Source organism: Archocentrus centrarchus, chromosome 7 (assembly GCF_007364275.1).
Source record: "Archocentrus centrarchus isolate MPI-CPG fArcCen1 chromosome 7, fArcCen1, whole genome shotgun sequence".
NCBI lineage: Eukaryota > Metazoa > Chordata > Actinopteri > Cichliformes > Cichlidae > Archocentrus > Archocentrus centrarchus.
The window spans coordinates 19764521-19873447 of NC_044352.1; the positions used below are offsets into that span (position 1 = coordinate 19764521).

The following is a 108927-nucleotide window of genomic DNA, read 5'->3' on the forward strand; positions in this document are numbered from 1 at the left end:
GTCATCAACGAACAAAAAAACAACCTGCGACCAATAATTGGCCGAGAATGGTTGCATTCAGCTTCTGTTCCTTGTCTTTTGATTGTAAACATACTTTCAGGAAAGGCCAGGGAGACCGTCTGATGGTACGTACTTCTGTGGGAGACTGAATTTTTTATTTTTTTTCCCCCTTTTCTTCACTGTATGTAATTACATGGACATGTAATTTAGGTTAATGCTCATTGTTAAGTGCATTCCCAGGAAGGAGACTGATCAGCTTCCTGATAAGCATTCCTGTCTTGATTCCTTTGCTTTGCTGCTAACCATCTGTCTGCCAGCCTGGATTTTAGTCTCGGAAGTCTCACTGCTCACCGTGTTGCTTTTATTACCTGAGCTTGTCAGCCATACCTGCCATATCACTGCATGGTGCTCACACACCTAACCAAGAGGAAACTCTGGCTTTACCCCCTCACTTCTTAACAGTATTCATCGTTTTCTTTCTTTCTTTTTTTTGGTTTGTTTTTAACATCCTGCTCTGTTCAATTTTCATGTAAATTACAGCAGTCATGTTTCGTTTGGAGAATTTCTTTCGGTGGCAAAAACCCACGTTTGTGGTTCTGATTGTTTTGTTATAATTCTATTTCTTTTGATATAAGGAATTAAATGGATTTTTATAGTAGAAATGTACGATGGCCCTGTCTGTCATTTGGAAAGATGGAGAGGAAAAGCAGTCCCTCGTTATTTCATGCTTTAGAACATCAGAATATATCCTCACTTATCGTTAAAGAATTAAGAAATAAAACACCAACATGTAGAAAGCACTTGTTTGGATGTTGCTTAATCCAAAAAGACTCCTGATTTGTAATGAAAGTCTTTGGTCTTGTTACATAAATCATCATATTTATTAAACAGGAAGTGTCATCTTTCAGTCAATGGACAATACCAAGGATAGCTTCTTTCAAAAAGTATGTTTTGATTTGAATGCGCATTACAATAAAGAATAGTGTTTCATACAATCTTGAGCCGAATTTAAGTAGTGTTAAAATGTATTGCTCCCTTTGTGCCAATGTCATGCAACTCTCTAAAGCTGTTAGGAGGAATAGTCTGTATTAAAAAGGGGAGAAGAAGCAGCTTTAAACGCCCTTCATCCTTCATCTGTTAATACATTTAAAGCAGGCTAACCAAACACCATGTGTTCCTTTTAAGCAGCAGTCCATGTGGAGTCTCCTTCATACTTTTGTCACCTCCTAACAGTCGCTTAAGGTGTGACAGGAAGTGTCGTCAAGGCACATAATATTCAGTTTTTAACCACCACTTTGGCGAGGCCCAAAGACCTAATGACTCTCATGTCAACTGTTCTGAACTCTAAGCCACTGATGTACTAGAGGTAAATAAGAAATAATCTACCTTTAAGCTTTTTTTTTTGTGCTATTTTAAAGCCTGAAATTTCCACTTGCATATTGTTGTCAGTATTATAAGGCTAATGTTATAGTACAAGACAGTAAAAAATACAATCTTTAACAAATGAAAGATGTAAAATAAACAAATTATGGCTGACTGACGAGAAATAACACTGTTTACACAAAAAGGCACTTCTTAAGCGTAACATGAAACATTGGAGTAATTTGGTTTGTCTAGCTTGACAAAAAGAACCAGTACAGTGATGGTCTTTGCTCCCAGATACAATCAAAATAATCTTAAATCTGATTGAATGCGTTTTGAAGACTTGGCATAACGCTGTGAAACAGTCCATGAATGTCCGTTATAATGTTGCACCTTCTCTGTTACTTGAAGAACGTTTTGCAGGTGTCTTCAAGGCAGACATCCCAGCAGCAGCAGATGAGTTGGTAATTTATCTTGGCTGCCTCCCAGTCTAAGTCCTGCTATGACTGCGTAATCTGAGGAAATTAATGGGTTTTAGGAATGTCCACATTACGATCCACATGCTGGCAGGCACTTGTTAGTGAAAGCACAGTTCCTCCTCCAGTCCTCAGTTGGCCTCACCTGTGTTGTGGTCATCCTCCCAATGGTCAGTGCCAACAGTGCAGGGAAAGCCTTCTGCTCGCAGTGACAAAGGAGTACCGTGTTGTGCTTCTGTAATCATGCCTGCTCACTTAAAGTGGTTGTAAAGGGCATCCATAAATAAATAAATTACCCAGCTAAAACAAGGGCTTTGTCCTGTCCTCCCTTTTTCAGTCTTTGTGATCTGCAGCCTCAGGGTTGAGATGCGCCACTGGGACAAAGGGAGGCGGGTTACAACAGGGAGGGGAGTATAAGTGACGAATAAGTGGTTTAGGGTCTCTTCCAACCGCTCCGGATCAGCGCGTCCGCTCGCAGGAAAGGCTGGTTTCGGAGATCTGTGAGTAGGCGTGGAGATAGGGGTGAGAAACGGGGGATACACATGTTAGAGGAACAAGAGGCCAATCTGTAAATTTGCTTCTATTTGTATTTGATTTTTCTTAAAAAGTGTTTTTAAGCAAGAAGTGCAGAGGACATGGACATACACTCAGTTCTCACTTTATTAGGTATGCCTAATTTCTATGAATTCTTCCATCCAATTTTTATAAATGAGCTTAACCTAAAAAAAACAGGAACACCTCACTGTATAATGCAGTATATTAAAACAACACCACAAACCACATCCCTTTTCTTTATGACAAAGCTGAAACTACGAAAGTAGCCTTTATTGCAGGACTGTTGTTAGTCTGCATTAGTTTGAGCTCCCCAATAAACTGACAACTGAGTGTTTATGGTTATATATATATTTTTCAAACAATTCCAGAAAATCTGGAAACACTTGTGCAGTTAAATTTTGTGTTAAAGCTGAAAATGTCTATTAGAGCTACAAAATTAGCAAATACAAATGACGCGTTCCCATAACCTTGTATTTCAGCTGCTAGTAGTAGTGCACCAAAACAGAGAAATTCAAGGCTTTGAGAACGTGATTATGGCAACTGTGGAACACTTAACAACGAAGTTAAAAAGTAGCCGTCAAGGTTACGATACAATGGTCAACAAGCTCTTGAGTGTGTAGATAATCATACATGATGGTTGTGACAGACAGGGAAAAAAAATGAATACAGACTGTATTCACCAAGTTTGTGTTTTGTCTTCTAGAGCCTGTTGACCAAATAGCTGTTGAGCACACTGCGGATGACATTTAGCAAAGACAAACATGGCGGACACTGCTGACAGGTGAGAGGTAAATAAACAATGGACAACATGCAACACGTAATAGGAAGGGGTGAGGATGGTACCCATCTCTAAGGGTACCATTATGCATTAAAACTGAAAATGCCGTTGGTGTTTCTCCTGAGGCAGACCTTGTAGAAACTTAAACGTCTGAATTCATACTTAACGGCTGTTTTCAAAGCAGGCAAGTCATTTCTCAACAATACTACGCTAACTGGCTTCTTGGTATTTCTATAACCTTTAAGTTAGCTATCTTTATGTTGTTTGCTAAAGCAAATTTTAGTTTTTTTTTTTTTTTTTGTGTGTGTGTTTGTGTTTCTTTGCTTGCGTCTGAAGCACTAGCTGAAGCAGCTGACATCACTGTAGCAGCACACAGGAGCTGGAGGGCCAAGCAGGCCAGGTTTCAGCCAGGCTACCTTTCTTACCCTCTCTTAGGAGTGGGAAATACTGTCATTAATCTTCTTTTCAGCTGGAGGGGGTAGAATAAACAGTGGTGGTTGAGGAAAGAAGAGTCACATGTTAGCCGGAAAAACCAACACCAAACAAGTTAGTCTCATGGAACAAGGCAGTGCTGATAAAAAAAAACAGTCTGTTAGCCAAACCTCTTTATATTCAGTCTGTTGGTATCAGATCACTTAAAGGAATTATGGCATAATAATGCAAAGCCTATTGTGTCATGCAAGATGTTCTACACATGTTCACAGTCAGGACTGTACTTGCGAGCGTGTCAACATATTTTACACGCAAAAACATGTTGGCACTCAGTACAACTTTCTCTGCGCCAGGCAAAGAGGTTTGGCTGACTCCTATCACCAGACACCCGATAGGAGTCTTCTCAAGTAGAACACAAACAACCAGTGGCGGCCCAAGTTAGTTATCAGTAGTCGTAGTTGGAGTGGGTTGGGTTGGTATGACAGGAATCATGCTGCATGCATGGGGTGGTGGTAGTAGGGGAGAGGGGAGGTCAAGATGCATATGAGAGACACCTGGTCAACCTTGGCATTAAAAGGGAAGGGCTAGCAGTTGGCGTCGTCACAGAGGTTGGCTTCACAGAAGAAACGTGAGCCGCGTTTAGCAGTGCGGGCCGTGAAGGGCACGCTCTTCAGTACTGGGGGAGGAGTGGGAGGAAGAGAAAACATGTCACACCTGAGACACTGGCCTTAAGGGGGAGGGGCAAACCTTGTAAAAGCCTCATGTTTTTAATAAGGTTAAGGACATGCCCTGAAAGCCGTCCACTGGATAAAAGCCCTGTTAGAGCTCTGACAGTAGTGACACATAATCATTATTATTATTATCCCTAAAAGTATTATAATGAAGCAACATTTAGATTATTTACACTTTAGACAATGATTAATGATCACCACAAAAACATCAGTTAGTTGATGTGCTATGCTGAGGCTGTAGATGCAGTTTTTGTTTCTCCCAATAAAGGCTCAAAATGAAGTACGTTGTTACATGATTTAACTTTGGCATCTCCAAAGGTTAGATGCAGGAGAAGCAATTCCACATTGCCCAGTCAATTTTCACTGAGAGTAACTGTTTCTTTACGAACAGAATGCTTCTATTACTGTGCTATTCTAACATATTATGTCCACGTCTGTCCAGACTGATATAAAACGAGTAGTGAAGACTTTGAAGGAAATGAATAGGCAGCCATCAATGATTAGTGAGGCTAATTCATATCTGACTAAATGTGAAATACACTCACTCTCTCCCCCTCTGTATTTTTGTCTAACATTACTATGTTGTGGTAAAAATGACCTTTGATCTTTTGGATTTAACATATAATTTTATCCCAGTTTTGTCAACATTTGTATAAGACTTCCTCAGTTTGGAGCAAAAACATATTTTGTGAGGTCACGTAATGACTGAAATTTGAGTTCAAGTGACTTTTTGTCCAAATTAGAAGAAATTCTACAGATGGATGTACAGAAAGCCAAAAATCTGATGCCTCCAGCCACCGGTGCTGAAGGCTGTCGTATATCCTACTTATTAGTATCCCAATTTACTGAATTTCTCGAGTGCTGGCCTTTCTGAAAACATACATTCCAAAGCTCAACAGCATACCACCAGAGTAGACGGTATGTCATGGAACAACCACTGCTATATGCTGTGCTCCAGATGTGCTGGTGTCTGAACTACGTAACACAAGGTGCACTTCAAAGGAGCTGAACAGTGAATGACCACAGTCATCCTCAACCTGGGCACACCGGGGCTGCTGGCACGCACACGGATTCTTTTTACAGCTCTGTCTGGCCCACCTGTGATGATGTCTTCAATAGTGCCATCCTTGCCCTCGTACACGGGCCGGTGGTCTTTGGCTTGCCGCCTGCGCAGCTCTGCGATCAGCTCCTGCTGCTGATGCCTCTTCGTCTGGGCCTGGACCTGAACCAGCGGAAAGGATATTTGTACTTTTCTCTGTGCTTCTTGGCCCAAGGCAAGGCTTTATTTAGCACTGAGTAAATATGTGATTGATTTCATTCAGCTCAGCGGCATGCACTTGGACTGTACCTTAGGGTCACGCTGTTTGGCCTCCTGAGCCAGTAACTTTTCTCTCATTACTTCCTCTTGCTTTTTCCTCTGTTCGTTTTCTTCCACTGCATCCTGTTGAGAAGAGAAATTGTGACACATCTGTGACAAGAAACTGCAGTAGAAATAAACCCCAGTCAACACACTTGTGGGGGTCTGTGAAGAATAGAGAACAGTTCAAAAGTTGGCCATAAACAGGAAAGGCATGCTTTACTAAACATGCCCACGACCACAACCACACTTTAAATGAATAGTTTGGCATACCGGGAAAGTTAGACAAAAGAATCAATAAGTATGGTAAATTTGACACTACAGACAATTAATAATTAGCTGAACTGGCCATCAATTTTATCATCCAACTCTCTCCAAGGACACAAATAACCTAAGTGATATCTTGTTACTAGGCCACCAAGAAAAAGACAGTGATTTTACAGTTAGCAACAAATTATTTAAAGTTACTCTTTCTTCTTTAACTTCTTTAAGCTCTACAGGAGATCCAGCTTTTCTTGTGTTAATTTAGAGTTGGGTTTGAAATTGTAACCTTCTCTTTCTTGTTAGTTTGTTTAGTACTGTGGCTTTATTTCTACTCTTGGCGGCTCTGTTTGTTATTTTTGGCTTCTGCTCTCACTTAAGTTAAATTAAAGCTTCTATGTCTGGCAATGAAAAGCCTTAAAAAAGTGAATAAACTAACTTCTCATATTCTGTTACTCTAGGTAAGTCTGTGTCGAGTCACATGCACACACTCAAACAGACACATGAGTCCAGAAATGATTGTGTTGCACATTTCCTTGAGCAGATCCCATAAATCCAGATGGAGAACAATCTCAGGAAGTGTGCTGTGTGTTGGGGCAGGGCGAGGCTGTCCGGAGGTAAAGGGGAGGAGGGATGGAGGGGAGAACCAGTCTAAACAGCACAGCTGCAGCTCTAAAGTCAGGCCCAGCTGGCCTTTCCTGTTTTTTGGCCTGGGACTATACGCCACGTCCTGTGCCACAAAAGCAACCAAAGCTCTGCCCTGCTCTGCTCTCAGCAGGACTGACAGCAAACCAGGGAACTTCCCAAATTACCAGCTGAGAAGGCTGCTCCCTGTCAGGACAGAAGCGAGGAACGATACAAAGATGAAGCTTCTGCGTGGTATCCTCACCTTGTAGGCCTTCATGAAGCGCACAAACACAGGGAAGAACACAGAGGGTGGAGTCGTCTTGGCACTTTCTCCAAAGTAGCTCACCACACTGTTAAAGGCTTCCTAGAATTGGGAAAGAGAATGTTTGTAAACACTGTCGGGTTAGGAGTCATGAGCGGCTTTGCATCAGATGTCAGTGAGATGAATGTGGGAGAGAGGTTTCATTTTGATTTGTTCCAGTAGATGCTTTGAGGTTTTGGAGGTGTTGGATACCTCTGCTGTTTTTGCGTCTTTCTGTAGCTTGTCCAGCTGTGAGTCACTAGCCTGGACAAAGCTTTTCAGGACTGAGTGATCATGGAGACTGCACTCTCTGCGGATAAGATCCATGCCTTTCCCCAGCTCTCGAACATCCAGCAGGACGTTTTCCAAAGACACTTCACATGCAGACAGTAGAGCATATTTTTAAGTATATTATGTAGCAGTTCAGCTATTTCTGTGTCTCCAAATCGTTACTGGCAGTTGAATATTTGGTGCACGCTCACCTGCTGCAGCTTTTTCCACAAAGTGCAATTCATTGTAGAAGTTGGCCAGTTCGGGGTACTTCTCCTTCACTATAAGAGCTATGTAGTGGAGCAATGTCATCTTTCTGTCTGTAGACTTAGTGTCCAGAAGCTGTGTAGTAAAAGAAAAAAAAAAACAAACATTATTAGAAAAAGTAATTGAACAATAAACTTTATGGCACATTTTTGTGCTGACTGGCATTGCAATAAACTTCACTCCTCATTACTCACCAGATCAAGACTTTGTAATTTGAAACCATAAACACAGCCTCGTTTGCTGCTGTTCATGTAGTTTCCTAGGGCTAAGATGATCTACAAGTAAACCAAAAGAGCTGAGTGAATATGCATGAAAAATACAAATGCTGCCATTGTGAAAACACCAAGTAAACAAACATATCTTACTTCAAGCATTCTCTTGAGCTTTGGAGAGGACTTGATTGAGCCAGAAGCAGCAATGATGGCGTTGAGCTGCGGCGTGAGCATGTTCACGTTGTCGGCAAAGTTCCCAACAAAGGTGATAATGTTCATTCTCTGCGTCAGCCTCTCAATTTTGCTGAATAGTAACATGAAGCGATCTTCCTCTGCTAACTGATCCAGCGGACGCCGTTCGCGCTCGTACTGACGCAGCACCTTCACTTCCGCGTCGCTGGGCAGGAAACGCATCAGGCACTCCACAAAGTCAACGGGTAAGGCCTTGAGGTCGAATCTGAGTAAAAATAACATGTTGCCAGTGACTTGCTTTAGAGAAAATTCTTAAAGTATTGCCTTTATGTTCAAGACGGGCGCATACTTCTCTATCGCTTTGCAGATCTCTTCTGTGGTCTTGTTAGCCTTTCGCAGTGTGATGGCTAAGTTCTTGGAGCGATTGGCGTCCAGAAGTGTGACTTTGTTTGCCGCCTTCTGAGCTACTTTGCTCTTTGGACAGGAAAGATCCACAACTGGACCCTGGGCTCTCGTCTTAAATAGCTCTTCAAACCTCTCCAGATCCAGCTCCTGCACATGAATGACACTCAACTCACTTGTTGTAAACTTATGTATGTTATTAACCTGGTATTACCTTGTATTACCAAGCTACTAAATCCCAACTCTGACCAAGCCAGCCCTATCATGATGAAACCTGAGCTTTTGATTACTGAAATCCCAAACTGTTATTGAGATTACTGCTAATTTACCATTTTATGCTTAGGACATTTAAAATCAAGATCTAAATCCAGTCCCATCGCCAGATCTCAGTCTTAAGGGGGGCTTATGAAATCCAACAGGGGGGCACCACTATTATTAGCTTGATTAGTGATCTGGCTTGGGTGAGCGGGCCAGGGCGGGCCCAAGCGTATCAGTGGGTGGGCACGGCCCCCTAGGGCCCGCCCATAGCGACGGGTCTGTCTAAATCTACACACAAAAGAACTTTAATTTACCTCCAGCACACGTTCATCATCAATCTCGTTGAAGACCGTGCCGTTGATCTGATTGGGCTTCAAGGCCGTCCAGTTAAACACAGGCAAGCGGAACTTTGTCTTTATGGGCTTCTTGATTCTGATAGCTGTGGTGAAGTAATTGTTAAATTAATTATAGTACAAATGGACCGCATTTCTACTGTAATTGCTTTGTTACTTCAAGCTTCATTCACCCATTCACACATTCATACCAGCACCTTTTTTCTATGCCTAAGTGCTTTTAACGTAACATTCACACACTCGCACTCTGAGAGATGCAACTCGGGGGCAACTCAGTATCTTGCCCAAGGATACTTCAACACACAGACCAGAGGAGCCAGGGATTGAACCACCAACCTTCTAATTAGTAGACACCTCCTGATCCACAGCCACCCACAATCCTATACTCTACTGTGAACATTGGAATTAAAGGCAAAGATGCTCAAGTCTAATTTTGTGTGCACACTCACCTGACAGACCTACACTCAAGAAGACAGAAGGAGAAGCTTCTGGCAGAGGAGGAGCAAGGGGTGGAGGTGGTGGTGGGACTGGCGCAGTTGGCCCTGTAATTAATATAGAAGAGAATATTACTATATTCATTGCATGCTTTGTTCTTCTTATGTTCTATGTGGAGTTGCCACCTTTGCCTTACACTTAGAAAAACCTGATAAAGTCTAGTTAGGATAAAAGGCTGGAAAGTGCTCCAACAGTCAGCGCAGTCATTCTGCACACAAAGGAAACGAGCCTTATGTTTCCCTTTCCTGTCTGGCTTAGAAGCACACTGCCGTGACCCATCACTTAGTTTGGCACAAAGTAACAAAGATGGGGAACTGAAAATAGACCTGCTCTGAGGGTCCCCCGATGAGAAAGTCAACTTTCACACACATGTATATATGAATCACCAGACTGTTGGTCACAGTCTCATCATCACCTGAAGCAGATGGCAGAGGAGGCGGAGGGGGAGGAGGTGGTGGAGGAGGAGGAGGCGCTTCGCTGGCTGGTGGTAAACTTGTATCAGGTCCTCCCAGCTCTATCAACCCAGCTGTTGAAACCAAAGACAGCTGCCCAATGTCCCCCAAAGGTATCCCAGCGCCGCCGACGCCCAGCGGCTCGATGGCAATGTCCCCATCCGGTTTCTTGTGCAAACGGATGGTGCCCTGCTGTTCGAGCTCCAGCAGACGCTTCTCGATGTTGAAGTGCCTCTGAAATGCAGCGTCCTTCTCCTTGATCATCCTCCTCAGGGTGTTAACCTGGGTGCTGGTTGACTCGTATGTCTCCTGAGCAGTCAGCAGGGGGTGATAAAGAGCACAGTGCAGTGACTCCACAAGCTAAACAAACATCCTGTCTCTTTGTGACCTAATTTGCTAATACAGCAATTTAGCCACAAGCATATGAACCAGATCTCTGCCGGCACATTAATTGAAGCCTTTATGATGCGAGGAAAGCAAGAAATATTAAATCACCACGGCTGTGGCTTACCCGTATTACATTCAGGTCCTTATCTTTCTGAAGGAGCAGCTTCTCCAGATCAGCTACTTTCATCATTGTTTCATTCTCAACCTCCAGAAGCTTCTCGGTCACCTGGGAAAGAAGACCGAGCAACAGAGAGATGAGAGAAGGAAAGAATTGATCCACACAATGGGCATCTTTCCCAGCTTTACTTCCCTACCTCTCCTTTCCACACACTGCATCATCGATGAGAAATAAGATACAGCAAGCAGGATGATGCAGCAAGAACATGACACAGCTTTTAGTTTTGATTCTACATTACACATCTTGCAAAGGAATTCACCGAGAATCTTCACCCTCTCCCTCCCCCATCATTTCTGACCTCTGAGAGCAGAGTTTGTTATGAAATTCCTAGAATGATGTCAGGGGCTGCCTACGACCTTTCCATGTGAAGAAGGTCTTTGCAAAGCAGCGTGGGATACAAAGGCAATAGTCCAGAAAGATCGAGCCAACACAAGAACAATAATAAGATTGTTTCACGCACTCTATTTTCCAGCATTCCCCACCCAATTATTATCCTGAACCACTCGTGAAGTGCAAACACCGTGTAGATTTCTAATTACCATGTAGAAACAGCCAACTTAAGTACATAGCTGGTGAGCCACAACAATCTCATAAATGTGCATAGAGAGCAGTGTTGGTGGTCCAGACTGGGTGGTGCACTTACATGGGACAGGTGCTCCTCTAGTTCCTCTACCTTCTCCAGCGCCGCATTCTTGGTTTCTGCATCTTCTAGCAGGCCACCCACATCAAATACGTTATCAAGGTAAGCCTGGATTTGCACCGACAGCTTGTCACTCTCCGTATGTTTAGATTTCTGACAAGAGAGGATTAAATTCCGAATTAGCGGCACCCCACAAATAGTCTCCACGTGCACAATGAGAATGATCGGCCCACTTTAAGCACAACATTATTTCTTTACCTCCAAGAAGTCATCCAGTCCCAGTTTGGTGAATTCATACTGCAGATGCACTCTGAAGTTCATGTCCTCGACTGAGTGGACCACAATGTTGATGAACTGCATGCAAGCAACCTGGAGAACAAATGCAAACAGTCATCCGCTCATTAATACAATTTATATACTTGATATTAACATGTAATCTGTATCTGGATACATTATCTTGAAACTGATATGCAGTCCAATGGTTTTTGCTTATATACCTGCTATAAAAGTGTGTTTCTCCTCATGCAGATATTCATAAAAAAGACCTTTGGCATTTGAGTCAAATATATTTATTTGTTTGATGGATATACACACATTCATGCCAAAAAGGCTGCATCTATACATAACAGAACACTTGTCTTACCATGAAGTCAATGTTTCCCTCCTCACTGCGGAAATAATCCATCAGCCTCTCAAAGCGATGCTTCTCTTTGCAAACCTGAAATACAAAATGTGAAGCAACACAAAGATTTTTTTCTTTTAATATGTAATGATTGGTTTCAAAACAAAAGACTGTTTGATTTAGACAAGAATAGGAAAATATCATCTATATTCATGCAATAAACTCAAGTCCACTACATTTTTCTCCATTGTTTTTTAAATTATTTTATTTTTATAGTTTTTTTGGAGAACACCAGACAGAGATGTACATGTATATGAAGGATGTTGCTTTTAATAGAAAAATAAGTCCTTCATAACCTTATTCTTTTCCAGGTGCATAAAAATCCACATCCATATCTTACAATCCTAAAATATTGTAGTTGTGGCTCTAAAACTTGAGCATTTGTACAACTCCAGCTGAACAGCATACGTGGCCGCCTTCTTGTAAGATCTCAGAAACCTGTCACTTTGTGTTAATGCTTAATTTTGGAAAATTACCAGATTACCATGCTGTTTTCCACCAGAGAGTTGATTAGCTCTTGCATCTCACTGAGGCGTTCGACTACAAGGCAATTTGTCCAGTTCCAGAGTTTGGGTGATTGTGCAGGCAGAAACTAAAAGGCTAAGCAAATCTTTGTGGTCCACTGGCTCCCACAGGGGAGTTGATTCTTATGATTGTTCAAGGTTAGCTAACATCTGGTATCGTAATGAGTCTAATAATCTCAGACAAGCCACCATAGAGCTTTGCTTACACTCTCAGTAGACAAAATCTCCCAGAGCTTCTCAGCTTTCAGCCCTCTACACTGGACCTTTATGGCTTTATGCATGCCAGTGATGTGGGAAATTAGGGCAGTTATATTGATGTTACTCAGATTTTCTTTAGCATATTCAGTCATAGCTGGGCCAACAATATATTCCAGCTTCATTGGGATTACAACAGCTTGAGATGTTAATTGTTAAAAATTCATTAAAAAGTTGAAACAGGCACCTCTTTGAAGTTGTCAAATGCTGACAGGATGATTTCATGACCTCCTCGGACTAGACAAACAGCAGCCAGCAGCTCAAGGACCAAAGCTTTTGTCCTGAAAGTGCAGGAGAGACATTCATCAATGCAACTCTCACTCATAACTAATTTTTATATCTTCTATCAAAAGCTTAAAAATGTATGGCTATTCATGGTGTCGCTATCAACATACAGGGGTCGAAAGCTATAAGCTCTGAAACTTCAGCAGGCATTTCAATACTTTTTACATGTTTACCCTCTTAAACTTCATTATGAAGTAATCAGTCCCAGTGGTTTACCACTAATCTCCCTTTAGAAAACATTCCCTTAACAACTTGTGTATACACTTCTGATCCTTAACTTCAGAGAGCAGCAGAGCCCCATGGAGAATGGGAAGCATATCGTATTAACTGGCTGCAGGGTTTTCCCTATTGTTTGACCCAGCCCTGCTTTTATGGAGGTGGGGTCCTGAGTTCTTACCGTGGGTTCTTATTGTTCAAGCTGAGAGCAATTTCATTGACTGCATGTGCATGAGACATGACCATATTGAAACCATACTGCACAGGGAGAGAGACAGAGACAAAAGAGGATGTGGTCAAAAAGAACCTGCATAAAGGTGCAGCACTTGACTGCACCGGAAACATAACACGCTCCAAGTTTATGAAACATATTTAATTATGGGGTGTTGGTACCTGATAGTTCATGATTGCTCTCAGGCACATGATGCACACATGCACATCATCTTTTTGACTCACGAGGCGGGAGTTCTTGATGGTTTTGCTATTCGTGGCTGAGCCATAGCTGCAACAGATCCAAGCACGTTAAAGCAAATTCAGCAATCAAAATAATGTTCTCACTTCTATTCTGTTAGTCAAACATAGCTCTGAAATATTTTGTATGACTTGTGTTTTAAGTGTGTCACAGAGAGAGACCGAAAGAGAAAATTACAGAGAATGAGGTCTGAGAGAAAAAAAACTTAGATGGCTTTTGAGGTTACAGATGCATTATGGGAGATGCCTGGTTTCCTCGTTGCTGTTAACAGTCTGAATCTGTACACAGACTGCTATTATGTAACTACATTGCACAGTCATTTCATGGCAACTGTTCTGGTGAGGGTTATAATGGCTATAACCATGCCTCAAGAATATCTTTTTAATGTGGGAAAAAAAAACATAACCTGCCTGAAATCTATTCATGTGGAATATTTTGTGCACCCTAATAATGTAAATTTTTTCCAATCAGACTTTTTATCCTATGTGTTTCCGAGTTGTGTCTATACAGTGGTGAAGAGGAGAATCACAATTATCCAACATATGTTGCTGATCACAGCTGGATGTCATCTGTAGACAGTGCAGATGCACATCTGGGCAGATGAAGGAGAACCGTTAACAAAGAGAGCCAGATAGCACTATAGGCCAGAGACTTTTAGTTTCTCTGTGGGGCCGAGCTTGTGTGGAGGAAAACCTTGAAGTCAAGAAAGAGGTCACAGACCTATTAACTTATAGCTCAGGCATTTTTCTGTAATCCAACAGTACTAAGACAATGAGCTTGCATGCGAATACATGTTTATAGCATTCAGGTTTAGCAGAGCAAGGCAATAACAGAGAAAGTTAATAGCGGGGAAGCTTGCTTAGCAATACATACCGGAGAACAGACTGGCGGGCAGAGCGCACCAATGTGTTGCAGAAGGGTTGGGCGCCCGATTGGTGCAGATCCTCTATGGACCTGCTCCAAGATTTAGCCTTGTCCAAGAAGCTATCCTCCCCATTTTCCAGCCCCTCAAAATCCAACCTGGGCCACAGACAAACAGAGAAGCCAACAGAGGCACAGGGGTGGGTGTAGATGGGAGGCATGGGGGAGGTTAGGTTCGCAAGGCGGCTTAGTAGAGAGCCAGGCATTATCACAAGAACTGTCATCAAGCTGCACGATAAAGCTCAGCACACAGATTTTGTCTCACTCAGGCAAAGTATAGATCAGCACTCAACCATGTAGCATCTGTCCAGAAACTCATTCAGGTTGCAAAGTATGCAACAAGACATAGAAAATACATCCAAAGAACTAATGCTACAGGCTCGAAAAGACCGAATGTGTTGACTCAGCAGCTGGATTTACAGCCCAACCCAGTTCCTTAGGAAAGGTTTGGACAAGAGGTGTGCATATGTGTGTGAATGCTTTTTGTGTGTTGGTGTGTGTGTACTCACATGACAGCACACTGAGCAAAGGAGAGGTACTCTACAAGGACATCGAGACCTCTGTTTTCATCATTGAGGAACTCCCTGACCCACCTGTGACGCATGAGAACAGAGAGAGGTTAGCAGGGCACCAAATCCAAAACACACCCTTATCCTTTAGAACTGCATGTTACCCAGTAATGGAGCAGAGAGAGAGAGGGATAGTGAGAGACACATAAAGAAAACTAGGATTTTTCTTATTCTTAAGCTGCACAGAAACCGTCATAAGACCCTTTGTACTTAAAGGACTAAGCTTCCGTCCTAATAGAATAGATATGAGATAATTATAGATTTTGCTTTTCCCTTTAAATTCATAAAAAGAAGAAATACTTAATAATAAATGAAGTAAGGACACCTAGTAGAGCAAATTAAGGAGGAACAGTCTAAACTTTTATTGTTTGGATTGTACTGTGTGGAGTGAAATCATAATACAACTGGTAAAACAAAAGTCTATGATGTATATAAAGATGCGCTAATTGATAATGTGATTAGACAGATAGATGTATATATCCACTGAATAGCTTTATCACTTGGCACATTTATTAGCAAATGTGCTGATAAGTTACTATAATACAAAACTTAAAGGAAGAGTATTCATTTTGTCTTTTCTTTTTCATCTTAGAATTATTGCTACTTGCTCTTCAGTGGCTCTCTTTATTACAGCTCTAAATGTAATAATAACGGATGGCCGAGCAGCCAGGTTTGAACAAATTATTCATACACTGGTTCAACTTTGGCTGAACTTGCCATAGTTGTTTGTTTGCACAATTTATTTAAGCAATGCAGGAACTTTTTAGAGGTATTTAAGGTGCTTTCATGTTCAACTTTATGTAAAAGGAAAAAAAAAAACTTTCCACATTTAGCTGAACTGTTGACTTGTTCACACTCTGTCAGATCATGTGACACCCTGTTGTGTTTCCTCGTCTGACTTGTAGTTGTACAATTCTACCATACATCCAGGTGAAGTTGCTTTGCTGACTGTTATAGGCAACAGAATTTATGTCCCAAACTACAAAAATAAGATGAAAGTTGTAATAAACCAGAATTATTTGGGAAGATGACTTTGCTCGCAAAAAAAGAAATCCGTGGAAAGTAAGCCAGAGCAGGGCTTCAGATTTCCTCACTCCAGTCTTCTGGAGAGAGAAACAACTCCTGACAAAGGAATTCCCGATGCAACGAGAGAAAGAATGTGGAGGGCATATGGCTAAAAGAGCTGGGCTCAGGAAGAACCCCTGACACTCAACAGTATTTAGTCTACCTCCCCCACAGACCCCTTAACCACCTCCCCGTTTTTGAGGGAACTCCAGGGGGAGTTGGATTGGGGTAAAAGGTTCTTAAAATAGTCTTGAAATAATGGTTGTGATGACAGATTGGTGGTCAGCCAATGGCAAGTTAGGCAGGAAACCAATCAAGACCTGCAAAGGGGAGGAAAGGAGGAAGAGAGGTGAGTAGAGGAGCAGAGGAAAGCGAACAAAGCAACTAGACCAGGTCCAGGAGGGAGGAGGGGGACAAGGAGGTGGGCTTGATCATCAGCTTCCTGCCCCCTCCCATCCCTCTTTGCTGTGAACCCTCACTCTTTCCTCCCTCTACTTTTCTCCAACCAGTTGCTATTTCAGATTTTCTTGGCAATCTCAGGAATAACACACCAGACAGGGCTGAGGATTCAGACACACAATAAACCAGCATCTGTTACACTTAATCCCACCCACAAAACTCTTCTGAAAATAGACCTCCTTTTTCTTTGCCTGTGAGCCTTTCTGGAAAATGCATTGAAAAATGACCTTTATTGATGAAGCCAAATAGTATGAGTTATTCACGTAGCTCACTGAAGGCTATGAAAAATGAAAGCGTTTTTACTTGTTCCATTTTGGTTTGGGAATTCAGTGGCAAGTCACTGCAGGACCTCCGTGACTACGGATTACCAAGTCAAAGACCACGTCTGCAACACTGAAGGCTAGAAGCTTTAAAATAACATCCACGTGTGTAATACGTGAGGCGGAAAATGTGCAGCATTCAATTCTGCAATGCAAAAATGTGGTCTGCTTTACTATGTGAGACTTATGTAAACATAGAAGTATCCTTGTGTTTGTTCTTGTGCTTTTCACTGGGTTCAGCAATGGTCAGCTGGGCTTCCTGTCCCTCTGGCATACAACAAAGCTTCCTGCTCATTTCTATGGGGGAGTGGACAAGGCCACACAATGGCTACCATCTGGGCATTATGAGGACCAGCTCTATGAAGTGGAGCTGCAGAGCTTGGCAGTTAGAACAATGGGGGGAGATCTGGGCACTAGAAAAAAGCTCTGGGTCCCTGCAGCAGCAGCAGGAACACACAAAGGAATATTCTTTACTAGGCAAAACAATAATGTGGTTTCCTTGTGCTTTAAATGAATAGAGCTGCGTAATTCACCAGCAAAACAGAAGATAAGAGGTGATTACCCAATGTGATTTGTCCTGAGTGAAATCTCCAGTTCCCTCAAGACTTTTGTAGATTCCTGCACACGCCTGCGAAACTTCTGGAAGAAATGACAAATGCTGTTTATTACAGGTTATCTAAGTAGTACTTTATAAGCAATTTCCGTGAGAATTTTTCAGTTCCTTAAAAAGAATAATAATCCTGCTCCACAGAGTTAGTGTTGCCCTCCTATAAGGCTCACGATGAACTGTAAAATAAAGGGTAACTATCAATAAAGCAGAATTAGCGAAGTTTTCTTCTGCAACCTGCAACCCAACCAAGGCTAGCATCAGTTGATGCAGTAGCGATAAGGAGAAGCCTCATCAGAGCTGTTACAGATGCTGTGCAGATGACCTGTAAGCAGAATTTGACATGCAGAAATCAGCAGAGTCCTCCTATATAATATTTGTATGGTCCCACCTTTCGCGTGACTCCAGGATCTAAGTATCCACGAAGCTTCTGGATGTAAGTGTGGGGGGGATTCTTCACCTGGAACCTCTCCTGAAGACACACAAAAGAAAAGTGTGATGTGAGTTTGCTGTAGCTGGTTGTTTTGGTGCAGCAGGGCGCTGCAGTTGTGTGCAGTCTGAGTGCAGGTGAATTCACCTGGTCGCAGATCAGGTCCCACTTCTTCTCGTTGTCATACTGTCTGAGGAGCCGGGCTTTGTCTGGAGGCAGGTTCATAGAATTCTGAAAATAAAATTATTATTATTAGTTTCATTCATAGCAACATGTTTCCCCTTTTTTTTGTTTGACTATTTATAATGGTTGTGACTAAGTGCGTGTCAGTGTCTGGTGCTTTATGGGTCTCTGGCGCCAACAGCAAACTGATGGCAAAGTTTTCGGGACTTGTACCGTGACCTCACTTCCTGTGTTGACATTTAGCATCCTGTTGCAGGAGACGATGCGCATCTCCTTCTCACTCTCGAGTCTGAGTATTGTTCAGGCAGCACTTGATAACACAACATGCTGCTATCAGGGTATGGGCCTATTACTGGACCTGTCATCACACTTGTCATCGAAACCAGTGACACTTGAATGCCACACGAGATGACCTGAGGCAGCCCGTTTGTGGGGCTCAAATTAAACCCTAATTTGTGTTTAGAGACTAAACCATTTAGGATCTGAAGTCCTCATGACCGCTCTAAAGAAAAAAAATAACACAAGCTGTATGACACTAGCGTTTGACTAATTAGTTCCTTCACTGAGCCAAATGCTTGTAAACAGAGGTTGACATGGAAATCTTAGAAATGAGGAAGTGCAACAATAAGAAGGAGCTCACTAGTCCTTGAAACCAATTGACTCTGATTTTCTTTTCTGCGCTCGAAGGCCTCATTTACAACAGTATCAACAGTACCCCATAAGCTCAGGCACAAACAGCCTGTCAGCTTGACTTTTAACCTGCAGCTATAACTAAGACTGCGGCCTAAAATGCAACACCCTGCCTTTTTAACCCATCCCAGGCCGGATGTGATGTTCAAACTGGCATTTTCCAGTGTGGAAAACAACACATACTTGTTCCTATGGTAGTCAGTCACCAGCAGGGGTGGAAATATCACATGTTTAATATGTCAAAATTAGTTTTCCAAATCGACACTACATTGCTCACGCCATCACAACACCATGAATCACGCTGCACTGAAGATGGAGGCAAACAAATCATCCTGCTCCGATGATACAGCTGATGATTCCCCCATCAATTTTCATGGCTTTGTGATCACAGATTATAGAAAACATTCAAAAACAAGTGAAACAGCTTTAGGTCACCAGAGGATGTCACAGAATATAGCCATATACAAGCTAAACTAAAAATACAGGGCAAAGCTATAACAGGCTTTCACCAGAATGGAAAGCAGTGTGAAGATTTCACATATGGGTTATTTTGACTAACTCAAAATACCCACGCTGGAGAGAAGAGAGAAGTAACATGCATACCAGATGTTCAGAATTACAGGAGGAATGTGTCCTGTTTATAGTAGTAGTTTATAGTAGTAAATTTCTCTCATGTCTGACCCCCCAGCTGCTCTCTCCTCCTCTGCCTCTCCCGGGAGAGGTTTTACACCAGCACCATCACCAACACCATCTTCAGGAAGGCCACACATCTTCCATGTGTCTTTAATAAATGATTTGTCTGAGCTTTTTTTTTTTTTTTTGCCAGTGATTTGATATTAACTGTAAAAAACAGATGAACAATAAGAGGGTGGTCACTGATTAAAAACCCAGTGTAGCGTTAGCTTTTCAATTTAAAGTGCAAAATTAAAAAACGATGAACACAATCATTGGATGCAGCTCTAGTTTACTTGACGAGTGTACTTTACTGTAAAGATAGATATAAATCCACCTAAGTTTAAGTGAAATAGTCATTCATCATAATGAATTAGAACTGGAACAACATTAATACACTCTCCTTTCAGCATGCGCCCCAGCCCCAAAGCTTGCTTTGTTTTCTCAGCCAGTCCATACAAAAGTAGAGCAGAGGGACAAACAGAGCTAAGAGCAGGGTCTCCTTTTATAATAATTTAATTCTGAATTACTGGAAAACATGCAGACCAGATGCATGCACAGATACTCCTGGCAAAATAAAAATAGCAACGCAAACTCTTGCCTGTTGTTTTTGCATTGAATTGATTTTAGTTAGTAAACTATTCATTAATGACAAGAATCCCTGAACTCACAGAAAAGCCACTCTGAGCAGTGAAGGCTGGTGATTATTATTATTATGTTCAGCTCTCAGTTGGAGCCTCGGGTACTATAAACAAATACAGGTGAGGCTCTCTGCAGATGTGTCAAAAATGACTGTAAATTGTTAGCCTGAATGATAAAGGGGCAAAAGGCGGCTGTGTGTGTGTGTGTGTGTGTGTGTGTGTGTGTGTGTGTGTGTGTGTGTGTGTGTGTGTGTGTGTGTGTGTGTGGAGGGGTCTTTTCTGACCAGATTTGGGTAATTTGAGCCAAGTAACCCAATTTAGCTAATTTCATTTCACTTTCTCCCACAGTGATATTATCTCGCACTTCCTGTGTTTAGAAGAAGCTAAAAGAAGCTGAAGGAGAGCGGGCAGGAGCCTTTTATAACTCTGAAATCACCGGAATGTTTTAAAGGGAAATACTACAGATATGCCAAAAATGTTTGGTGCTTGTTGCCCACATATTCTCTCCTCCAACATAGCCTTTCTTGTTTGACCTGAGACTGGCATGACAAAGGATTCAGTGTGGAGCTTTGTTTTGATTTGGTGCCGTGCCATTCTCATCCTTTGACATTTGAGCCAACTTTTTTCCCCCTCATAGAAAACCACTAACAATGGCTGGTGGGCAGGGTCAGTGTATGCCCTCTGGTGCTGTGTAAAGCAAAATCCAGATGAACGCAACACCAGCACAGCCAGATGAACTGGTTCTATTGTCGCTGCTATCTCTCCAATCATTAGGTCCCAGTTGTGAGCAAAGGGAGGCGATTCCAAACACAGACGTTTGGGAGGCAGAATGAAAAACATCAGCGTATTAAACTCCTAATAGAACTCATGTAGTTAAAAATGTTAAATGATCAAAAAAAAAAAAGTGTTACACAGAAATACATATACAAATAAATGTAGCAGCAAAGATTTTGTCTTTAAAATATTTCTTCTGTTTTTTTTTTTTTGGTTTTTTTTTGTAAACTGGACAAAAAAAGACCAAAAAATCTTGATGTTGCAAGAAACGGACATTTCGGTCGTTAACAAAGGAAGACAGAGGTTTTAAAGAGTCAACAGTTAAAGTAGTTTATGGGGTCATGTTTCTGGTTAAGGAGAGTCCAGCAGAGTTATCAAGTCCTCACCAGAGTGCTCAGGTCACACACAGACCCCCACAAGTGAGGGGATGTTTTGAAGAGCTCATGGTCATTTCAGAAATTAGAGTCAGCAGGGCAACTCCATCTGCCCTGTGCTGGACAGCTTCCTAGTCAAAGATGATTTACAATCAGCCTGATGTTACCTTAATGACCTGCAAGTCCAACCAGAAGTCCCCAGAGATACAAATCTGAAAGCATGACAAGATGTTTCCTCCGTGGCTTTTCTCACAGCTTCATCACACCAACGTGCACCAAACTAAATGGTTTTTAATTGTAGAGCTCTGCCTGTGGAATTTCCTCAACTTAATAATTAACAGTTCACACACTGCAGAACTCCAGTTTGCTTATTTGCATGAAATAAATAAGAAAATTGGAGTTCTGCAGTGTGTGTTAATTATTTTCTATGGTTCTATCTTTTTTTTGGGGGGGGGGGGGGGGGGGGGGGGGCACTGCAACTAGAGTTTGGTAATATGGATTTAAATGAGTAAGCCTGCTCTTAGACTGCAGGCTGTCAGGCTTACTTGTGGTTCCTAGAGTTTCTAAAAGTAGAATGGGAGGCAGAGCCTTCAGCTATCAGGCCTCTCCTGTGGAACCAGCTCCCACTATGGATTTGGGAGACAGCCACCCTCTCTAGTTTTAAGATCAGGCTCAAAACTTCCTTTTTGATAAGGCTTATAGTTAGGGCTGGATCAGGTGACCCTGAACCCACCCTTAGTTATGCTGCTATAGGCTCAGACTGCTGCAAGACTTTGTGTGATGCACTGTGTTTATATACCATGGCAGCATGTCATTAAATTTTTGTATTTTCTCTCCCTTAGTCTGTTTTATCCTGTCTCCCTATGCTCTCTTTTTTTTACTTTTCTCTTCTCTTTCCCTTCACCCCGCAACCAGCCTTCATAGATGGCTGCCACTCCCTGAGTCTGGTTCTGCTGGAGGTTTCTCCCTATTAAAAGGGAGTTTTACCTCCTCACTGTCACAAAGTGTTTGCACATAGAGGGTTGCTTGATTGTTGGGGTTTTCTCCTAAATACTGTAGGTTCTTTACCTTACAGAATAAAGCGCCTTGAGGCGATTGCTGTTGTGACTTGGCGCTATATAAATAAAACTAAATAAGTAACCTACTAAGCAAAAGCGTTCAATGTGATTCTCTTTTGTGGTCTATTGGTGGGATGGAAATGCAGAGTCTGTGTCTTTTATCTGCTTTGATCGGTTTACACAGAGCAGACAGTTATCATCATCTCACAGGAAAATGAGTGGGTGACTAAAAAGCTCACTGTGCTGGACAGAGCCTGTAGCAGTTCAGACATGGAGGCCCAGACGGCTCTCTTCCCCCCCCCAACCTGTCTGGTCATCAGGGTGGGGTCCAGGAAGAAGGGACCTGTGGCTTAACTAAACTGCTATCATAATCAAAGAGAACAATACACTGAGCCTATTACAGGACAAAGGGAGGACATTTTCAGCATTTTTTTTTATTTATAACATAACAGTTCTTTCACAATGGCCAATCAATGGGCTTCAACAGATTCTACCTAAGCTATACTGGACTTACAGTCGTTTTATTAACACATTTGATGCTTTGAAAAGATTTAAGACACCTTAGAAGACTCATCACTTAAGCTGGTGTCTCATATTCTAAAAATGTGGCTTAACAAAACTAACTAGCAGGTATGTACAGTCATACTGTTAATAAACATAGTGCTAATAATTGTTTGATTCTTCTGTATTTTAGTGAAAACTTAATCCACCACCATCTGTTGTTTCCAAGCAACAGTATATGAACAAGAAGCACTCTTCAATAATCCGGTAACACGAGGAAAATAATAAAACAGCCAATAAGGATTAGATAAGACCTGTTCCTCATTATTAAAAGGTGCTGTGTGAGGAAGGTGGTAAAAGCCAGACTACTGATCGCTGTTAGAAATACAGCCAACAAGGAGGCAAAGAAAACACAATGAATATAGCACCTGGCACGACTATGTTTCCCTTAAGCTTATTAAATGCATAGTTCAGATTAAAGTAATGTTCTAGTTTCTACTATACCAGAACTTGCTGGACATAGTTCAAGATAAATGTCTCCTTCAGCCTACATCCGAAATGAAAGTGCACAGACACTACGAACGGGTGACTGTCTAACATACTGTACTTGTCACGTACATGATGTAGGGGTTCTAAAAGCCAGACGACATGTTTAAATGACACATTTGTGGTAAAAACAAGCATAAATCAGACTGGCTGTTTATGACAACAGTCTAATATATAACTGTAGCTTTTTATTAATGAATGTTGCTGCCTTTTCTATTGTTGAGTTCTTCCCTTTTCCTTCGTATTGAAGCACAATAAGTGGAGACAGGATGAGTGGCTCAGATGTTGTCGTCACTGGGCTGCTGAGACTTCCTTTGCTCTTCAGGAAATGAAAAACTGCCCTGGGTAAGTTTCTTCTGTAACTGTTAGGTGTAATTAGAGGCTGACCAGTATCTGATGTTTGGAGCCAATACCAACTATTATCAATATAATGGCAGATTTTTTTTAATGCACAATATGTATGTTATATTGAAGGTATCAGGAAGGTGTAACTGTTTACTCACTTTCCAGCAATCTATGTTAAAAAGTGCTTAGCAAGTTAAGTGAAGCTGCTGCTTGACTCTGCACTACTGCCATCTGATTTTTCCACGTAAGCCGCAGACAGTGCTTATGATATTGCGAAGAATGGAATCAGAGTATCTTGGTTGAACCTTAAGCATGTTTTTCTGTACTATATTCTGTAAAAAAGAAAAAACTTTTTGGTTCAGCACCACAGATGCTATATGTACCGATACTGATATTTCTATGATAGGCCGATATTGGCCGTAAACCAATACACTGGTCTTACTCTACATGTAAAATGAACATGTGGTCTATTGCACATTCGCTCAAACAATGTGTTTACGTATGCAGGTAAAGCTTAACTGGACTGACGGCAAGAGGAGTAGAGTGTGAGAAAACACTGCCCCCCTTTCTCTAAGAGACATCTGATCACTTGCCCCTCTTTTTTGCAACGTAACCCAAACCAAGCAAGCGCAACAATGCATAGGTCCTGCACAAAGATCCTGAAAGACAGAGAAGCCAACAAACCAGCTGCTACCAGTTCTACCAAACACAGACTGAAAAGAGGAGGGACAAAGAGTGGAGAGGGGGAGATGTATTTTCTTGCAGGCAAAGAAGCAAAAGTTTTCTCTGGGTCAATGCCGCTCCCTACCCGCTGCTCACGATCCTGGTTTTTGTTTACAAAGCAAATATGAGCAGACATAGTCACAAGCCTGTTATTAAAGCATTAATGGAAAAGGGCAAAGTACCTCATTTATGTGCAAACGTGGTGTCGGCAGGCAAACCACATTCTCACCGTGTGAAGCCTAAAGCATGTATGATAAGTGAAGACACAGAAACGGAAATTGCCTGCTCTAACTTTTCTATTTTCCAACCCTTAATCAATACAGATGGAAATGTCTCTTCTTAATTTGAAAACCAAAATATTTGTATTTCTTACATATGACTAGCTGGGCTAGATTAAAGCTTAAATTCAAAAAGACATTCATTTCATTTATAATGAAACAAAACTGGGAATAGCAGATGATTTTCATTCATGTGTTAGGCTGGAAATAAAAGAAGATGCCATTTCAATTTGATAAATGGCAAAAAACCAAAACAAATTATTATCAGAGTGATTCCTGATTTCTATGTCAGATAACTGTTTCATTTCTAACACACATAAAAGCAGACAGTCAAAACTCAAATTCATTTACTGAAAAAGTTCCATAAGCAGTGCGACATGGGCTGTTAAATCCCCATTAAATCAAGAGTTAAAGGCAACAGTTTACAGCTGTGGAGTAATATTTTCAGCCTCTTTCAGACTTATCTGCCCTCATTCTAGTCATAGACCTTCCCTTCTTCAGCCTGAACGATCTCCAAAGCCTCCCCTCTTCTCCCTTGACCTCTGGCTCAATCTGCTGAGAGATGTAATTTTCCCTCCAATCTACTTCTCACAACACACGACCAATTGTACCGTCCACAAAATAACAGGAAGTTGGAGAAATGCCATTTCCACTTCATAAACCAAGAGCTACCTCCCAGAACCCGTTTGTTAATCTGATTATTTAACCAGTGATGTATCAGTGATTGACAGCAGTGATAGCTGGGTTCAAAGGAGAGGTCTTTATCATCACAGGCTTCTTTGAAGGCTAACTCATGGTCACAGCCTGAGATAATGGCAAAAATGTCCTGAGCCCAAGGTCTTTCTAAAGACAGAGGGTCCAAAAGGTTTGAATATGACTTCATGTGTAACGCAAATGTGTTTACAGGTATCCAGGAAGTTCTTATGTTCCAAAACAGCAGTGATGTAAAATGCCTGCAGCAATACCAATACTGTGCAATTTCTTTTTTTTATTTTTAAACATACTGTATCTAGGGAACGTGAAGACAAAGATATGAGTGATGTAAGAAGCCACAAATAAATACTGCAATTAGTCATTAATCAGAGGCAAGTGCTTGTTACTATGCAGTAAATATCCTGTTTGTTCATCCCTGTAAGCTCATGCAAGACCAATGAAAGCTCCAACCAACAGGCAACACACACAATGAATGCCAGGAATGCAGATACATGAACGTTTCAATAACTCATGCCAGCGTGGCCTTTAAACACACTGGCCAGTTAAAAACATGAAGGTCTGATAAAAAAGAATGGGCAACAAATCTGAGCTGAGCTGTGGAAAAGCATTTAAAAGCTTTTGGGATCTGATCAATAATTTGAGGACTTGGTGGTTCCTTGAGGGGAAGCTTATGTTTTAGGGAGAAGTGGTGTAAATAAAAATAAAGCAGAACCAAAACCAAAACACGTCAAGACTCCCATCACCACCCACGAGCCTTAAAAAGTTTACCGTGGTTTCTCAATATGACTTCATTAAGTTCAAACATTATATGAAAAAAGCAGAAGCGTCATCGTGAGAAATGAGCGCATGAAAAAAGATTACTTCATGTCACTGTCATCACATTACTGAGGTAGGCCCATACCAGGGGTAGCATCAAGCTGCATAATCCACTGGCTCTTTATACAAGGTACTCCTTCTTAGCATTCATATAAAGAGTATAGTTGCACAAAAAGTATGAGGCCCCTGAATGATACTGTTCCAACTGTATTCAAAAGGAAACCACTTCTCCATCCTACAACCTTTGTGCAGCTGCTTTATCAGCACATGCAAACCTCCAGTGACACCCGCAAGTGCACATGCACATACAAGAAACACAAACACACACACTTAAATGTGCATACAATATTCATTTAAACAAATCAAGATGTCACACTTCAGTGATGTGAACAAACATATTTCCAAGTTGTTTTTCCAAATGCTGAAGAGCCAAAAAAGAACATCACAAAATGAATAAACAAATGAACAAAGAACAAATACTATTTACACCTTTTTTTTTTTTTGGCTCAAAGGAGTATGATATTTGGGGGCAGTACAATTATTTAAATGTAGCAGAAAGTTAGCTAAACGTGAAGCTACAGCCAGCAGCAGGTTAGCTAGGCATAAATCAAACAGCTAACCTGGTTCTGTCATTTCACAACACCTCATTTTTATGGTTTGTTTTTAGTGAACAAAGGGGAGGTGTTACATATTAAAAAGCAAACTTCCAAAAACTGTATAAAAAATGCCAATGATACACACTTTCACAGGTATAAAATAGTTTTTTGCACCAACAACGTGATTCCCAAAGAGCTGTTAGCCGACAACTTGGTATATCTCAGCATGCTGTGCAGTGTTTCCTTAAAAAGTCTGCAGAAAATGGACAGGTGGAGAACAAAAGAAGAAGTGGCCAGTGTAAAACACTACCTAGAGTAGATGATCAGTGTCTGAAAATCATGTCCTTAAGAAACAGGAAAAAATGCAGTGAAGATCTGAGAGATGCATCTGGCCCTTCAGTTGAGCTAATTACTGCTCACTGGAGCCTCATCAGAAATGCTTAAGTGGAAGTGTCAAGATGCCACTCTTAAGGAAGGGAAACAGGGAGAAAAAGGTGGCAACGCATCTTATTAAGAAATTAATCAAATTTGAACTTTTTGGTTCAATTTGTCATCAATGTACAACAGTGCGCTTTTACAGCCAACTGTAAAACTAAATCATGAAATATAAATTATAAACATAGAAATGTACTGTCAGATTTTGATCCAGCATTTAATAGCATCTGGAAAGAGTCTGATTGGCAGCAGCTTAACATCTGAGTATGACAATAGTCCCAAACACATTGCCAGTGTAGTAAATGCAAGCCTGGACAGAAAAACACACAATGGAACAGACCTCAACATTTTTGGAGCGGTGTGGGATCATCTTGACAGAGAACAGAATGAAAGGCAGCCAACATCCAAAGAAGAGCTTTGAATGTCCTTCAAGAATCCTGGTGAACTATTCCTGGAGACTATTTAAAGAAATGACAAGAAAGCTGCGTAAGAGAGTTCAGGCTTTGTTGAAGAATAAAAGTGGTCACACCAAATATTGACTTTTCAAGCGCATTAGAATTGTAGAAACTCTGTCTTTGCCTTGTATGTTGTATTTTGACACGTCTCAGTAAATCATTGCACCTATTTCCCATTTTCCTAGCAAAACATAAAGAAAAGTAGGTGGTTCAAGATTTTGAACAGTACTGTGTGCATACTTACTTAAACAAGCTAGCCTCCTAGATTTGCCCTTTTTAAGGTATTTATGCTAACCGAAATTGTTCTGTTAGCTATAAAAATTGCTTTATGTTTACAGATATAAGTGAAGCAGGTCTTCCCATCCAGATCTAATCAAGCAAGCAATGAGCAAACTGACCAAAACTTATCCTTACAAAATCTGATCTGATCTATGTGGACATGCTACATCGCTCAGTTGTAACTTAACCCTTGATTTCCAAAATAACCGCAAGGAGAGAAGCAGTGAAGCACTAAGATACCCAATAAAGCCCAGCCCAGACAGGAGAACTGTAGCCTCAGGGTGTAGAGAGCCAGGTGGACAGCCTTGTGCTGAACTCCCCCTCTACCTGCATGGCTGCTCTAAAACTAAGTTACCAGTGTGCACTCAACTCCCATAACCCCTCTTTCTGGGACACAGTGGTGGGTGGCTGAGCCACATGTACATACTCAGTGAATGCAGCGCCTCTCTTTTCAGAGAGAAGTGATGTTGAATAGGGATATCATAAACATAAAAAACCCTGCAATCACAAGCCAAACAAATTAAAATGATTTAGGTTTTATGTCTGATAAACACATCACACAGCTTGAATATATTAATTCCCCTTAAGTGGCATCCAGCAGACACTACAGATCTTCACCTTTAGATCTTCACCATCAAGAAACAGTGATGTCAGACATGGCGATGGAGTCACATTGTCAGCATTTCACTACAACTGAAAAATGATACAAAACTAAATCGTCTTTAGGTTTCCCAACATTTGCTGCCACTTAATCTTGAGACCTCTTTCATGAGTAATCAAAACTGGAAAGAAAAACTGCGACGGCACATCCATGCATGACGCAACTCGATGTCAGCGTTTAATAGACGTGGGGAGCTGAGCAGAGCAAGATGAATGGATTGGGGTGGTTTCCAGTGCAATCAAGATGTGAAAATAATCCTATACCGCTCCTGTAACAGCTCTTAAAGATGTGTGCGGTGTCTAAAGATGTTGGTAAAGCCATTATAACCGAGAACAGTGGCAGACCGCCAGTTCAAAGGGAATTTTCCTTCTTTGAGGTCTCCTGTGGCCTCAGCCTAGACTAGGCCACAGGAATCCAGCAGTGGATTGGTGCTCAAACCTGGAACCTTAAAAGATCCCAGGCTTTGAAATGCCACTCACTCATCTCACATTATTTTCTTAAAGACAGAGTCATATGGAGAAAGTTACTGTGTAGGGCAAAGCCACAGTGAGAGTGAGTTCGGGGAATAGGAAGGTAGGAAACACTGACTGGGTGAGCGAATGAGAGGCTCCATATCCATCTGGAATTGCACAAAACCAAGGATAAGTAAGAGTTACCAAGGACAAAGAGAGGGTAAAAAGAGCCAAAACTATTAAAAGAATTCTACCAATGACCAAGATATAATTTTATATATATGGCTCTGAGATGTTGCGCGTTTACACTTGCCTGTTTGTGAGGTCTACAAAGATCTGTATCGCAAGCTTAACTAACGGTACGTTATGCACCAGTAGCAGCATGGAGGGAACACAGTTCTCATTGTAAAGCAAACCAACCACAACTACCAGGGGCTGCAATTCAATTTCCCCTGTAAAATACAGGAAGAAAATACCAGGCAGCTGTTTCCAGCCGCACAAGATGGAGCTGAAACTGTTTCTGAAGATGCTGGACAAAAGAGAGGAGACGGAGTGAGAAGATGCCTTTAGCACATGTGGCCGGTTAAACCTGACCCAGGCATTTTATTAGCAGACCACATGAAGTAGTCGAAGCCAACCCGGGGGTCTCACCCCTCCTCCACCGCCTGCAACAATCTACAGTAGAGAAACCCTGTTAAAGTCATTAGCCCACGCATATTACTACACTGGCAAAGGCTGCTGAGCCCATGACATCATTATGGGCTGCTGTCATTCCAGTGGGATATCTGTGTGCTCTGTCTGAGAGAGAGAGAGCAAGCGAACGAGGGCAGTCCCAACATGCAGACGTAGACACATCCATTTGCACCAGCATGCCATCATGAAGCGCAGAAAACACAGTGGTCCAGAGGAAGGGAAATTACCCATTTCAAAATATCCATTTATGGAGAGTTGAAGCTGAAATGAAGCCAGTTATGCGTCTGCAAACAAATACTGAAGAAAGAAATCTGCTCAATTTAGAAAGAGCGATGTGAAGTGTCTCAGATGCTTGGCACATACAGTATGATACTTTGGGAAGTGCACCTCGGTCTCTAACTCCAGACGGTCGAGCCATGAGCTCGTCTTCCTGAAGCGCTCTAACAGCAAAATCAGAAGCCTTTGATGTACCGTTATCTCACAACAAGTGGAGAGCAGGGCTGAGAGAAAAGCATTGTTTGATAAGGACACTAATGTACACAAGAACGTTGCACTTTCCCACAAAGTAAAGGAAATCTGGAGCTATTATGGGCCAGAGAGAGGTGGGGTTGGAGAGGCTGAAAACCTTTCCCACTCAAAAACACAACTGAAATGTTGAGTCTACTGCTCCATGCATAGAAATCATCTGCTCCGCACGGCTGAACATAATAACAGGGACTGACTTTGTGTTGCAGTACTTTCAAACAACTACAGACTTTTCCTATGCAGGATGTGTTGATAAAAAAAACAATCCAGTCTTTTTATATGAGAAATATGACTGGAAGTTCTTTTTAGGATGTTTTACTTATCAGTCACATGGGGAAATCTTTTTTTATAACCACGCACTTCATAAAGAAGTTATATGGAACAAAGAGCTGTGTCCTGGGCTGCACAACAGCACTTGCAGCGTAGTACAGTGTATAATTGTCATAATAGCTGAGATTTAGCACAGCATTCAAAAGCAGGGGCTGAATGTCTTCTTGCTGCATTAGTGTCTTCATATGAGAACTTTACTCCGTGGCTGCTTATAGCTCTGGTAAGCAAATAATAGCTTCAGTCCAAAAACATGGACGGTCCGAGAACAAGACGATATTGAGTGATGCTGCGAGGATCCACTCACATCCGGTGCAAGTCTTCGGTGCTTAATGCTAAAATTAGGGCCTTCAACAGCTGAAAGTCAGAGCTGGGTGTGGTAAAGCTGAAAATGTGAAGTGAGGAGCACAAAATAAGCACCCATGGGAAATCAGGCTGCTACTGTTTGACACGGAAAATGAATCAAAACCCAAATTTTAGAATCTGGATTACTCAAACTTCAGCTGAATGCCATTATCTTTGAGTTTGATGCACAAGGAGCTGAGCGGGGGGTGGAAAAAGTATTCAAACAAGCAACTTAAAGAAGTCCTGTGAGTATTACACTGTGACTAAAATAGTTAGGAAGGAAGCATGTCCTAGTGATCATTCCGGTAGCAAAGTTCCCTTCAAACATTTTCTCATAGTAGTACTGTACAAAAGTGTTGAGCCACTCTTCATTTCTTTATAATCTGCCAGGAAAATGGGAAGTTGGTGCAGTGTGATTCATTGAAATGCATGCAAACATGGTATATAAGGCAAAAATAGAGTTTTCACAGTTCAGCTGAAGGATCAGATGCATCTTTCCTGTCTCAGGTCCTGAATCAGATCTGCTGGATTTTTTTCCTGTTTCTTAAACACATGACTTTCAGATGTTGCAGATAGTTTGTTTTTTAAGCCTCCCACTTCTTCTTATGTCCTCCACTTGTCCAGTTTACTCAAGGTTTCAAGGGCATGCCACACACCATGCTGAGATAGGCCAGGTTCTCAGCTAATAGCTCTTTGGGAAGCAACTTGTTGATTCAAAAATATTATTTTATGGCTGTGAAACTGTGTTATCTTTGGCATTTTTCATAAGATTCAACAAATGAAATGGGAACAAATTATTTTGTTTTTGTGACAGGCTGCTGGTAACAAAATGCCTAAAGACAGAATTTAAAAATTGTTTGCGGAGTTTTCTGTTATATGGGGACACAATGCTGTTTCATCCCTTGAGTTAGGTGCTTTTTTTTTATGCTCGAATGATTCACAGCTCAGTGTTAAGTGGCTTAACAAACAAACATTCCTCTGAAAGTGGTCTGGTGCAAGGACTGGACTGAAAATGGGTGAGAAAGCAGCCAATGTCCAAAGAAAAACCTTGAAAGCCTGGAGAACTATTGCTCAAGACCACTTTAAAAGACCACAAGAAAATCTGACTCCTTGGAAGCAAAATATAAAGAAATGAGGTGTGGCTCAAGCCTTTTGCACAGCACTGTACTTTTATGATAAAAGTGGACTGAATAGCTCCAAATCCCTTGGGCTTGTGTACTCTTCACAATGAAGTCATTTCTTCCTTTGACCCCTTAATATTATATTCTAGGGGCTCGATGTTGGCATGGTTTGTGAGCAGCACAACTGGGTAGTCCCATCTAAAGTCAGAGTTTCCTGGCACATGCTCACTAGCTTCCTTGTTAAGATGAGAGGTTAGATGAGAAGGCTGTCACCACTCATGCATGACAATGTTTAAGTCTGACATGGCTGAATAGCAATCTCACAGTAACAAAAAGACTCCAGGAAATGAATGTGTCAGACTAGGTCCTGCACATTAAACCCTGGCTGTCTCTATTCTTTGGGTTTAAAAAACGGAATAACACGTAATAAAGTGACTGAGATTAAGGTGGATTCTGGGGGTTCTCTGATAATCTGCGTTTTGAAGACAGTCAGAGGCTTTACATGAAATTTTAATTCAATTAAAAGAAATGCGAGGGGGGAAAAAAAACCCCAGCCCGGATGGACTGAAACAGATGTTTTCTTATTTTTCATCTGACGACATAATTTGAGACTTTTTGTGGAATCCCCAAATTTAAACTGCATTCAAGTCAAAGTAGAGAGCTGCTGGACGATTACTTTCCGCACACGTAAATAAAAGGAGGCGGGGGGGGACAAGCAAAACCCAAATTTCATTACAGCATCTCATCTTCACTTCTTCAAATGAACAATAAAAGCCTATGCACGCGAGTGGCTGTAAAGTCCCGTTTTGTGATGTGCTGAGGACTGAAATGCCCCCTTGACGCATAAATGACACCTTGTCATCCTTGCTTGACTCCGCTGATAGACGGGAAAGTGGGTGTCGACTGCGTGCTCATTATTACAAAGCGCACTCCGGCCTGATGTGGAGGCTGTAGGGAGGGAGCAAAGGGGAAGGGAGGGGAGGATACTTCGGGTGTGGGAGTTTTGGGGGAATTCAGAAAATGTTGTTTTTTAGATGAGTCGCCTGCAGCGAGAGGAGCTAAACTAAAATAAACGCAGACAGAGAATGCTGTGATGTTCCCCGTCAAGGATGTACAGTAAAATGTCCTTCATTCTGTTAAAAAAAAGAGAGAGAATAAAATCCCCTTCACCGCTTTCCCAACCACCACCACAGCTCTCGCCATGCTGCGCTCAGTATTTGCCACTTCTGCCAAACGCTGAGTTGTCTGACTTTCGGAGAGACAAAAGAACCGCAGGAGAGGGGGACAAGCAGGGAGAGACTGAGGGGCGTGACGGCACAGGTCGGTTCATTTAATACATCATAACGGTCCTTGAAGACAGGGAGGCAGAAACAAACGCTCACTTGAATGTCACAACAAACAAACAAACAAAAAAACAGGCAAGAAATAAACTTTTTATATAGAAGAAGAAGACAGCCCACTATAAGGGCTGATTATTCTGGTGATGGGGTGCTTAAAGTGAAAATAAACCCGCCACCGAGTAAATATGAAACAGTTCAGCAAGTTTAAAAGCAAAATCTATTCATCTGTCTACTCGATTATTCGACCACACCGTGGCAAAGGTGAAGTTACTTACTAGCCTATTAACTTACCAAAACAATGGCAAATTTCTCCTCGAGCTCGGTTTGGTCAGGCATGGGCACCTTCAGAGGCATGATGTGGTGCTTCATCTCCGACTGGCCGTCCACACTTTCTATATTTCCCATTTTTTGTGGCTGTATCCTCTCGTCGACTTGAAACTTGCTTCAGCTTCTTTTAGTGACAGTAATCCAAGGAAAAAAGCAAAGAAATCTCCCAGGTATTCCAACAGTTTCATTCACGAATTAATCCGAATAATCCGCTTCTCCCCAAAAGAAGATATATATATATATATATATATATATATATACATATATATATATATATATATATGTATATATATATATATATATATTAAAAAAGCTGACAGTACACTAGTCCCTAAATGCCATTTACTCTTGATCACGTTTAAGTTTACAGTATTTTATTGTAGTTTCCTTTCAAAAGAGTACAGCCGCTTCATCTTCCAGAAAGTTGCCTCTGTTTTGCCTGGCCAATCCATTACTTACAGCAGATTTTCCCCCTGTGACAGATAACTTTCAAATGCCGACCGACAGTTACTTTTAGGTGCTGCTCAACTTTCTTGGCTCCGACGTCTTTCCATTCATTATTGTTGTGTGATCCTGATTAAGGTCTTTGCTGTTGCCTCCACTCAGAGTTCAGGGTTTTCTTTTCTAGTCCCGCCCTCATTAAGGGGCGGAGTGCCTCCTATTGGCCTGACTGCATGTCAATCACTCCAATCTGTCTTTTTTAATATTTCTCTCCCGCCCCTCACATCTGTAAGCCTATGTGAACTGCATGCAGCTGGACGGAGAAGTGGAGCTTTTTTTCAGCACTTTTTCGCGACCTGGTGGCAAGATGTGATTATGACATGTCATAAAAAAAACAAACAAACAAACAAACAAACAAAAAAACCAGATAAATACGTCACAAGACTGGCTGGATTCACAGCTTTAATCAACAGCTTTAGCAGATGCATGATGATATGCTCAAATAATCAAAGCACAGCAGTTTCCTTCTTCAGTTTTGACACTCAACACTGATTTCTTTCCATTACCACCAATCAGTGTCCGGATGTTTGCGGTGAGGAGAGACGTAGCGGGATATGGAAGTTGTCCCGCAACAGGTATACAATAGTCTGCTTCTCATGAGCTCAAAACTGCTTTGCGTGTAAAAACAAACATGACTGCCACAATCAGCCGTTTGCATTTAGCGCTACAAACACGTAAAAACACAAGTAAGCACTGGGTGTGGAAACACCTACCACCTACACCTTTCCTCTTCATAAAAGCACAGTGATTAAGACTGCGTACAGTATTGTACCTCTGTTCTCATTGGTAATTTAACGGTGCAGGCTTGTAATACTTTGATTTACAAAAGTAACATTCAGAAAGCTCTGATTAAAACATATAAAACTATCTGGAACATGTTTCATAAACACTGACAAACTGCACAGTTTTGAAATACTTAAGGCAGTAATATAAACGCGCATAAACAAAGTCACAATGGGAATTGTTTGGAGACTGTAAAAATTAAAATTTAAATAAATCTTTTCCCATTTTATTGGAAGCTGGAAATCCATAAAACATTACCATACCTTTGGCTATTGACCACATATAAGCCCTTTTTAGACTAAAATATAAGAGGACTTTTACATGCTTATAAACACAAATAACCTTGGTTTGTCGTGCAACATAGTTGCATTATTATCAAATATCTATTCAGCCAAAATATCTGCCTGAGACAGAGTGGATTCAGCACAGTTAACACTTTACGAATGTTCGGCTACATGTAAAGTTTTTCTCATAAATACTGATGGACTGTTTTTCTGGAGCAGATATGTCACCATTTTTTTCTTCAGTGATGGTGGAAATGTTCATTGAAGCTGAATATACACACGCACAGATCACAGGAACAATGCTTATGTTTTAAAGCGTGGATGATCAGGCATCGATTCTTCTAGTTGGTCTCCGCGGTCAAATCGTACCTAGAAAAATAAAGAAAAGAAGATTTAGATTGTTTTTAAACATAACAATATTATTACGCATTGCTCTGGTGAAACTGTTTAAATAGCTACCACTGTGTGACGCCCGTCTTGAGGTCAATTTGGTCCAGGTCCAGCTGCAACTGAAGGCAACGAGAGAGTGAGCAGAAGAGTCTTGTGATTATCACCCAGAATTTAATGCAACCTTGGGCAAAAACTAACTGCATGTCAGACGTAACTGATCACAAATACCTTGCCGATGAGCTCCCTCTCTCTGCTGATGAAAGAGACACTGTTCTTTACAGACAGGTCCAGTCTTCTCTGCAAGGATTCCTCAAGTGAAAAGTCAAAGTCAAACCTACAGAAGGAAAGAAGATCAACGCGAGAGAGGTCAGTTAACATCCCCACTATAATCACTGGCCCATCTGTTTGTCTCACCTCTCGTTAAATTCAGGGTTGAGGTCTTTCTTCTTGGTTGCAGTTTTCCGCTTGGTGGTGGCCTTCTTGTCAGGCAGCAGGATGAAGGAAACATACGGGTCTGCGCCATCCTTGGAGCACGCTACCAGCGCTCTGTGGGCATAAAGAGATCACATCCACGACACGTGATGGTACTGACCGTTTTCAGGTTAAAATGTGATGATGAAAGGGTAAAGTATGTCGCATAGAAACCTGCAGGAGTGAACAGTGATGAAAAGCCTGTTTTCGTCTGCGGAGTAACCGATGGTGAGCTTCACCTGACCAGCTGAGTTTATGTTATCACTGACTCTAAAGACACAGTGGAGAAATTATGTTTATTTGCATTTTGATGCAATTAGCAAAAGACACAAATCAGGAATATGCATTGCACATTTGCAGAGTGTATTGTGTGTTTTTAGGATGACACATTCTGGACAACAGTCTACTGGGGAAACTGTGCTATAGTACTGCGTTTACAGTACTACACAACAGGACATTGATGCTAGTATGTGTGACTCACATGGAGAATCCAGCTCTGTGTCTGAGGTCCAGATGTGAAGGATCCCATTTGGGCAAGACGTCACTGATACCTGCATCCCCTGTAGCCCCACGACACACTGCCAGCTGAGTGTCCAAGAGCTGCATGGTATAAAAATCAATAAATTAAAAATCATTATTCAATAATTATTATTTAATCATCATGTCTAAACAAATGGAGCCGTGTTAGATAATGATACACAGTCGCTCAGTATTTGGTATAACATCGCTCCATGAAAAACTACTACAGCATACTGAAAATAAGCAGCCTGTCTGAAGTACCTTAAGTGTGACCCTCAACAGTATTTGGCTCTCTGGCAGAGCTCCATCCAGACTGAGCCAGCGGTCCAGAACCAAGTCTGTCTCAGCCAGCACCTCCTTCAGAGGAAGTGTCAAGGACCCGAGAGCCTGGCCCCAGCTGTGCGAAAGCTAGAAAGAAAAAAGGACATATAAATAAATACACAAACTTTCTACTTCTTTCTGCAAAAAATGGTAGCTTTGACAGACAATAACTGAATGAATGGTGTGCATCTGCTTTACACCCACATAATTCAGATAAATATAGATAATGACTCATACCTTGACTGTGAGTATTTCATCTCTGGGGTCACGAACCAAAAAATGAAAGCCTTCATCCCATCGAGGGGATGTGGACCGCTCACAAATCTTTAAAAAAAAAAAAACAAATTAAACATTTAAGATTTTTGTCAAACGCCAGTGGGGTTTTTTTTTTTTAAATGAATGCATTCAGTAAGTCATGATCCTACCTTGGTTTTGTATGAAACATTTTTGAGGATAATCTCAGCTCCAACCTTTGGCTCCTTTCCACTCTTCTTCAACTGAAATAACATACAAAGGATTTCACTACAGGACAAGAACTGCAAACAGCATCTACTGAAATTCAACTGCAATGTATTAAATATTTGAAAATGCAAGCTGTAGTGGCACACCGAAGCTCAGTGCGTACAATGAAAGCAGCTATAGTACTACTAAACGCAACACGAGTTTCCCTTCAAATATTTTCTCAGAAACAGTGCTGTGCAAAAGTCTTAAGCCACCCTTCATTTCTGTATATTTTACAAGGAAAAGGGGAAATAGGTGCAGTGATTTATTGAGATGTGTCAAAAATAAATGGAAATACAGTTTCTACAATTCTAAGTGTCATGTCCTGGGCCGTCTGCCCAGCGTTTTGTGTTTAGTTTTATTTTTCCTGAGTTTTAGTCCCCAGTTTGTTTTGATGTCTTGTTCCCTTTGTCCTTGTCTCCCCTGTATCTATGGTCTTGTGTCTGTTTTGTCATCTTGTTCCGTATGTTTCCCTGGTGTCAAGTCTGCGTCTTTGTCTCCCTCTTCTGTCTTCCTGTTTTACTTTGATAGATGTCTGGTCCATGTCTGTTATCTTCAGTTTTGCTTCCCCCAGTCAAGGTAATCATCGTCGTGTTCCCACCTGTTTCCTCTTCCCTCATCAGCTCTTCTGTGTATTTAAGTCCTGTGTTTTCTCTGCCTGTTGTCGCGTCGTTGATGTTGTTGTGCCCAGTGTGGTCCTGCCTGCCTTGTATTTTGCTCTTCGTTTACCCCAGAAGGATTTTGTATTTTTGTTTCCTTTGTCTTCCAATAAACACCTTTTAAGTCACGATGTTATCCGGAGTCCTGCGTCTGGGTCCAGCTTTGGCCGACACACCGCTCGCCATGACACTAAGCCTCCACCATGATTTAAAGACAACTGCAGACACTTCTCTCCTGACCTCTTCTGTACATATTGATCACAGTTTGAATCACACTTTTGACCTGCTTCTTCTTCTTATGTGCTCCACTTGTCAAGTTTCCTCAAGTTTTTATGGACACACTGCACATATTGTCAAGTGCTCAGCTAATAGGTCTTCAGGAATCACCTCGTTGGTTCAAAAACACTATTTTATACCTGTTATCTTTGGCATTTCTTTTAGATTCACCTTAAGCAGCCACATTGGCTGTTAGTAACAAAGTACCTAAAGATACAATTTAACATTGATTCTGTGCTAAGGTATCTGTTACAGTACGTGAAGACACAACACTGGTTCGTACCTCGAGTTAGGTGCCCTTTTATACTTGAATGATTCATAGGTGAGTGTCTGTGGCAAAGCAAACACAAAAAGACTCACCGGCAGGCCATGGGCACGCTCCACATACAGAAACAGCACAGCGGCTGACGGCACCACCTTGTTTTGGAAAGACTGCTGGGACTGATACTGCAGGATCTGTAGGAAAGAAAGCGGCAAAGACGGGGAGAAAGTGTTTGAGCAAGACATTTAAAAGAGGAAACGTGTGTTTCCTTTGCAACACTACCCTAAAAGATTTTAACATAAATGAAGACATGTTCATAAAAACTCTTGCAAAGACAGGTTCACAGTCTACAACTTTAAATGTCTCTGCTTTCTTTGCTAAAACAATGTTATACCTGCCATAGACACTAAATAACAGTGCTTGGTCAGGCATATCCAAGTACTTAGACAATATAAAACAGAAAACACATATTAAACCTGCTCCAGTCTGGGTAGGTCAGAGACTCTGGGCAGCCACTCCAGCATCAGGTGAACTCGACCAGACTTCACATCATTCAGAATGTACCACTAAAACAAGAGTGACACAAAAATCAAAGTTTTGATAGGAATATGAATGTAAATATTATTTGTTATATGTCATCATTTTAATTATGCCACACACCGTATCAGTGAATTGTGCGCTGATGATGTCTCGCAGGTTAAGTTTAAACCTGCAAAAAAACCCCAAAATTTTATTTTTTTATTTTTCTTTAGGTACAAAACATCAGAAATGTTTGAGTTTTTTTTTTTTTTTAACATCAGTAGGCACCTTCCAAGGAAGTCATCTTGATCGATGTCTTTATCAAACAATTCAAACTGGATCTCTTGACCTGGAAGCTGGGTCAAAATAACCTAAAAAGAAGAAAAATATATATATATATATATATATTTGTAATCTAAAATCAAAAAATCTGATCAGATGGAGAGAATAACTGACTAACTCAAGCTTTTAAATGTGGTAACACCTCATAGAGTTCATTCCAGACAGGATTGAGGTTCTCTTTGATGGTGTGGCTGCGAAAGGTTATACCAGCGACACGAATCTTGACATAGGGGTCGCTCTTCCCCTTCACCATGCCCCCCATAAAGTTGTCTTTGGCAATCAGATTTTGGGCCTCCACCAGATGGATTCGCAACACCCCCTGCAGGCAGAAGGACAGTGGGTGTTTTTGTAGTGTGTGTATTAGAGTGCTGTCTGCAGCTGTTTGTCTCAAGGTTACTATTTATTACCTCAGTTGCAAACTCTGGATCAGGCGTGGTGTGCTGCGGTCGTGCCAGCTGAGGTTTAGTCAGTCCACCGAGTCCTGAAGAGTTCTGGTCTGATGTGATTCCCCCCTGACCCAATATGGACCCAGGATCTTTAGGGTGAGGGGAAGGAGTTGTAGGAGTGGTATCTTCACTTAGCCACAAAACCTGGCAGGAAACAAGGAAACAGCAAGTAATAAATAGTGTTGTTTTATTTTGTGTGATAAGGATATGATTCAAGTTTGTTGGTGCTTGTGCTGCAATGCTTTGTAAAATACCAACCCTCAGCACAATTTTCATGTAGATGCGGCTGGCTGAACCCGAATTCTCCAGCTGGAACCACTGGTCCATGGTGAGCTCGGGCATGCCGAGAAGGCGCGTCACAGGGACTGTGAGACTGCCCAGGGACAGAGCACGGTCATCATCCTTTACCTGATTGAAAAACAACAAAAATGATCTGGTTAATAGCGACAAAACATAAGCAAATCTAAGCGGCAACGCAAGGAGGAGAGTGCAGTTTACAGGAAGGACTGTACTGTGAGGTGTTATTTAGTGTACTAATCACCTCAGCACTTCAGCTATAACAATACTTAAGCTCTTATCAGCTAGCTTAATTAGTGAGTTCAGTTGCTATTGAGGATGACTTACCTGGATGTTGATATCTCGTTTGCGAGGATCCTGAATGAAGAAGGTAAAAGCATCTTCCCAAACAGGGTTGGCTGTACCATAGCAAGTCTGCAAAAGCAGTAATAAATCATTAATTATGTCCAGAGGTTGTGTGAGGTATTAATCCACAGTTAATTTTTTTTTTTTTCCCTTACCTTGCTCTCTTTAGTTGTATCCTGAACAGAAATTTGTACCAATGGGCTCGGGTCCTTATTACCTTTTCTCATCTATGACATTTGAAATACATCAGTGTGGGTAACAGATTAAAACCAAATACATCCCACATGAATGAATCTATGATGCTCTTACAGGCAGTTGATAAGCCTGATCGAGATAGATGGCTAGGATGGCAGCAGATGGAGGGTCAGCTATCTTACTGGTCAAGTTCTGGTTCTTCTCAATCACCTGGTAGAGGAATAAGAGAAGAATGTGTGAGCAAAAATATCTGCAAGTCCGGTGTCCTACCAGTAGCCACCAACAGTTGTGCTATTTTAATGCAATAAATGTCAAATTGGTTAGAAAGAGTGCCTAAACACACACAGACTTTGACATAAACTAAATGAAACTTCCAAGAATTCTTTAAACATATGTTGCAATGTTTAAAAGAAGCAGTGCACATCAGAATACATCATGGCATCAAACCAAAATTAAATCCAGCCCTCTTCTTCCAACCCAAGATTGTAGCTTGTTTCTAATGGGCAATCTTTTATGTGATTTCTTTTTGTGGCAATTTATGGTTTTAAAATATTTTTCTTGTTCTGTTTGATGTTGTCAGTCTTTATTGTTACTACTGGAGTCTTAAGAGTTTTTATTTTCTCTTTTCCTGTTTTAATGACAGTGAAACGAACCAGTTACTATTCTGATGCGTCACAGGGTAAGAAATGAAGTAACCACAGAACAAATTTTAATTACAGTATTTTGTTCTAGTGAGTGTGAGGTAAACGTTTTTCTTTTGTGATCTGTGATGGTTAATAGATAATTGGATGCTTGGGATTCTTGTGGCTGTAAAGTTTAGGACAAGAACCTGTGACACCTTTGCTCGTCTTCAGTGGTTCCTTGTGGCTTTGACATTAAATGGAAATCAACAAGGTTTTTTACACTTTTATCTATGATTATGATTCTTACCATTCTCCACTTCTCTCTGTTTTTTCAAACATTTCTTTATTCACCTATCATTATTTTTGAAGATGACACCACTGACAGCAAGAAGGTACATACAGTTAGCATAGCCAGGTGGCACGTGTGCAGCGAATAATAATAATTATAAAGGAAATGAAGGTCTTCCTTCCACCCATCTACTTAAATATTATTATTATTCAGAAAATTACAGAATATCAGTTCAAAATGCTCCATTGCTTGTTTTTTGTGAGGTAACTTATCTTATCCCCTCAAGCCACTGTAAACAGTGACTTGAGGGTTAACAGTTATATTCAAGTGTCAGCAATATTAGGGTTAAAATAATGTAGCCTAAATGGAGCAATGAAATATTGCAGTATTTAGAATATGTGTTTACAGTTTGGGATTGAACTAAAGAACAAGCGTGTAACCATTCTTCCTCAGGTAAATTATCTTTCACATCCGTTCTCCATGCATGCAGCATATTCTGGGATGACTCTTTGCACTCACTAACAGCTTATCTCACACTGGACAGGTCACCAGTCTGTTGCAGGGCTCACACATAGAGACAGACAACCATTTATGCTCACATTCAGGCCTATTAGCCTAACCCCATGTATGTCTTTGACCTGTGGGAGGAAGCTGGAGTACCTGGAGAGAACCCACACAGATATGTGGAGAACATGCAAAGTCCATTGAAGTTCAGACTTTTGTAAAAAAAAAAAAAAAAAAAGTAGTCCTTAGTTCTTCAAAAGACATAAATTTAATGCCTTCTCTTGTGTACTCTTGGGGTCTTATCCTCATAATTTTGCTGCACATCAGTAGCAGTGACACGCATGGAGTGTGTGGCAACAGTGTGTACAGATGTGTTCTTTCATCACCTCCAACACTATTTTTTTTACTTTTACCATTTTTAAAGCTCACCTCACTCAGTCTGTCAGCAGAGGACAGCAGAGAGAGCCACTCAAGCCGGAGGTGAACACTGCCAGATGGGACATCCCTCAGATTAAACCACTGTATACAAAAACAGAGGGCTCATTACACACACACACACACACACGCACACGCAGACACACACATCTGGCTGAGTTCTTGAGCCTGGACAGGATGGCTGGGCTGAAGGTGGAGCAACAAGAGCAGATCACGAGGAGGCACATGGTGTCTCCTGTGTCACATGCTAACAGTGATACTGTTTCATCACATTTTTCTCAGAGCAAAAATAATGTTACAATTTATGATTTGAGAGAGAAAGAAAAATGCTTTTTTTTTTTCATGGCAAAAACCTCCCAAGCATTGCTACTCACATCATCCACAACTCTGGCCTTCTTTACAATATCAAGATCTATTTTGACCCTGAAAGAGAGACAGAAAGACATAGAGAGAGAGCTGATGAATCCCTGAATAAAAGAGACCAAGGTTTTCAAATTTCAACAGAATCGTGACCCAACATGGCAAAAGCAGTTATGGAAATGGCATGAGAAGCACATAGAGACCGAGTAAATGAATGAAAATGAATAAGCTACCTCCCCAGGAAGTCATCCTGGTCTGGGTCTTTGTCAAACACTTCCACTTCCAACTCCTGACCAGGTACTTCATGGACAATCACCTGACACACATACACACATAAATGGACAAATACACAATACACACAAATACACAGATATATACACCAATCAGCCACAACATTAAAACCACAAGCAGGTGAAGGTGAGTAACAGTGACCATCATTTCATTACAACGCAAGGAAACCTAGGGTTACTTTAATATATACCACCCACTTAATGCTGCAGTTTAAGTGGCCTCCCACCCTCACAACTAGTGGCAGTGGCATTCTCTAACAGCAGCAGTCTTCCCAAGCAGGACAACGATTATTGCCACACCACAAAACCAAAGGAATTAAGGCCTGTAAATTCCAGATCCCAGTCTGATCAAGCTGTTGGATGTGTTAGGACAAGTCCAATGCATAGACCCCCCACCTTTTAACCCCATAGGATCTACTCCCAGCGTCCCAGTGCCAAACACCACAGCACACCTACAAGGTCTTGTGTCCATTGCCCCAGTAAGTCAGTGGGACATGGGGAAAATCCAAAATATTAGGCCAGTAGTTTTAATGTTGTGCACGATCGGTGCAGATACAACAACATATGACATACATAAGAGCATGCAAACACCACAATGGCAAAAACTTTTCACTATTGTGGTAGGCAAATGTATAAAACTTCATATCTATTTAGTTCATGGCTCAAACTTCATAAACAAAATGAAAAGATAAATGTGTTCCTGAGCAAGCAGTTTGCTTATCTGTGAACAGCAGCTTCCTGCTACCACAGAAGTAGATCGAATCTCCACAAAAGCATTTATCTTTGAAGCACCAGTGAAATATATACTAGCAAAGACTTAATGCAATCCCTACAAAGCAAAAGCAAGGACACCAACATGAAACTATAACTTTTGGCACACAAACTGGTTCGAGATGCAGCACTTAAATATCAAGGTAAAGTCATATATCTCCTGTTTCTTTTCAGTTCAGTTCAGGGTATTTTTTCTATACGTGCAGCCCTCTCACCTCATACATCTCCCTCCACTGTGGGTTCAGGTTGTTGTCGACGTGATGAGAGGTGAAAATCTGGGTTCCAACACGCAGCACAGCATATGGGTCTGACTTTCCATCGATTAAGCCCTTGATGACTGTGTCCTTGGCAGTCAGGTCCTCAGCCTCCAGCAGGTGGATACGCACAACTCCCTAGCATGTGTGTACACATGAAAAAAACAAGGATACCCAAATGAAATCAAAGGGCTGGTCAACTGATATCGTCACAAACTTTTGGGTATATGTGATTCATTGACTATGTGACTTACTGTATGGCCTAAAGTTTATGTGGTTGCAGCTAATATGATAACACACATCTGCATCAGTCTATGTAATTTCTAAAGGTCATTCATCACTGAGACCGTTACCCTTGGGAGAGGGGAGCGGAGTTGCGCAACGTGCAGGTCAGCCACCAGGGGAATAGTGAGACGATTGGGAAGCACCAGGTGGGAGGCTATTGCATCCATTATCATAGTGTCCGACATGGCACTGCAAATGAATGCAAGGATGATGTTGGGTACACACAGGGAGGCACATACAAACACACACAGTCTATGTGCTCCTGTCTACCATATGTCCATGCATAAAAAACATGACAGTCAGCAACAGAACCAACCAGAACCACCCACTGGTTAAAGATGAAGAGTTTTCTTAAAATTATGAAGGCAAATGTACTCTGAAGGATTAAAAGTATTGCCAGAGGGAATACAGACAGTGTATCAGCAATACATATACACTTCTGACAATGCTTCAGTTGTATTTTTTTTCTTGCAAAAGTGTATTATACAATATATTCCCCACAGTGTAGAATAAGCCAACATACACATAAGCATACTAAATATGAGTTGCATCCATCCCATTTGTGAGACCATACCTTCTATATAGTAGTATATACAGTAAAGTCACAGTATATTTGTGACCCCTTAAAAAAATGCCCAAAATATATCATCTATACAGTACATATACTGCTCAAAAACATGAAGGCAGCACTTAAAAATCACACATCAGATGTTGATGAGTGTAACATTCAAGTTGAAACTGTTTATGAACACACATTCTGTAATTTGTTGAGAACAAAATTAACAACGGCCAGTAGAAACCAAAATCATCAAAACTTTGAGAGCTGGATTCGAAATCACATGAAAAATTAAACTTGAATTGTTCAAGTGTGCCCTTTTTTTTTTTTTTTTGAGCAGTTTATGAAAAACATTTTAAAGGTCATGTGATTTTTTTTTTCTTTTTTCTTTTAAAGAGGAACATTCTTGTTACTCTAACAAGAGCACTTCTTTCAAATGTGCACCAAAATGAATTATTATTTTTTGATGCTTTCTTGAATATTGCACCAGGAAAGTCTCGGAGAGAACGGCTTATAATAAGCTACACTGGCCATGTTTGTTTTAAAGGAGTAACATGTCACCGTATCCAAGAACTGTGCACACTGATGCCTGTGTGTGTGTGTGTGTTTTTTAAAGAGTTTTTAGATAGCAGTGGATGTATAGAGAAACAGATGAATAAGCTGCAGTATATAATTTACTCTTTTTTTATATTGCATTGAGTTTGCTGACAAGAACAAAAACCGAGGCTAACCGTATCCTTTAAGGATGTGACCACAAAGATCTGCAAATGAACAGATAGAGTCTTCAGCTCTGTCATGTTTGTTTTGGAGCTCAGTTTAATTCCAGGAAAAGCCTCTATGCTACTGATGACTAAATAAATAATAACCTCTCCAAAGTGTGTAAATAGGATCAATAACGTGCAACCCACACTTTTTATGCATGTTGCACAACTCAAATGGACATAACCATCAGACACACACACACACACACACACAAACACACACGCACAACAGATATTTGCAGCCAAAGATATTTGTAGAGCTCCATCATACAGACTTACTTCAGTCCAGGGATATCCAAGAGGTTGGTAAGTCCAGTCCAATTGATGTCGAGTTTCTACACATGCGATACAGACAGAATTAATAGAAGGCCTTGCACTAGAGTGAAATGCACAGCAAAAATACTCACAGGCCTGCGAATGAAGAACATAGTGACAGCTCCAACCAGTGGCACATCTCCAATCAGAGGCTCAAGGATCACACGCAGCTTTCCGTGGAGCTACAAAGACAGAATTGCGTGCTGAAAATGTGTTTTTGGGGCCACTTAAGTACGGCAGCAATTTGAGAATATCAAAAAAAATTTTCTTGTACCTGGACCCCTTTTACTCCAGCTTTGCAGAAGTATTTTTTGATTTCAACATTGATCTCAACATCACCGGCATAGCTGTAAAGGAAGAGAAGTGACAGATCTAAAGATAAATGTTTAACCAAGATCTCATGTGAGTCATGACAGCGCTGTTTTCTTTTAGTGTTAAGTAAACAGTGATCTGTTGTTCAAGACAAGGGCAATTCCTTGTGGGAAGCTTTAGAGCACTTCAGGAACATTTAAAGGTCTGACTTGACTGACATACTTGGGGGGAAAAAAGACAAAACTATAAAATAATAAATATTCAAAATTGTGTTGAATTACCTTAAGTACAAATCCAACATAACTTGTTTCTTGTCTTGTTCTGTATGAGCCTTTACGCCAACCACCTTCAGCGCCTGTGAACAGAGCAGCTGCTATTAAACAAAGCAAACAAGGCTGACAGAGACTTGATGAAACCACATTAACAGAGATCCACCTAAAACGTCTCAGTTTCCTGTAACACATTCATCAGTCCTAAAGATCAGCCCTGCATTAACAGGCTTAAATGTGGAACAAATGTGGAACATGTGGAACATTAACTCCATCTGCATGACTAATTTGATGCTGACTAATTGCTGTGTTTGACAGGCCACTCAGATACCTTGTCTCCGATGTTAACCTTGGTGAAGCTGAGAGTCTGCAGATGAATGCTAGAAGTACGGATGGCAGGAGCAATGGTTTCCACAAGTAACTTCTCCAGATACTGCCCTATGAAGGGCCAAGCCTGCTGCAGGATCTGCAAAAGAGAACATGCGGCCATTTGTTTGCTTTTCAGGAAAAGAGAACCTACTGCTACAAGAGCAGCATGACACTGCAACGGTGCAAACCACCGCACCACCGTGTTGCCCAAGACCAAACTATTGGTCTGCAGAATACAGGAGTGCAATAAGCTTAATTTGATATATTTACTAGGATTCTATGTGATGACTTCATTTTGCCAGTCTTATCACTCCACTGAAGATTACAGTGGTGCGAACTTCAGCATTTCAGTGTGAGAAGTGCAGCAGCGGTGCCAAATCCTGTTAGCTACAGTTTACCAATCCTCTGACCTCTAAACTGTGACTACAGAGTAACTAGTTATTACAGTGATGAAAGCATCCACGCTATTTATTTGACATGGACACTGTCATGGACATGCATTTAACAGTATAACTCTTGGATTACATTTCACATGCATACTTTTTCTGAGTTGACACATAGAACAAAAGGTGAGAACATTTTGATGCTGCCCTTTGCTCGTTTACAGCTGGAAGTGAGTTAGATCATACGTCAGGAAGCCTGCAGAAGAGACGTGGGCTGGGTGACAGATGAGTTCAGCAAATTGCGATCCCACAGTCTGGGCTTCTGTCAACGAGTTTCCCTCCAGAAAGGAGCTCTGTATTATTAGTATTCATATCCACGCTTTCTCTGTGCCGACGTGAGGCTACTGCACTGACAGAGACAAAGAAGCTGCGATATGATCCCCGGCCACTCTTCGCTGCCTCTTAATTATACCAGGAGATTATCTGAGCTGATGGGGAGCCTGCAACTGGAGCTGGGTCACCTAAAGTCCACACAAGCACTCTTTATCCTAATATTAAATTTGAGACACTGAAGCTGCTATATGAGTTAATCAAGTGAATCGTGAACACCTTATCTTGAATGATTTGACCGCTTCCTTTGCTTTACAAAGACGTTAAGTGAACCAAACATGCAAAGTGTTGCATCCTGAGCCAGATGTTTCTTTAAAAAAAAAGGAATTTCTCATATAAATTAATATCACTGCACATCTGCAAAGTTTTGCAGGGGAAAAAAAGACATACCTTATTGACCCACTCCACTTTTTCCACATCTGGAAAGTTGACCTATGAAAAAATAGTGTAAATAAAATTAAAAATAAAATATGTTTTTTTGTATTATTTTAGCAGAATTCGATTAGTTTTGCTTTGTTATATCATCAGCTTTATACCAAGAATGTGTACATACACATAAAAGAATTAAAGAAAACAGTGACTATTTTGGTCACTGGCAAAATTTCAGGAAACCACATGCTGCACATTCAACATCTCACACACCTCTCTCTCTCTCTCACACACACACACACACACACACACACACACACACACACACACACACACACACACACACACACACACACACACACACACACTCTGGCTCTTTTTCCAGATATGGTGGTCCTCGCGGCTGCTTCTGCTATGAATGTTGTTTATGAGTCATCAGGTTTTTTTGGAGCCAGATAAGGTCAACAGTAGTTCCACTGAAGCGAATGAGGAAAACCCTCGGATCATTTCTCCTACAGCTGGATGAAATTGCTTGTTCACTAGATTCACAGATTGCTGTTGCACAAGTTCCTCTAAACCTCGCTGACTGAATTCCACCTTTCCACTAGAAAGACATCATCTGACACATTAATTCAAATTCTTCCGGAAGGCAGCATTTCAGACTAATTCCCCGGGCATGACACACGAGGAATGTCTAAATATGGGGAAATGAAAAAGGATTGTTGTGCAAATGTGAACACATTAACTTCTGTTTCCATTGGTGAGGGTGCCATGAACTAAGAGTTTACCTGGCTTTATGTTTTCACTTAAAGACCTCTGGAGCTTCTATAAAAAAAATAATATGGCAATAAGTAAGCTGCAGCTCAAGATCGGCCTGACATGTGCGGCAGATGTGGCGAGTGATACATCCTGCAGAGGATGACCACAACAGAAGGTGTGAAGTACTCACCCAGGGAGGCAAATCCCTTTTGGCTCTGAAAACCGTTTGAGTGGTGAATTCCCTCTCGTTCTCCAGGAGGTACATGGCAGACTTGAGCTTCATCATTTTCTCTAGTCTGCTGTGTTTCCATCCCATGTAGATCATCAGACCGAACAGAACAACAGTGATGCTGAAGCCATAGTATCCGGCCAGGTACACCGGTAGAAGAGCACCCAGGCATTTTCCAAACGACCACAGCACACTCACTGCGTGTTCACCCTGGGGTTGGCTCTGCGAGGCCGGGGCTAGAGGCTCCGTGCTTTTGCCCGTGCCCGGCTCTGCATCCGCGGCTGGCATGGCAAGATCCGTTTAACTTCACTATCTCGACCTGGTCTTCAGCTTTTCGGCTTTTTCTTCTTTAAGTGGCAAGCGCCAGGGAACACTCACCACCGTTTTAATGCGGTAACCATCGACAGGTCAGCGATAAGCGGCGAGCATCGGACGGTCACTTCATGATCGATTTGCTTCGACGAGCTCCCCGCAGTATCTCAGGGCACCGAATAGTTTATTCCGCGTTTGCATTTACGTGTAAAGCTTCTGAGAAGGCAGAGCAAGCTGGTACTAAGACTGTAGAGGGCGGGCTTGTAGCGTCACGCACTGCTCAGGCGGAGCGTATTACAAGCAAGGTAAAGGAATATTTATTTTGTAGAAAGACGCCACAGGACACTCTTGATTCAGAGTAATTTTATCCAAATGAAATACTACACCCGGAACACTGTAATATGTCTAACGCACAGGCTGCTCATCTGTTATCTTTTTTTTTTTTTTTTGCGTAACTGGAATAAATCCTCCTGCACGCGCAAGCGCCCATCCCCTCTGCAGCAGGCGGCCGCAGCTTTAACGGATAAGCACGCGGGCACCAACAACTGATAAACATGTGTTCAGTTCCTGTATCCGCAGGTCTATATCAGATGCTGGAGGTTTGTTTCTGCCAGAGAGGATCCAGGCGGCACAGTCGTGACACCTTCAGGATCTGCGCCATCTGACACCAGCGTAATATTTGCGCACCTGTTAAAAGTGCTAATAAGCAATTTTCGACTAAGCCTAATGCAGAATTTGCCATGTCATGTGTTTTTCCCACATTTTTTAATAGTTTTATTTATGGCTGGAAATCAAAACAGAGCAGGTTTTAAATAGCTCCCCTGTTGCCTGGATACAGCCGGTTATCAGTATTTGCTCGGAGGGTTTGATGATCATTTATGTGCACAGGCAGGAAGAACACACAGCCAAGAAACAGCCAGGTCCTATAAAGCAACAAGATTTCAGTATGAGAGTCCACGAACTGTGGAGATCATGCCTATCAGGTTTGTTATTAAGAGAATGAGCCACACTATTGCACCCACACTTTCTCATCTGTACTCATGACCATACTGTAGCAGTCCTCACTACAAACCTCACATTATAACTTAATACGTTTTGATTTTGGCATGTTTTAGTGCGATTTTTATACTTTGTTTGCTTTCTTTTTTTTTTTTTAATTAAGATGTTATTTTGGGATAATGCAATCTGGTGTTTAGGCTACAAACAGCCTACTGTACAGTGTTTGGTTTGCAAATATATTCTTTAAAAAAAAAACAATTTGCATGCATGCTTGCAAGAAAAAACAATGAATAGCATCCATCTGCTGATCTTCTCATACCTTCAGCAAACAACAGCATTGTTTTTAATTTTTTTTTTTTTTTTATAGATTTGTATTTTCCTAAATACAAAGCAGGAAGCAGGACTTCAGAGTGCCAAAGTGCAAAATAGTTCTCACCTTTATTAAATTGCTCAAGTCCAGTGTTGGAGATAGAGCAGTGTGGAATGCAAACTCTGGAACAATAGAACAATGTGCAGCACACACATGCAGCATTCACTTCTGCATGTGTACGTGTCTCCTTGTATTTAACTGTATATTTTATGTTTTCAGGCCTGTGTATATACTCATTGTATGCTTTTTTTTATTATACTTAACTGCTAAGATGAAATGTATATATTATATGTTGATGTAAAAGTAACCAATCACACAATGAAACAGCCATTAACAATATTTTTGTCATCCATGGACTTTGATATTTGTTTCATACAGTGCTCTAATGTTCACAGCTAAATGGCATCAGTTGCCAAAATGTCCTCGAGCCCTCCACACACACACACACACACACACACACACACACACGCACGCACACACACACACACACACACACACACACACACACACACACACACACACACACACACACACACACACACACACACACAAAAAGCAACAAACACATTTCAGCAAACAAGTGCATGATTGCAGCTCAGAAATGTAGCTTGAAAAACAAAAAGAGCTCTCTTGCTCTCCAGCGGAAGCAGAAGTAGCGGTCACAGGGTGATGAGTGTTCTATGATCTATGATGTTGAAATGATGTGGGCTGAAAAATATGAGAAATCAGACTTAAAACCAGGCCACATGTCAGCTGATTATCAGTTTGACTTTGTCAGTATCGACACTGGTTTATAGACCAGTGTAAGAATCTATGTGTTATGTTTCACGTAATGATTGTGTAGAGTTTGTGTACATCTTACTTTCTTGATTGTTAAAATGATGAGCATTGCCTGTTATCTTCCATCTTAAATAAACATATTAATTTCAGCACCATATATAACAAAGCATTACACCAATATACACTCGACAACCACCAGTTCTTAAATCTTTCACAAAAACTAAAACAATCGATGAGAAAGGTGCACAGTTTCCAATTTCTAAATACCTTTAATGGGGTTTATCACAACAACACAGAGCCAATGTCATTACAGGTTCATGTTTGCCTCCAGCCAGCACATCTGCTGGTTCTACTTACATTAAGAGCACCATCATTTCCAATGTGTGTGTTTTGCTTCCCTAAAATTTCCCATTTGCTGATCAGTACAGTAAACAGTGAGTGTTTCTCCAATCACATTTGCTTACAGCATCAGCTGCAAATGGAAAACAACATTAAACTGCAACGCACAACAGCAGGGACATTATTATCTTTTGTGCTTTCCAGCAGTAGCCTGATTATAATTCACCTTGTAGCTGAGGACGGAATGAATTAATGGACCAGCTTCAAGGGTAAAACAAGACATATTTCACAAGTCTGTCCTTTGAGTGAGCTTTGTCCAAAGGTTAAAGCACACCCACTTAAATCATGGGTTATGGACAGAATCTAAATTTTTTTTTCTTTTTTAATCATCTATAGCTTTGCATTACAGGCCTGTCTGCAAGCTGGGGAGGTTCAAAGTCAGGTTCCTAGAAATTATGCACCTGCCACATGATTTGCACTGCAAAGCTGAGACGAAAGCCATTCTAGAAGCAAGTCTTGTTTATCCTAGAACATCCCCAGGCATTTGATTCAGTGGCCACCAGGTAAAAACCGCATGCACAGAATCACCCGTCAAATTTGACTCTGGCCAAAAAAAGTCTTTAAAAATTTATTTTAGCTATACTTCTATCACCATCTTTGCTGTTGCAGATTCTTCCATTTTAGTTCAGCACACTTTGAGTGTCATCGCTCTGTTATATGTCTAGTTTTAGAACTTCTAATAAAGATCTAAATGAATGAAAATGAAAAAAAAAAAAAAAAAATGACTTATTTTTCTGGGAATCACCCATGAAAATATTCTGAGATCAGATGAAATTCAAATATTTATGGTGGATGAACTCAGTCATGAATCCTGTAATTTACAGACAACAGGCAGATTTAGGCAGGATGCTTGGGCATTTCCACACCTTTGGGGAATAATTAAAATTTTCCTCAATGTGCCCAAGCACTGGAAAAACCTTTTTCCAATATATGACCTCCACCAAACCACTTACATAGGGCTAGATTTAGGTTGCATTTTAGCTACACTCAATTTAAAAATGAAAAAAAAAGTTCATTTTCAAATTAACTCTCACACTTTGAAGACTTCTATTTGACTTTATCAAATAAAGTCTTTCTAAAGGGGCAGATGTGAAGTCTTATCCCACCCTTGAGCAAGTCACTGCCCACCTGAGGGATGTTAATTGGTTAACAAATCAAGTATTGTAGACCGATGACTCTTTAAGTTTACATAATTAACTTGAGCTTCTTCAACCTTAGTAATGCTATAAAGAATATAACACTATATAATGGCCTACTTTGTGGGAGCTTTGTCCAAAGGTTAAAACACACCCACTTAAATTATGGGTTAATGACAGAGTCTAAAATGTTTTTTTTTTAATCATTTATAGCTTTGCATTACAGGCCTGTCCGTAAGACAGGCAGGTTCAAAGTCAGGCTCCTAAAAATTATGCACCTGCCACAATTTGCACTGCAAAACTGAGACAAACGTCTCGGAGGTTGTTATTCAGCATGAAGCCTTGTCACACTAGAGTGTTTTTGCAGAATAATTTTTTTTGCTACAGGTCAAGCACTCTGTGCAATTTCTGAATTTACAGACTTCGTTTAAGACCACAAATATAGACACAAAGCACTACTTTAGATAATTAAATATGCTTAAATATTAAAAAAAAAATACAATTAATCAAATCTTTTTTTAACCAAAACCTTTAATCACAGTATAAACAAAAACATATGACAAAAGCTGAGGAGTTAAGAACAAAGAGTCCAGAAAGCCCCAGAGGAAAAGCCATCGTCCAGCAGGTTTCCAACCAATCCTCCAGCATCAGCCAGCTGCTGCTGCCTCTGGCAGAAGTAGATGCCGCTGGTATCGGATTTGATTTGGGAGGGTCCTGGGTCTCCAGCTGTGCTCACAAGCGATGTAGTTGACGACGTGACGTCACAGCCATGACGGAGCGCACAGTTCACTTGGACCTCTGCCTCATCTTTCTCCTTTTGCGCTTCAGCCTATACATAAGTCACGAAAGTCAGACTTCAGACCTTGGGTGGGGGGGGGGGGGGGGGGGGGTATTTCTGTACGGCTACAAAAATAAAATTTTACCTGCGCATGCGCTTCTTTCGCCACTACAAGAGAGACAAGTGTTAGATTAGTTATAATTTTACACTCATAGAAATGGGTGAAAATGTCATTTAACCCATAGACTGCAGCTACCAACATCTGTATAAGTACGGCTTTAGCTTCTGATTGTAGTGCTGGGCCGTGAAACTGCCGGAGCTCTCTGACTAGCTAACAAATGCTGCCCCCCATGGAAACTGTATTTATCCCATCACAGAGACATTGGACACAAACCTTAGCTCTCATGTCGAGGAGGCGATGCTGTAAGTAGAAAGAAAATGTTACGGATACTTTCAGTTGACTTAAAATAAAGACGATTATCTTGGATTCTGACACCAACTATTGCTGCTCACCGTTCACTACGGAATCGTCTCCACGAAGGACGTCATATCTTAGAGACGTCCATTTTATATGACCTATTACGTCACTCTCAATGGACGTCAGCTTATCATGGGAAATTGAGTTCTCAACGGGCGTAAGGTTATTACCCGTATCTGTTTTGAGCCATTTATTTATATTTTTAACGTTTGAGGTGTATCGCTCCAGTTCCAGAAGTTTTACAGGAAGTAAATGATCAAATAATTAAGAAGCAGTCTCTTCTTGGCCTCTTAGGTTCACTCGGGGAGCGACACAGCATTTGTCCACTGCTCAAAAAATTAAGGGAACATGATCATTGCAATTTAACACTGTTCCTACCCATCATCTTTTGGTTGCTCCCTTTAGGAGTCTCCACAGCAGATCATGTCCCTCCGTCTGACCCTATCCCAAGCGCTCTCTTCTGTCATGCCAATCCTCCTTCACTACATCCATGAATCTTCTCTGTGGTTTGCCTCTTTTCCTCAGTGCCTCGCTGCTCCACATTCAACATTCTTTGCCCAATATTTCACCTATATGTCCCCTGCACATCTCTAAACCACCATAGTCCCGAAATTTAAAATCTGTACTCTCAGCACCACAGTCCTACTTTTCCTTCTCTTTCACTACCACCAAACACACCTTCCCCCTCATTTGTCTTTGCCCAGCAGTAGCATATTTTACATCCTGCCAGTCAGCAGCACTTGTAGCCACCGTTGTTAACCCTTGCCTCGACTGATCCAGTATGGATCATTCTTGAAGATTTGGCAAAGTTTTTACGCAAAATGAACGTCCTGATTCAACCCTCCCCCTTTAGCTGGGCTTGGCATCAACCCAGCAGCATCTGCTCCTTTAAATATGGAGGAACAAGAGGAGCACTGCCACTACAAAATGACCTCCAGCAGGCTACTTGTGCATGTTTCTGACAAGACTATCAGAAATAGACTCTATGAGGGTGGCATGAGGTCCCAATGCCCTTTAGTGTGACCTGTGCTCACAGCTCAGCATCATGCTGCTTGATTGGCATCTGCCAGAGAACACCAGAACTGGCAGGTCCGCCACTGGTGCCTGTTCTCCTGAGCACATGTGACACACATGAAAGAGTGGCAAAATCAACTAGCAGTGGGTTCTTGATGGTACGAAGAGGCATCTTTGGAGGGTCACACAAACCTCCACGTGCCAGTCTGTACCTCAGACCCAGTGTCAGACCTTAGGCTGCTGTAGTGGGCCCTGGGTTCCTCCTGGTACAGGATCAAGTCCAGCCTCATGTGACCAGTGTGTCGGCAGCTCTTGGATGATGAAGTTATTGATACCACTAGAACATATGGGATGTTATATATTGGTGCATCAAATGCCACAAAACAGCACCAGACTGTCCAGGAGCTCACATACCCAGGTCTAGGATCAGAACGTAAGGACACCATCCACTGTCTCATCAGGATGCCCAGATGTTGAGTGTATGCAGGCACATGGAGCCAAACGCACACACCACAGCCATCAGTGGGTTAAAGATTTTGGTTCTCAATAAATTTCTCAATGTCCATTAGTAAAAATACTCAACTTGAATATTTTTCAAAAGCATTTAAAGTGTTCCTTCAACGTTTTGGAGCAGTGTCTAACACATCCTACTACAGCGAACCAAACAGAGGATCTGCCAAACATGTTAGCATCATTTTCCTGGTCCTCCAGCATGGCTAGAAGCTGGTGTCACAACTCTCTGTTCTGGCTCTTGGCAGATGAAATGCAGTAAGTCGAACCACTCAGGACTGTTTTTCTTTAACATTCTTAAAATGCAAAACTTTTATTTATCAGGACTACACGAATTCACCGAAACAGAAAGCACACAAATGATGTCAGGTGGTTTTTTAATGTTTCCAAAAATAGTCTCTAAAACTGGGATTTGTTTTACAAAAGCATCCATATATTTAACAGGTATGGACTTCTTATGTAAACGCAGACTGTCAGACTCAGTGGTGACACCAGAAGACTGAGTATTGAACCCTTGGCAGGAGTTAAGACCATCCACAACTGAGAAAAAAAAATTGTTAGTATGTGGTAGGTCCTAAACATTGATTTTAGAAACTGTTAGGAGTAACTTATAGTAGATGCCTACAAGCATACACAATAGAGCATTTAAGCAAGAGTGGTATAAATGTGGCAATTAAACTGAATTCAACAGTAATGATGGGGAAAATTTAACGGTCCCATATTAATGACCATGACAAATTAAACTCATGACAAAGGCGGGGCTTCCAGGGAAAGACCTCAAGAAAGGTATCTTAATGTCACACAATTACACTGACGCAGTAGTGTGCATTCATCATCCTTGGCCGCTCGGTCAAACTCATTTTATTTTCCACATCTTTCACTACAGTTGGAGGATGAATGGAAGGCTCAAGGTCAGTCAAATGGTGCAATTTTCCAGTGAAAATATCCTCTCTGGTAGTGGACCACTGTTAAGAGAATAAGGATGTCTCAAAGGCAGTAAAATTTAGTAGGGATCTAAGTGTGTGTGTGTGTGTGTATATGTGTGTGTGTGTGTGTGTGTGTGTGTGTGTGTGTGTGTGTGTGTGTTCTAGTGAGAGTGACAAAATTTAGGAGCAGCATCATCCCAAACTGACATCAGTTAGATTCAGAGGTATTCACAGCGGCTATGCCCACAAGTGCCTCAGACAGCTGGGACAGAAGGATTCGTGACGTCTGTTCTTTGGATCATCGGATGCCTGTCACAATTTATCGGAGAATCAATCTATTCTGCAGCCTCGGTCTCCATCGCCTGTCCTGTTGCGTTCTCAACTGTCTTTGAAGCCTTTGTCAAAAGAAAGGGTTGAAGTTAGTGTTTGACAAATATCTGCTCTGTCATACAAACAGCATCGTATCACACACTCCTGTTTCTCACCTTCTTTTTCTTCTTCTTCTGAGTCTTACGGCTGGCTGAGCTTTGAAGCAAAGCCTTTATCGGGGAGAAGAACACAAAAAAATGACTCCGCAATCTGATGAGGTACAGCACTCAATACATCAACACATAATGACTTTGAGAATGCTGAGTCAGCTAAAAGGCATGATGTAGCAGTCCAATTAGTCTAATCCCTCTTGGGAGGAGGATGGCGTGTCCTGTCTTAAAAGAAAAAAACAAACACAAAAGCACATTTTACCTTCAGCTCTGGGTCCTCCACCTCGTGCTCAGACTTGTAGAGTTCTGGCTCAAAGAGGCTGTTGGTGATCCGCAGAGGTCCGTTGGCCATGAGCAGCACGGTGAATTTAAACTGGGCAACAAACTCACCTGAACACAGAAACGGTAACACAGTTACAGCAGTGGTAGTTACCATCGCAATTCCCCTTTTTCCCATCTAATTTGTTTTGTCAACAGAGACATCTAGTGGCCAAAGGTCAATAAGTGAATAGCATCTTTAATCTCTATCAAGTGACATCTGCAGGGCAATTAATCCGATTTAAATTTAATTACCATTTTTGATGTGTGATAGAAGGAGAGCAGAAAGTAAAAGGAAGACCAAAGAAGATTCATGGATGTAGTGAAGGAGGACATGCAGAGGGTTGCTGTGACAGAAGAGGACGCTGCAGATAGTGTGAGACGGAGGCAGATGATTTGCTCTGGCGACTCATAAAGGGACCACGTGAAAGAAGACTAATTAATGCAAAATAATCAGTACAAAAAAAATAGGACTTGTTTTTGGGTTCACCCTCCTATGAAACACTCATTTTTATAAATTGAGCCCCACCTCTTCCTTTAAAGCAGTGCCCTTTCATGCTTCTCTAAAAGTCTGAACTCACTTAAGAGTTTAGTGGAGCTCAGGTTGTTGAACTACTGCCTACAGCTGCTGCTGTCCCTAGACTGCAGAGGCTCTCTAACCCGGTCTGCTTTCTGATGCGTGCAGTGGAGGTGTTGATTGGTTTTGGCGCTCCAGTACGAGTCTGATGCCACCTGAACCTCCGTTTCACTCACAAACATGCCACAGTGAAGGCTGAGGAGTGGCAGGGACTGACAGCTGCTTTTGCAAGAAGGGCTGCAAAACACATGGCAGCCTAAACCCCACTCCAAAGCAGGTGCATCTCCAGCCACCCGCCCCTTCGCCCACAGGGGATTCACGTGGTTCTTTCCTTTTTTGGATTTTCAGCCAATCACCATGTAACCAACAGCACATAGCTGTGCACCTCGCTATGGGTTCAGGAGCATTAGCAGCATCTTCTTTCTTGTTGGATGAGAGGCAAGATGTTTTACCAGTATTACCTTCTCTACAGATTCAAGCATAGGTGCAGGAAAAAAAAAGTTGCAAATGATTTTGAATTACCAGGAATTCTGAATGGATTACTCCTGAAATTGGGATGAACCCAATCTATAAAAACAGCTTAACCACTTATAGCGCATGCTTTACTTTCACTAACTCACCCTCCTTCTCTTGCAGTACAGTGAAGGGCTGCACCAGCTCATGTTTGGCACACTCCACCACCCCCAACCTGGCCTTTGCTTCATCCTCAAATGCTCTGAGTGCAAAGAAAAGGAAATGGGTGAAGATTTAAATGAATTTCAGTGATGATAAAAATAAATCTTTAAGTTAAAAAAATGCTACCTCAGAGTGAAAGGCATGGTATCGAAGCGTCTCTCCATCTCACTGAAGAATGTTCGAGACGTCTTCATCTTCAAGCCGTACACCTTGTTGGGGTCACGTTTGTAAACTGTGGTCCTTTGACCTCCATCCTTTGCCTGATTTAAAAAAAAAAAAAAAAAGTTAAATTTCTTCAAACTGAGAGGGGAAATACTGTTAACCATACGCCGCAACTCTTCTCACCTTTCCCTCTCCAGTGCTGACCAGCACATCCACTGCATATACTTCATGCACCTCAAACTCAGCCTTCTCGTGGTCCTTTCTGCAAATGCCACACAATGAGGTCATCCACGGGTTAAAAAAGACACACTGGACACAAAAAGCTTCGGCTGAGTGAACTCACTTTTGCTGGTCCGATGGATTTTGGATGATCGTTTTCTCCCCATCGATTATGTGCTGTTTGAGCTGATGGGAGAGCATGCCTGCGCACATAACAATCAAAGACTAAAATGAGTTAAGTGGGTCAAAACGGCATCTAGAAAATGTACTAACTAGCAACAAGATCACAGCGCTCGAAGGTGCCAAGTGTTCACAAACACCCACCTTCAATCGGGGAGCACTTGAATGACTTTGCAATCTTGTTCCAAGCTTCTGTGACCTGTGTGTTCTGATGAAAGGCAAACAGCGTTAACTGTGAGATGAGGTGAGGTGTAAATGGCTATCTGGTCAGACAAATCAGCAGGAGAGCTTTACCTGGTTTCCTGGCTTGACGAGGCGGAGAGCTGCTTCTGCGCAGAGGTGAGCTGCTTTGATAACGTCGGCCTTCCGTCCCGTCAGCGGGTTGTCCTGCAGTGACACGGGAGGCAAGTTTAAAAACTATTAGTATTACTTTAGTCTTTAGCTCGAAAATTGCTACAGTCCAGGTGTATTCCCCATACCTTGGTCACGCCAACAACGAAGCTGTGAGCCACGTTTGAGATGAAGCCGTCAACGTGCACACCAAGATCACTGCACACAAACAGATTAAAGTTAGGCTTCATTTTAATTTCAGTGAATTTTCTACCTTAAATTTGGCACCTTACACTTTGACAAGATCTCCATCCTTCAGTACGACTTCAGGGTCACTCTTCAGAGGGGAGAAATGGCATACACAGTTGTTAACTGACACACATGTAGGGAACGCAATACCTGTGAAGGAAAGAGAGCAAATGAGGGAATGCTGAGTCACAGATGGACAGGGTGACTAATCACACACATATACATACATACATATACATATATATATATATATATATATATATATATATATATATATACACACACACACACACACACACCTTTCTTCATTTCCTTTTCCCTCTTGAAGATCTTCCCAGTTTCTGTCACAATGAAGGCATCTCCCTTTTCGCACAGGCTGAGCACAGAGACTCCAGCCTTAGCTGCCTCTACTACAGTCTTCAGAGCCTCTGCAGGGAGATAAGAAAGCAATTAAGTGGTTAACGCAGCGTGTCAGAATGTAGACAGCGTCGGGCTGAATCTAAATGCTATTTTCATTATAACTTCACCTGCTGGTTATTTTCCAGGTCATTCAATCAGCTGTTTAGCCCACAAAATGTTAAGAATTAGTGGGGGAAAACACCCAAAAATGACACTCTTACTGTGTTCATCTTGTCAGCAGAGGGCAGAGAAAAACCACTTCAGCATTTGACAGACTGTCTGACAGCTGCATATCAGCCTAAATCTGCACAATGCCGAGAGTAAATTAGGCGTCTTAAATCAAAATCAGCTTATCATACGAAATTCATAACAAGGACATACTGTCACTGATGTAAAGCACCAGCACACCCCGGATCCATCACACAGGGAAGGACTGGGCACCAATCACCAAAAAAAAATAAAAATAAAAAGCCTACTGAACTAATCAGGTATGCTGGAATTGTAAATGTACAGTTATTAGGCAGCCTGGAATTAATTGTTTCATTCGTTAAAGTATAATAAATAGCGCCTGAAGGAAGTAGTATTAAATGGTTTCTGCTCACTCCAATTTAAACCTAAAATTACACCTTATAAGTCAATCGGGTCATTAGCAAAGTTGCGTTAAACTTAATTTAGATGGATTTAAATTCACTGCATACATACCTTTAAATGTGCGCTACATTATTTGGAACACTTACATGTTATCATTGCATTTTAGCTTACCATTGTTATCTGTTAACGTTAGCAGTCACAGCTAGCTAACGTCTGCTAGCCAGCTAGCCCAGCACCATCGCTGCATAGCTACTGTGACAGCTACACAGCGCTAAACGTGTACGGACAACTATTAAGAAAACCTCGACCTAAATGTTCCCAAAATCCGTATTTTATTTGATTTTAAACAAAGCCCCCGCTTCCTAATATGATCTCCCGCTGTTATCGCCGCACTGCCGCGGCACATGGCACAGCCGCTGCCTGTAGATGACTAGCTGACACTGCTAGCTAACATCAGGCACAGCTTGGTACTTGTGAGAGATCAAAACGGCTCTTTAGCGACGCGTTTACTTACGGTTTGCAATCTCTGCACCCATCTTGTACTTGGTAACCACCAAGTCGTCGGCGATGGTTTGCTCCTGCGTCTCATCATCTCCAGACATGTTGGCAGTGTGTCCACGAACTCAAGAGTAACTTTTTTTTTTCTCTCCCCCGGCGGGTGTCAGTGAGGCTCAGAACGGACCACGCTGCTCTGTACACCGGCCCGCCCGACTACGGCCGACAGCCCACGATCACCAGATCCCGCCTGCTGCCAAAGACACACTGCAGTCAAGATAGTTCACACCTAGCTCTGTGCATTCGCCGATAATGACTGTTGAGCAATTTGTTACGGTAAGATACTTTCCCTATTATCTTTAGGTTTTTATTTTATTTTAGTGCTTCCAGAGTGAGTTAGAGCGTATCAGCTCAGTTTTTATTGCACCAGTACCTCTTTTGTTGCCACGTGAAACACATGTGACTAAACTGATACAAGCTAAACCCAAAAATATTTACTGGATACAGGGTTATTATAGTAAACCAAAATGAAACTAGAAACTAAAACTAGGTGTGACAAAAAATGTTTTAAATAAAATTAAAAAATAAATAAATTAGACTCTTGAAAAAAAATAATAATACTAACTGAAACAATTTATGCCAAAAAACAACTTATGCCAAAAATAATTTAAAAGACTAAAACTAACACTGAAACTAATAAAAACCCAAGCCAAAACTAAACATTTTCAAACAATAAAAACTAAACTGAAATGAGCAAACCTGCTCTGGAAACGATTTGAAACTAAACTGACTTAAAAACAAAATGTCAAACTGAAATAAAAGTAAAGACTAATTAGAAAACACGAAACTATAATAACTGACTGTATATTCTATTTTTTTTTTTTTTAACTTTAGTTCATTTTGCTAGATGCAATCTAGGTTCAGTTAGCTCATTCTCCTTCTAAAGTTTAGTTTTTATCATTTTAGAAAGCTAACTTTTTCCACACTTTATTTTTTGTTCAGTTTTAGTTTATTGTAGCCTAATAACGTTATAACAACATGATAATTGGATCATAAAAGAAATCCAAATTTAGAGGTTTAACTACTCTGATATCCATCCATCCATCCATCCATCCATCCATCCCTCCTCTTCCCCTTATCCTGTTCAGGGTTTCGCGTGGGGGTGGGGGGCTATCCCAGCTGTCGGGCGAGAGGGGTACACCCTGTACAGGTCGCCAGCAATTGCATGTCTTTGAACTGTGGGAGGAAACCGGAGTACCCGGATGAATCCCACACAGACATGGGGAGAACATGCAAACTCCACACAGGAAGGCCCGGGCCAAGATGGCTTTAAATCCAGACCTTCTAGCTGTGAGGCAGCAGTGCTAACCACCATGCCACCGTGCCGCCTATTCTGATATATTAAGATTTAATCAGTACATGTCCAGTACTTTATTTTTCCTATATTTTGCTAGGAAATGGGAAATAGGCCACCTATATTCTTCAGCACGGCCTGAACTCACTTCTTGTCATTCCTTTAAGCATTCTTCAGGAATAGTTCTCCAGGCTTCTTGACGGACATTCAAAGCTCTTCTTTGGATGGTGGCCACCTTTATATGATCCCACACTGCTTCAGTAATGTTGATATCCGAGCTCTGGGGGCAGCCAATCCACGACTGGTAGTTGTTCCATTGTGTGTTTCTCTTTCCGAGTATGCTTTTACTGCACTGGGATTGTGTTTGGCATCATTGTCTGAGAAACAAAGCTGTTCCCAATCAGATGCGTTTGAGATGATATTGCATGGTGGGTCAAAATCTGACTGCACTTTTTTTTTTTGTGTTCTGGCTGAAATGCAGTCCCAAACCATGACAGGGCCTCCACCGTGTTTTACAGATGGCTGTAGGCGCTCACTGTTGTACCTCTCTCCTGACCTCTTCCGTAGATTCTGATTTGAAAGAAAAATTTCAAATTTGGATTCATCACTCCAGGGCTGTTGCCACTGGTTTTCAATCCAGTTCTTATGTAATTTGGAAAACCTCAACCTTTTCTCCCGGTTTCCCTTCCTTAAGGATGGCTTCTTGACAGCCACCCTTCCACTGAGACCATTTCTGATGAGGCTTCGGTGAACTGTAGCTGGATCAACTGAAGGTTCAGCTCTCAGGTCCTGTTTCAGGCCTTTGCTGGATTATTTCCTATTTTTTAAGAACATGACTTTCAGATGCTGTTCATCTGCTGTAGGTAGTTTTCTCATTTTTTGCCTTCTCAGCTTCCTCCATTTTTTTTAAGGACACACTGCACACCATGTTGAGATATGCCAAATTTTCAACTAATGGCTCTTTCAAAATCACCTTGTTGGTGCAAAAAATATTATTTTATGCCTGTCAAAATGTGTTATCATTGTCATTTTTTTGCAGATTCAACAAAGGACTTTCCATTGTACTGTATTTATTTTTTAAAAAAAATCCCGCTGAAAATGGACTGCAAATGGATATATATATATATATATATATATATATATATATATATATATATATATATATATATATATATATATATATATATATATATTTTAGAAACTATCTATAGTAATTCCGTTTTGGAAGCTCTAGAAAACACGTAAAAGACGGTGGATATGAACAGTATCATGATTCATGTCACTGCATCTGTTATCTATGGATTTACCAGTAGTTGTAAACCGGACTAGGACGAAAACGGAAGAACTCTGAGTGTTACCTCTCACTTTCATAATAATCTCTGATCCGCAGCTGAAAAAAAAAAAAAAAGCACCATTAACGCAAGCGCGTTACTGGTGCGTTCACTTGCCTTTACGTTTCGGCTTCCACACGTGCCTCCATACAGACTGTACAGTCTGACAGTATCTCCAAACAGTAGAGATTTTCTTTCTTTTTATTTAACGAGTCAACAATCAAATAAATCAGCAAATGAGCTTAAAAACAATATTTTTTTTTATTTATTAAAAAATGTCAACACGATGTAAAAAAGGCGGTATGTAAATGACAGTTGGTAGAATATCTGCAAAATAGTCATATCAATTTATATAATAATTCATGTTAATATGAGAAGTAGGGAAGGATGGACAGAAATTAGTCATCTCATGTTACTGCGTTCATATGAAGCCAAGGTAACTTGATAGATACTTGATAATACCCTCCAGATTTTTGGCTTTGTAACCTGTTTTTCATGAATTATTATTCACCGAGTGAAGCTGTGGTATAAGAATCAACAGTATTTTTATTTATTTATTTTTTTCCTGAAACTTTGTAGATGAAAGGAACCCACAAAAAAGGTGGACATCAATAAAAAACAGCCCACATTTATGAGAGCAACGTAAGCAGCTGCAGCAGTTTCAGTGCCTCTGTCCCAGGCCACATTATTAGATGCGTACAGCATCTGGTTTGAGGAACAGCCTGCTGTGCCAGTAGTCTGGGTTGTCGAATGATGTGCTGCTGCCAGGTTCCCCCACACCGGCACACACCTTGATGTATTCCCCAATCTCTGCACACCTGCCGCTGCCCATCTCCTCACAAATAACCCTCCCCTTTACCGGGAGGTTCTGGTATTCTGTATCCTCCCGTCCACTGGGCACCACCCCAAATCTGTTCATCTCCTCATACTCCTCCACCTTTTCTCCCCCACCTTTCAGCACATCTGGCCTGGGCATGACTGTACTGCTCAGAGTGGCTTGTTTGTTTGTGTTGTGGGACTCCTCCTTTTCCTCTTCCTCTCTGTGCTCTTTTTTCAACACCTCCACTGCTTGGTGTGTTTCCTGTTCCTCTGCTGCACTCTTGGCAGATGTTTGACTCCCACGTCTCTCCTGTGATGATTCATCTCCCTCTGTAGAGTCAGAGTGCCTGATATCCATGTATTCATATCTGCCAATCCCTTTGGCTGGCTCTCCTTGGTCATGCACAGCTCTGATATCACCAATAAAGTCACTGGTGAGCTGATGTTCCTCTGTTGAGTTTCTGCGCTCTGCTGCAGTTCCTTCACAAGCATCATGAACTGAATTACTCCTTACAGCTGAGTCTGGTGCTAGACTTTCTTCATGTGCTATGTCCTCTATGGGTAATAGAGCCATGAATGTTGGGGAGGGTAAGGGTGAGGTTTTACAGCGAAGCCCCACAGCAGGGTCATCTTCCTGTGGTGCGACGGCGCTGGCCGAGCAAAGAGGAGCACCCTCCTCTGTGTTCATGATTTCATATTCCTGGGAGGGATTTATCATCACGAAAAGCAGGTTGTTCTTGAGCCTTGAGTTTCTTTGGCCAGAATGAGTAATTCTGGAGACTTGAACCATGACAAGGTGTAAAGAAGGAAGAAGATTGGGAAAGAAGCCTTGATTAAATGCACGATTTAACACTTTTAATTCAAATGCAACAAAACAACAAGGCACTGCTACTGTTTTACTGCTCATAATTTACCTATTTCTGGTGTACCAGGTGACCCAGGCAGGACGTAGCCATAGCGGTCCACCTCCTCCTCTTCCTCTCCCGTCCACACCTTGTATGAGGGTGGACTGGAGGCTGTCGAAAGTTTCCTTTGTTGGCTGATTGGCACACGACGATTACTCCTCTCTGAGCCAAACCTGGCCCTGTGAAGACTCCCAGTCCGTACACCTTCCTCACGTGGCTCTGCCTCTCTGCCACTCCCCCTGACCTCTAACCTCTCAGGCAGAGTCCGCACTGAGCTCAGACGAGACCTGTGAAACCACAGCTGAGACAGAAAAGCAAAGAGCAATGCATAGTTATTAAAAAAAAACAAAACAATCCAGCACATTTGAATGTTTCTTACTTCCTGAGGTAATGACCTACTGACTGTGCTGGGCTGGAATACAGCCACTGGCAACATGCTTATTAAAGGCAAGTTCTTCACAAATGTAGCTTATCATACCAACTTTGTGCAAATCAAGAATTAGTTAGAATTAGTGGGAATGTGTCTTTGAATGCATCTTTGTGAAAGAGTCTTTCTGTCACACCTGGCGGAAGCTGTCTGCTGGGCTTGGGGTCATTGGCAGGTATCCAATAGGTCCCGCCTGATATGTGCCACTCTGCAAATAAGGGAGGAAAAAAAGATTGATGTGCCTACTTGGCACTTATCCAGTAACAACAGTCTAAAAATCCAGGATGTACTTCTTTACCCTGCAAGAATTAATCCGTGAACGAGACACACTCCACGATGGAGAGTGCTGAAGAGGAGGTGTAGCCAAACCATCCTCCAGTCCCTCCTCATCCTGGTCTGCTAAAGCTGCATCCAGAAGTCCTCGCTCTGACTCTCTTCGATGGATTCCATCTGGAGGAGCTTCTTCTCCTTCCAGCTGCAGAATAACAGGGACAAATAGGCTTTAAGATGCAAGACCGTGTGTCAGAACTAAACATTGTTAAATGAGTGGCCATCATGGTCTCACCTTGATGACAAGGTATCTAGGCGGGTCCCTCGCCATGCGAGTGAAGTCGCTGGCCAGTTCTTTGAAGGTGGGCCTTACATTTTCATCAATCATCCAGCCTAAAGAAAACACGCAAAACGCTGATAAAAGGCTTTTTTTTAAAAAAATGTATCACAATGTATTCATGCATGATGACAAGAATGCCTGAATGTGTGTGCGCGCGTGTGTGTGTGCATGTGTGTGCGTGTGCGCATACAAAAGTAACGTTTTGACTAACATTTAACCATGACCATGTAGACATCTATAGTACAGATGTGGGGCTGTGACAGACGTTCGCCCTTCTCCAGTAAACCCGGCACTTCCTGCGGTGGCACGGACACATATGGCTCCGCCCCAAATGACATCATCTCCCACACTGTCACCCCTGTCCAGGAAAAGAGGACACTTTAAATGCTCCATGCCAAAATTCACAGACAATGACATTTCAAGAGGAAGGTTAATTGATTGGTACAACACACACACACACACACACACACACACACACACACACACACACACACACACACACACACACACACACACACACACACACACACATCCTCTTACCGTAACTCCAAACATCACTTTGATGAGTATATCTTCGAAACAAGATACTTTCAAGTGCCATCCATTTTATGGGTGTCTGAATAAGCAGAAAAATGTGGACAGTCTATTCAGACTTACTGGAAGAGACAATAAAAGCTATTTATCAATTCAGTGTGCACTGCAAACTGAACAAGTCACAACAACCTTTGTGTCTGTGTAGACATATTTCTTGTCATCAGGGTAAAGGAGGTCTGCTACACTGTAGTCAGAGATCTGGACTTGATAGTCATTCTTTAGTAAGACGTTGCGGGCAGCCAGATTCCTGTGGACCATGCAGTGCTCTTCCAGATAGTACATACCCTGAGAAACAAAAATGTAGTCCACGGGAGTGCTCACAGATTATTCACAAGTTTGGCTGGAAAAAACAAAACAAAAAAGCTCCACTCACTTTAGCAATCTGCACACACCAGTTGAGAAGGCGCTGGGGATCCAGGCTGTTCTTATTCTGCCTGATGTGCTCCAGTAGAGAACCTCGTGAACTGAGCTGGGTCACCAGTTGCAGACTCGCACCTGGGCAGATGCCCAGCAGCCTAACGATGTAAGGGTGGTCCAGGCTGCCCATGGATAGCATATGCTACACAATAAACAAGGTGTGAAATTTAGGCATCTTTTGGTATATGATAAAAGCCGGGCATTCAGTCTTCACATTATCTTTGATGCTAAACTTTTTTTTTTCATGGGAGGCTCACATCAGTAATCTCAGTGAAGGTCTGTCGGCCTGAGCTATCCTGGATGGTCTTGATGGCCACAGGGATCTTAACTGTCTCTCCTTCTGGAGTCCAAAAGCCCTTAAACACAAATTAAATGTAGAGCTGCAGTTTATTAAAACACAAATCAGTGGATAATCAGTCAAAGTCTAGCAAATCCAGGCTAATTAGTACCTTGTGCACAGTGCCAAAAACACCCACGCCGAGTGCTTTGACTTTTTTCAGCTCTGACGGCCTCAGAATGCGAGCATGAACCTTGGTGCCTTTCTCTCCAGGACCCAGGGGCTCAAAGCTCTGCCAAAAACAGAGCCCAATCCCAAGTGATTGCTTTTTTTTTTTAACTAAACAAATGCATTCAAGTAAGTCCAGAAGATAAAGTAGGGTAGTCTCTAAAGTCTCACCTCTCCGCTCTCCAGGTACCTCCTCATAGCTCTCTTGCGACGGATGGCGAGGCCTCTGTGGTAAAGCATGCCCAGGAAAAACAACACCAGGCAGAAAATTAAGCCAGCAGGGACACCCAAGGCTATGCCTGTGATCTGACCACTGCAGGGAGAGAAATAAGAGTGTAAGCAAGCACATCACCTGAAAAGAAACTGAGGCTAAAAGGTTTGATGTCACGATCACACCACTTTTAGAAGTGCAGTTTAGGAAATTCAAACATTGTTTTGATAACAGTACAGTATTTATGATTTAAATGTGAGTTGCGGAGACTCGAAAAAAATCGCAGTGTAGTGTTTTATGTTCACCAGCAGGAGGAAACACTTACCTGCTAACCTCCAGTCGGGCTGTCTCTAAACAGCCCTTTAATCCTGGGCCAATGCATCTGCAATAGGAAACACATCATTTCCTTTAACATGTGGAGATTTAATAGCTTAATTGTGACACTTCCCTGTATGGAAACATGTGAGCGCACATACTGTTGAGTCCAGTCTCACCCCTGCGTGCAGTTGTGGTGACATGGTTCACAGCGACCCTCCCTGTTGGGGTATTTGAAAATCAGCCCCTTCTGTCCGTCATTTATTCCAGTGGGACAAGAGGACATGCAGAAAGGGCCGTCTTGAAAGCTGGCACAAGCCACACACTCATCTGCACCCTAACAAAGAGAGAAAGGAGGCAACGAAACGTGTTCTGGAGTGTCAATAAATCACTCACCAGCCACTAGATTAGGTACACCTATTCAGTTGCTTGTTAACGCACATTTCTAATCAGTCAGTCACGTGGCAGCAACTCAGTGCATTTAAGCACAAAGTCATGGTCAAAATGACCTGCTGAAGTTCAAACTGCTGTGACATTCAGATGGTAGGGTCAGAATTTGGTGTAAGCAACATGAAAGCATGGATCCATCCTGCCTTGTATCAGCGGTTCAGGCTGCTGCTGGTGTAATGGTGTTGGGGATACGTTCTTGGCACACTTTGATTGCCTTAGTACCAACTGAGCATCATTTAAATGGCACTGCCTACCTGAGTACTGTTGCTGACCATGTCCACTCTTTTATGACCACAGTGTACCCATCTTCTGATGGCTGTTTCCAGCAGCAGGATGTCACAAAGCTTAAATAATCTCAAACTGGCTTCTTGAACATGACAGTGTACTTGAATGGCCTCCAGAGTTACCAGATTTTTATCCAATAGAGAACAGGAGATTTGAATCATGGATGTTTAGCTGACAAATCTGCAGCAACTGTGTGATGCCATCATGTCAATATGGACCAAAAGCTTTGAAGAATTTTTCCAGAACCTTGCTGAATCTGTGCCTCAAAGAATTAAGGCAGTTCTGAAAGCAAAAGGGCATCCGACCTGGTATTGCTAATGTGTGCCTAATGAAACAGTTGGTGAGTGCAGAAGTGGAGAGTTTCTCAAGTCAGTTTCTTCCTTCATCTGGATTTTAACAAATGGACTGTTTCTCTTTTACTTAAAATAGACAAATACTGGTAAAAATAAATAAAATAAACAGTAACACAGTTATTTTTATAGTTCGGAGCAGGTTAAAAGTGTTACTGTATTATCAAAGCAAGTGATTACCGGTCCAGTACAGGTGGCTTTCCCGCTCTGAGGCTTGCATTCTGGATGACAGGCGGCACACTCACCATCAGGACCTGCAAACTCCCTCGGTGCTCTGCAGACACATTATTCAGAAAGCATATAACTAAATATTATGGATCTGTTCAACATACACATGTGAATCACAAGAACACAAACTCACAACTACTGACCCAGTGTAAAAATTACAGCTGTCCACACATGTGCCTTCTCGACTGTAGTTCCTACAGGAAAGACACTGGTCGGGCCCAGGGCCCCAGCACCCTGAGTCTGAACATAGGGGGTCACACACGTGGCCTTCTGCAACTACATCACACAACTGCGTAAGAACAGCATTAGTTACTTGCCTACTAAAGTTACAACATATAAGATTAGATTATGGCAAAAGTTATCTGTTGGTCCTGCAGTTCGCCTCACCACACTCTGCCAATAGCTTGTTGTTGCTGAGGTTGTTGTTGGCTCGAACTTTATGGCCTCTGAACAGCTGTGTCCAGTTCACAGTGTGGTGGTAACAGAGATTGGCATTCTGACTGATGTACACGCTGCCTCCACTGATTTCCTTCAGAGAGCACAGACCCAGTGAGGTAAGAGTGGGGATGTGCATGACCATCAGAGAAAAACGCCTTTAGTTGGAGGGTTGGAGGATGAAGAGAGAAACAAAAGGAACTTGATTCAACTGGAGGAACATAATATTGTCTGTGGCAGATTATGTTGTTCTTCCAAGCCAGTTAGGTAAGAAATCACAATGAAATCACAGTGATGCAATAGTAATGCAAGAGACTTCACATGTCGTCATATAGATATTAGTCTGGGTAAGAGAAACTGCTCCGTGGTGTAATGGTTAACTCGTCTGCCTTACATGCAAACATAAATGGCATAGGAGACAGACATAGCTTCCGGGTCCAAGAAGTGAAGCCAGTGCAGAAATGCCTTAAAATGGCATTCTTTGTTATGGTCACAAGGGGGCGACACCTTTGGTTGCAAAAAGGCCTGTTAAAGTTTATGAATGACAATTTTAGGGGATATAGCTGGGCAGGCTCTGACTGATACTGTATGATCACGCTCATCAGTGGTAGATTCACATATTTCTGCATGCAGTCTAGTCTTACTTGTAGAGTGACCTCCCTTGAATGGTAGTGAGACTGGAAAAAACAGACAGATCGTTCAGCTCTTTGGGCCAGGACTGGATGTTTAGAAAATCTGAGAATAAAACACAGTGATTATATTAATAAGAACCACACAGAATGACACAGTGCATACTATTTTGCAGACAATTTGCAGATTTTTTCCCCCCTCTAAAGGTTAGCACATATCATTTGATGGATTGAAGCTTTGTTTGCATTATCGAGGGCTGGATGACAGCCTCATACGTGACAAGAAAACCAAGCAGTTTAATGTTCACTGTGACTTTCACCTTGAGTAACTTTAAACGGATAGTGCACCCAAACTCAAATATCACCATGCCATCAAGTTTGATGATATCTGAGAGACATCTCTGCACTCAATATATCCAAAACCAGGCACATCGCACTCACACCAAAACAGGAACAAAAGATGGATGAATGGATGCAGAAACATGTATATTTGATTGTGAAATTCAATTAAAAAAAAAAAAAGATAATTGGAAATGAGCTAATTGTCACAAACATGTAAACAAACCTGTTATTTCCCTGACAGTGCGGAACACTTCCAACTTTTTGGCATCCAGTGGTGGGATGTTTTTAAAGTCATCTCTGTGAAGAATAACAAATACTATAAACATACCTGCTGTATGACACTGTACCCTCAGATGCTTTTAACTTTATACATGTAGACAATTACCCAAGAATCCCTGTGACAAGGAAATCAAGGCTGCCCTGAATCTTGGTGCAGTTGATGAAGCTGTTGATGTTGCTTGAGTCCACTGTCTGTCTGTCTTCAGCACCAGTGCCTTCACACACTACAGGGATGACCAGAAACCGTCACATCTGACCACTGACAAATAATCTCAGTAGAGGAAGTGAAACATCGCATGTGTATTCATTTCAACCTTTTGGGCAGAGTCCACTGCAGAGTTCACACTTCCTCTGGCCCTCCTTCTCCACTTCCATCTTGTCTGGTGGACAGGCGCTCACACAGGAGCTACCGTCCACCACAAAATGAGCTGTGAGGAGGACGAAAAGAAAGATGCAGGGAATAGATTTTATTACACACATGCAGGGGAGCAACAGGAAATGTTTGAGAATGAAATGAAGCCATTCGCAATACAACTATAAGCATCTTAAAAGTCAGTTATTTGCTTTCTGATAGCCTACCACCAGCTTTTCTCTATTCTCTATTTCTCTAATCCACCCAAGACGCCTTCCTGACAAAATGCGGCACAAACAGATGCATGCACACTTGCTATGGAACACACACCAAATCTAACACAACAAATAACAACTGGTAAATTCTGCTTTCTTGCGCAAAGCCTTTGTCAATTCCAAGGTTTTACATATCAGGAGATAATAAAAAAATAATCTGGTCCTTTGGTCTTAAAATTAGAAAATGAAATGAAACGAGAAAAATACAACCTTAGATGAACAACAACCACTTATGAATAATCTTTCTCACTGTAGAATGATGGACATCAAATTGTTTGGAAATGGCCCTTCAAACCCTCCCAGACTGATGGGCAGCAACAGCTAAGATCACTTCTGATGTTTTTCCTCAGCATTGAATGTTCCAGACCTGCAAACTGCCAAAAGGTGGTCACGCTTGCTAATGACAAATCAATGGCTGCTACTTAACCTCTTAATTCCTGTGGGAGCAGTGCACTTTATTTTTTTCACACACTGCTTCAACATGGCACCGTGCAATGTGTCATGTGTTGTTGTTCATTTGAGGTAGCTCGTTTCAAGACCTGCCGTGGACCACATGATTTTTAATTATGTCCTGATACTGTACTTCAAACCTTAGCACTGAAAGAGGGTGTACTTTTGTTTTTCACATGGCTGTGGGTTTAACACAGCAGAACAAGTAACAAGAAAACCTGTAGAGCATGCAAACACACAAACACACACAGGCCACTCACTGGGGCACTGAGAAACACAGATGGAACCATACTGGTATTTGGCATTAGGGTTGGTTTCCATTTGAAACGTCTGCTTGTTATAGATCAGAGCCCGGGGACACTGAGGTACACAGGCTCCGGAGTTGTTGAAATGACGACATGCCTTTACGGAAACACACACACATACACACACACACATAGAAAGAAGAGAATCATATTAAATCACTAACAGCCTCTACGTGAAACTCTTGGCTGCTCAAGTGGATCAAAATTGAACAGGCAATCATGGCACCCAGCAGCTAAATCTTAGAGATTTCCATTATCAGTTACTTTCCTTCCAGTCTCACCAGAGGGTCGAGATTTTTGGTTTTGAATATTGCGAATGACCTTTTTTACGGCAGGCTATTACATCTGGTGTTCACCTCGGGATGAATTCAAAATCATTAGCACTATCACAGTTTAATCCTCTGCTAAGTACTTACTAGCACTAATGTTGTGTGAGCCACAAGTTTGGCTATAAACTCCACTTCAAGGATTCAGTGCCATGAACTATTGTATTTACAAGCTACATTGTTAGAAAATCAAATCCAACAAACATCACCTCCACTAAAACACGTGTTACACACACACTGATAACATGGCAACGATTAAAGGCAGCCGGACTATCCATGCCATAGAAAAATGATGGGATTCCAACATTAGGCTCCTTAAAAGCCTGTTTAAAAATTAGATTTGAACCCAACAGTAAAGCATTTGGGTTTGGATTAAAACTCTTTTGTAGTTTTTAATGAGGAATTAACAACCTTTGTCTTCTGATTCATCAGGAAATCCCTTCAAAGAGGCAAAAGATAACAGACTTACAAAACAGTCCACATCTTGAGGGCCCTTGCATCCCGCTGCACACTCTATGTGACAGCAGTCCCTCGGGCTTGTGCCAAAGCAGCGGCCATTACACTGCGGAGCGCACACCGTCTTAGTCACTGAAACACACAGAAGTCATGTGTGTGTTGTGTTTATTTCTGTGTAGCCTTGAAGAGATATGCTGAAGTGCATAAAAGGAGGAGGAGGAGAGAAAACAAAAAGACAAAGTGGGAACTCACAGATCTGACATTGCTCTTCATTTGGTCCCCAACAATAATCTCTACAAGATTTGTGGCATGGGCCTAAGAAAGAGTGGCACACAGATAGACAAGTGGTACTTATAAAAAGAGAAAAATTAGAGAAGAGTTGGAATATGTATGGTAGGACAGTAGTGACCTCTCTTTCCGTTGTTTTGGATATCAATAGGAGCATTGCTGTCCCGGACAATATCCTGCCAGAAAATCCAGGGGCTATAACTCAGGTATTTGTTGTTGATAATCTGCACCCCTCCCTCCAGAATCTCTGTGAAAACATGAGTGAAACATAATGAAAGCAAACAGAGGAAACAGTTTAGACAGCATCTAGCAAATGTTACAGCATCAGCGGTGAGGCTAAAAATGCTGAGTAGCTCAGTCTGTGCATCATAGATATATATTTTGCCTTAAAAATCAAAATACAAAACAGTATCAGAGGATTTTTTTCCTGCTGTTTTTAAGCCTCTAAGAAAATACTAATAATATGTGAAAGAATTAGAAAATAAAGCAATACAAGCTGCAGAACATGGAAGAAGATAAAGTAATGTCTTTTAAAAATTATACTTCTTTACTCAAAGGCTCACAATGAACCTCATATAGAGGGACATCACAATGGGATTTTCTTCTTTCAATTCAATTCAATATAATTTATATAGCACCAGTACACAATTGTAAAGTAAATATCCTTCAATATTAGAGAGAGATCCTCATCAGTCTGATGAGCTCCTGTTTCCAACAAGCACTTGGGGATGGAAGGGCCTTCCAACAGGACCAGCCTCAGGGAGGAGCAGCCATTTCTGATGAGATGTTGAGTTCAGCTGTTCCATTGGATGTAATACACCTCACCTCGCTGTTATAAATGCCTTGGATTTCACAAAGCATTTTCTTTTGCACAACAGATATCAGACATGTTCTTTCTTTAGTTTTTTTTTTTTTTTCCCCGGTTCTTCTAACCTGTCAGGTTTGCGAGTCCAAGCTGGCGTAGGCCGTTGGAGCCATCCTTGGGGTAGTTGAAGAGGACCGAGAGAGCAAAACATCTTTCATACAGGCTGTTTCCTCTGATGACGCGAAGTTGCCCCAAAGGAATCTCTTGAAAGTGGTTCATAGCAATAAGGACATAGCCGGTGACCTCACGGATTTTCTGGAGTAAAGCAGAAGACCATCAGTATATAAGGCAACTGGGTTGGTTGTATTTTCTCTACTTCTATGATGTACTCCACTTTTCATTACTTTGTACAAATTGGTCGGCTGGAGGACTGGTGAGTAAGGAAACATGATGTTTACCTTGAGGAAGGACAAGTCCCAGTTACTTTCAATCTGAGTGATCTCCAGGTTTCCCATGACAATCTCACAGCCATTATACCGGTCTTTAATCAGATTGTACTGGTTCTCCTGAGAGCCTGTGGAACTCAGTCCATTCTGCGTACCTGGACACACCTCTGATTGGGAATAAGGACATAAAGATGAAAATGAATGGAAAAACCCTGCTGCGAGTGATTACTGTGGGCTGTGTTGTTTCTGTGGTATTTATAGGTTTGGTAATTCTCTCTGATGCTGTGTGTGCGGCTGTGTTGGCTGCAGATTTTGCTGTGATGCAGAGGAAAGCAGGCAGGCTGTGACCCGCTTACACAGAACAGTCCAGGCCCGGGGCTGATGAAGAGGAGGCCAGGGGGATCGAGAGAGAGTGGGTTTTTTTCCCTTCCTCAGACAAAGTGCTTCATTGTTATAAAACTACAAATGTGGACAGTGTGTCTCAGTGAGTGACGAGTGATGCAGTGACAGACAGTGCTTCTGTGTATGCGTGTGCATGTGTGTCTGCAGGATGCACATTGCTGAGATCATACCAAAAGACAATGGGCCATGTGTGAGTGGGACTCTCTGGCAGAGGGAAGGGAAATATCGTGAACGGAAGGTGACATAAACACCATTAGCGAGTGATCAATAAAAACTGTGGAAATGATCCTTAATGTATAAAAGTTAGGCACCTGCAGCAATCACTCAACACAAGCCACATTTTCTGTCCTCATTATGAACAGACAGACTCTTCCAGCTGTACAGCACTGAAGATTGTTGTATAACAAAAATGGTAAGTTACATGCTTACAAATGACAGTTGCATACTCGTTTAAATGTGCAATTACTATTCATACAGGCGAGCACTGGCCCTGAATAACTTAGATATCATGGGAGGACTCAATAATACTCATGATAACTTTTAAAAATAGTCATTAGTAGTTGATGCAGGTGATTATATTTAGTATTTGGAGGCAACGTAAAACATTTATCAAAGGTTCCAATGAATAGAAACTGGTGAATAAACAAATAATGATTGACAAGATAGAAAAACAGTGCAATTGTATGACATTTATCTTAAAGAAAAGCTGGAATGTTGGCAAACACTGTACATTAATGACCTTGTTACTGCTGAATACCACATTACCATTTATTATAAACAATTTATTGACAGCTTAACAATAAGTTGATGGTAAATAGACGTTCTTAAAGTTAATCACTGCTGTTCTCTGCAGCATTTTAGAACACATTGTAAAGGCCTGGATATAACCCTGATCATAACAATAAAAAAGCTTTTAAGGGAGAGTGCTGTGTGATGTGAAGCAAACAAAAGGAGGCTTAGGTTTATCAGTTTGTACTACTGTCTTCTACAGTGAATTATTCTATTGCCAAAAATTGACATTTTGGTGGTTGATATATATATATATATATATATATATATATATATATATATATATATATATATATATATATATATATATATATATATATATATGGATAAACATTTTCAGAGGTATTATCTTGTTTTCAAGGGATGCAAATCCAAACCAATAGCAGACTCAATCAAGACAGGATTTCAGATATGCAACCAAGAATGTCCTCACCTTCATGCATTTGGGATGCAGTTTGTAGCCTCCAGGACAAAAACACCCCCAGTAAAAAGATTCGCCAGTGGTCCATGTTGATGTTGAGCCTGTTCACCAAGATCTCTGCATATCAAATGGGCTTAGCTAGTCCTTTGAAGAGCCAGTATTGTTTATGAAAAGTGTCGACGTTTTAGGGGAAAAAAGTAGACAAAAGAACATATGGGATATAAAAAGAAAACAAAAAGTCTGTATAGTGTTTCTGATGAGAAGGAAAATCCGATCCAATCATGAGTCAAAGTGAAGGACAAGTGCAACTCTTTCCTCAAAACACCAGTAGCCTCATAAGAGCACAAACATAGCTCAGACTACTTGCAAAACTGACAACAGTGAACAAGTTGTAGTTTATTCTGATGATGGAATTTCCCTCTCAGATGGGGACGTCTGATTGGCTACGATCCCGACCAATCGGTGATTTGTCCGTCATTTCGCGCTGAACCCTCGACGGTTGAACTCAGCGAGAATTCTGGTAGGTTTATGGAGCCCTCGAGAAACAATTAGTATAATAGTACCGATAGAAAGCTTAAAACATTATAAAACACACGTGCCTACATATTATACCAACAATGAAGCTGAATGACACACAAATGAATCAATGAACTCAGCTGACTAACAAGTACCCATCTTCTTCTGCAGCAAAACACTGTATCTGGATGGAAATCTTCGCCGTCTGCAGGAGTGTGAACACCAGCTATTTTTGTTTCATGTTGTCAGCAGTGGCAGCAGCGTTTCGGTCTCCCAGTCAGCGCCGAGCGCTCTGAGTGGCCGCACTGTTCCCCCCGTAAAGAGCAGTATTGTCCCCACAGCCCTGTCAACTGGTTAATCACCTCTTTGATGCGTGTGGAGCAGCCTGCCACAATGGCCACATTGTCAGACAGTGAAGTGACTTCTGAACCCAAAACAAGAACATGCTTAATTTGAGAAAATGGCCTCGGAGCAGACAAGATTCCTGAACATGGAGCTGCGGGTGAAACGGCCACTAATGGGTGGAAATCATTAACCGCTTCTGACAGATGTACTGTTAATCTTATTTTTGAAGAATGGGAGGCTGAACAATCCACAGTTTGTTTGCCAGTATCCATATACAGGAAATGTGAAGAATAGTGAGATTCAGACGATCACATTTCAATAGAACTTAGTTTTTAATGTAATCTTACCAACCTGATAATGAAAGACGTCAAGAAATAACACCACAACGTGGCTTATGTGCGCAGTAATTATTGTCTTTGTTGTGCATCTTCCTGAACTATTGAGCAGAAATCTTAAATGCCTTCTTTCAGCAGTTTTCTGACCAGCAGGAGGAGCCAGAGTCTGACAGTTGGACATCTGACATCACAGCTGCTGCAGGCCCTGTGGTAGGTAGATGTTTGCACATGCGTGGCTATTTTTACACTGTTTATTGGACACTTGGTCCAGTCTTTAATTTCTTCTAATAAAATAATCAGCCATTGATCCAGTCACACACTGAATATGGGAAAACTTTGAAAAACACCATTACTCAAGGAGTTGGAAGAAATCTTTACTTGAAAACTGAGTCGGTTGTGTTGTTCCATAAACAGCAGTCAGTGTGAAACTTTCCTGTTGCTGAGTGAAATGATACAAAGTGTAAAATTGTCTCCAAATGCATTTTTTTTTGGTGTTCATTTTTCACACGAGGGTTTCTCTGTTGCCCCGTCAAGGAAAAATAGCTTTGATAGCAGCCTATAGTATGTACAGAGCTTGGCACTTTCACAACGCCACCATGGTGTCAAGCCTCAGTGTCAGCCCTGGTGGCCCAGTCCCTTCCAAGGGGAACTGTGAGGGGTGCCTGCTGTGGCCTTTTGCAGTTGCCACTCCCTTCAGAGATTGATGAATTGAATGTGGGGCTGCTGCCAGTGTGTCTGTGCCCTGGGCGAAGGTGTCCCGGTTACGAGTGGGAATCCCAGCTATGGCATCCGCCCTGGGGCCACTATTGTAGCTGTCCTGCAGGGGGCCAAGGGGGCTGGTGGCCCCGGGAGCAGCTCCGACTCACATACTGCTGTCACACCCTTGGAGACACAGCAGCACTCTCTCCTACACGAACCTCTGATTGGCTCAGACAAAATGACTCTCTGTAAAGTGCAGCAATTCCACAGGCAAACTACCTGATTGTGCCAAACTTCTCTTGATAATAGCAGTTAGAAAAGGACAAAAGAAAGGCAGTGTAGATCCACATTATACCATTGTTAATGTGGGCTATTATTCTGACTTTAAGGTAAACAGTTAATCGAGTTAAAACGAATCTCGATCACCTCCCACTTCATTAAAAAGAAAAAAGCCTGACTTATTGTTACTTCACTCCAATTTTTTGACCTTCATTGCGCAGAGTGTGCTGTTAGAGACATCAAAGCTGTTTCCCATTAATCTGCTGAAAAGAAGGTTCTTCTGGACTCACCTTAAATCTGAGTTCAACATGTGTAGGCATAAGAGGATATTGTGACATCACAACCAGTTTGGAGGCCAGATGTGGTCGCAACTTAAAGCCTCCGGTGCACATATGAAATCAATTGACTTTTCAGTGAACATACATTTGAGCCAATAGTCAAACTTTTAAAATATTTGACTATTTATACATTATGAATTTATCAATTATACAGTTAGGTCTACAATGTGTTGGAAAAAGGTGCAATTTTTTTTTTTTTGTAGTTTTGCTTCTGTACACCATCACAGTGAATTTTAAATCAAATGATCAAGATGTGATTGAAGTGCAGACTTTCAGCTGTGATTCAAGGGGCTTTAAAACATTTTGTATTAGCTCTTTGGGAATTACAGCCATTTTAGACATAGTCCCTCATGATTTCAGGGACTCAAAATTAATAAGAATATTTGATTGACAAGAAGTTTCATAGCCACCTTGTTCCTTGTTATTTCAGGACAAATTAAACATATAATATCTGAGGTTGATTCAAGTGTTGAATTTGTATTTTATACCTTTCTGCTGTGATTTTAAATACGAGGCCCAAAGAGATATCAGTGCACGTGAAGGAGGCCACCATGAGGCTGAAAAACCAAAAGAAACCTATCAAAGAGACAGCAAAAAGCTTAGGAGCCGACAAACCAGCAATTTGGTAAAAAAAAAAAAACAATGAATGCACTGGCCAGCTCAGCAACACCAAAAGGCCTGAAAGACCAGAGAAAATGAGAGAAAAGGCTCATGAGCCAAAGCACATCACATTATCTGTCAAATATGGTGAAGGTAATGTTACGGTATGAGATGTATTACTGCCAGAGGAACTGGGTCAGTAGTGTTTACTGATGATGTGACCGCTGATAGAAGTAGCAGGATGAATTCTGACATGTGCAGGGCTAAACCTTCTGCTCAGATTCAGCCAAATGCTGCAAACTGACCGCACAGATCTTCACAGTACAAATGGATGTTTTGCAGTTATTAAATACATTTAAGATTTCTGCTTAAATAGTTCAGGCAGATTCTAAGACAATAACAAGCAGCAACTAAAGGCCTGGCAAAGTATCTGGTGGGTTCTAGACTTCAGGCAGTCACTGACTGCAAAGGATTTTTATCCAAGTATAAAAAAAACAATCCTTATATTTAAAATTGCATCAAATTAATCTTGAACCTCTGAATATGGGGGACTGTGTGTTTAAACATGGCTGTAATTCTTAAACAGGTAATGCAATACTTTTGTTAAACCCCTTGACTTAAAGCTGAAAGTCTGCACTTCAATCACATCTTGTTTGAATTAAAATTCACTAAATTCACGTTTCCAGATCACAAGCAATGCGTGAAACAGTAAATGATAACAAGGAAAGAAAATGAACAAGGCAAAGCAAATATATACTCTGGTCTTTTTATTGATTGATGTAGTGTCAGGAATAATTACATTGTTTAACACTTTTGCACCTGCTTGAGTTGTTTGTTTTTTTAATTTCCTCCTCTTTATATTATACTTTAAAGTTAATTCAATGAATTTTCGGTTGGTTTCCTTCTGAAAACACATCGCCAGCTGGAATGTCGTGCAGCCTTGTTTTTTTTTTTTGTTTCTTTCTTTTTTTCATCATTTGAAAATTAAAATCTGAAAATAGTCACTGAAAGAGGGAGGGATGTTTAGCCACAACAGTACTGCTAGTGCATCAGTGTCACAGATCATAGGTGAGATACTTGAATGCTGGATATTCTTACATACAAACCTGTTATCAAAGAGAAATGAAAACACTGGCTAAATAAGGCCACGAAAACAATTTTCACACCAAACTGAACAGAATATTATGCACATCACACACACGCACACACAAGCTGCTGTCAGTTATCTGCCAACACACTGACCCCATTATCTACAGGTGTATCAACAGCACTGTCAGTTTCACCGCGAATACCACGGCTCCCCTTTCCCGGTTACATCAACATATATACAGTTGCGCCGACATAGAAAAGCATGCTTTTGCATATTAGAAGGTTGTTCGGTAAACTTTACACTAAATCCATAACATTTATTAGTACAGCATTGTTCCAACCAGCAGCAGTGATTAAGACTAACAAATATAGTCTGAGGAAACAGGCTATTATAATTTGCTTTTATTACAGATCTTGTACAGTATTAACATGCCTTACGATGCAGTATTACTATCATCCTCTCACCTACGTTTTGTGAAAAAACTAAAAAAAAAAACCCCACAACAGCCTGATCTAGTTAGCTAATTAAGAAAAAAAAAAAAACACATTTATTCAACAAAATAAAGAAACACTCCATTCAAAAACACACACAAAAAAAATTAGACAGTACCTTCTGTACAACAGCAATGAGTCTAGTGTGATTTTGTGCAGCATGATATATCGAGACACATATAATATCATGCCAATTGAGGGTGGATAAATCAGGATGAGAGCGATGCTTAACAGATACAGTGCGGCTGCTTGCACGAACTGATTTAAAATAAATAAACATTCAAAACCATGAAAGCTCTCTTAATATTGCCAATCACATGCTGTGCTGCATCACTCTCCACAGGCCAGGCCAATAGCAGCATTTTTTTTTTTTTTCCCCCTAAGCCACAGAGCTGGTAAAGAGTGCCTGTTCTGTCATCTGTATCAGTTTAGATATCACACCTCGCTGATGCCAGACAAATTGTTTTAACCCCTTTTGTGCCAGGCAAGTCAACTAGAACAAATCTTTATTTACAGCAGCAGCCTGTTACAAGCCCACGAGTCAGTACTGGGATATCTCCATGCAGATCGGGAAGCAGTAATGTACAGTGATACTGGGGGCTTCTTTTTTTTTTTTTCCCTTTCTCTTTTTTTCACCAGCTGCCTTTAGCAGTAAATGCACATTAGAATAAAGGGGAAAAAACTATATGACGCACTTAGAAAATAAAATCAACACAAAAAAAGTCAATAAATATTAATATTAAATACATTGTTTCAGACTATTCGGTAAGTTGACACATTTTGTGTTTAATTCAAAATAAATAAAATCAAAACTAAAGGTTTTGAGCTCTGAAGAGCATAATTTGGTAGCAATAAGAATCTCTGTATGGACAATTACATTACATTTATCTGAGCCTGTACGAGTATACTGTTGTTAAATGACGTGATAGCATTCTGACATACAAATAGTACTCCCACTATACTATTATGACATTCTTTATAATTTACATCAAGTTTATAGTTTCTGAGGGAAGGCTGCTCTGCCATAATGATTCTAGATCCATCACATCTTCGGGGCAAATTAAATGATGGTGGAGGTCTGCAAAGTAGAGGAAATCCGTATGCCTTTACAGTACTATTATACATTATATATGTATCCATTTATAGAATGTAAATAACTAAGATAAACTTTGTCTGTAAATGATTAAAAATGCTCACCACAGATTCAAACAAATCAAATTCATCAAAGAAAGGAAATAAAATAGTATTTGGGCGGGGGGGGGGAAAGCCACTGAGAGTCACCCCCCTGGGAGCTTTTCAGCATTTTTCCTCTCTATGTAAACACAATGGATCCACTATAACCACCACCTGGAGCTGGCACCCAGGCTCTTCCCCACTATACTGACCGGGCCCTTCACTTTTTGTTCTTCAGCTGATTGGCCAGCCAGTCCAGGCCCTCATACAGGCCGTCCCCACTGGTGGCACAGGTGGCTTGAATGTACCAGTTACGGTGACGTAAGGAGTGCAGGCCCAGCTTGTCCGTGATCTCTGCAGCGTTCATGGCATTGGGCAGGTCCTGAACAAAGTCACAGGGTACAGAATGTCACGCAGGAAGTTGGTAAGGCAGGCAAGAGGTGTAAATGGAGGAGAATGCAGGCGATGCACAGGAGGAAATGTACTGTGATGTATACCTGTTTGTTGGCAAAGACCAGAAGAACAGCATCCCTCAGCTCATCTTCAGCCAGCATCCTCATCAGTTCCTCTCGCGCTTCGTTGACCCGCTCGCGGTCATTGCTGTCCACCACAAAGATCAAACCTGTAGAAATAAGGTTAAACCAAACAAAACTGTCAGCACCAATATGTTAAGATCATATTGTAAGAAAAACATATTGTTAAAGCATGTTTAATCATTGTCCAGGATTTCAACATGACTAAGATGATGATAATTTGAAACAGTTGGAGCTTGTATGCGAATGACATCATCTAAAGCATTAGTCAGATATGTCCTCAGGTGCTGGGGGCGAGTGTGTGCTCCAGGATCTGCAGCATGACTGGAGAGGCCTTTTTAACTCTAACCATGCTGGCTGGTCTTTCACCTAATGTGCTGCTGGCGTGTCTCACCCTGGGTGTTCTGGAAGTAGTGTCTCCAAAGGGGACGGATCTTGTCCTGGCCACCCACGTCCCACACAGTGAAGCTGATGTTCTTGTATTCCACCGTCTCTACGTTGAAACCTGAAAAAAAAGAAAAGAAAAGAAAAGAAAGCAAGTCAAAAATGACTCACATAAGCTGGATAATCTCTAAGACAGATGTTTTTATTTTAAGGCTGACAGTCACGGACCGATTGTGGGAATGGTAGTGACGATCTCTCCCAACTTCAACTTGTACAGGATGGTGGTTTTTCCAGCAGCGTCCAGCCCCACCATGAGAATCCTCATCTCCTTCTTGCCTATCAGGCTCTTCAACAGGTTCCCAAAGATGTTTCCCATGATGACTGTTGCTATACACAGCAACAAAACAAAACCGTGAGCCACATTTAGAGATGAAACCACACACACGCACACACAAAAACCATGTGGTGTGACAGTAGCTGCTCAAAAGCACCTCTCAGCATTGGCACCTCCCTTACACTTGCGGCCATGCCCCCTTAGAGGAAAGCCAGTAAATGTATACTTCACACCTCGGCAGGCTGCTGACCTGATTCAGAGGCTGCTCCTTTACAGTGACAGCTCACGGGGAAAAGAGGCGGCCATGCTGGAGCTCTGTTATGTGGCTCAGCTTTCATGTGGTGCTGAGTAACCACCTTTTTTCAGGCAACTGAAGAAATGCCAGTGTAACATTCATTTCACATTACGTTATATGACACATAACCTAAGGCTGTCTATGGTGCACACAGCCTACAGAGCTAAGGGAGAGGCTTTGAATCTTCTGTGGCCCTTCATGGCAATGGGCCCTTTACAGGCCAACCTTGCTGTTAACTTGTGCTAACATCTACTGCATGGGTCTCATTGGTTTTTAGAGGGGTATTCAAAATAGGAAAGGGAGGGGGAGTCTTCTGTGTGTCAGTGAAGTATCCCTTTTGTGCATTTTAATGACTGGCTAGGTTTCCATTCATTTCTATCAAATGCACAGGCAGTAGGTGCTAGCGTAGCCCGTTGCAGCTGCAGTGGCCGCACATCCACACACATCTGTCATAATGCGAGGCGAAGACGGCGGATGCTGCAGTCGAAGCAGCAGACGAATCTGAACCCAAATCACGTTTCTTTTGCCTCGATATCCTAAGTTTTTCTCGGACGTAGTCTGCTAGCTGTTATACCGGTTAATATCATCGGTATTTAATGTGAAAGAAAAAATCTTCGGGTCAATTTGCGTGCTATAATCCCCTCTTACAGTCACGACAAACGCACCAGTCGGCCTCATGTCGTAGATTAAGGGTCGTTTATTTCCCCTCCGACCATTAAAAGGCAATTAAAGCGGCGACAAATAAGCCGCGGTCACCTTTAGTACTTGTATACATCTTTACGCATTTTCACCATTTGCATCTCATTCACACTTACCCGTCAACGGCAGGAAGGATACCAGCTGGATTCAGGCGAAGGACTGGATGATAGTCTCGCGATGAGCTGCGGCAGTGATACTGTGCGTTCTCGCGGTAGTTGGATTGCCACCTCTCATCGCCCGATGACTTGTGAAAAGCCAGGAGGGCTGGTGTTTGAGGGCGACTGTACTCCAGCTCAGAAAAGTTATTGCATGTACCATCAGCCTATAGCTTGTTTTTTTTTTTTTTTCTGGGGTGACTATCAAATGCAATCTCACATATGACATACACATTTTGTGCTGTCATAGGGGCCCGAACCATTTTTAAATGAGACCCTACGGGCACGCACGCTTGAATAATTAACACAGGAATCATCTTAATGAATAAGTAAATGGCTTGACTGTAACAGGATGCCAAGAGATACTTCCTGGCAGTAGCCCTCTGTGTTTCAGAGATAATGAGGTGACCAAAGAGGACAAAAACATAGACTGAATCAATAGTGTAGCTGGTTTAACCTTGAGTATTATTTTCATTATTAAAATAGCAAGCATTTATCTATATTCATTTCTTATTTTGTGTGTGTCATAGTTTGATGCCTATGCTATTTAATTGGATTGTTTCATGCATGTGTGTAAGTCCAAATTGCTGCACTCACTTTCCCCATAGTTAGATGTTTTTGTTCTTCTTTTCCATCTCTTTAAAATAAAATAAAAAATACTTTCAGTGAAGTTAAATAAAACCAAAGCTTGAGGGAATTACGTATTTCTTTTTTCTCATGGTTTGTACACTTGTAAACCTTACTGCACTTTGAAATGAAAAGAAAGTTTAAAAAAAAAAAAGTATTTCAAACTGTGACCCTGTGTGCCTACATTTGTGTTATTTTCAGGTGACAATCATTTATGAAAAAAGGGCTGTTTAAAAAGACTCCACTGTGAATAAATGATACTCCTTCAATCCAGCCCTATAGCCAAAGGTGAGTCCAACATTTGCCTCGTTCCTCCTCCTCACTGTATGTCAGTCAGTGGTCCAGTAATAGATGTGTTTATCAATTCAGCGGTGGAGGCAGAGAGGAATAAAGAGGGGAGCAGATGTTTGCAGCTGCAGACCAGATTATGGGGTGGAGTGGATGGTGGGGTGAGCATGCATGAGTTTGTGTGCGCGGGGAGTTTGGAGAGGGTTACAGGGGGGTTACAGCGGGCCCGGGTGGTGGCAGGAGAGGTAGGGTGGGGAGTTATGACTTAAAGGAGCCTTTCCTCTGAAGTGTCTGCCAGCGTGCACCCCAGCAAACACAATCACAAGTCTCGTTGGTTCTGCTAGCTGAACTAATGAGGGCCTGCACGTTGAGGGCAGGGGCTTTGATGTTCTGGGTAGCTGCCTCCTTGTGTTTTCTCTCCCGCTCTCCTCTGCCTGTCCCACATCAAAAATGAAAGGGGAGTTGAGAAGCAGATGTTTTGAGGCATATATTTATACAGAGTACACTTTATTCACCCCACTTTGCCATACGCCATTTGTCCTTTGCTTGCGGATCTCTGCTGTACAGGGAGTAAGGATCTATCTCCCTATCTTCATATCCAACTAAACACGCTAAATCGCCTTATTTATACATATAATCATGCTGTCAGTCAAAGTGGGTAACTTTTATCTCTCCTTACTTCCTCTCTCTGCCTGCCCCTCTTTAATTTCAGCCCAGTCTGGATGTCATTACTAAGGGGGGCAGTCAATGTGTTTCTGTGCATGTGTCTCTGTCCGCAATGATGAAGGGGAGAATGAGGAAGGAAAGAAAAAGGGGTGAAATGAGTAAGAGAAACAGAGAGGGAAAGCAATCCCAGGCCATCCACCAACCTCTGTCTCACACATGGTTAGAAACAGTGACAGGAAATTCCCTTTTGCAGCAGCTCCAGGGTGAAATGATAAAGGAATGAAGAAATCCAAACCAGAAATCCAGTCCCTTATCATTCCATACCTCTCACTGTCTCCTTTTTCTTACTCCTTTTCTAAATGCCAAAAAGATAGAGTGCTCAATTCAGCCACTGGCACTGTCATTCCTTAGGAGTCCAGGGATATTTACCAAAGTCCATGCAAACAAGACTTAATTGGCATTAAATCCTATGTGGCAAAAAGCTTTTCCCAGCAGGCCAAGCATGGAGACAGTTTGGATTATCTAAGATATCGAGGAATGCTGCTATCATAAATCAAGTCTAGTGCCGACAGGAGCATTTTGTTAAATCTACAGTTCATTTTTGCGCACCAATATGCGTGTTTTTGATTGTGTGTCGGTGCCAGGGTTCCTATGTGTCTGTACGCAAACGCATGCATGTATATATGTGCATATGTTTATATTTGTGTAGTCTGTCTCCCAGGTAACAGGGATACAGCGTCTCAAAAGCACGTGGTTCAGCAAGTCCCTTCCTTGGCTATGAACTCTGGACAGATGATCCCCTTAGATGCTCGCACAGCAAAGACTGGTATAATCACCCCCATTCTCTGCTCTCTTGATGCTTCTCTCCAGTAATAAAAGTCATACTTTAAGGAAACAATATCCTGCAGCCATAAAAAGTCCTTCTCTCAGCATGAAGTGGCCATAAAAAAAGGCTCTCACCTCCCAATTCTGTAGTGCATAGAGCTTACCCCCCATTTGCACAGCAACAGACACACACACATTTAAACATACACACACCCTTCAGCGTCATTTCAGGACTAAAGTAGGTCCATCTCTCACTTTGACATGTAGTACATGTGGGAAGAATCTAAGGAGTGCTCAGACTGATGAAATGGACAAAAGCAAGCACGAAATATCAAGAGCCCAGTCACAATTTCATAGGAAAGTGACACAAATCACAGTACAGTTCCACCAAGAGAAAGAATTTTTCTGCCACAATAATGATACAGATTCATAAAAAAACACCACCACTAGCAACCATTCTCATGAAGTAATTACTATTGTTACCTTTATATAAATCTGAATGATTAGTCACACAATCTAGAGACTTGAAGGGCCGAATTTGTTTCCAAAACGAATGTCACTTCCAGTTTCTCATCTTGAGTTTGGAAGTATACAAGCTTGGACGAGCTTCTGAAAGTCCTTCATGTGAGAAACCACTCTGTCAAATTCATCAGCACTTCTGAAATGCATCTGTCGTTTCTTCTTCTAGCCGTAAAAAAACTCTTGTCTAGAAAGATTCCGAGACAGATTCCCAAATTAGTACTTTTCAGAGCCACACATGAGTGTGCAACTGGAAAAAATTAGACTGTTTTCTAAGTGCAATGGGTCACCATCCTGAACCACATGGATACCATCAATCTTTCATTCACTGAAATGAAAAAGACAGGCACTAACACAATAATAATATTATTAATAATACATTTACAAATATAGACATACACATTAAAATAAACTGTTACTGTACAATAAGATGAGTCAGCATGTAGACACTGATATTGATGCTCCTCTGCTGTTGCTCTTCTTCTTTTCCTTTTGTTTTTTTGTGTGGGACAGAAATGATGACGTATAGGCCATTTTCATGGCTGAAAGGTCAGCGTCTAAACAGACCATGGGAAGACAAATGACATGAGTCACCTCTTCAATCTCTGACTTGGCATTTTGAGAATAACAGCATCTACAAAATGAAAATAGATCCCAGATGATGGACTAAAAAAAAAGGGGGTGGAGGGGTGGATAAACAGATTCTCTGGGAGAGTTACACAAGAAGCAAAAACAAATGCCTGAACAACAGGAGCAGGAGAAGGGACAGGCTCGTCATCTTGAGTCCTGGATGGGTAAAAGGCGCTCGAACTGGCGGCGGGGGACTGCCGTCTACTTGCACACATTGACCCACTCTGTGTGACGACACTCCTCGCACAGCACGTAGCAACACCAGTGAAATCGGCAATTGCAGCGCTCGCTGCGCGTCTGTTTCAGGATGTTGTGCCCGCGGCCGCAGCACAGCGAGCTGCAGCTGTCTGTGCTGTAGCTAGTTTTGTTGCAGATGCGTCCGTGTGTACCCGGAGAGTCTATGGACGCGTCATGCTCACAGAAATCAGGAGACTTCTCAAAGTACACCAGCTCTCTGGACATGCTTCGACGACGCCCTCCGCTGAGTCCCCCTGTGTTTCCGCTGGCGCCGTTTTCTGTCCGAGGGTTGAAAACCCCATTGTTCTTGTTCTGAGAGTTGACAAAAATGGCTGTCAGGAATTTTTCTTTGAGTAAAGACCCCACGAGCCGGAACTCTGGAGACACATGCCAGCAGGTCTTAAACTGACAGCTCCCCGATGTGCCGTGACATTTGCACTTCCTTGTCATGTTGTCAGTCACTATCTGTGTAAAGAAAAACACTGTAAGCAAACCACAATGACGACGAGTGAGACTGCTCTCTGAGCATCTGAAAAGCACATTACTTACCTGTCGTCCCACACGGTTGTTGTGTATCCTCATGCGAGCGTGGATATCTCTTGGAGACCCGCGGGAGTCGAGCCAGTCCCTGGAGAAACGGTCCCCGAAACGGATGTCGTGACTGCAGCCCCCCCACTCCCAGGTGTCCTGCATAGAGCTTAGCTCATCCGGTAAGGGCTTGAGAAGGGCCGAGGGGTGGGTTGAGAGCAGGTTAGTGGGCAGGCTGCCATGATGACCATTTAGCTCTGAGGGTAATGACCGTGTTAAGTCGATGCCTGCCCCTCCCTTCTGAAGCGTCTGCAGCTGCAGCTGTGTGAGTTTCAGCCGGATCTTGTCATCGTCCTGGCGACGCTTGGACTCGCAGCCACACCCCCGCAACTTGCCCATGCTGCAAGCCGAGGCCACAGAGTGAGCCACACCCGCCGCCAGCAAGGCCAGAGAGAAGGCACTCTCGCGAAACCCTAGGAACAAGAGGAACACACTCAGAGGGTTGAAAATGGCAAAGAGTGTAGCTCTAAAAATATCATTCACCTGCGTACAGAACAATCTGTATTCTCATATACAGACCTTTCTCCCATAAACCCCAGGGTCACATACTGACTATCATTAGATTGCCTCAGACTCTCACCCCTGTTGAGGATGGTGTTGTGGTGGGGCAGTTTGCCAAAGCCCTCCAGCAAGGAGCAGTTCCAGCGCTGGTCCCGGAGCTGGTGCTGGCATTCGTGGATGGCCACCTGGATGCCCTGCAGAGCAGATGCTGTCACATCAGGGTTCCGCACACACATCCGCATCTGACGTTTACTGAGGCCTGCCAGCCTGAGGCACACAGAGTTAGGGGTTAGCACTGGATCTCCTGCCACCTTCAGGCTGAGGATATCATTACACAGCACCCTGCAGGGAGAATGGGAGAAAGAGAAGGGGAGTGAGATGGTGGGGGGTTTTCATCAGAGATGGTCAACAGTTCATTAGTCAAGCCCAGAGAAGTATGTGGCAGTGGGAGGGTGTTCAGAAAATACAAAACCAGTAAAATTTTAAGAGAGATATGATATAATTGTCTTCTTTATGGGAACTACACCTAGCAATAAAATGCACCCAAAAGTATTTGCTACAGTTTCTGCTCCAGTCTTAGTTGCTTGAAGGAGGGAAAATATAATTCTAAACAGATTATCCAGCTGAGAAGCATCAAAAACAGATTCAATGGCCAAAAGCATGAGATTGAAAGTGAAATCATTCTGGAATAATTTAGACCTGTTAAAGGCTAAACCAATCAATTAACACTGATTACACGTTTTTTTAAATTTAATTTTACACGAAATCAGACCGTGAAATATAATGACTGATAATTCGTTTTTAACTAAATCGGTCAAATATTCATTTACATAGTAAACTATATGCTGAACTTCCCGCAACTGTGCCGAATCGCATGTAGCCACAGTCCGCAACTCTCCCGGCGCTCACAAGTGCACTTACGTTAATGCAGGTGACATAAGTGCTGCTGCCAAAATCAGGAATTGGTCCCAACGGAGTTTGTTTGATAGCTCCATTTTGTTGAGCGTCTTTCGCGACGTGACATTAAAACACTAGTAATAAGGTCCCGTGTTGAATAAGAAAATCGAAAAGACGATGACTGCAGTATTATCGATGCACCGCCAAACGACCGAGGAGTGAAGACGGAGAACAGAGGAGGTCGGAGGAGAGAATAAAGTGAAGGGGGGGGGGGGGGGGGAGAAAGAGGGGAGGGGAGTAGATGCCTCTACAGGCGGCTGTTTGCAAAATATTGGCCAGTATGAGAGCTGGATCACCAGTTGATACTTTAATTATTTGATAAGGTGATCATTCATTCAAGCGTAAAATGACGTCTCCAAACTTTTACGCACAAGCACTTTCCAAGCACTGCGGGACAGGGATCTCGAGTTAAGCAGGTATTCAAAAATACTGGATCCAATAACCCATCTTTATAAGGATATATATATATATATATATATATATATATATAAATGCATGTACTTATTCCTGCTCTTTGTTGGTGCGTCGGGGGAATAGGTAACATGAATCCACATTTTCGGGGATAACAAAGAAAGCCTCGGTAAATATGGAAAGTCAAAGAAGATTTCGTTCATAAAGAGGTTACTTATTTTAAATAATGAAGGGGGAGGGGAAAGCTGCTGGTTCCACTGTACGACAGGGAGGCAGCAGCAGGCAGGCGGCTCCGCTAACAGACCCTTCAACAATACTGTTTTTAAGTCATGTGCTCCCCCCTTCCTCCCACTTCCATCAGAGCGGCTGTGCCTCATTGTTGTGCTTGAAACAACTTTACTTCGTCAATTTAAAGTCTTTATTTCAACGTAAACGGCTTATATGCACAAATGGCCAAAGTAACAAACTGTTATTTACAATGTTGTGTGATCACGTGCTCTGACAAAAACCTAATGACAAATGATAATTAGTAGAGATTCAAAATAAATAGACAGACTCAAGCACTTTATGGAAGACAACCCTCCCACTTATCTATTACATTTATTTTCTACAGTAACTATTGAGTGAGCATATGAATCCCGTTGCCCAGGCCTTCTGTGTGGACACGAATCATCAGTATATTGATCCAAGTTATCCAAATTAAGCATAACATTGGTGTTGGGAGCGAAAGGTGCTTGTGTGCTACTTTCATAAAATTAAGTTAAAACCCCCCTCGAACACGGTTCGCTTAGTGACACCAATTCATCTAATCTCCTTCCATTCCCTAAGCTGCAGCAATGAAAAGTGCATTAGCATTCTGCCTTGGTGTGTATATCTAAGTGGCTTAAAAAGTGATTTGAAGTTGATTTGTATATAAAAGGCCCCCTTTATCCGGATTGAAGCTCTAATCTGCTCGGTGTCGCATGACTGCTCCAGGAAACCCGTTTGAGCAAATTCATATAAGGCTCGGGTAAAAACGTAGGATGGCTGTCATTAAAGCGCTCTCTCTCGCTCTCTTTTTTTTTTTTTTTTTTTTTTTTTTTACAAAAGCCTACTTCCTTTTACTGTCATCTGAGGGAAAGACAGAGAGGTGGAGAGGAACGGGGAGAGATTATTCAACCTACAACCTCTGCAGTGACTAATGTGGAACATGCAAATTAGCAGATAAATGTCACAAAATGAACCAATATGGAGAAGTTTGGGGACATTTAAGCTTGCTCCTAGTCTGGGGTTTGATGGAGATGCCGCAAAGTGGCTCAAGCTGTGATTACACTGGGCTACATTGCGTCGAGGGAGGTCTGCAAGCCAGATGTTTGGACTAGTTTTTATCCTTTAGTCGTTCCCCTCTTTTCCTGGTTCATCATACATCAAATTTCTGATTGGAGCCCATATTTCATGTCTTCCGTGTTTGAAAAATATTTAAGTAGCCCAGCAGGCAGCGTGAGTTATAGGACAATTAAGAGCTTATTATTACTTCTGTGGGTATTCACGTTTCGTTGTGCATGTGCGCGTGCACCGATAACACGTGTTATTGCGATGAAACTAATATTAAGGGATACAATTTACTTTAAAATATTATTATATTATTAGTTAAATATAACAATATATAAAATATAGTTGTAAAGGTTTAACTGTAAAAAAAAAAAGACTTGTGCAGAAATGGCCTTAGTCACTGCACATTTTGAGAGCGCATTTGGAGAGAGGAGGAGATGCGGTTAGGGAGTAGGCTAATCCAACCACTGGGTAAAAAGGGCAGTTTCAGATGTCTCATATTGCGCTGTAACTATACTGTACCGTGACACCAGCTTTGAGCAGCGGCGAAGCACCAAAGCGGGCGCACCCACAGCATCTGTACCAACACATCAGTGCTCCAAGGCTCCGGGGACACTTCTCCTCTCAGCAACACTGGATGCGGAGGCTAGCTGCGCGACCACTTGGGGGCTGGGGGGGAATACTTTTAGTCCCATACGTTCACACGGAATCGATTCTGTGATGGCCGTGAGATTCCACAATATGCGCAACACCGTGGACTGCCCTATTTTTTCTCTTCCTTTCTCCTTTCTGCTCAGTTGTTTCCTTATTCATTGTGCGCCCTATGAAGAGCATTAACTATCCCTCCCTCCAATCCTATTGAAAAGGCTTCGAAAAAAAAACAGAGGGAGATGAGAGCAGCAAATCCCTTTTTTATTCCCCTCGTAGCGCTCAATAAGAGAAGAATGTGTCGCCTATCAGTCACCGAGGGGATCAAGTCTTCGGAACTGTCCCACGCGTTCAATGCGCCGTGCAAAGCATCACTGAGAGAGACAGAGTGAAGAGGACTGCAGCAGCAGCAGCAGTAGCATCCTGCCTGGACACCTCACAGCAACCTGTCTCCACTCAAGATCCATTTAAGTTAATTAGGGCTTGGCAGCGTCTTTCAGCTTTCAAGTCCTCTCTTCGGACTGTGGTGTGGTGAGTATATACACTTTGCAGCCGGGTCATTTTGATCAGAACTCAGTTGGTCATTAAGATAAAAGTGCCACAGAAATATTATGTCCGAGAAGTGACACAGCATGCACCGCCAGAGGTTTTTGTATTTTATTGTTTTTAGATCGATTGAGTCTGCTGTTTTTATTTTTCATTATTTTATCACATGCGTATTTATGTTATTATAGAGACAGTTGGAACTCTATTAAAACTTTTATTAAAATCAATGACAAAAAGGTTGAAATGTGATATTCTCCTCCTCATTTTTTAACCAAAGTCACGATGAGGAGTCTGGCGCTACTGTTAGGGGTGAAAGCCGCTTGCATCCTTCTGGTGTCTTCGCTCTCTGGCACAGGGGCCGTCAACAACAGCGGCCGGTGGTGGTGAGTTCAACAGATATTGATAATGCATTAATCGCGTTATGCTACTGAAACCCCATCTGTGAAGTTACTGTCAGCTTATAGGAGTCCTCTGCAAGAAGGGCGTTTTATTGAGTTGCCACACTCCAGGCAGCTTGATCGAAATAATGTGTCAGGTTTGGATCCGTTCGCAGCTTCTGTTTGGAAAAAAAGGGCAACCATATGGTATTAAGGCTTAATGCTTCTAGGTTCCTCCACGTGAGCTCCAAAGCCAACCATTTAGGCTTTTTTTTTTTTTTTGGTAAGTAATTTATTGTGTCTCCAGTGACATTAACCACAGCACACAGTTTAACAATAAAATAATTACATAATAATTACAGTTTAACATTTTTATTTGCGGTAGATTTAATTTACTCTCTCGCGTTCTCTCTGGCTCCCTTTTTGGACACTGCGGTTTGAATACGAGACAACATTCTCAGTCCAGTGTGGGATAAAAATGAATATGGATTTAGTTCACAGCTGAAGGAGGGGTCCTCTACATATACATTTATATTTATGGTTCTACCGCGTACACGTTGATGTAGTACCGCCTATAGCTAAGCCATCGTAAACTTTGTGGCGACAGCACAAAATTTTGATTTGAAAACTAAAATCAAATCGGATCTTTATAGTTTGGCATAATTTCTTGTTTAAAAATATATAAACTGTGGGTTGGGTTTGTTGAGGTAACGATTTAACAAAAGATTTTGCCGTGCCATTAGACGGACAAGATTTGCGCACAATGGCAGTGCGCAAATCTCAAACATTTAAAACGTCAGCTGACACACACACACACACACACACACACACACACACACACACACACACACACACACACACACACACACACACACACACACACCCCTGACTTTGGGAATTAAGAAAACATTCAGAAGATGAGATTATTAGTAAAGTTCCCAGGCCTCACCGCACCACTGTCTGGGTCAACCCTCTAACAGGCCCAGACACGCCCGCTTTTCCGGATGATAATGCTGAACAGTAAAACGCAGCCAACGCACGACACATGAATCAAAAATGTTGACACATAAGCCACAAAAAATGCAAAATAAAGTGGAAAATTATACAGCCCGTGTGCTGAAACACTAAAAATGCTCTGAAACCTGACCAAAAAAGTGGGTGCATTTAAACCCTGTTCAGTGATCCAAATTTTGGATAAAAGCTGAAGAAGCACAGGTGCCACGTTTGGACAAAATTATGGGCAGGATGCAAACCATGATACCTAGTATTATACTTCTAATTGCTGATGCTATAAGAAAAATCACTGTTCATTGTTTTTATATGCTGTGGATGACATTAAGCATGGTAGCAAATTTTAATTTTAATTTATTTATTTTTATATATTTGGCACAGAACAGTGTTTAAAGGCCTACTTCTTGATGACTGGGAATATTTGATAGAATGGACATGTTTTTAATTGACACTGCACCATAAATCATGTATAGAAGAGCATTGCTCACTTGTGTGTAATGTGATTTAAGATATATGAGAATCCGATCAGAAAAGATAAGACTGTGAAGTTTAATAGCACGACACAGAGAAGAAACTGTGAAGGAAAGCGTCCTGAGCTTTCCTCCTCACCTTCTGTGTATTATTGTAATTCTTTGTTTTATTATAACATAACAGATCCTGAGTGTTTAGCACAGAAATTTGTTTATGTATTCTAATCATGAAAATGACAAGTAATCGCGTTTGGTCCAACTTTTTTATAAAGATGTAAAAACAGTTTCATGTTGTCTGCCAGAGTGAAATATACATTGCAACTCAGAGACAATCAGATCTTGGAACGGCATGTGAGACGCTGTTTATTACTGTACATAATGAAAACTGTAATTTCAAAAGAGCAACACTCATGGGATGCCAAGAGACATCCGTTTATGAGTTTAGAGGGTCACGTAAGGAGTTTCATGCATGAACTGCCAGCTCCTTGACTCTGAATTCCCTTGTCCTTGTGTTCCGCCAGGGGTATTGTCAATGTGGCTTCCTCATCCAACCTCCTCACCAATTCCAAGAACGTGCAGTTGGTCCTGGACCCAAGCCTGGCCCTTCTGAGCCGTCGCCAGCGCCGGCTGATTCGGCAGAATCCTGGCATCTTGCATGCCATCGCTGCTGGACTGCACAATGCCATAAAGGAGTGCAAGTGGCAGTTCCGCAACCGCCGCTGGAACTGCCCGACCACCCACAGTCCAGCCGTTTTTGGCAAAATTGTCAATCGTGGTGAGCCCCTCTCGTTTTTCTCACCAGGAAATATTTGGACAATTTTGGGCAGGATGTAACGAAATCTCTTGTACACATTTGAAAGGCTTTGTCTGTAAACACTTTCCAATTGGGGGTAAAAAAAAAAAATTAAAAATTGGCAAATACAAAGTCGAAAAGCCTGGATCAGGTTCTGATGGAAAGTTTTGATGTTGTTTCCTCAGGTTGCCGAGAGACAGCATTTGTATTTGCCATTACCAGTGCAGGAGTGACCCACGCTGTGGCTCGTTCCTGCTCAGAAGGGGCCATTGAGACGTGCACATGCGATTATCGCCGCCGAGGTCCTGGAGGACCAGACTGGCACTGGGGGGGCTGCAGTGACAATGTGGATTTTGGCCGGATGTTCAGCCGTGAGTTTGTGGACTCCAGTGAGAGGGGCAGAGATCTGCGCTACCTCACCAACCTACATAATAATGAAGCCGGCAGAATGGTAAGACTTGCTTTACTTGTCTGTTAGAATTATTCTGTCAGAATTCCACTTGAAATTAATATATTTATGAGTGAGTGTTGATGAGTAATCATTGGTCTTCCTCTCTCAGACTGTGTCATCAGAGATGCGTCAGGAGTGTAAGTGCCATGGCATGTCTGGCTCTTGCACAGTGCGTACCTGTTGGATGCGTCTGCCCAGCTTCCGCACAGTAGGAGACTTTCTTAAGGACCGGTTTGATGGTGCATCCAGAGTTGTTTACGCCAACAAGGGCAGCAACCGTGCCTCTCACCGAGCCGATCCCCGACATCTAGAGCCTGAAAATCCAGCTCACAAACCCCCCTCTGCTATGGATCTTGTCTATTATGAGAAATCACCCAACTTCTGCTCCTACAATGGCAAAACTGGCACTTTGGGAACATCGGGGAGAATGTGCAACAGCTCTTCTCCTGGCCTGGATGGATGTGAACTGTTATGCTGTGGACGTGGGTTTAAGTCCCGGACTGAGAGCGTCACTGAACGCTGCCACTGCACATTCCACTGGTGCTGTCATGTCAGTTGCCTGAACTGCACCAGTACACGAACGTTACATCAGTGTCTATGATCAAACATGGACACCTTGGCAAACACTTAGGCATGTATAAGGAGCAAAGAAGAACTTAGGTAGTTGGTTAAGAAAGCCACTTGCACTAAAGTGGTTTAAGATGTTAGGACTGAGGCTGGAAAAGCTTCAAGGCGGGTAAACCAATACAGGGAATTCCTGGCACAAAATTTCAATCAGTATTTTTAAACTTTGGAGAAAGCACAAGTATGTGAACAGGGTATAGAGGGAGTGTATGTGTTTCTCTTTGTCTTTAATGCTTCAAATTAAGTACATTAACACTACAACCATGCATGTAGAATGGAAATTGTCCACATCCCTCAAGTGTTTACACGCTGGATAAATAGGAGTAAAGGGACAAGAGGATGTGGTGGAGAATCGATTGCTATAACCAGGTACCACTAGGGCCTTTTTCTCCCCCACAAAGGGCAGAAACTGGACACAATGTTTCACAGATGTTTCTCTGGCCACAGAGCCACAAACATGTCCTCTCATAAACTGGTGAGGACCTCTAACAAGAGGGAGCTTATTTAAAAAAAAAAAAAGTGTTTTGTTTTCTCTTGCTGAAGTTCGGCTTCCCTCCCGAAACTGCGTGAAGTTTATCTCCCTGGATGGGATATCTGTTCCATGCTTGTGTACTTAGGAACTGGATGCAACCCAACTGCTTCCAGTTTCCGTGCCACATTTGCCCTTTTTTTGTTTAGATTTCTCCAGATCTGAATTCACCTCAGTGCTGATGTACCACAGGATGGTCCTTATGTTACATGACTAGGAGCAAGGAAAACAGAGACTAACTCAACAAATCTTACCGGGGCAATTTAATTTGAATGTATTATCAATACACTGAATATCATGGCAAGACTTATGCAAAACTGAGGGATCAATATGTAAAAAAAATAAATAAAAAAGATAAAATGACAAATAAAAATGTGACCGATCAAACATGCTCTTAAAAGAAAACTGATGCCACTCTAAGGTGTACTTTGATGGAACAAAAAAACACAAAAGTCCAAAAAATGCACGCATGCATGAAGGATGACAATATTCCAGGCTTAAAGTAGGCAAATGGTCCATTACTTCAAGCTAGGTTGTATGAAAATATTTTAAAGAACACAGCCTCCGCAGGTTTAAAAAAACAAAAAAACATACTGTATATCAGCTAAGAGGACCAAAATGCTGTAAATATTAAAATATCTGATTATATTTATGAAGATGTAACTTGTATGTTTTCTAAATGATTTATCTGCCTGTCAGTGGCTGGAGAATATACTATCATTAGAATCAGATCAGGAGATGTTTTGATCTTTTGGCTTTTTCTATTTAGGTGTAATGTAGCTGATTAAAAAACCGACTCTTACTAGAAACAGACTGTTATCATTTCTTTCTTTATTTTCTGTAAAAACACTTGTGTTTGGTCATGCACTGAATATCTGTCTTTTTTTATAGTGTAAATACAAAATATTTATTTCTGAGGATTTTTATACTGTTCTAGAGAGATGTAAGAGAATACTTTTTTAGATTTTAATCAAAAGATTTAGGTTCCAGTTGGATCTGTACTGTATGATAGAAGAATAAAGTTTATATTTTCAATTAAGCTGCCCTCGTGAATGTGTCAAAAGATGCTATTATGTGTGTTGTAGTTGCTGTATTTGCGAGAGTTTTGACAACGGAGCAAGCCGACGTATAAGCCTGTCCCTGGGTGTCCTTTGCTTAATCCTATTACCACCACCAAAGCAGCCTCTTTCTCCAGCTCCACAAAACATCTCCGCATCTGTGCTACCAACCACAGAGACAGACCCTGCTTATCTGCCCACAAACCTTATTTTATACAGTATAGGAGTTGCTTCATTTCCTGAACATCTTAAAAAAAAATATGAAAACCATCAACACCTGGCAATGTAGCTAACCACAGAAGTTTGGAAAAATTTGCACTTCTTAGTCCATCACAGTAAAGGAGCAATCAGGGTCACCCAGACAGGGCACAGTGGAGGAAAAGTAGTAGGCAAAGGCAACATAAAGGGATGAGAATGATTCTGAATTAGTATCATATTACAGTGCAGATTGAACAAGGGCTTGTGTGCTTGTGACATGAAATTAGAGAACATTATATAAAATAAGCAAAGATTGGTCACAATCTCAGATAAAACTGAGAGTTTATCTCTGGAAGAACGGATCAGAGTGAGCTGAACTTAAAATACTGCAAATTCAGAAGTCCAGTGAGGTAAATAAAAAAAAATCAACTCATCAAAGAAAAATGCCAATTACCTCTACATAACTAATGCACTGTCTTTTATCACTGGAAAACCAGGGTCAACACACACCAGAATATGATATGCCTCACTGTGTAATAACTGGCAAAACTGAGAGAAAAGTCGGGAGTTGGCAGAGTGAAAAAACACACACCATTTCAAAATGAGACTAGAAAGAGAAATATCATGGGCAGACAGAAACAATAGAAAGCTAAAGTGGTAGATTTTAATGTTTTTTTTAAAGACTAGGCAAGGCAGAGTTCAAATCCCAGGCATGAGAGTGAGGTGGGAGAGTAGGTGGAGAGTGAGTAGAGGGGGTGCTGCCTGTGGGAGTGCTAAGGAGTCAGTGATAATTAGCTCAATTAGTGACAAAGGCAGTGTAATAAATACCGACTTAGTGTCTGGGTCCCTGCTGGCCTCTCCTTGCGCAGCCTGCGATGTGGCCCTAGCCTGACGGACAATTCATTAAACTGACAAAATACCCCACCGTCCAGGCGTGACGCAGCGAGTTAGCCCCCTACAGGCCCAGCTCATTGTTCTAATTGTCTGGGCTGGAGTCACTTTGTGGCCGCCTCCTCTTTCACCCACCCCGCCTTCGCACTCTGCCTTCAGAAAACCCATGGAGTTAATGCCACTACCTTACTCTGCAAGTAGGTGATCGGCAGGTTGGAAAAAAAAAACAGTAAGAGTTCCTTGAGATTGGGCTGCTGGGGGGAGATGGGGGGGAGAGGCAGTGGGATTAGCGAATGGAGGTTGCCTGGGAGTGCTGGGAGCAGCACTGATCGGAATGTAGGAGAGATGAGTCCAGAAGCTCGGATGTGGGACAAAGCGAGAGTTAATAAGGAAAGATTGAAGGGGCTGGCGACAATGGGCTGCCACCCGAGTCGAGATGAAATTGCTTCCGAGGATTATTGGGAGAGGGTGTGAGCGTTGTACGGTTTTTGTGTGAGTATGAGTTTAGTTGGGTATTTGCGTGTTTGTGCTTCAGTGTGTGTGCAGGGGTAGGGGGAGAGCTGGATTGATGGCTGCCCCTCTGGTTGGGGAGCAGGGGACCAAGGACGGCTAACCGGCTGTTCCCACAGTCTGTTCTGCTGTAGCCACCTTTGACACACGGAGCTGTCAGGCGGCAAGCAGGCAGCTATGGTGAGAAGGGCACAAACAAAAACAACAGCTTCACTACACAAAAGTCATTTGCTTTATGGAAGGCCAGCAGAGAAACACAGACTGGAGCAGGGAAAGGGAAGGAGAGCAGGAATGTGTGACAGGGAGGATTAAAAAATAAAAAAAGAAATAGAGATGGTACAAAATTGCACGGTTGAGTCCCATTTTGGTTTTTGGTTCAGCTACTGCTTTGCCAATATCTCGAGATAATAATAACGCGCTGACATCCTGTTGCAGCTTTCTCATGATTGGGATATGGGGTGTATCACATGTTAGTTCCTTTACACTTTGCTCCCGTTGCTTGCTCATGGTTACTTTGCCACCACGTCAAATTCGCTTTCTATTTTTGATGAAGAATAAAGTATATTTGGTCATAACAGGCCATAACAGGCTAAAGGGTCGAGGCTTATCGAGCAGTTTTGCTAATTAGGTAACTTGACAGCAAAGAAAAAGCCACACCGCCTGCAACTGACCCGAGTGCCACAAGAAATGGTTTTCAATTGCACAAATCCATCAAACAGGTCAATCCCAAGAGAACGTGTGAAATACATGGCATACTGAAGGCACAGCAGCTTTATATTAAAATTCCTGCTACAGTTAGGAAAAAATGTTTTGCCTATTGGGTGGAGTTGCCTGTTAATTCGAAGCCAGCATGATAAATAATTTATAATTGGGGTTGGGCCACTGCACTGAATGAAAGGCTGTTTACAATATTTGTGATTGACAGTGTGGTGTGGCATGAGTCTGGCACGCAGTAGTGATTTGATTTCTGTGCTCACTCGTTGTTTCATTGTAATCCTAGCATTCAATTATGGGCCAAGTTTAAATTAATTTGGGGTATTGTCATTACAGGAACACCCATATCAAGCTTGTGTAATAATCAGAAGAATTAGTTTGGTGCCATTAAGTGACCACAGGGGTATTATGTAACAAGATGTGCATTTACAGCCTCATCATTCAGATATTGAATAAATAAAACACAAAACTACCAAGTAGATTAATAACGGTCAGTCTCGTGGGTCAAATTTACTCAGATTCAAGTCATAATTCTAGGAAATGATAAAAAAGACCATGAGTATGTGCATGTGTTAAGTTTGTGCACGCAGTCAAGCCAGTGTGTGAGTGTGTGTGTGTGTGTGTGTGTGGGTGCGCGGATGGCAGCTGGGAGGCAGACACGGTCCAGGAGAATCATCCCCTAGCAACTGACCTTTTTGCCAGATGGCAGCTCCAGAGTAACAGCCACCCAGCATCACAATGGCCGTGGCCTCCTAACATCTCCATCACTTCATCATCTTCTGGCCTTCCACAGCCTGTCACACAGGAGAGAGGGAAGGTTAGACCCATCCCAGCAAATGCACACGCGCGTATATGTTCTCGAGCATCCTGCTTGTGCTTCTCTTGCTTCAAATCCAAAACATCAGTTTGAGTCTGTGTTTGCCTGCTCCCACGTTTATGGGGTGTGCGGTGGGCCAGTGGAAGGGATGAGAAAAGGACTGATTTAGGAGAGACACAGCGAACACTCACTGCTGTCCACAAACCTTCAGACACTCTCAAACCACTGTTTTCCGTTGTTGGGTTTTCTGCACATAGTGAATCAGGGTGGGAATGTGGACAGACTACTCGACCACGGTGAGCAATCAGTATGATGTCTGTGGTCAGGCTCAGTGCCCCTATGGAGTGAGATGCTGAACAAGCCCTGCAGTTAAGGTGGAAGGGATATAACTATGCAGCATGTGTTTGTGTGTATATATACATCTCTATCTATCTATCTATCTATCTATCTATCTATCTATCTATCTATCTATCTATCTATCTATCTATCTATCTATCTATCTATCTATCTATCTATCTATCTATCTATCTATCTATCTATCTATCTATCTAACTAGATAGATAGATAGATAGATAGATAGATAGATAGATAGATAGATAGATAGATAGGTGTGTGATGTGTGTGTGTGTGTGTGTGTGTGTGTGTGTGTGTGTGTGTGTGTGTGTGTGTGTGTGTGTGCGCGTGTCGCACAGATGTCAAAATGTTTTCAGTTTTGGCCTCCTGCATGTGAACTCACATGAGTGAATGTGCTTGGGGTGATAATATATTTTGAGTTATCAACACCCTCACACGCATACGCACACTGCAGGGATTGGATTGGATTGGATTGTTTTGGCTTGATGGCCTTTTCTCTGTTGGCCCATTTTTTGTTGATATTAAATTCTTTACTAAACCTCAAGACTGCTGAGACAAAAACCTCATCACTATGGACCTCTAAAAAAAAAACACCTAGAAGTGCTCTTAAGTTCATTTAGAACACCAAATGGCCAGCTTTAGGTACCATTCTGAATGCACAGGCAATAATTTGGTGAGAACAATTATCCAACAAAAAAAACTAAAACTCCCTAGTTACACATCTGTGAATGGTTAACCTGGTAAAGCCAGATATGTGACAACAAACAGATAAAGTGCCATGTCAGACTGTGTTCCACTGAGATTAAGCGTTTCAGATGGAAAACTGTGCGTCAGAGTGCGACTTTAAACCGCGACGTACTCCAAAGGAGACGATATGCTAGCAAACACTGTAAGAGCTCCGGTAAACAGAGCTGTAATGATAGGGAAAGACTTTGGGAAAGGACAACCAACAGTAGAATATGTTTACAGACATCTGACAATGTATGGGTACAGCGCAGCAACATTTCAGCTCTGAGATCCACATGAAACATGAGCACAAACTGTGGGGGAATCCATGTGACACTACATAAGCCTGTGCATAATTTCACCTGTCAGCATGGATGAAGCACGCATTTATTTAAATCAAACAGACAAGTCAGTGATAAACTGCACCAAGATGTGTCTGGGCATACTGAATGTTAACACTTCTCCTCAACCTAATGTATCTTTGTGAAACTGTCCATTCCTGGATTTGATTGTTTTACTTGCCTATGTGTGAGATCAATGAAATCCAAATGACCACAGCACGGATAAAATAATTTACTGTTTTCACTTAACCAGTAAAGATGAGTCAGCTTGTTTTATTGTCTGCTGGCCATCATCTGAGGCCCTGCATGCCCTCTTTGAATCAATAAACAGCACTGAGACATTTTTGACGGCATGCGCTAATTATCTCTGTTCTAGTAATACTCTTGGAAACAAAACGAAGAAATGCTCTGCTTTTGGTTTTAATTCCGAGCTGTGTTTTACAGCGACAGTGGGCGAGAGCTCAGCACTGACACAGCAGCAGAGGAATGTTTATTTGCTGCAGTTTAGGAGCTGAGTGGCTTGCAGGAACTATGACACATTCCTGTGTCACAGGCTCTCCCGCTCACAGACACACTTTGACATTCACACGTCGGCGCCCCATGCGTTCATTCACAGCTACAGAGACGTATGCAGCTATTCCCTGCCATTGCTTTACCCACGTCAACAAGACGTGGCACCTCTGGATTCTGAAAGCGTGCCCAATCTGTATGCTCATTCACTTAGTACTTAGTGTGACATGCATTACTAGGCCTAATACTTCCCCTGTGTGTAACAGAGTGCATGTGTGGCAGTTGTACTGTACAGTGACTTGAAGATGAATTATTCACAGCTTACTTCAGCACTACAGAGGACCCCTGCCCACAAAGTGTGCAAACGTGCACGTGTTTGTGAACTGCCATGTGTATGTGTGCACTTCTGTGTTTGTGTGGCTGGCTGAGCGTACCTCTCCATCTTTCCCTCTGCAGTCCTATCCATTATCCCCAGCATCTGGCAGCCAAAGCCTGTAAAGAAGACATTTCTCTTGGCAAGTGTTTTTTAAAGGCAGTGACACAGGGGACAGCCAACCACAGGAGCCACACATCTTCCAATCTACATTCATACTGAGAACTGCTTGCATAAGAGAGCCGCCCCAGTCTCCTTCTCCTGCTCTCATTTGAAACACACACACACACACATTTTCTCTCTGTTTCACACTTAAAACGCACACAAGATACTGCTCCCACCCGCTTCTGTCTCTCTGCAATATACTCACCCCTGCTTTGAGGCCTAATCGCTTCCAGAGCCATAGTTATCCTAAAAAATGCGTGCCAGCAACCTTTCAATACATTTTACACTCTAAAAAGTTCCTTAGGGGCTTTAAATTAACATTATTTTCTCATTGACTGTAATGTATGGGCTAGCTATTTGGTTTTTTTGACAGGCAATACCTTAGGTACAAAGTTAAATGAACAAAACTGCATTTTAAATGTCATCATTTTACATGAAAGGGCCCTGGACCAACAGCACTGTCTTGAAGAGGAGAATATTGAAAGAATAATTGCACCCTGAGAACACCTGAATGTGACCTTGCTTGACACTCAGCTGCTCCATAATAACATTCTTAGTATAAGTGAAATGGCACAATAAGAGCATTAATTAATACCACATGCATCTTGTCGCCTGTTCAGGGTACAGCTGCAGCGAGCAGCTTCTATGAACAGCAAGCATGTGGGAAGACACTGTCGCTTTACTTGGCGCTAGTCACTGCGTTTTCTGGCATCTGGATCTCCTAGAACACAAATGGGTGTGTTAGCTTGATAGAATAATGAATTTGATTTTGATAGACTACCAGCTACCCATCTGTCTCACAGCCAGACGATTTTGACCATAAATCTTCTGGACTAGAAACAGCTCCGTTTGACGGCAGCTTGATTCACTTTTTTGAAGAGGGATGAACTAGCTGATTTATGAAAGCCTGTAAGTCAGGTGAACTGCACACTGTTTTGCCTACACACTAGTCTAAGTTTAAATCTGTGCAAGTGTTTACCTGTGTTTGCATTTGAAATGGGGCCTCCTGACTTGCTGGTAGTTTCACTCTGTCATCAACCTTCTTTGGCTTCATCTTCAAGAATATACAGCATCATCCATGGAAAATAAATGTTAAAGGCAAGATAAAGGTAGATAAAGGAAGATAAACATATCTGTCTGAGGAAATTAAACCTGTACTTTGGATTTTAGCAAAAAAAAAAAAAGAAGAAAAGAAACAACTTGATGGCTTTCTTGTAACAGTAGCTAATTCAAAATGAACACACAGATATTAAATGTGACTGCTGATCACATCCTATATGAGTGTACGTCTAAACTAGTCTTCGAAATTAACCTTTGCATTGAGTCCACAATATGAGAGAGCTCAGCACAACATGTACACAAGTGTGCACATCTTTTTTTTACTGTTGTGTATACATAGGTCATCTCTTATGATAAATGCCTTAAGACAGCACCCTCAGGGCACAAAAGCTGCTCAGATCGCGTCAGTATCAATGAGCTGTGCTGGCCTGGAAATTGAAAAATGCTGCCATCTAGTGACAGTAGTTTCAAATTACAATCATGGTTTTTTCAAATAAAGTTATAATATTCTTTATACACTCACCAGACACTTCACCTTGCTGGCACCAGGTTGGACCCCCTTAATTCTTCATGGTATAGATTCAAAAGGGTGCTGGAAACAGTGAATAGCTACAAGTATTTCGGCCCGCCTTGACATGATAGAATCATCTCAGTGAAGCTGTCATTGCCATGATGCTGAAGCCGATCCGCTGCACATCCATGAGACATCCATAATAGCACCACATAGTTCTTGCAGATTTGTTGGCTGAACATCCATGATGTGAATCTCCTGTTCCACCTCCTCCTAAAGGTGTTTAATCGGATTGAGATCAGGTGACTGTGGAGGTCATCAAACCAGTTTGAGATGATTTGAGCTTTGTGACATGGTGTGTTATCCGGCTGGGAGCAGGCATCAGAAGATGGGAACACTGTGGTCATAAAGGGATGGACATGGTCAACAACAATACTCAGGTAGACTACTAAGAGGTCTAAAATCTGACAGGAAAATATCCCCACACCATTACTCCACCACCAACCTGAACAGTTGGTACAAGGCAGGATGGATCCATGCTTTCATGTTGTTTAAGGCCAGATTCCGACCCCGAATGTCACAGCAGAAATCAAGACTCATGAGACCAAGGAACATTCTTCCAATCTTCTATTGTCCAGTTTTCTGTTGTTCAGTTTTTAACTGAGTGGCACCTGGTGTGGTCTTATGCTGCTGCTGTAGCCCATCTACTTCAAGGTCTGACTTGTGAATACCCTTGTTGTAACAAGTGGTTATTGAGTTACTGTTGCCTTCCTATCACTTACTGGATATTTTCTCTTTTTCAGACCATCCTCTAAGACTGAGATTATGCAAAAGATAAATCTAGCAAGTAGTAGTGCAAATGGTCTTCATACATAACATATACAGTATAAATCTGAGAAACAGCACCAAGAAGGTTTGATACAGAAATATCTGTGAAATCTCACTTGTCAAAAAATGGAGAGCTGTTGGGACACTTTTATAGAGAATGACAGGAGTGAAGGCACTGTTTATGGCAGCGGGGTTGAATGAGTCTGAGGGGGAATGAGCTCTGCTGCCTCTGTAGTGTGAAATGGAGTAGGTGCAATGGATTGTCTATGATGGAAAGCAGGGTGTTCAGTGACCTCCTGTTCCTCATTGACTCAAATGCCTCCAGATTCTGACCCATAATGGTTCCAGCCTTGTGGATTAGTTTGTTGTTCTGCCAGCATCTCTAGCACTGATGCTGCCTCCTCAAGCAGACAGCAGCAAAGCATTCGCTACAACAGACACAAACACATTGAAGGACCTGAGCTTCCTCAGAAAGCACGGTCTTCTCATCCCCTTGTTTTACACAGCATCTCCAGTCTGTCATTCAAGTGAACAGCCAAGTACCTGCAGCTGTACACTGTTTCCACTTACTCACCCATGATGCTAATGGGCTTAATCACAGTATTTTTCCTCCAGGAAGTCAACCACTGTCTGTTTTGTCTTGGTGAGATTTAGGAGGAGGTGATTTCTGGCAAACCAACCCACAAAGCTCCTCACCTGTACTCCGACTCTTAATACAACCAACCGCTCCAGTGTCATCAGAAACCTCTGCAGGTGGCATGATTCACTGTTACTGAAAATGTGAGGTGTACAGCGTAAACTGGAAATGGTGACGGGACTGTCCTCTCTGATGCCTCGGTATTGCCACCACCTCAGACAGGGAACTGTACATGATCAACAGGACCCTAAGAGCCTTCATTAGGAATTAAGTGGGGATGTGGAAAACAACACTAGACGTCAACTTCAAACAAACTGCACAAGTCACCAGCAACTGCAAGATTTACTACGAAGATGATCTGTCCCCACTGCTGTTCTGGATAGGCCTGAACTGCCTCAGCCAGATCATTAACAAGACAAAGCAAACATCAGCCACCTCCTCTACATGGATGACATCAAGCTGTATGCCAGGAGTGAACGTGACATCA

General features: G+C 41.8%; 7 protein-coding genes and 2 long non-coding RNA genes across 17 annotated transcripts; 2 read left to right on the top strand and 7 right to left on the bottom strand.

Annotated features, from left to right (window-relative positions):
- Nucleotides 1-857: 857 nt before the first annotated feature.
- On the bottom strand, nt 858-33908 carry fmnl3 (formin-like 3). 5 transcript variants are annotated; one of them, XM_030733088.1, is made up of 26 exons: nt 33627-33908; nt 17939-18022; nt 17753-17833; nt 17317-17390; nt 14851-14934; nt 14294-14440; nt 13342-13450; nt 13130-13206; nt 12635-12728; nt 11630-11704; nt 11245-11355; nt 10990-11139; nt 10293-10394; nt 9745-10090; nt 9284-9376; nt 8796-8920; nt 8171-8373; nt 7783-8086; nt 7612-7692; nt 7363-7492; nt 7094-7254; nt 6842-6943; nt 5683-5775; nt 5433-5556; nt 4158-4279; nt 858-2336 (listed from the first exon to the last, which is right to left on the bottom strand). In XM_030733088.1, exons 1-25 carry the CDS (start codon nt 33738-33740, stop codon nt 4188-4190), a joined length of 3156 nt encoding a protein of 1051 aa, XP_030588948.1. In that variant the 5' UTR covers nt 33741-33908; the 3' UTR covers nt 858-2336; nt 4158-4187. The 5 variants fall into 5 exon arrangements, with proteins under 5 accessions (XP_030588948.1, XP_030588947.1, XP_030588946.1 ...); XM_030733087.1 differs by having other exon boundaries at nt 17317-17393; XM_030733086.1 differs by having other exon boundaries at nt 4167-4279; nt 17317-17393; nt 33627-33740.
- A 640-nt stretch (nt 33909-34548) lies between these two features.
- esyt1a (extended synaptotagmin-like protein 1a) lies at nt 34549-49584 on the bottom strand. The gene is made up of 31 exons (XM_030732971.1): nt 49258-49584; nt 48330-48371; nt 47129-47263; nt 46810-46883; nt 46491-46563; nt 46309-46398; nt 46181-46236; nt 44653-44773; nt 44261-44437; nt 43218-43300; nt 42999-43047; nt 42619-42708; nt 40888-40983; nt 40734-40805; nt 40561-40647; nt 40195-40344; nt 39898-40080; nt 39633-39809; nt 39437-39519; nt 39290-39338; nt 39106-39195; nt 38728-38823; nt 37357-37428; nt 37169-37255; nt 36872-37018; nt 36573-36691; nt 36266-36361; nt 36035-36166; nt 35849-35954; nt 35690-35739; nt 34549-35599 (listed from the first exon to the last, which is right to left on the bottom strand). Exons 1-31 carry the CDS (start codon nt 49582-49584, stop codon nt 35572-35574), a joined length of 3237 nt encoding a protein of 1078 aa, XP_030588831.1. The 3' UTR covers nt 34549-35571.
- Nucleotides 49585-53803: 4219 nt separating this feature from the next.
- Nucleotides 53804-54687, bottom strand: LOC115782660 (uncharacterized). The gene is made up of 4 exons (XR_004020167.1): nt 54584-54687; nt 54465-54491; nt 54216-54238; nt 53804-54121 (listed from the first exon to the last, which is right to left on the bottom strand). It is a non-coding gene; the product is annotated as an uncharacterized LOC115782660 (long non-coding RNA).
- Nucleotides 54688-56432: 1745 nt separating this feature from the next.
- On the bottom strand, nt 56433-61933 carry LOC115782656 (proliferation-associated protein 2G4-like). Its single transcript, XM_030732977.1, has 13 exons — nt 61692-61933; nt 60487-60615; nt 60232-60337; nt 60088-60157; nt 59903-59995; nt 59753-59816; nt 59553-59631; nt 59393-59471; nt 59174-59307; nt 58993-59087; nt 57740-57867; nt 57484-57537; nt 56433-57393 (listed from the first exon to the last, which is right to left on the bottom strand). The coding sequence occupies exons 1-13, from the start codon at nt 61777-61779 to the stop codon at nt 57334-57336; spliced, it is 1179 nt and encodes a 392-aa protein (XP_030588837.1). The 5' UTR covers nt 61780-61933; the 3' UTR covers nt 56433-57333.
- LOC115782661 (uncharacterized) lies at nt 61800-74816 on the top strand. Its single transcript, XR_004020168.1, has 3 exons — nt 61800-62008; nt 68821-68969; nt 74762-74816. It is a non-coding gene; the product is annotated as an uncharacterized LOC115782661 (long non-coding RNA).
- Nucleotides 64595-77834, bottom strand: erbb3b (erb-b2 receptor tyrosine kinase 3b). Its single transcript, XM_030732970.1, has 28 exons — nt 77486-77834; nt 75874-76028; nt 75544-75730; nt 74732-74857; nt 74575-74637; nt 74336-74454; nt 73496-73637; nt 72473-72586; nt 72265-72382; nt 72103-72176; nt 71553-71643; nt 70861-71066; nt 70617-70749; nt 70426-70519; nt 69340-69497; nt 69171-69227; nt 68806-68947; nt 68579-68698; nt 68387-68485; nt 68086-68271; nt 67842-67997; nt 67659-67734; nt 67330-67476; nt 67074-67171; nt 66807-66983; nt 66645-66716; nt 66091-66382; nt 64595-65956 (listed from the first exon to the last, which is right to left on the bottom strand). Exons 1-28 carry the CDS (start codon nt 77559-77561, stop codon nt 65046-65048), a joined length of 4389 nt encoding a protein of 1462 aa, XP_030588830.1. The 5' UTR covers nt 77562-77834; the 3' UTR covers nt 64595-65045.
- Nucleotides 77835-78829: 995 nt separating this feature from the next.
- Nucleotides 78830-99369, top strand: wnt1 (wingless-type MMTV integration site family, member 1). The gene is made up of 6 exons (XM_030732978.1): nt 78830-78879; nt 94227-94478; nt 94771-94876; nt 96873-97126; nt 97330-97595; nt 97705-99369. Exons 3-6 carry the CDS (start codon nt 94776-94778, stop codon nt 98194-98196), a joined length of 1113 nt encoding a protein of 370 aa, XP_030588838.1. The 5' UTR covers nt 78830-78879; nt 94227-94478; nt 94771-94775; the 3' UTR covers nt 98197-99369.
- Nucleotides 81529-85761, bottom strand: arf3a (ADP-ribosylation factor 3a). The gene is made up of 5 exons (XM_030732979.1): nt 85701-85761; nt 84485-84643; nt 84267-84377; nt 83837-83961; nt 81529-83721 (listed from the first exon to the last, which is right to left on the bottom strand). Exons 2-5 carry the CDS (start codon nt 84630-84632, stop codon nt 83560-83562), a joined length of 546 nt encoding a protein of 181 aa, XP_030588839.1. The 5' UTR covers nt 84633-84643; nt 85701-85761; the 3' UTR covers nt 81529-83559.
- wnt10b (wingless-type MMTV integration site family, member 10b) lies at nt 88538-107542 on the bottom strand. Of its 5 annotated transcripts, none has more exons than XM_030732976.1 (9): nt 107481-107542; nt 106988-107372; nt 106385-106459; nt 106001-106126; nt 105302-105359; nt 102811-102913; nt 90700-90887; nt 90081-90532; nt 88538-89996 (listed from the first exon to the last, which is right to left on the bottom strand). In XM_030732976.1, exons 6-9 carry the CDS (start codon nt 102882-102884, stop codon nt 89496-89498), a joined length of 1215 nt encoding a protein of 404 aa, XP_030588836.1. In that variant the 5' UTR covers nt 102885-102913; nt 105302-105359; nt 106001-106126; nt 106385-106459; nt 106988-107372; nt 107481-107542; the 3' UTR covers nt 88538-89495. The 5 variants fall into 5 exon arrangements, with proteins under 5 accessions (XP_030588836.1, XP_030588832.1, XP_030588833.1 ...); XM_030732972.1 differs by having other exon boundaries at nt 90700-90962; XM_030732973.1 differs by lacking the exon at nt 106001-106126 and having other exon boundaries at nt 90700-90962.
- Nucleotides 107543-108927: the final 1385 nt, after the last annotated feature.

Excerpts from the sequence above, each read along its gene's own strand:
- fmnl3 (XM_030733087.1), bottom strand. The coding sequence starts at position 33,740 with ATGGGAAATATAGAAAGTGTGGACGGCCAGTCGGAGATGAAGCACCAC. Across the intron at positions 18,023-33,626 it reads AGAAATTTGCCATTGTTTTG|AATTCTATGAACCTGCCTCC; the intron begins GTAAGTTAATAG and ends TTTTATTTTCAG. Across the intron at positions 7,693-7,782 it reads AGCTCAAGAGAATGCTTGAA|ATCATCTTAGCCCTAGGAAA; the intron begins GTAAGATATGTT and ends GTTTACTTGTAG.
- esyt1a (XM_030732971.1), bottom strand. The coding sequence starts at position 49,584 with ATGCCAGCCGCGGATGCAGAGCCGGGCACGGGCAAAAGCACGGAGCCT. Across the intron at positions 42,709-42,998 it reads AGGCCAGAGTTGTGGATGAT|TGGTTTAATCTGAGGGATGT; the intron begins GTGAGTAGCAAT and ends TTTTGTATACAG. Across the intron at positions 36,692-36,871 it reads TGTTGAGGGTCACACTTAAG|CTCTTGGACACTCAGCTGGC; the intron begins GTACTTCAGACA and ends TATACCATGCAG.
- LOC115782656 (XM_030732977.1), bottom strand. The coding sequence starts at position 61,779 with ATGTCTGGAGATGATGAGACGCAGGAGCAAACCATCGCCGACGACTTG. Across the intron at positions 57,538-57,739 it reads TGGAGGACCCAGAGCTGAAG|GCTTTGCTTCAAAGCTCAGC; the intron begins GTAAAATGTGCT and ends TCCCCGATAAAG. Across the intron at positions 57,394-57,483 it reads AGAAGAAGAAGAAAAAGAAG|GCTTCAAAGACAGTTGAGAA; the intron begins GTGAGAAACAGG and ends CTTTTGACAAAG.
- erbb3b (XM_030732970.1), bottom strand. The coding sequence starts at position 77,561 with ATGGACCACTGGCGAATCTTTTTACTGGGGGTGTTTTTGTCCTGGAGG. Across the intron at positions 69,498-70,425 it reads AAGCCACCTGTACTGGACCG|GGTGCAGATGAGTGTGTGGC; the intron begins GTAATCACTTGC and ends TCTCTTTGTTAG. Across the intron at positions 68,699-68,805 it reads GGTACCTGGAGAGCGGAGAG|AGCTTTGAGCCCCTGGGTCC; the intron begins GTGAGACTTTAG and ends TGTTTTTGGCAG.
- arf3a (XM_030732979.1), bottom strand. The coding sequence starts at position 84,632 with ATGGGAAACATCTTTGGGAACCTGTTGAAGAGCCTGATAGGCAAGAAG. Across the intron at positions 84,378-84,484 it reads CACTACCATTCCCACAATCG|GTTTCAACGTAGAGACGGTG; the intron begins GTCCGTGACTGT and ends CTTTTTTTTCAG. Across the intron at positions 83,722-83,836 it reads TGGTCTTTGCCAACAAACAG|GACCTGCCCAATGCCATGAA; the intron begins GTATACATCACA and ends GACTTTGTTCAG.
- wnt1 (XM_030732978.1), top strand. The coding sequence starts at position 94,776 with ATGAGGAGTCTGGCGCTACTGTTAGGGGTGAAAGCCGCTTGCATCCTT. Across the intron at positions 94,877-96,872 it reads AACAACAGCGGCCGGTGGTG|GGGTATTGTCAATGTGGCTT; the intron begins GTGAGTTCAACA and ends GTGTTCCGCCAG. Across the intron at positions 97,127-97,329 it reads TGGCAAAATTGTCAATCGTG|GTTGCCGAGAGACAGCATTT; the intron begins GTGAGCCCCTCT and ends TTGTTTCCTCAG.
- wnt10b (XM_030732973.1), bottom strand. The coding sequence starts at position 102,884 with ATGGAGATGTTAGGAGGCCACGGCCATTGTGATGCTGGGTGGCTGTTA. Across the intron at positions 90,963-102,810 it reads AGCTGCCATCTGGCAAAAAG|GGTGCTGTGTAATGATATCC; the intron begins GTCAGTTGCTAG and ends TTCTCCCTGCAG. Across the intron at positions 90,533-90,699 it reads CAACACCATCCTCAACAGGG|GGTTTCGCGAGAGTGCCTTC; the intron begins GTGAGAGTCTGA and ends TCTTGTTCCTAG.